The sequence below is a fragment of the Crinia signifera genome, chromosome 2 (assembly GCF_055691185.1).
Source record: "Crinia signifera chromosome 2, ASM5569118v1, whole genome shotgun sequence".
In the NCBI taxonomy this organism is placed as follows: Eukaryota; Metazoa; Chordata; class Amphibia; order Anura; family Myobatrachidae; genus Crinia; species Crinia signifera.
Window position 1 is genome coordinate 305,736,661 of NC_139218.1, and position 128,697 is coordinate 305,865,357.

General features: G+C 41.2%; 2 long non-coding RNA genes across 3 annotated transcripts; both read right to left on the reverse strand.

Moving 5' to 3' along the window:
• Positions 1–65,259: 65,259 nt before the first annotated feature.
• LOC146059078 (uncharacterized) lies at positions 65,260–97,491 on the reverse strand. Of its 2 annotated transcripts, XR_014470142.1 has the most exons (4): positions 95,799–97,491; positions 88,324–88,434; positions 67,883–68,091; positions 65,260–66,295 (listed from the first exon to the last, which is right to left on the reverse strand). It is a non-coding gene; the product is annotated as an uncharacterized LOC146059078 (long non-coding RNA). The 2 variants fall into 2 exon arrangements; XR_014470143.1 differs by lacking the exons at positions 65,260–66,295; positions 67,883–68,091 and adding an exon at positions 82,147–82,723.
• A 3,833-nt stretch (positions 97,492–101,324) lies between these two features.
• LOC146059079 (uncharacterized) lies at positions 101,325–121,463 on the reverse strand. Its single transcript, XR_014470144.1, has 3 exons — positions 121,417–121,463; positions 121,245–121,276; positions 101,325–101,585 (listed from the first exon to the last, which is right to left on the reverse strand). It is a non-coding gene; the product is annotated as an uncharacterized LOC146059079 (long non-coding RNA).
• Positions 121,464–128,697: the final 7,234 nt, after the last annotated feature.

Sequence of the window (128,697 nt, forward strand, 5' to 3'; positions counted from 1 at the left end):
GTAGATCTCCAACCTCGGAAGCCAGGGAAAACACGGAACAAGGAACATGGAACAGGGAAGACGCTGGATCACACATGGGTATCACAAGCCAGGGCATAGCTTGTGATACTAGTGTGTGATCCGGTGTCTTCCTTGTTCCATGGAATCTTATGGATGTTGACCACACTTGAAGGCTTGAAGGATTTGCAAATACTCAGACTGCGTTCCTAGTGGGTTCCTTATGTACAAGCAGGAGGACTTCGGAGGAAACTGGGTACCAGCACACTGTGACATCACCCCAGGGATCTGGAATGTATATAACTGGTGTATTCTGAGTCTGAGTGATTTAAGGAGGTGGAACCTGAGAGTAACCTAACCCCCATTGTCCATTAAGGGCAATGCTAAGCAGAGGCATAGGGAGGGTGGCTCCTGTGGAGCTCAAGCTCCAGGAGTTGGGGAGGAGAGAGAGTGTGTTGGTCCCTACCCTACTCCCTCCGCCACTGTGCTGATAAACATGAAGCAGATACTGGTGGTGTGGAGCCGGCACCACAATTTCTATCCATGCTGCCCCTCCAAAAATATTATTAGATTACTCTAGAGGACGGGCGCTAATATATGAATAAGTAAGCATAATATTCAAATTGTTTAAAAATTCAACTACAGTATACAATATTGAAAAGAAGAAAGAAGCTGCAGGTTTCAATTATGTGTTAGTGTATACACATTTAGTTAGTCTAGGTTCAATTCACAAGCAGTGACTTAAACACATATTTAAATCATAGATTTAAACCAAATAAAGACAATTTTGTGGAAGGGAAACACTTCACTAAGGTCATTTGCCTAAGGTAATTGGAATCTAATTAGCGCAGTGTTTCCATTCCACAAAATGACCACTGCCTTGGATGAGAAATACACTAGAGGTTCTTCCAGACCTCTAGTGTCTGTCAGAGGTGTGCTACATGGAATTTCGGTATCACTGGGGAACTGTTAATGGAACCCCCTGAACAATGAGCATGTAATCCACCTCTCTTGCAATGTGCATGTAAGTCCCCTTGGTAATGAACATTTAACTCCCCCCTAGCAAAGAGCATGCATACACCCTCTGTCAATAAGCATATAACTCCCCCTGTCATCGAGTAACTAATCACCCCTTGCAACAAAAATGTATCTTCCCCCTGGCAATGAGCATGTAGCTTGGCCCCTTGCATTAGCATGTAACTTCCCCATGTCAATGAGCATGGAAACCCCTGGCAGCAAACACATAACTCCCCCTGGGAATGAGCATGTAGCCCCACTGGCAATGAGCATGTAATTTTCCCACTAGCAATGAGCATGTAACCCCCAGCAAGGAGCATACCCAACCAGCAAAGAGCATGTAATTTCCCCAGGCAATGAGCATGTAACCCATTCTGGCAATAAGCATGTGACCCCCCTGGCAAGGAGAATGCAACTGCCCACCTGGCAACAAGCATGTAACTTTCCTCCTAGCAATGAGCATGTAACTTCCCCCTGGCAAGGAGCATGTAACCCCCCGTAACAAGCATGTAACTTCCATCTCAACAAGCATGGTAATGAGCATAAAATACCCCCTGGCAATGAGCATGTAACATTCCTCCCAGCAATGAGCATGTAACTTTCCCTGGCAGTGAACATGTAACTCTCCCTAGAAATGAGCATGTCACCCACTGACAATGAGCATGAAACTGCTGGCAATGACCCCTGGTATGAGCAATAAATCCTCAATAAAGGAGAATGTAACCCATAGCAATGAGCATATAGGTAAAAAACAATTCTATAATTAATGTATGGGGAAGAAGCCTTTCTGTGGAGCATCATTTGTATGGGGCATTTTTGTGTGTGGGCCATAAAATGGTATCAGCTGCATAATTGTGTGTGGCATAATAATAGGAATTACAGTGTGTGGCATAATAATAGGAATTACAGTGTGTGGCATCATGTCTAATGGGCATTACAGTTTGTTTGGCATAATATGCAATGGGGATTATGGTTTGTGTGGCATATTGTGTAAGGGACATTTTGGTGCATGGCACAATGTGGTATGGGTACTCTTGACCTAGCACGGCGCCCACGATGTCCATCGCGGTCATCGGGTGTAAAAAATCGCGGGCATAGCATGCACTACAGTAACGGGTGCGACGCGACCGACGTGATGCCCGCGATTTCCCATAGGGATCAATGTTAAATTTTTCAATGGACGCGATTTTTCAGTTCAATGCCTCAATGCCCGCGATTTTGCCATAGGAAAAAATGTTAAATGGGCCACAGAGCCCAAATAGGCACCCTTAGCAGTGAAATGTCCCCCACAATTGTTAACGACACCCCACGATCCACGCGAACCCGAAGCGTGGCGAGCGGCGGCGGTACGCGTCCTCCGACCTTTTCATACCCCCACTATCCACGTCGGCGTGGAGTTGAGAATAGAATAGTGTGGCGAGCGCAGCGAGCCACCGAGCCCGAAGCGTGGCGAGCGCAGCGAGCCCCCCGAGGGGACGCGGACACCTTCACAGGTAAACACGGCCCTACGCGGGCTTCACAGGTATCCGCGTCCGCTCGCCACGCTTCGGGCTCGGTGGCTCGCTGCGCTCGCCACACTATTCTATTCTCAACTCCACGCCGACGTGGATAGTGGGGGTATGAAAAGGTCGGAGGACGCGTACCGCCGCCCCTCGCGGGCTCGCTGCGCTCGCCACGCTTCAGGTTCGCGTGGATCGTGGGGTGTTGTTAACAATTGTGGGGGACATTTCACTGCTAAGGGTGCCTATTTGGGCTCTGTGGCCCATTTAACATTGTTTCCTATGGCAAAATCGCGGGCATTGAGGCATTGAACTGAAAAATTGCGTCCATTGAAAAATTTAACATTGATCCCTATGGGAAATCACGGGCATCGCGTCGGTCGCGTCGCACCCGTTACTTTAGTGCATGCGATGGACGCGATGCCCGCGATGGGCGCCGTCCTAGGTAAAGAGTACCGTGGTATGTTGTATAATGTATAAGGTCATTTCTATAAGAAGGAAAAATGTCTAAAGGAGAGGTGCCAAAAAATACCCTTTCTCCAGGTACCATGTCATCTAGCTACACCTCTGATGTGAAGTATAATATCACAGTCCATTACATAGCTTAAATAGCTAAAGAAGTTTCAGGTTTATAGAAGAGTTCAAGATACTTTCTTTTTTACCAATATTTAATTTTATTACAGTGGCATCAAGAGGAAGTTGCAGGGGGTGCAGCTTTTACACGGGTATCCCTCTCAGAGGGGTAGCACCAAAATATTGGCTCCTCCAGAATGAATGGAGCATAGTACTGCAGTGTGACATCTTCTTGCAGCAGTCAAGTCTTGTCACATAGAAGGAGCTAACAGTGCAAGCACTAGTCTGCAGATGCAGCGCCGCATCTCCGGGGATGCTAGCCACACACCGGGAGTGATGTTTCAGGATTCCACATGAGGCAAGAAACAACTTAAATGAATTCTCTTCATATCTTTATATCTGCTCAAAGTTTATTTCTTTATTTTTCTATTAGAAAACAGTTATAGAAAATATGGAAAATATCAATATACATTATTGTGTAAGAAAGAAGTAAAATCTAAGATATTTTATCGCTAAGATTAAGATGATAAAATGAACTTGCAAAGAGATAGAAATAAGAAAAATCTAACAGCTTGCTTTGAAATGCATAAATTTTGCTTGGTTGTATAATTTACTTGTGATATATTACTGCAAAATGATATTATAAATAAAAAATGCATTACAATATAAAACTAATACAAAAAATAATAAATTCCCTGACTATGTGCTTAGAAATGTAATAAACAAATCTATAAAAGCACAAATTTGCATGCATTTATTTAAACTAAAATGATTTTGGCCTCTATGACTTTTTCAATTTCTCAAATTGCATTTCTTAACAATGTAAGATGTAATCATATTGCTATGTCTGAAACAAGTCTATCAAATAATTAATAAAGTTATATTTTTGCAAAAATGAATTCAAATATTATTCAGAATTTAGACCATGCTTCTAAGTGTCCTTGCACATTGCATACATGATCTATTAATGATAAAGACATACCAAATATGGTTAATGCATAATGCTTCAACAATGTAAAGATATTCTAAAGAATTAATAGTATACAGAACACATGAGAATATAAATATTGAAATGCCTATTTTTGAATCCAACCTTGAATGTCTGCTGTGAGAACATACAACTTGTACCCTACAATTTGCACATAAGTAAACTCATAGAAAGCTCAGAGCAGCTTAAATGTAGTCTACTTTATGACAATTTGGGATTGCCCTTTCCTGTTTTAGCATCATAATTAACTTGTTGTCTAAGCAAGGTGCATACCGTGTTTCCCCGATAATAAGACATCCCCCGAAAATAGGTCCTCCCCCAGATTTTGGACATGTGTCCAAAATAAAACTTCCCCCCGAAAATAAGGCCGATTCAAATTTCAATCCTGTGGATTGCAAACAATAAATACTATACCCCGCTAACTTCCGCTAACCTCCAGGTGATCTTCAATCACCTCTGAGGTATTTAGAGACCTCCGGCTTCTACAGATGCCGCTTTGCTCCCGGTCCCAGGGATGCATTGCGGGAGCCGCGTGAGGTCGCCGCGCACATCACGCGGCTGCAGCAGAGCTGCTGCCCTAACTACATTCAAGGAAGTTACATCACCAGATGAAGATGATGACTTGGGGAAAAGACCGGTAAAACAATCTAAACAAAATTAGGCTAAGAGAACAAACTAATCAGGCGCAAATATTCCAGATTAACCTTTGGATATATAATATAATTTAAATGAGACTAATGGCTGCTCCAATATAACAAATTGGTATATTTGTTGATCAAAACACTAAAGAGGGGGAAGGATAGGTACGATAAATCATAAATACCCAGAGAGCGCCACACAATCGGAAAGGATTAAATAAATATTACATGTATTAATTATTCATAAGTAAATGCATAAATATTGTAGTATAAAACTATACCAACAGTATAGACTTATTGAAAAGACAATAAAAGAAAAAATACATACACATGTATGTTGATTGAGTCCTCACTACTTATATCCAAGCTGTAATGTGTATTGATCTGTGGCGCTCTTTATTTGTACTGTATTTTTGTTATTTATTCAATGTTATGCCAAGTTTTGTTTCCCTGTATTGTTCCTTTGTACAGCGCTGCGAAACACTTGTGGCGCCTTATAAATAAAATTATAATAATAATAATAATAATAATTCCTCGGAAATGAGTTTAGTATGTGGTTGTCCAAATAGCTGATAGTTCCAATATTTGGAGAGCTCTCCTTATGTGATATATATATAAATAATGGACTTGAAATATCCCCTGTGCTGAATGGTACAATAATAGTTTGTGGCGAAGGTTGAGGAAAAGCCAGCAACATCCATTTTAGATGTAAAAAGAGTTTATAAAGAATGAAACCATAAATGTGCAAATGACAACATTACAAGAAATATAGCATGATAAGGGGGGAGACACCAGTAAAGTAGCAAAATTGATGCATAATAAAAAGAATCATACCGTACGCATCCAGTGTGAACCAGAGCTCAGCAGTGCTCCCACCCAAATATGTCACCAACTGCTGTTTCGGTGCATAAACAGCACCTTCATCATGGGCACCCATTGTTATATTTATAACAACATTTTATATTATTTTTTTATTTTTTTATTTTTGATTCATGCATGCATTTAATTTTGCAATATATTTTATTATTATATTTTATCTGCTGCTATTCTAATTAAGTAGTATAATAAATGAATTAATACCTTTACAAGTTGATATGATTTTTGTAAAGTCAATCCAATTATTTTAAAGGTATTAGTGCTGCTATTGGTTCTATATCAATATTGAAATAAAATGCACAACACAGGCAGGATACATTATTTCCTATAGTAGTGGTTCTCAAACTCGGTCCTCAGGACCCCACACAGTTCATGTTTTCCAGGTCACCCGGGCTAGTGCACAGGTGCACTCATTACTGACACATTTTAAAAGATCCACAGGTGGAGTTAATTATTTCACTTGGGATTCTGTGATGAGACTTGCAAAACATGCACTGTGTGGGGTCCTGAGGACCAAGTTTGAGAACCTGTGTCCTATATTATGTACAGTGCATAGCATTATTAGTTACTTTTGTTCACTTTATTTTTTTCATGTAAATACTTTTAATGTCATAATAATTTTATTGATACTTAAACCATTTCCCATTTAAAATATTTTGTTAATTTTAAATACATTTTTGAGATTTTAGAGAATCTGAGAAATGGGCCATATCCCTAAAACATCACCATGTCCCAGTTTACTGTTTCCCAGTTGTTGTCAATGACATCTGTCTGCACTCTTAGAATAAAGTTAATACAGTTAATATAGAAAATGATTGTGCCTTTGACTGACCCTGGGTTGAATGAACATCTATTCCAGCATACTCGGTTGGTCCAAGCTGTGTTCCCTGGAGCACAGTTATTGCAGCAATTAAGTGAGCATGACATCACAAAATGTATATGCTTTGACAATCTAAATCAACATTTATAGACACCACACTACATATTTTTTTTTGTAGTTCATTCTGCTCTAGATATTATTTTAGACATCAGAATGGACATTTTATGGAGTTTTATAGTTGCAACCATTATTCCTTCATAGACTGTGGTTTGTAAATAATCTCGTTGAGAAAAATTACAGAAGCTTCATTAGAAAATGTGTTTTTATTTAAAAAAGAAGACAAAAATTAAAGAGACTGTAAAATAACCGTATTTCCTTCTACTTTTAGAAGCTTTACAAACTTTCAGCTTGAATAGTTTCATGCACTGGTAATTTCAAAAGCATTGGCAATGGCAGGTGCTATGGTGGTGGACATGGCATGCATGACTGCGTTTAAGTCTCCCTAATAAGACAAGATCCTTCAATTGTACAGTACATCAGTGTTGCTGGATGGTTGCTGCTACAGAAAAATTCTGAAGAGAGTAAAATCTACCATAAAGAAGAAAAACAAAATATGCAATGGTAAACAAATCATGCTGTTTAGACACTTAACTGGGTAATATGTTGTTTAAAGTACCACTCAGAAGTTGTCTTTTTATGATTGATTTGTTTTAAGAACATCTACTGTTTATAAAAAATATCCAACACAATTTTTTTTAAATAGCTTTATTTTTTTCTTTCATTTCAAAGTATTTTTTGTTAATACCGATGCTTAGAAGTATCAAACCTTAATATAATGGACAATCAATGATCAGAACATTGCAGATCTACATTTTCCAGCAGATGCTGCTCTCTTCAGCAGTGGTGTGCCAGCCTCCATGGTAGTCCCTGGTGGAAGGAACAAGGAAAATCCCTCTGAGATTAGCAGTTTCTGACGGATTATCCAAGGAAAATGCCAACAGCCTGTCATGGTCGCATCTTTAATTACTACACCAGGCAAATGGTTAAGGTGTACAAATTTTGTAAATATTTCTTTAAATTGTAATTTATGTTTACATTTAAAGTAGTACATTTTATTTATAAATATTGATATGCACTGAATGCATGAAGACATTTTTGCTAAATGTTTCTTTATACTTCAATGTTCTCATTAGATGCTAAAATCTGCACCTGCAATAGGGGCAGGGCTTGCTCTACCTTTAGAAAGCTTTAGGCAGCTGCCTAGGGCACCAGGATCTTGGGGTGTGCTATCGGACCTGCCTATCACAAAATTAAGGATATCCTTATTGTACTTTATTCAGGTGGTGGCTGTGAAACTTCTAAGACACTACTTCAACACTTTCACTTGAAGGGCTAGAAAGTGGGTATTGGTTTCACTGGTGGGTTTGGCGTTGGTAAAGTAGTTGGTTGAATGGTTGAAGTTTTTCCTAGAGCGCCAAGAAGCCTTATGCCCTCCCTGAACAGAGTTGATGCAAGTTTTCATGTTGGGATTGATATTAATGTCTACAGATGCTTAAAGTGTGTGTTACAGTTATATGCATGGATATACAATACACTGCAGAAAGTACTATAGTTGTAGTTGTAAACTCATCTGCATACAATTGCATATAGCAAAAAGTCCCCAAAAAAGCAACCGCAGATGCGCCTGTGTCCTCTTAATTGCTCTGACTGGATTTTATTTTAAGGATTTTGTGCAGGATTATTAAATCCTGATTTTGGGCAGGATTATTAACCCCACCACATTGACCCTGAGACATATGTTCCTTACCTCATTCTATTTCCCCTTGCCACACTACAGTATGAGTAATACAGTAGTTATTAATTTAACAGCAGGGGCGAAATGTAATAGGGTGTGATTTTTTAGACATGTGCGATTTTTGGTCAAAAACGGCCGAAATCGCACATTTTCCGAAAATCGCACATTTATTAGGTTAAAAATCGCGGTAAAAAAATCACACTTTTTACCGCGAAATCGCACTTTTAGAAGTGCGATTTTTAGTCACATTTCAATTCGCATCCAGATGTTTTCCCATTATAAAGTATACAACTCGCAAATGTAATAGGGTGCGATTTTTGGTAAATGTTACCAAAAATCGCAAAAAAAATAGACCAGGTTCTGACAGGCGAATTTGACAGAACCATGCACAGATCATTGAGATCTGTGCATGGTTCTGTTAATAAAAATGTGTAAAAGTGTTTTTATAAAAAAAAAACGGCGTGGGGTCCCCCCTCCTAAGCATAACCAGCCCCGGGCTCATTGAGCCGGACCTGGTTCCAAAAATACGGGGGGACAAAAAGCATAGGGGTCCCCCGTATTTCTGAAACCAGCCCCGGACTCTTGGACTGGTCCTGGTTCCAAAAATACGGGGGGCAAAAAATCTGGGGGTCCCCCGTATTTTGAAACCAGCACCGGGCTCCAACAGCCCGCGGTGTCATGCCACAGCCGGGGGACACTTTTTATACAAGGTCCCCCGGCCAAAACATGAGCACCGTGGCTGGTCAGCCTTGGACGGGGTACCTGGAGGAGTGGGGACCCCCCCAATAAAGGGGTCCCCCCCCCAGGCTTCACCCGTCCAGGGCTGAAGCCCGGGGCTGTCACCGGCGTCCGTGGCCAGTGGACGCCGGCCTGATAGGGTTAAATCCATCATACATATCATTACATTGCTTTTTACCGGCGAACTACAAGTGCCAGCAGACCTCCCCCGCATGCTGGGACTTGGAGAACCACAAGTCCCAGCATGCGGGGCATTAATGGGCCCGCTGGGACTTGTAGTCCACCTGTAAAAAGAATGTTTATAAAAAACACACACAGAGAGAAGTACAAGTTTATTACACACACCTCACTTTTACACCAGCGTTACTTACCATTCCTGGATCCAGCGCTGGTCTGGCTGCTTCACAGCCGGCTCCCCCCGAACTGACAGGCAGCGGGGAGAACCGGCTTTCTCCGTTGCTTCTAACAGCTTCTGTAGCGCTGTCCGAGTGCTACAGAGGCTGAGAGCGTGATTGGCTGAGCTACAGTATGCGTCTCCATGGAGACGCATAGCTCAGCCAATCAGGACTAAACTATGCGTCTCCATGGAGATGCATACTGTAGCTCAGCCAATCACGCTCTCAGCCTCTGTAGCACTCGGACAGCGCTACAGAAGCTGTTAGAAGCAACGGAGAAAGCCGGTTCTCGGGGGGAGCCGGCTGTGAAGCAGCCAGACCAGCGCTGGATCCAGGAATGGTAAGTAACGCTGGTGTAAAAGTGAGGTGTGTGTGTGTAATAAACTTGTACTTCTCTCTGTGTGTGTTTTTTATAAACATTCTTTTTACAGGTGGACTACAAGTCCCAGCGGGCCCATTAATGCCCCGCATGCTGGGACTTGTGGTTCTTCAAGTCCCAGCATGCGGGGGAGGTCTGCTGGCACTTGTAGTTCGCCGGTAAAAAGCAATGTAATGATATGTATGAAGGATTTAACCCTATCAGGCCGGCGTCCACTGGCCACGGACGCCGGTGACAGCCCCGGGCTTCAGCCCTGGACGGGTGAAGCCTGGGGGGGGACCCCTTTATTGGGGGGGTCCCCACTCCTCCAGGTACCCCGTCCAAGGCTGACCAGCCACGGTGCTCATGTTTTGGCCGGGGGACCTTGTATAAAAAGTGTCCCCCGGCTGTGGCATGACACCGCGGGCTGTTGGAGCCCGGTGCTGGTTTCAAAATACGGGGGACCCCCAGATTTTTTGTCCCCCGTATTTTTGGAACCAGGACCGGTCCAAGAGTCCGGGGCTGGTTTCAGAAATACGGGGGACCCCTATGCTTTTTGTCCCCCCGTATTTTTGGAACCAGGTCCGGCTCAATGAGCCCGGGGCTGGTTATGCTTAGGAGGGGGGACCCCACGCCGTTTTTTTTTTTACTTTTTTTTTTTTGCACAAAATCGCATTTATGAAAATGCGCACATTTTCATGACTAAAAATCGCGGCAAATCGCGGCAAATCGCATTTTTTGCCGCTAATTCGCATCTCATTACATATGCGAATTCGCGGCAAAAAACGCGATTTTTAAAGGTGCGATTTCTGGCGAGTTTGGAACTCGTCCAAAAATCGCACCCTATTACATTTCGCCCCAGGTGTCTTATTTACTGTAGTTGCCTGCGATCTACATACTGCACAGGAATTTTGTCAATGTGAACCTTTTTTATGTTAAATTCATGTAAAAGTCTAAACAAAAGGGAAACTAAATTTGAAAATTGGGTGTGGCCTCACAACCACCTCACAGAAAGGGGCATGGCCTCAAAAGGAATGCTGTATGCATATGACAGGGAGAGGGTGATTTGGGGGAATATGCTGCGCCTAGGATTGAAGCTGTGTCTACCGCAATCTAATACATACAATTTCATCACTATGGATAATAAACATTCCCCACTTTAAATGGCTAAACATAATAAGCCTTTTATACTGGATATACCCATAATAATTCCAATCCGCATATTATTAGGTGCACACCGCCTGGAGCTGATGACCGCGGGAAACGCAATCTCCCAGAAGTGCGTCACATCACTTCAGCTAGATAGTACACACAATTTCTGCTTCTATGGACCACACACATCTCGAAAATCGTGGTGAATCACATTCAGGCTTGTATACATTATTTCTGATGTTCCAGATTTCATTCTGCCGCATTTTTGCTTGGTCTCATTCACTTTGATTATGCTAATGCCAGCAAATGTCCATTTGACCTCAAACCCTACATTCAGGCCATGTGGTTCAATAGTATGCAAGGAATAAATCCTTTGCATTTCATTACAGGACAACCTCTTTTCTTTAACGTTTACTCTCCAGTTATCTTTAATAATGTTAATACCGCAAAAGGAAACTATATGGTTGTTGTTCATATTATGTGACTTTTTGAAGTGCATAGAGACACTATGGGGGAAATTTAGTAACAAAAATATGTATAGAATAGGCATATTCATATCCAAAAATATGCCAATTTTATATGTATTCATATTTTTGGGAATTGTTATTCCAAAATTACATAAATTCATATTCGTATTCATGGCACATTACTATTTGTATACGAATGTATACACCATCGAAAGAATATGAATAGGAATCTCCATTCAAAAGAATGGTGAGCCCTAATTTACTAAGGAGCTGTATTTGAAAATACGGCCGCTATTTAGCGGTAAATGGTCGCTAATTGCTGGCCAAATACTCCTGGAAAATACAATCAATTTTCGAAGCGTATTTGGCAGAATGACGAAAGTTAAATAAACTGCAATGAACACAGCTGTGGTGTCCCACGCCTGAATTAATTTCTTACAAGTCCCGTGAGTGCCTCTATCATCCAGACAGTATCACGGTAGAGGCGGCACTCAAAGGGAATTGGTACACAGAGAATAATGCTGAGACCACGACCAGCTGGTGCTACCAGGATACTGTCTAACATTCATCTGTTGGAAGGCGTGCCAGATTGTTGACTATGTATACTTTGTATGTATGTATGTATGTATGTATACTATATATAAATATATATATATATATATATATATATATGGTAATGATCAGGCGGCACTCAAAGATTTTTTAATACAGCAAAACGTGTATTGAGACAGCAAACACTTCAACGTTTCAGGGAGATTTTTCCCTTCATCAGGATCCTGATGAAGGGGAAACTCTCCCCGAAATGTTGAAGTGTTTGCTGTCTCAATACACGTTTTGCTGTGTTAAAAAATCTTTGAGTGCCGCCAGATCATTACCTCTTGGATCTGGGTCCATCATAGCCCCTCAGGAGGGCACCGGAGTGCACAAACCCCATCGGGGGTGGCAGGAGTGACGGAGGCTGCATCGATTCATATATATATATATATATATATATATATATATATAAAAGACAAAGGGGTGCCCGATACCGCGCACAACGGTTTTGTTGCAGCAACTCTGAGGATCCCCTGTTAGGCGGGACCCAGGTGGGTTTAGAGATGAAAAGGAAATAAGAGTTCAGAGTGCGCTACCAGAAATTACACAGTTTTTTTAAAAACACAATATGATTTAATATAAAAGCCTTATAGGCAATACATAAAAGTGCAGAAATACAACAGCTTTTTTATTGCAGCAAGTTTCTGTTATTCACTTGGTGAAGCAGGCCCAACGCGTTTCGTCATGGAAATGACTTCATCAGGGGCTTATATGTAACATTTTTGACAACCAAATGTCACTGTAGATTCAATACAGATAAAAAAATGTAAATAGGAATAAAAGGATTTCATTTGTACATTTGGAATAAAGAGACATTTTTTGGTGATGAAGGATATAGAACAGAGAGGAGGATGAGAGAGAGAGCAAAAAAAGAATATATATATATATAATATACAAATCGTGATTGATTTATACATGATTTCATTACTAATTACATGTTTAAAGTTCGTGAAAAATTGTGATTCAATTCTGTGATGAACAAATACATACATTTAATAATATTAAGTTTACCAAGGGATCGTACTGATCCTAATTCATGTGGTTATATATAATACAAATGTGATTCGGTTCAGTGATGAACATATACATACATTTGATAATATTTACAGAGGGATCTTACTGATCCTGATGTACGTGATTAAATACATATAACAACAATATTTAGAATTAATTTTAAACAATTATAAGTCTTGTGTTTAGATGAGTGAATGCCCCACCAAGGTGAAGAAAAAAAAAAAGTAAAATAATTGTATATATATACCTTTGTACAACTTCAATTATCATATACACTGGTCGATTCGTGTGATATACATTGATGTATGCTATCTCCCTTCTCTCTTACGCTGCTACACTGGTATTATACCAGCGCTGCTCTTTTTTTTTTTTTTTCTCATTGTTTTTTTTATTTGAATAACTTTATTGTTCTTTGTTTTCTGCACAGTGCAGGCTCCCCTCCGTGCGGCACTGCGCCGTAGGAAACGTGTGACGTCATCATCAGACGCCACGGAGCCAGACGCCGGGTCGCATGGACGGGCAGTCCAGCATCTATTTAGGTGAGTGTTTTTGATATGTATTTTATCTGTAGGCGCCTTGATAAAGTGGCAACACAGCCACGAAACATTGGCATATCTACGCCTCTGTGTATTTCTTTTCTGAGCGAGTGCCGCCGCCCCCCCCTACACCCTATATATATATTCTATATATAGATATATATACTGAGTGTACGCAACATAACTCAAGAGGCAAAATGATGGGCTTTCCAGGGCAATAGCTAAAAGGTGGACTGATGGGAGCACAAAATAATCTTATGGGTTTATAATGGAAAAATAGGCATTTTAAGATGTATAGGCATATCCAAAGATGCTTTGTTCATACAGAGACACTGAGCATGCCATTGGCTGGTACAAGAGGTGATGGTGAATGTGTTGGTGCACCGATCATGGACTGTCTAAAACAGAGGTGGGCAATAAGCCGCCCTACAGATGTTGACAAACTACACATCCCAGCATGCCGTGCATCAATTTTAGCATGGCCAAATAGCAAAACTAAGGGAATGCATGCTGGAATGTTTAGTTTACCAACAGCTGGAGGGCCACTTATTGCCCACCCCTGGTCTAAAACCAATGGTGGTGCTACTCCTTGCAGGGGCGCAGAAAATGGGGTACAAAATTACTGTATAAGGACTTTCACATTTTTATGACATTTAGGTGCACACAGCAAGGCTGAAACTAGCACTGTTTCAGATGCATCTCTGGCAACAGACTCTAGTGTGGAAGCAGCAGTGTCCACCTCTGAACCAGGCTAGTGTTCAGATACCTGTATCACTTAAAAAAAAGTATATGTATATATAATTACTGGCAAAATTAATGACCGTAATTTTGTGGCCAGTGAGATCCTACTCAAAACAGGCTCTATTGGAAAGGGCATAGAGGCTAGCACCATTTCAAACAAAGCTGATTTAAAAGCTGAGAGAGGAGAGCTGGTATGAATCAGATAAAGAGATACAGAAAGCAGCTGACAGGGAGAGATTGTAAATAACAGGCTGGCTGAGAGTTGTGGTTGTGTTCAGAGCCTGGCTGAGGTGAGAGCTGTACTTACCTTTTGGTTGGGGACTAGAATCCTGACTAAGTGTACTAAATTGGTGAAATAATAATAATGTCCAGTATCATCTATTGTTGTAGAGCAGACATAAGGGGCTTATTTAACAATGAGTGAAATTCTTGTTATCACTCATTACAAATGATAAATGGAGTTCCTGCTACTGTCTCGTCATAACAAGATTATCACTCATTGGTAAATTGCCCCATACTGTAGTTTGTGTTCCATTTACAATAATCATACTGCATACCAGCACTGCAGTCACACTCCAAAATAGAATATGAAAAAGTTCACTTGTGATAGTCGGAGCTTACATACTGTAGTTAGCCTAGTCAGTCAGCATTATGCAGTTAGCTTGTAGTCAGCATAGTCAGTATGTTCACGGCTAGCCTGAGATTACGTAGTTAGCGTGTAATCAGCATAGTCAGTATGTTCACGGCTAGCGTAGGATGACATGACAGGTGTGAATGTGTTCCTGAAACAGCTCCACTATTCATACCAGGTACATGTCCTGTACGACCTGTTCATAACCCTACTATCCACGTCGGCCTGGGGTTGATTTTATAAAGTGTGCAAGCGCAGCGAGCCTCTGAGCCCAAAGCGTGGCAAGGGGACGCGGATTACTTGACGTGTATTCCGTGTCCCCTAGCGGGGCTCGATTCGCTCGCCATGCTTCGGGCTCATTTTACGCCCCATCACGGGGCTCACTGTGCTGAGCACGCTTCAAGCTCGGTGGTTCGCTGCGCTCGCCACACTTTAGAAAATCAACTCCACACCGACATGGAAAGTGGGGGTATGAACAGGTCGGGAGAATGCGTTACGCATCAGATCGCGGGACTCACTGCACTCGCCATGCTTCAGGCTGGCATGGATAGTGGTGTTTGAAAAGGAGGCATTTGCCAGTATGTAACATGGAGCACTGGCAAATGAATCCTTTATTTTGCATGAGATGCACTTGTGCCCGCACACCCCTTTGTGCATGTGATGCACGTGCTACCGAACCCCTAACACTGTGTCATTGAAGTGAACATGATCAGGGTTGCCGTAGCCTGCCACAAGAATTACTGAGACCACAAGCATCTAACACGCTCGTGCAGGGGTGTAACTAACTATTTATCCCCCCCCGCCGCACGTTTATTCGGCGCCCCCCACCTAACCTGCCCCCCCCTTCTTACCTGCGGTCTGCGTCTCGCCCGGCTCTCTGTCGGGACCTTCCTGACGTCACGGTCCCGGCCGGCTCCTGCTGCTACAATGAAAACGGACTCTTAGAAAATGGCTGCCCCCATACTGCAGCCAGAAAACTGTCTGCAGTATGGGGGCATCCATTTTCTAATTGTCAGTTTTCATTGCAGCAGGAGCCGGCCGGGACCGTGACGTCAGGAAGGTCCCAAAAGAGAGCTGGGCGAGACGCAGACCGCGGGTAACTATAGCCCCGCAGCCCCCCCGGTGGCGCCCCCAATTTCTCTGCGCCCCCCCTGCACCGCGGGGGCTGCGGAGCTATAGTTACGCCACTGCGCTCGTACGTCTCAGGCAGATGACGTGACTCTCTTCCGGTGCCCACATGATCACCTCTCTGCCGATGTCATCCAGCACAGGGGATCTGGCGGTTACTGGCGCTGTGTGAGAGGTGCTCACTAGGCTTGCCAGGGATACCGGGATAGAGCTGCAGCTCGTGGGGACAGTATGGTAACTATGCTGCCTGGCAGGGACACTACACTGACTTTGCAGAGCTTCCGCGAGGACACTACACTGAATACACAAGGCAGCCATTGGGCTACGCTGACAACGTAGCTTAGCCTACACTGATAACACGTAAACTACACAAGTGCCAATTATTGTCCATCAATATGAACACATGTATTGTATAGCTAAATGTGAAAAGGATGATTCCTATCAAAAATAAGATGCATACGATTTTCTATGCAACATAAATAGGATATTAGAAATTCTAATATTAGAATAGAATAGTTACCTGTCCATATTCATCATTTTTGCCTTCTTGCATGCCACAGTATTCTTGTGTCCATGGGCACCAAGAAGGTGTGGGAAAATTGCCACCACAATATGCACCGCACAGTTTACTTCATACTCTTGGTAAATCTGACATTTCTGCCAGTACATGTTCCATGGGCAGACACAGCTGGCTCCTCAACTCAACCATCTGGTTTTACTCCTCCATACTCTCCACTCGCATCGCCTCCAGTTCCTCTGTGGTATCCTTATCCTCAGTATATCCCTGGGTGAGAATTGCCATATTCTTCTCCTGGTTATACTAATGTCAGGGAATTCCTGCACAATTTGATGTGAGACCTCAAAAGCCTCTCCAAGGAAGGTCTTCCACACCGATACTTAGAATGTCACCTGGTCTCATACCTCAGTGCAGTACTTTTGTGTGCAAATGGGTCACTGTCTATAAATCTGTGCAGCTCACATTATGAAACTTGAATTCAGGGTGGTCAGAGTCTCCCATGTTTCCTATGTGAATTTTCCTGTGATGTTGCATATGATTTGTGTGTGACCAAGAAAACTTTCACCCTATAACATTTACAAGTTGTTGGACACACTTGCACCTTCAAACTATGCGAGTATGTGGAAGTTTGATCCCAAAATAAAACTTTTTGTGCACTTTTGCATTTTGGCCCAGGATGTGCCATAAAAATGACTTGCCTCTTTATCATATACCTCAATAAACCCATTAGCGTGGTTGTGGGTAAATGGATTGATGAAGTGTATTGGGGAGTTAGGGAGACAGTCCAAGTTCCTTCTGTCAATTACAGTTGTCTAATGGAATGGCATTCCAATAGACAAGCAGTTGGACACCTCAGTGGAAAAGGAAAGAGGTGCTGTGTATGAGCCTCATATGCTGAGTGATCTAGTCTAGTCTGATCACTCAGCATGCAGGGCCTGCTAGATAACCCATACACACATACTGTAGCAATGTGTGTATAGGAGATCTGTGCTAATCAGTGTTCTCTGATTTAGATCACTGGTGATTTGATTGGATCTTGACTATATGTAGTCAAAATCGAGTCAAGCGATGGCGACACATGGGACTGTGCATCACCATCACTCTGAGGCATACACACAGAGTGATCCATGCCTAATTCCTAAGACTATAATCACCCTGTTTGTATGTTCCTTAAGTGACAAATTCACAAATCAGCCTCATTATTCGTATTCACCTTTCAACTATACAGACACCTGCATGGTACTTTCAACAACACACTGCTTCCACATATCTTATATTCCAACGGTGCTACACCAACATCAGAATCCCTGTTTACATGCCTGGCAGTCGGGATCTCAACTGACAGGGACTATTCTCCCATGTGGGGTTCCACAGCCCTCATAGAGGGAGAAAAGAAAGTGAGCCACCAAGCCTACAGTGTGGTGAGTGCATCAAGACCTCAAGGGGATTCTTTGCACATGCCCCCCTGTCTGAGTACCGGCTGTATACTGACCATAGTGTGTTAAAATGAAATCTAAATATCAGTGTAAAAATAAAGCAGCCAGAATTTACTCTACATAGAAACAAAATAACTCACTCAAATCTAACTCTCTATTTCATTTGCCCTACCTACAGTGCGCATTGTTTTGCCCGTATTGAGAACACATTTGTCCTGTGATCAGGTCTGAATTAGGCCCAATCACATGTAGCTAATTTAGATTTTAATGTATGCACATTACGTATTTATGTTCGATTTAAAGTAACATTTTTGTCGCTCAAATACATTCGCTTTTTCTTTCCCAAGTATGAGATTTTGCAACACTTAATTTGTTAAAAGTAGACAGAGAATCTTTGTGTACATTTAATACATGCCTTTATTTGTGTGTCTTGTCAGCTTGACAGAATTATCACTGTTATACCCTTAGGCGAATGTTATATACCACTATGGGATTCCCTGATGAAATACTAAAATGAAAATGCAGTGAACCATAAATCTACAATAGAATTCTTTTCACCCAGTAACATTTATAGAAACCTGTTTTCCTTCAAAAATTGCTTTTAAAATAAATCTTCTAAATTAACACATTACTTGTGACATATAATATAGAATTGAGTAAATAGGGCACGTAATAAAATGGAGCAAAAAATGAGATAAAACAAGCCTCAAGAGAAATATAGGGTAGAAAGACTGTAAATGAAATAAAGAAGAAATATACTGTATGTTCTAAGATGTGTAAAAAAAAATCTCAGTGAACTCATGTGCCTAATGTTTCAGATACTGATCATATCCCCTGCTATCCCATACACTATAATCTACATAAGTGCTATGTGGATCACACGACTCTGTGATTATGACTACTGCAATCAAAAATCACTCATACAGGTGTTAAATGATCATCTTAATAGGCTTTCAACACAGTGCATGGTTTAATGGCACCATAAAAATGGTAAGATATCTCACAACACATTTTACATAGAAATCGGATAAGTCTTGCATTTTCATTTTTCTTTCTTTATCATGTTGCAGATTTACACAAAAGTTTTGATTAAGATCACTTAATTATGTTCTATGTAGTGACACTTATTTTTTTTTTTTTTTAGAATCTTACAATTACAACTCATTTATTTTATTCATATGCTTGATGGCTTGTATTTATTTTTATGCATTTTGTGCTGTGTGAGTTATTTTATCTGATTTTTTTTAAAATCTTTGCCAACATTTTTATTATATTTATGCTCATTACAGTCTTTTATATAAACTAAACTGAAACAGCTAGATGTAAATGTCTTGCCGATGTAAACGTCCAATCGCCTGGCTTACTATCCAGTTTATTTAATTAAGCACATTTATTGACCGCTGAATAGGTGAACTGAAAATATCACTGAGAAATTGTACCTACTGAAACGACACTGTAGGCAAAATAGAGGCGAAAATCAGTACTACATACAAAGTATAACGGTACAATATATTTCAACATTTAATCCCTATTAGGATGAAGTTGCTCACCAAGGAGCAGTTAGAATATAATATAATATGTAACAATATTCATGTCAGTGACTAAAATATCTTTAAATGTAAAGTGGATTAAGGAAAGAAAAGATTTTCAATTATAGTTGCTCAGATGTGCAATACTTCAAAGGTTTTAGATTTGTAAAACTATGTTTTTTTCTCTATTTTATTTTTAACAATAGCAGTACCTCCACATTTGTGTGAGCACTTTAATATAAAATAATGCAAAGCAGACAATTTGCTTACCTAGCATGCAAAAGTAGCCCTTTGGCTTCACCTACTTTAATTATATATATAAAATGTTCTCCATTAACATGCATCGGCAATTTGTGATTGTCAAGAGTATTATTCATGTATCATTTATAGAGATTGGTAGCATTATATTTCAGCCTTGGAAGAGAGAATTGTACAAAAATCATAGTCATTGAACAATACATATACTATAATTATACATATACTGCATAGAGAACATAATTACATTGAATATAAAATTACATCAATTAAATAATATGGAACAATATGTCTTTATACACAAGTGTTCTGTATAGTTTTTTAATGTTTAAATTATATTGACATTTGTAAGCATTATTATATATGACATTTAAAGCAGTATATATGTGTAGTTTATTACGATCATATTTAATAAAAAGTCATTGTGGGGTTTGAACCCTTCCTTTGCCTTGTCATTAAAGCTGGTTTCACATTGCAAAAAACTGCTTTCAACCCGTTTTTCTGAACGTGTCTTAAAAACTGGTCAAAAGCCAATTAAGCCCCTTTCATATTGCATGTTGTAAAGGTATATTGCAGTTTAATACCGTTTTTTTACCTTTCAGACCATAGAAAGCCATACAATGTCATTTTAAATGTTTTTTTCTTGCTTGTGGGTGGGGATCAAGTGTGGTTATCATTTGTAGCAAATACCGTTTCTGAGCTGTTCAGACTGCAGGGAAAACGGCTCTGAAATGTGTAGGATCCTGCTTTTAACACGTTTCAAAATACCGGTATTCTGTAACCGGTAAATTGATTGTGGAGCTTTCATATTGCAGCTGCTACCTTTTTAAAGCAGTTAATAATTGGCAATATGACGTGTTAAAACTGCAATGTGAAAGGCTTCAGCTGCACCATTGTTAGAGGGCAATTGAATTTAACATAATGGCTGCACTATTTTGTTCCAGAACAGTATATCATGGGCAGACACATTGCAGGTTTTTCCTTGCACCAATCTGATTAAGATTTTAAGAAAATTTGAGATGTAAATTAAATTATCCATTTAGAGCAGGGGTGGTCAAACCAGTACTCAAGATATAACATGTTTTCCAAACCACCTGTCGATCTGTAGAATGTGTCAATTAAGAATGAATGCACCACATGTTTGAAAATATGACCGTAACATACCTCCCAACATGACCCTCTCCAGGAGGGACACATTGCTCTGTTTCTGGACTTCCCTCATAATATATGATTGCCATCACCTGTTTCACACAGGTTAATTGATAAGAAAGATGCTTTAACACAGGTGCTGGCAATCATCAATTAAGGGAGAAGTCCAGAAACAGAGCAATGTGTCCCTCCTGGAGAGGGTCATGTTGGGAGGTATGCCGTAATCACTACCCCTGTTTATCAGCAAGGTTGTCTGGAAATTGTGAACTGGTAGATCTTGAGGACTGGTTTTGCCAGACTTGGTTTAAAGTTATACTGTATTATTGCTCAATATTGAAAACACATGTTTTAAGCCAGTGGTCAGGGAACTCGGTCCTCATTACCCCACACAGTGCATGGTTTGCTGGTAACCCAGCAGGTGCACAGGTGTACTAATTACTCACAGACACATTTTATAAGGTCCGCAGGTGGAGTTAATTATTTCACTTGTGATTCTGTGAGACCTGCAAAACATGCACTGCGTGGGGTAATGAGGACCGAGTTCCCTGACCACTGTTTAAGCCATGTGCACCATTACTTCCAGATATCTAAAATTTTGCATATGGCTTAAAACACATGTTTATCTGGAAGTAATGTCGCCTCTGCCTGGGTAGATTTGTGCTTAGTTTACCATTAGTGATCATCATTATTAATGTGTTCTTACTTGTTCTGTCCTATACTATGTGCAAAACTTACCTACTGTTCTACATTGCCCACATTTGCATGAACACTATAACAATGAACTTTGGCTTGCTTTATACCAGGCATATACAGTATCACATACATTTCTATTTAGTGTAAACAATATATATATATATATATATATATATATATATTTATATATATATATATATAATACATGAATACATGGACTGAGTTTTCACAAGAAATCCTACTTTTTTAATAATACATTAAAATCTTAAAGTAAACTAATACCAATGTTGTATTGGGTAAATATTAGTGCATCTTTTTCTCTTGGAATGATTATTAATTACTCATCAATTTGACAGTTATTAGGCAGGTAAAATGTTCATCCATCGTGTCAGAAATGATAGACAATATTGGGCCTGATTCTGATGCTGATATTCACAGAGATGAGCGATTTCTTATTACTAAACATTTACTAATGGCACAAAAAACTTGTAAAATTCAGCATTGTTTCATCATCATGCCCATCGATTGGGTCTCATGATGGTAGCAGTCTTTGCCCAGTCTGCATCAGTTAAGGTGCGTACACACGGGGGCGATTTTGTCCAAAATCGCGGGAAATATGGTCGCTCAGCGACCATATTGCCCGCAATGGGAGTGTGCACCGGCGATATATCGCCGGGTGCGCGCTCCCGTTTTTGCCCCTGTGGTGATCGCTGGTCGCAGGAACATGCTCCTGCGACCAGCTGATTACCACTGCCGGGCTCCCCCCGGCAGTTTCTTTTTCATCAGCGACCATCTCTGGTCGCTGATGTAAAGTAGAAACTGAGCAATATATTGCTCAGCCATATATTGCTCAGCCATATATGGCTGAGCAATATATCTCCCCCGTGTGTACACAGCATTAAAGTTTGCTCAGACTGGCCATCAGAATTGGTCAGCTGGGTCAGAGAAGGTTCCTGGTTTCAGTACACCTACATCTTTTGTCATAGGAGTTCTTCAAAAGGCATAATATGCCTAGGAGAGCTGCCAGAAAGTGGAACAAGCAGTAAGTGCCAGGGAACTTCTGTTAAGTGCCAGCTATTAACAGAGGTGGAAACAGCACATGGTCATGAGGCAGCACTGAATACCAACAGCTGTCCTGTGCTGCAAGCACACATAGAACAGTATTCAATTAGGCTAATCACCGGAGGTATTTCATAAGTATGAAATACCCCATGTCTGTCGATTCACAGTCAGTAAACCTGCATAAAACCACACAAAATTGGGTCATGTGCAGGAAAAAATAGATTAATTTAGAATCAACAGGTTTCTGCACTTGAGTCCTGATTTTTTAAGGCATGGGAAAAGTCTATGCATTTGAACAGCTTTTCCACATGCCTCAGGGATTTCTTCCAGCCAATAAATGCTGAGTAAATCCAGTACCTAATTGAATACCCATTCATGGAGTTGTGATATGCCTAACTACATAATAAAATGTAACGAATATGCTTTGCCAAGAAGTTCAAATATTTGTTTTTATATTCATTGAAACCTTTAAATACTATAAAGTAATCCCTTCTATATATATTAGAGTGCGGAACATATACAGATGTGTCCCTTTTTGTCTCTACTGCGTATGACAGCCACCTGCCACTATATCAATTCTTACCATACTAAAATAGTGTGTATCTTTGTTACTTTGTTACTTTTAGAGAAGGAATAGTTTAATGTAGTTTCCACTATTACCTTTGCTTTATATGTATTTAGTGATAGTCAATGGTGTAACTAGAAATTTTGCTCCCCCAAGCCAAAAAAGTTTCTGGCGCCCCCCCCAGGTCAGGATGTAGTCTGCGGGAGGGAAGGTCAGAGTTTGGTGCTGAAGTGAAGGTCAGGGTTTAGGCTATGGGAGGGAAGGTCAGGGCTTAGGCTGCAGGAGGGAAGGTCAGGGTTTAGGCTGCAGGAGGGAAGGTCAGGGCTTAGGCTGCAGGAGGGAAGGTCAGGGTTTAGGCTGCAGGAGGGAAGGTCAGGGCTTAGGCTGCTGACCGGAAGGTCAGGGTTTAACTTTAGGCCGTGGAAGGGAAGGTCAGGATTTAGGTGGCGGAAGTGGAGGTTGGGGATTAGGCTACAGAAGGGAAGGTCAGGGTTTAGGCTGCGGAAGGGGAGGTTGCGGATTAGGCTATGGAAGGGAAGGTATGGTATTAGGCTATGGAAGCGAAGGTCAGGGATTCGGTTATGGAAGAGAAGGTCAGGGAGGAAAGGGAGGATTTACGGTTAGGCTGCATGAGGGGAGGGAGGTTAGATTTAGCCTGCATGAGGGAAGGTCAGGGTTTAGGCTGTGGAAGGGGAGGTCCTGGTGTAAGCTGTGAGAGTAGAGGGTTAGGCTGTGGGAGGGAAGGAGGGAAGAAAGTTTAGGTTTAGGCTGCAGGGGTCAAAGGGGTAGGGTTAGATTTAACAGCACAGCCAGCCTGTTCTCCCTTTATCCCTTGCAGCACAGTTTGCCTTATGTACAAACCCCCAGAGGCCCCTACACACACACTTGCACTACAGCAAGCTGCCGTCAAGATCAATCATTTCCTCCCGCAGCCACACAACTGCTCCCATCCCCAGTCCCCTCTCACCTTGCTGTCAGAGGTGGTCAGGAAAATATACCAGCACAGTGAACTGCTGCGGGTGCCGGTGTCTCCAGTAAAGCCGCCACTGTGCAAGGGAAAGGAAGTACCTTGCAGAGCGGGAGGAGGTGGAGCTCCTCCTCAGTTTCCTGCTATGCTGGTACAGCTGCTCTGTATTTGGCAGCAGAAGCCGGGAGTTAGTACCCACGCACGGGTGGAGGAAGCAGAAAGTTCAGCAGTGAAGGCACTGGGCAGTAGAGCTGCTCTACCTGCTTCACATCCTCCGCTGCTGCCTGCTGCCCCTGTCACACAGGCAGCATCACACATTGATGTATACCTCAAGCCGGGTATTTTAAGAGCGACCCGTAGACCCCGCCAGTGCTGGCTCCTCCAAGCCACCGCGGGGTCTGCCTGACCATAGTTACGCTACTTGTGATAGTGTATTTGGTTCAAAAGGACTATAATCAGGAATAGTAATCTGACGTGAATCAAACAAAGTGGTACAATAATTAGGGTACATGTGTTTTTTTAAAATTGAAAATGAAAACAAAAAAACTCAAAAAAGTATGTCAACCTTTTTTGTCGACCAAATCTATGTTGACCTTTTCACTGTGTTGACCTTTTGTTCCTTTTAACCTTTCCAATTGTCTACCTTTAAAGTGTCAACCTATTGACAGTTGACATAATACAGGCTGACCCAGTGATTCACACTGTTTAGGAAATCACCATACTTAGGGGAAGTATTGCCTTATCCTATGTGGTGTATTTGAAATTCACATGTTATAATGCTTTTTATGTTGCCATTGCTCAGCCAGTGATTGCAAATGCCTGTGCTCAGATGGAAGGTTGTAGAAGGAAAGACAGAATAGAGCAGGTTCATGTATTATGTTTGTTTTTGATGATTAATGCATAAGGTGCCCTTTAGATGTTTATGTACAGTACATTACTGCATGTTTAATTTATCTTAATACTGTGTGCCCATTTTAAATATGTTTCTTACATTCAACTTGTTGAAAAAGGAAGCTTCTGTCTTCCTATTATCAAGGGAAATGTCACTCTCTCTGCCAAGTTGGCCACCAAATTCTTTACTGATCATATGCAGACATCATCTTGTCTTTGCTGTGTCAGAATGTGTTTGAGCATCACAACAGAAGACTGCCTTAGCTGCAAAAAGGCCGGCTCATACCTACAATCTACAGCAGTGGTGTCAAACTCATGGCTTTTCAGCATTGTGGAACTACATGTCCCAGCATGCCCTGCCACAGATTTTATGTAATGGATTGCTAAAATGGTGTCAGGGCATGCTGGGATATGTAGTTCTATAACAGCTGGAGGGCCATGAGTTTGACACCAATGCATAATTGCCTACCCTCCCAGAATGGCCGGGAGGATCCCGCAAATCGGGTCCCCCTCCCGGCCCCCCGAGAAGGTGGGCAAGTTTCCCACATTGTGGCCAAAGCCCCTGCTCCCCCCTTCCCCGCAGTATAAATTTCCGAATTTTGCGGGTCTGCGGGAAGGGGGAGGGGCTTAATGACACGATTCATCATTTTGCGTAATTTAGCCCCTCCCCATCCACGGACCCGCAAATTAATGTGGCTGCCAGTCATGGGGGCGGGGCTTAGTGACATCAGCCTCACCCCGCCCCCAAAACGGAGCCTCGTCCAGCCCCCCTTTTACTCCTCTCCGGACTTCTCCTGAAGAGGAGTTTTCAAAAGTAGGCACGTATGCACCAATAATCTACAGTAGTGATTCCCAATATTTTCTGAATCACAGCACCCTAGAGTATCAGAATTTTTTCATGGGACCTCTAGGCCAAAAGCAGAATAAATATGACATTATATATGATTCTTAAGGTCAGTTATGTGGTAAAGGGCAGGATTTGCTTCTGTTTATACATATTTTATGATTATATTTATGATTGGCAGCCATCATCACTGGTTTTGCCCATAAATAATTAACCATAAATAATTTGAATTGTTCGTGGACCACCAACCCGGAGCACCCCTGAAAGAGTCCCGAGGCACCACAGGGAGCCATGGCACACAGTTTGGGAACCGCTTATCTACAGTAATTCAAGTGTGCCTGCACCCAGTGCCTAAATACACTCTGCTGGAGGTCACAACTGATGAAGAATTTGGGCTGTTCAAAGTTTGGGGCATACACACAAGGGGATGAATGGCACAAAGTTTAAGTAGACAAGACCCAGGCTAATAGGACACTCAGAGCAGCATGCAGATGTCATTTTAAGCACATGTGTAGAGTAGACTGCTATAGAGCAAAAAGTAAATACAGCACAGAATTTCCAGTACAGTGTTTCTCACATAGAAGCTGCAGTACAGAGAGTTTCCAGAGCATCATGTCAGTACAAAGTCTAAGGATATTGTAAAGAACCTGCATAATGTCTGTCAGAAGCATATATACAGGATCTACCATACATTCATACTAGGGGTTATCAAGCTAAAATATGGACTGGAATTAAACAGCAAAAATGCAATTGAAACACAAAAGACTGTGGAATCTATGTAGTAGAGGGCCTTGGCAACATGTCAGCTAAAAAACATGTATACAGCAGTGATGTACAGTCAGATGAGGCAGATGCTTACCTGTCAGACTAAAGTATATTCCTGAGTTTTGACTAAAAAATAGTACAATAAGTAATTTATACTGTAACTTATAAATGTAATACTCTGCTATACAATGTATTGTGTGCAGGGCAGGTGACAGGGGGATCAAGGGGTACAAGTGTGACGGGCCCCAGAGCTTCCATTCCCCGCTGCCTGTACTAGCTGGCCTGTCAGTGACCCTTGCGGCCCAGCCGTCTACTGTGCACCATCTGTTTTTGGCTGAGTCTGACTGACTCAGTGTGTGCCACTGCCGTCTACTGTGTGTGAGCCCTGCCATCTACTCTGTGTGTGTGCACGGCCTGGTGCCGCAGGTGCACAGCCTTACCTACCACTGGTGTTGTGGCTCTGGCTCCTCTACTTTTACTGCTCGGAACGTCTGTTCTGTACTCTGCAAAAGACCTGCCCTGCCTGCTTGTAGTGCTCAGCATTCTTTTGTGAAAGTGACAGGCCAGCAGCCGGAGCCAGCAGGAAGCAGCAGCCAGGAGCCAAGCCAGCAGGACTGAGAACGAGAGACGTCCGCACCTGAAAGCAGGATCTGGAGCAGTGAAAGGTTAATGAGGCTAATGCAGAAGAGCATTGTGTGGATTTGGGATTAGGTGGGGGGCCCCAGAAATATCATTGTACAGGACCCCAAGATTTCTGTTGCCGGCCCTGATTGTGTGTGACGTTGAAGCACGCTAGAGTGAATTTGTTCACAGTGGTGGATAACTCAGCAGCTGCACAAAAAGACAGCAGCATGTCACATGACCAGTGTCAGGAGGAGAGTGAGCAGCAATTAGGAAGTGCAGTCTGTGAGTGTGAGGAGAGGTCTGGGGTGCAAGTGTGCTGCAGATAGCGGGAGCACAGAGGATGCTTATACTTACTGGGGGTATGCAGAGATGGCTCTTCAGTGGCGTGGATTCCCTCTCGAGTTCTTGCTGCAAATGATAAAAGGAGAGGTGTGGTGTGTCCAGCACCAAATATATACCTACACAGCTGTATACAGTTTAAAGGCATTTTACCTCAGTAAGCTATGGTTATATACAGCTACAGACTGAAAAGAGACATTTTACCACAGAGAAACTATAATCACATACTTGCTGACTTTTGCAAACTCCTCTCTGGGAGAAGCTCAGAGCGGAGTGAAAGGGGGGCGGGAAGAGGCTTCTTTTAGGGGGTGGGGCGAGGCTGATGCCCCCCCCCCCCCATTACAGACAGCCGCATCTATTTTCAGGTCCTTGGATGGGGGAACGGCTAAAATGATGCGAAATGATGCAAATCGCATCATTTTAGCCCTGCCCCCCTCCCTGCGGACCCGCAAAATTTGTCATTTTATACCATGGGGAAGGGAGGAGCAGGGGCTGTGGGGAAAATGCGGGAGACATGCCCCCCTTCCTGGGGGGGGGGGGGGGCGGGAGGGGGACCCAATTTGCTGGACCCTCCCGGCCATTCCAGGAGGGTAGGCAGGTATGTGTAATAAGCTCTTCTCTCGCCCAGATGTATATATTGAAAGATATATTATCCCAGGAAGGTTAAAAAAGCTAACAACCTAATGCAGGGTTAACAAAGAGACTGTGTTTACCTTAGATCAGGCATGTCCAAACTGTGGCCCTCCAGCTGTTATGAAACTACACATCCCAGCATGCCTTGCCATAGTTTTAGCATTCCCTAATAGCAAAACTGTGACAAGGCAAGATGGGATTTGTAGTTTCACAACAGCTAGATGGCCATAGTTTGGACATGCCTGCCTTGATAACTGTACAACAGGCATACATTTATTTGAACATGTATTTGGTTCCTGATCAGAAGGAGAAAATAAGTCATTTTCCCTGACTAACATTATTTGATGAAGAAATAGTGACTGTAATAAGCAATAAGGTGTAAAGACTTTATACAGTTGGCTTCATGGTCCAGTGAGTTACACACTTAGGCAAAGGATATGAGGAAAAGGGGAGAGAAGAGAGGATATACACAGGGGGGTATGCAATGTGCCACGGCTAGTTCCGACATGGGAAATAGCAGCGGGTCCCTATCCAATGCTGTCTTTAGCAACAGCATTAATGCAGGATCACTGCAGAACAAGCCCAATTTTAGAAGCTGTCGGGCCCGTTCTGCTGATAACAGCCATGGATTGTCGTGATCCCGGCCGCAGATTGACAATCCACAGCCGTTTTCACGGACACGCCCCCTTTGCGCCGAGCGGCAGGCGGACATTGAATCCTGCCTTTGGTTCTGCAGTCAATCAAACCGCAAATGGGCCAGGATAATGGCTGTCGGTGGGGATCAACAGCCATGGGGTCAGATTTATTAAGCTTGGAGAAGAGATAAACTGGAGATAAAGCGGAGAAAAGGTAAAAGGAGATAAAGCACAGCCAATCAGCTGTGTTTGAAAAAGACAGTTCGGAGTTGATTGGCTGGTGCTTTATCTCCTTTTACCTTTTCTCTGCTTTATCTCCAGTTTATCTCTTCTCCAAGCTTAATAAATCTGCCCATAAATCCCAGTTTGCATACCCCCCACAGTGTTGTTACAGTGTTGTTACATTGTGAGAATGCCAGCACTTATAACCTGATTCACTTTCACTTGTGGATTACAAATAATCCCTCTGCCAAGATACTCAGTGCGGGACCCCAATCTATAAAACAAAAATAGAAGCTTTGGTTATAGTGACTACTACCTAGTAAAGATAAGTAAAAGTTTACAGCTGCATCAGGTTTATTATTGTGCAACAATAAATAAGTATTTTAGAATATAATAGTGATAATATTGTCATTTTGATGTAATGTGAAAGTAGACCTATGTTGAATATATATATTATATATATATATATATATATATACAGACAAATTAACACTGCGCAAAAACACCTCCTGTCAAAGAAATACTTCCAAATATCCCTCAAAGTCTGCAGCTTAACTCCTGGACTCTACCACCGTCCAAACGAGTGAGATATACAAAGGAAGGAGAAGCGCACAATGAGCCAAATAAAAGTACAATTTTACTGATTATATGCTCACATACATAGGGGTTAACAGTAAACAGCTTGCCAAGCCAGAGTGGATCCAGGAACACGTGGAGACTGAGATGATTGCAGTGGATATCCGTCTTAAGGAGCCCATACACGCTCCGTTCTGGGTGTACTTTTGTACTTTTAAAGTACAGATCGTATCGCATCGCATGCCTTGTGCATGCATTGTGTATGTAATGCAATGCGATACGATGTTTAACTAGTACAAAAAGTATGTGCAGCACATACTTTTTGTACTGTACGATGAGATGCGCGGGAGCGCGCATCTCAGAGTACAAAACGGACAGAGCAGGAACGGAGCATGTATGGGCTCCTTTAAGCAGCCCATACACGCTGCTATGAGGGCGTGCTTTCCGTGCTGTACTAGCACGGATCACATTGCATTGCATTGCACGTGCATCCGTTGTGCATGCAATGTGATGCAATTTGATGAAACCTAAGTACAAAAAGTATGTGCAAGCACATACTTTTTGTACTTAGGTTTCATCAAATTGAATCGCATTGCATGCACAACGGATGCACATGCAATGCAATGCAATGTGATCCGTGCTAGTACAGCACGCCCTCATAGCAGCGTGTATGGGCTGCTTTAGACAGCCTCTCACGCTGTGCTGCGAACGCCACCAATCTTCTCTCACCGTCACTCCACAGCTCACTCCACCAGTTTAACGTCACCACGTCCACCGTATAGGCCATTACCAACGCGTTTCGTACAAGGACTTCGTCAGGGGGTGTATCTAGTCCTGTACCTAGCAGTCTTATATAGCAAGTAGTTTAAACTGACACAGCTGATATAAATCAGTTTAAAGTGATAGACACATGTCATGTATTACAAGCAGGATTTTCATACCTTGCAAACACCAAGGCTATGCCAAATATACATAATCCATACACAATTGCTAAATATACAAAAATAACCTAACTCTAAAAAAAGAATTTTAATATATATGAGACAAATGGTGATTAAAAAATCATATATTTTTTACCACTACAATAAAACTTCAGTTTTTAAAAATTATATAGCACATGATAAAATACTAATGCCTATACTAGCATTCGGAGAGAAAAAAAGAGAGAGCAGGAAGAAAAATGAGGAGAGAAATAAAAAAACATATTAGACACATAATGTAAGATGTATAATTTCTATGACAGAATATCCCTTTATTGGAAACAGAGATACTATAAATCCCACACAGCTTAAATAGCAATTTCTTAAGTGAAAACATCTTTGATAAAAATGTCCAGAACGGACACATGTAAACCACCAAAGGTATCTATATATCCCAAAGAATAAGGTTAAGGGCAAATAAACATACAGCAGATACATAGCTATAACCCCAAGGGATTGGAGCTGTCAACATCACGTATACACCAGGCGATAACCGTCCACTTAGCTCACTATAGAGATACCCAAGCAGCCGCAGCTCAACAAAAAGGATAGCTCAGTGTACCAGCGGACCTGGTCACCACCTAGTGTAAAAAGGGTGTGATGTGGCACCCCTCGTTCATACCCATCGGGGACAGAGTGCCGAGTGTGTAAATCCAATACGTTTCACATATACTTAACTTTTTGGCTAAATCGCCACCCCTTTCTTCTAAAGAGACTTGCTCAATGGCCTTAAAGCTAAAATTATTGAGATTAGAAGAGCAGCATTCAAAAAAATGCCTAGGCACACTATGATGCGAGGCATTATTCACAATGTTCCTGGTATGTTCAAGAATACGAATCTTATGTAGACGCTTGGTCTTACCAACATACCCTTTGCCGCACTTGCATTCCAGAAGATACACTACATTACTGGACATGCAAGACATTTTACTCTTAATTTTAAATGAGTTATTATTAACTTTATTAGACACCTGGGTACGTTCTTTACTAGCGAATTTACACACTTTGCATCTGTTACAGGGGAAAAATCCTTTCACAGAAGCAAGCCAATTCTCTGATGGAGTATCCCTAATTTTGCTGGGGGCCTATCTAGATTTTAAGGCACCTGCCTTCTTAAAATCTACTTGTGGTCTGTTGGGTAAAATATCCCCAAGTAGGGGGTCTAATCTCAAAACTCCCCAGTGTTTGTCCAAAATCTTTTTAATGGCATTACCGTCAGTATTATATTTAGTTATAAAAGGCACCAAGTTTCTTCCTTCCATGGTTTTTTTTAACCTTATATTTTATGAGTTCACGTCGGTCAGTATCTCTGGCTCTGATTTTACAGTCCTCTACCAACTTCTCAGGATACCCTTTCTCACGGAATCTGGATTCATACAATTGGGATTGCTCAACAAATCTGGCGTTGGTATTACAATTTCTCCTAACTCTCAAAAATTGAGAGTAGGGTATATTAGTAAGCCATTTATTATAATGGCAACTTTGAAAGTGGAAATAACTGTTGCTATCAGTGTCCTTAACATGAGTATATGTCTCAATGTCATTTTTAACATGCCAGTTGCTACAATCTAATACAAGATCCAGGAAGGCAATTTTTTCATAACTCACATATGCTGCTAGTTATGAAAAAATTGCATTCCTGGATCTTGTATTAGATTGTAGCAACTGGCATTCTTTAAACTGTTTTCTGCTCCAGTTTAAAAAAATTCTCTTATTTCTGTGTTTCTTGTCAGTATACCTTTTAATGTTTTAACTTGTAAAATAAAGTACCTGACATTCAAAAGAGAGAAACATTGCTGTGGACATTCCTACCATTAATATACTTACCTGCTAGAAGTAAGAAAAAAGGGAATTAATATACTTTCTGGGCTACTACATAAACATCATCTTTCTGCTATTCTAATAATTTTTATAGTCACTACTAAAACTATACATTGGATCCAGATTATACTGCAGCACCTTTGTATAATGCCCACATGAACCATTTGGTTAGGAGGTGGATATTGTATAACACAAAATTGAGTGAATTCAGCAGTATGGTAATTACATAGACAAAATTATTTATGTTTCTCAACAACTAATATCTTTTGGAGTATAAATACATTATGAAAATATTGCTCCAGCAATGATACAGAACTTGACAATTGCATGTCACTTCTTACAGGAGATATAAGCAAACAGCAACTTTATCCACAGACACAGAGCAAAGTTAATACAGTTTCAATAATGTGTGTCCCGTGATTCAAGTGCTGAGACTATTGTATTGTACAGAAAAGGGTATGCTGTATTTACTAAGGTGAGGGTTTATTAAAGTAAAGATGTTGCCATAGACACTAATCAGATTCTACTTATCATTTATCTAGCACTTTCTAGAAGATAATAATGAGATTCTGATTGGTTGCTGTGGGCAAAATCTCCACTTTTTTAAACCCGCATCTAGTATATACTGCACAGTATTTTAAATAGACATTTTTCGCAGACAATACTGTTGCATAGACGAGCATCTCATTACGATATTTCAAAGGGGCTATGGGGATAAGTGAGCAAGTATACAGTATGGTCGAAGTACTGTACGTACTGTATAAGGTCAAACTTGGGTTAACAAAATGGCTACTTGGATTCAATCAGCTTCATGGGAGCTTACATCTATGGAGGTGTGACAATCACACATTTTACACTTGTATAAGGGCTCATCTATATGCATCTCATTACACTACAATGTTAAAGATACGCTACAATATGAATGACATAGAGTATGAGAAGGCCAGACTTGAGCACTGAGGGGGTTAACAAAATAGCTACCGGGATTCAACCAGGGCTTCATGGGAGCCCACATCTATGGAGCTGATGACTGCAGGGCCGGTGCAAGGCACCGGAGCGCCCCAGGCGAGGGGGGGTGGGGCGCCCCGGTGCCTATAGGGTACCTGCGGCGCTGTGTGATCTGGCGGCGGGGTCCCTGCAGTGATGCGCGCTATCCGGCAGCCAGGCGGCGCGGGAAGCGCTGATGGGTTTGAAAACTCACCGCACGCTGATTGGCTGAATCTCAGCCAATCAGCATGCAGAATGTTTTCAAACCCAGCAGCAGTTAAAGTTAAACCTTGCAATAAACAGTCACTGGTAATTTATGCTTGCTTCTACTTTACCCAGTAAATAACCATTTGCAATAATGTAGGATGAATTAAATTATTTATGGTAATTTTTGAGGGCATTTGTCTCATGTATAGACAGTGATCACACTGTCAGGAGTACATCTGTCAGTGCCGCATCATGTAAACCCAGCAGCAGATTTATTGTACTATATAAATAGTATATGCCTATCTCCATCAGCCAATCACAGGTCCCCTCTCTGTTTGTCTCCGCGCTGACCTTTTACACATATGAGCCGGCGACGCTGATTTGTGGGTGCCCCTGTTACATACTGGCGAATATGTGACATGCCACATGCGTCCAGCACTTCCACCCAGACTGATGTGTTGGCACCGGGATCCCATGGGACCCGGAGGAGAACGGAGCGCGGTGGCTGCAGGTGGGTGTCGTAAGATGGCTGCCGGACATGTGCGACGGAGCTATTTTCAATTCTCCCACTGGACGGCCGCGAGCCAATAGGAGCTCGCGGTCCGGCAGCCAATCATGAGCGGCTGCCGCACCACAAGCTCCTATTGGCTCGACTAGGGAGAATTGATATAACAGCGTTGGACCAGGCTGCTGCCGCTTGTTTGGTAAAAATAAGATCCAGCCGGTAAGTGCACAGACAGCTCTCTGCCCAGCTGTCAATTCTTTAAAATTGGTACATTCGGTACAGATTTAATTTGCCGGTACAGACCGTTAAAAAATGGTACTGTAACGGCAAATTTGGTACAGTTGGAGGGTATGGAGCACTGTACAGTACAGTACATTAAATAGTTCAGTACTAAGGGGGTTATTCTAAATCATACACAGCAGGGCTGTGTTTGCATGGTGACCGATGTTTTTGTTCTGCACATGCGCATTTCTGTGCATGTGCAGGGTGCATGCACCCATGGTGAACAGACTGGACAGTGGGCAGGGAGCGGAGAGGGGCTTTGGGCAGTGGGAACGCATAAGGGAACACACAGCATTTCATGGATTTTCTCATGAGAACGCTTTGCATTCTCATGCTAATGATACCAAAATACCAGCTTACTGCCCCCCTGTATCAAGAGCTTTAGGCACATGTTGGGGAGGGACAACATGGGGATGGGAGGGGAATAGGGGACACAGGACCAGGTGATGTGGGGGGGGGGAGGGGAGCAATGTTCTCTCTAATTTTACAAAGGTTGTGTGCGGCAAAAGATTTTGGCTGTGCAACTTTGGAAGGAAATATTAATTTTTGTGCGTCACTTATATATAACTGGAAAATGACGTTCAGCATTTGTGTTAACTTTACTTCAAAATTATATTACACGTTTAAACATTCAAAACACAGCACACAATGTAGTTAATGGGTAAAACACACATTAATTGAGTCCACAACTGCTTTGTGCGCTCTGTTGTAATGTCTGTGCGCACGCTCGTTGAGTTGTGTGCACGCGCACGTGCGCACAGCTTAGAGGGAACACTGGAGGGGAGTGACACAGGACCTGGGGATGTGAGGGGCTGACAGAGAACATAAAGGGGGAGAGATAGGGGAGGGAAACATGATCTAAGGACATGGGTGACACAAAACATAGGGTGTAACACAGGACTTGGGGAGTGGTACTGGACCTTTGCACATTAGGGGGATAGAGAGGGGGAGGAGGGATACAATACAACACCTGGGGACATGAGAGGAATGAGGGACACAAGTCCTGGTGGGGAGGGGTTGACACAGGACATAGGCACATGAGGGAGAAACAGGGTAGTAGGAACACCTCGGGACTTGAGGGATGGGAGAGGAGGAACACATGACCTGGGAACATGAGGGACAAAAGAATGGGGACATGAGCAGCAGGGCAAAGGGAGAGGAGGGACAGAACCTTGGGATATGAAGTGAGGGAGAGAGGAGGGACACTATAATGGGCAGATGAGAGTGAGAGGAGGTGCAAAGCACCTGGGGACATAAGGAGAGAAACAGAAATGGGGACATTTGGGCTGTGCGTATCTTGCCTGCAGCCTGATTGTAACATCCTGGTGGACCCTCTTCTTCACAATCCCACCACCAGGACTATTGGACAGGAAGACTTGGGGGAAGGTGGTGGGGGCGGGACTAAGATGAAAGTCACTGCTAACACTGCCGCGCTGCCCCGTCTATCTATGTAGGAGGCACGGCACACAGTCAGCAGGCACAATTGCCAATCAAACAGGCAGCGGTAGCTGCCTTTTCGGCCCTGTACCGCTCGCTGCATGTCCCTGCACAGAGCGGAGGAGATGTGCAGTATTTTACTTGACCACACATAGCTCCTCTCCTCCTTTTCATCAGCACCTTTCCAGTAGATTGTAGGGGGGAGGTTTGGGGGGTGGCTGGAGGCATGCGAGTTACCCCCTGTACCTATCTGCTGCTGCTAGACACTTGCTCCACCCCCAGGTTTCGGGGCCCATAGGCAGCTGCCTAAAGCTGCCTAATGGAAGTGCCGGCCCTGGTGATCACATACCATGAGTTATGCTTATGCTGGGCAGACATTTGTTTGCGTCTGAATGCTCTAATTTTATTTACTGATTTAGAGTTAGTTTTTTTTCCACCACTCTCTCCTTCTGACCACTATACATTACAGTTGTCACAACTCATTTGGTAGAGCATGTACTGTACAAATGGAGCCACAGTGCTTTTCACCGAGAATGAGATGCGCAAGTGTCTCACATGCAAGCGTATCCTAATCTCAGTGAATGGCGCTGTGGCTCGATCTGTACTTTATAGCAATCCACCACTGGATTAGTGGAGCATTATCCACCCAGCTGTGGCTATGTGTATTGCATGTATATTGTATGGTGTGCCTTAATGTGCCTCAGTGTGTCTGAGTGCGCTACAAAAGTGGTGCGCCAAAACCCATTTCTAGGCATGCTGGTGCAATGGATGAGTATATTAGAACATTTCTAGTCCAGTTGCAACTCTGAGGATCCTTACTAATAGAAAGTTTGACTGTCATTCATAAAAGGTTCCATTCACGTAAAATGAGCTATGTATCTGAAGTAAAATGTCTACAAGCATTTTTTTTTAAGATCATTGGTAAACTTTATATTACACTTTAGAACACTGAAGGGAATTTCTTATAGTCAACACCTAGAGACTGTAAGTATTCTTCTTGTCAATTTGACAAAGTGTGGATTGTTGCTTTTATGTTCTACAATAGCGTTACATTTATTCCAAACTCCTGTTGTCTATCATCTTCATTTCCTGCACACAAAATATACTAGTGTGAAAAAGTATTCACCTAAATGCAGCTACAATTTATACTGCAGTGTTTCAGAATGCCACATTTTTTTTTTCATGCAACAGTTATTAATACATATGACCAACAAAAGTAAATAGAGTAAATGCATAATATATCAAAGGTAGAGACTTGTCCTGAGAGTTTACTATCAACATGATCTATATTAATAATAGCAACTGCTGACAGGACGGCAAATACAGGTATTCTAATAATTGCTGTGAAGAGAGATGCTGAATTTGTGGTCATTGATTTTAGTTCACTGAACATATTCATTTTGCATAACAGTTGAACTTGTCATTACTTGTGAGACTGTATCTAATGGTATTTAAGTAATATAAATGATTAGGATAAAGCACTCTCTATTTTTCATCATTGGACAAAACTATCCAGAATTTAATTAACCTAGTTTTTCCACTATAAATGATTCAGACTGGTACAGGTTTCCTTAATAGAGTGTGCATACAGTAAGTGTGTATTACAAAACATATTGTACAGTCAGTGGCGTAACTATGAAAAAATCTTCCCCCCGCCACAACTCTTTTGCACGCCCCTCCCCCCCCCCCAGCTCGACCCGACCCCCCCCCAGCTCAAACCCCCCCCCAACCCCCTTACCGTTCCACGTAGTGCCGCTGCGTCTGCCCCGGGACCTTCCGCCGGCGAATCTGTCTGCGCTGCGGCTCTCCGTCTCCCTGCTCTCCCGGCTCCTGCTGTCATAAAAAACATGTCACTCAGAAAATGGCTGCCCCCGTACAGCAGACCGCCTCCGCCTCCTCTAGCATTCTCAAAAACGGTCTGCATTCAGGGGGCAGCCATTTTCTGTGTTTCACGTTTTTTATTGCAGACAGAGCCGGGAGACGGAGAGCCGGCGAAAGGTCCCATGGCAGATGCAGCGGGAAGGGTAACAATAGCCCCGCAGCCCCCCGGCGCCCTCACCTTCCAAGCGCCTCCCCGCCACCGCGGGGGCTGCGGGCGATAGCTACGCCACTGTGTACAGTACATTTTAAGTCATCAAGGATGAACAGCCATAATACTTTCTAATATGCAGCCCCTGATCCTGATTTCATCCCTGGGGCATCATAATTGAATGTATTCAAATGTAGTTATAGACTCTGCAGCACAGTCTATCTCTACTGCCTTGGAACAAGGTAGCATGGCCCCCGCTCCCCCCGCACCATCCCTCCCTCCAGGTCAGCTGATGCCGATATCAAATCAAGATTGGCAGATGCCGGATTGGTCAGTGAGGCCACAGCATAACTAGCTGTCTATCTGGGATAATTCAAGCCCTACTGTAACAAAATACATTATTTACAAATAAAATCACAGATATTGATGAATCAAATAAGGTTTGCATTCAGGTCACATAGATTTGTGGTCAATTTTAATATAATTAATAATATATAATATGGGATCATTATTATAATGCCCACATTTTACAAATAAACATTAAAGTGATATAAACAGAACTAGAGATGTGCACAGACAATTTTTGGGTTTAAGGTTTTGGCTTTGGATCTGGATCTCCTTTTGTGTTTTGGCTCTGTATTGGTTTTGCCAAAACCACCCAATTGGGTTTTGGTTTTAGACCTGTATTTTTAAAATAAAAATAAAACAGCTAAACTTACAGAATTAGGTTTTTTTATTTGGTTCCTACAGTATTAATAAAATCAATATCAGTCATTTACACTAATTGCCATTCTATTTTTTACACCGCACAGCTCAGAATATTGTTTTACAATGAGGCTTCTGATGGTGATGTGATTTGTTTTAATAAGGCACCGGAAGAGACAGTTGTTGCCCATGGGATGCCTGGTCAAAAGACCCAAAAATCCAAATCTTCTGGAATTATTTATTTTCTACCCAAATCTAGACTACAAATGTCAAGCCATATTAAGCCTTTGTAAAGCCATAGCAAGCAGGAGTAAGGACATCAGCCATCCAAAAACATCCTCCCTTATATGTGACTTGTAGCACATTCATCAAAACCCAAAAGTTATTGTCAAATATAGGAAATTTGGCTAAAAGCGTAATCAGTCCAGCGACACCTAGTTCCCTTTTCTGTTGTATCCAAGCGCCTGTAATCTGCACCACCAACACTCTCATCATCAATTGCCTCCTTAAACAGAATCAGAAGGAGTCCTGAAGGAAATTTCATAGGCATGACTGACTCATAGCGACATAGTATCATTTTAAATATAGATTGAACTCGATGGACTGATGTCTTTTTCAACCTCACAAACTATTTGCAAGGAACAAGGAAGATTAAGTATGACAACAGTCACCCAGTTGCAAAGCAGATTACTGAGGCCATAACAACTATGCTGGTGTTAGATATCTGCCATTAGTGCGTGTGGATTTACACAGTTGTTTGAGGTACTGTGTCCCCACTATGGTTTCCACTTCATTAGACAAGCAATTCCCAGACTGTACAGGGACATATAAAAAAGTGTCATTAGTGTCCTCACGGAAATGCCCTATTACCCACTGTTCACTTAACCACTACATGTGAAAAGGTGGAACAGGGCAGACTAAGGACTATCTGACTGCATCGGCCTACCATCAACAGCAGAAGCAGAAGCATCTCACAAACACCAACCTATTCCTAGGTAGGCTATGCTGAGAATGACTGGTTTCAGTAAGATGAGAAAGCTAAGAAACTCTTGGAACTGAGGGACTTCATTGCACAATGGCTTACCACATTTGGACTCTCCTGGGGATATGTGATACATTTTTTAATCATTACCAATTATTTATATAGCACACATACAGTATATTTCTCAGCACTTTACTTTACAGGCCTAGTGGAGCTTATTGTCAATATACTCTTACCACATGTATTCTATGCAAACACTTTAATTGTATGAATATTTTATGTTGGGAGCAAGTAACTGACCAGTATATTTTTGGATTGCGGGAGAAAACCCAGAGGAATCCCTTCACAAGCACCTAAAGAATCCACAAACACTGCACAGTTAGGTTCATGATGGGAATAGAACCCATGACCTTAGTGCTGTGAGGCAGGGCATTACACAGCCCTTTCTGTCCTATCTGACAGTGCCACCAGTGTTGTGAGAGCATTATATCTGGGCAAATTCTAACAAAGTCACAAGTTTTGTTTACACAATTAATTTGATAGTGGTGCAGAATAAAAAAAAATTACAAGGGCATGGAGGATTGCTGTGGGTGGCCTGGAAAGGATGGTCAATTAGTTGATATCAGATCAATATATTTTGGTCACCATACTTAGGCCCTTATTCTAGTTGAATTGGTCGGATGCGTATTTTCGGACAGGAACCGAGTTTTCTTAGCCCCGCCTTCCGTACGGATCGCTCACACCGTCCGAATGCGGTAAGATGCTGACCGAACGGTCCGCGAGTAGATTTTTGTTGTGAACACATCCTCCATATGTGGGAACCTCCCCCATCATTCGATGGTCGCCGACCATCGAATGCTGGACTGAGTGTTCATGCAGCACTGAGTGCTCCAGACCACTCAGGCATTTCTCCATGCAAAAGCAGGGATATTGGCCAGCAGCTGGCATCCGGCTATGTCATATGTCCGCCCCCACACATGCGTCATGGCCGCATTACCATACCTATGCCCAGAGTTTTCATGGGAACGCCCATGAAACGCGGGGCGTACGCATATGGTAATGAGCCCAAACAGCCCTTCACGCCCCTCTCCGCCCCCTGTTCGGATTGTTCCAACCGATCATTTTCTGTACAGAATTCATGCCGTATTCAGACGTGCGTGGCGTTCGCACATGCACAGATGCACCTCCGCACATGCGCAAACACCCATGGGAACCTCCATGAAACGCAGGGCGTACGCATATGGTAATGAGCCCAAACAGCCCTTCACGCCCCTCTCCGCCCCCTGTTCGGATTGTTCCAACCGATCATTTTCTGTACAGAATTCACGCCGTATTCAGACGTGTTCGGCGTTCGCACATGCACAGATGCACCTCGGCACATGCGCAAACACCAACCATCGGCCGTTGGGCCGGCCGTATTCGGAGCCATATGACTCAATCAGAATAAGGGCCTTAATCCCAAGTTAAAGGCTGTATCTTTGTTGCTGCTGAGGTGCAAAGAGCAGTAGGTATGAAATTTGTCAGCTCAAGCAGAACTGCAAGTGAAAACTAGATTTTAAAGTACATCTACTGTACACCCAATACAATTACTGACATATCTACTGTCAATGCATATGATGCTGTCATCATTGAAAGAATGGTGGAGGATTATTTCAGTGACAGCATCCAAGTAGGCACGTCAGACAGTCCATTTATTATTATTTATTTACACTTTTTTACGAACAGTTTAAAGAAAGTTTTGTCACTGTGTGGTGCTCCACAGGAAAATAAAAAAATGGATATATTTTTTGGTACTTGTGTAGTTTCACGGTGCCAGCATGGCGCCGTGCTACTTCCGGGTTCTACGTTCGCCACAAACTATGTTAAAAAAAGTAACTTAACTCCATGCCAACATGGATAGTTCATACCTCCACTATTCATGTTGGCATGGAGTTGATTTTAAATAGCGTGGCGAGCGTAGTGAACCACCGAGCCTGCAGCGTGGGTGAGCGGAGTGAGCCCCGCAAGGGGACTCTGGCGCCGTGAAACTACACAAGTACCTATTTTTTTTACAAATTTTGAAGTCACTAAAATTTAACTTTTATTTGAATTATGTTAAAACCGCAAAGTATGACAAACTACATAAAACATGTAACAAAACACAATGAAAGAGTGCAAATTAAAAATTGCACGTGCGGTGTCCCCATGTGTCGGTTCCCTCAAAGGTGGTCTCCCCGTGTTGACTTTTATATGCTAGTCTCTAGAATATTAAAGGCTATATAGCCATTTGGGTATTAGAGAGACAGGGTATGCTCATACAGTCGGAGGTCCAGGGTCAAATCTGTGTGTGTGTGTGTATGTATGGGTATGCTTTGCATTTTCTGACTTTCATATGTGTACAAAGTTTCGATCAGCTTTATAATGAAAGCCTGTACCAATCTCAGAAACAGTGTTGCTTCTTTTGTATTTATAAGCTCTTACAGTATGTAACAATGTAGAGTACATATGACATACTGTATTGTCGGATAGGCAGTTTATATAGTGTTAGGGTGACTGGCTCAATAGTATGGCACCATGCACATTCATTAACTGTAATGTACTGCAGCACTGATTTGGGTGATTATGAGCAAAGCACCCTGCTACAGCAGCGGCAGTGCAATATCTATTGGGTCACAATTAACATTAGAGTTCTGACAAGGACTAAAGAACAACACAGTGAGGAATGTAGTTGGGCTCCGGCGCAGTACACACTACAAGCGGTTAACATTGGAGTCCTAAGAAGGACTAACACACAACACAGTGGGGAATGCAGTGACACATGGAAGACGTCCGCACGGCTGTTGCCTGCGTACGCTTCGCAGATCTTCAGGGCAACCTTTACACTTTTTTATATAGCACACCATATTCCATTGCGCTTTACAATTGAAACAACAGTGATAAAACAAACTGGGTAGTAACAGAGCGATATAAAGGTAGGAGGGCCCTGCTCGCAAGCTCACTATCTAATATATTGGCAGGAAAAAGAGTCAATTTTTTGTTGGCCCTCACTTTATTTTATTTAAGTTGCATAGCCTCCTGTGTGTACTCAGAAAGAGTTTTTAGTGCAACCTTGTCAGTGATCATCGTAGGAGGTTACTTCCTCAAAATGTAGAAAACATGATGTTCATCAAAATAAATAAAAATTTTGACCAGGAATACCATTACCAGCAATTACCTAAACAAAGTACAGAGGAGACAAATGAATAGTCTGTGAAGAAGAGGATGTACTCACAGATGGGGGTGAGGAATTGGAGGATGACAACATCTTGCCTCTATGGAAAGTTTGTGCAGAGAGAGATTAATTGGCTCTTATTTGTGGGAGCCCAAACAAACCAATCATTTCCGCCATAACACTCTGCAGCACCCCGTGACTAATATGGCAGACAGGGCAGCACCCCAGGATGTGTATCAAACACACGACAATACCCCTATACAGCACCCCTGGCCCTTTAGCATTGCTCGAGTACTACTGACTGCATCTTCATTTGACCTCTGACCTTATCCCACAGTAGCCGGATCATATGCCAGTGTGTCTTCATTGCCATTTAATTTTTTGGTACAGCACCCCTGTGTAGCACCGTACCCAGAGCATACTCCAGTGGGTCTTCAATGTAGCCTAATTTTTGTTACAGCACCCCTGATTATGGCAGACAGGGCACCCCTGTAATTATGGCAGACAGGACACCTCCGGAATTATAGCAGACAGGGCAACCCTGGAATAAAAGCAGACAGGACACCCTGCCTGGATCTATATAAAGCAGCAACACTAGACCTATATACAGCAGCACCACTGGACTTATGGCAGCATAGGACAGCACAACTGAAAACAGGAGGTTAGTCACCCTGCAGCCACCCCGAAGCAGCACCCGTCCAATGCCACCATCCCTCAGACAGATACAGACATATCCATCCATCACACTCTCCAATGCCAGAATGAAGATGACTTTGATCAGGGGAGACGTAAATGGAAGACAAAACCCACAAAAATCTGACAGTGGAATGATGAAGTTTTGCATCAATCTAGGATCTAAGGGGTAGATTTATTAAGCTTGGTGAAGTGATAAAGTGTCTGGTTTTTATCACAGGCCAGTCAGCTCCTAACTGCGAAGTTACAGGCTTGGTTTGAAAAATCACAGGTAGGAGCTGACTGGCCGGTGATAAAAAACAGACATGTTATTACTTCACTGAGCTTAATAAATCTACCCCTAAGTCCAGCAGGAAAACCCAAAATGAACTTGGATCTCAGTTCAGATTAAGAAGTTCGGTGGCTCGGATCTCAGATAGCCGAACCCGCTCATCCCTAATTAGTAGCCACTTTTCAGGTTCATACGTATTATTTACACATTGTTTTAAATATATGTAAATTATGTTACATAAAAAACAGTGAGAATACTTCATTAAATCTTTTTCAATATAGCAAGACTGCAGTTTAGTAAATGGTAACTTTTGAGTTAACTGTCTTTTGATCAGCAAACAATCTAAAGCTGGGCACACACTGGGCAATATATCATCAAAGTTATGGATGATATTGCTTATATATCGTCTAGTGTGTACAGTCAATATCATTAACATTGCGCGTGGCCGCGGGTCAAGTGTGTAAGCAGCATAACTTTTTGGTAATTCTGGAAAAAACCTGTGTAGTTTCTTGTTAAATACAATAGTACAGTATTTCCTTACCATTTGTTTCTAATGATAGTCTATGGTTAATGTTACAACACAATACATTTGTTAGGAAAGGAACTTATTTGTTTAAAGTGCATGTTTTTGGAAAAGTTGATCACAAGGTGGCCTTTTAAGAGTGATTACCATACTGTAGACCATTTGATGCTGCCTGGCCAATTAATGCTATGTCATGCCTTTGTGTCTTACACAACACATTTCTGGGCAAGGTAGCCTTTATCCATTCACTGCCTGTTACAGCAGAATTAATGATCGTACCCTGCAGAAGGCTGCCGAACTTTGCTTTCCTTCCTGATAAATGTTGCTAACCTTTAATGTGTATTACATTTAGCATACACCTAACTTGCATTTTAAAATGGAAATGGCATGTACAGAAAGTGGGCATTTCATTTCATTTATAAATGTTGAAAAATATAATTAAACGTGAGAGATTCTGTTAATCTTTGTTGTCACCTATTAAGAAAAGTGACATTTTTTATTGTTAAATATGGGTCATAAGATCATGGTTGGTTCTATTATTTCATTGTAGCAATATGAATGAACACATTATGAAGTGGTAAAATTTCTGATGTGCTATACATGGTGCTATACTGTAGTTGTTCAACACAATGCAACAAGTAGCATGTACAGTAGTTCTATACATGTGTGGGAGCAAATCCGACACTGTCTCCACCCATGCTACATTCTAGATCAGGGGTGAAACTATTTTTCTATGGGACTGAAGCACCACTGGCACACACCTATGTGCAGCCAGCAGCGGGGTCCTTGCGGTGGGGACGGGCAGTGGGGCACCTGGGGTGGGCAGCTTCTAGTGTCGGTCAGCAGGGTCCGTGCGGCATGGTCTGTGGTGCGATTAACTGGTAGTGCGGCCTGTGGGGTCTGTGTGGTGTGGGGCAGCAACGTGGTCTGTGTGGTGGGCAACAGGTTCCATGACTGTCTAACAAGTGGCGGCAGCGGCTGGGAGTTACAGTAAGCAGCATTTTGCAGCCTTTTAAAGTAAGCAGAATTCTCTCAGCCAATGAACGTCCGGCCAGTCATTTCAAAATTCAGCATCCTGCCCCAGCTCCCAGCAAATGCAACTACTTTAGCTTCCAGGCAATGCCACGGCCGCTGCCCACAACTATGAGCTGTCTGCCCCCCACCATCACCACCAGCTGCCTGTCCCCTGCCACTGCCAGCTCCCTGGGAGTTTTTTGCATGCAAAAAATTGCATGTGATTTGCCAGATCACATGTGAGCCTCCCGGGGAGCTGCCGGGGGGCACTCAAGGGCAAACTGGTCCAATTTGTCCTTAGGACAAATCGGACCAGTGTATGGGGGCCTTAAGAGTTGTGCTCCAGTATGTGCAGCAGGTAGTGTAAAAAATCCCCGTGGGGCCTACATCACACACCATGCACCTTTGTCAAAGGCATCAGTACTGGCAGCGCTGCACAAAACAAGCCTACTAGTGACCATAGTGACCAGAGTCTGCTATTTTTCATTCTACAGAGGAGAGGGACAATCTAATTCTCTCTGCACAAGTTATATCTGCCCCACCTGCATTGCACATGGGGCCTTATTTTGGTTCATTCTTTCTGACAAAATCCTTCTTAGATGGACAAAACCATGTGCACTGCAGGGGGGGCAGATGTAACATGTGCAGATAGAATTAGATTTGGGTGAGTAATTTTGTTTCTGTGCAGGGAAAATACTGACTGCTTTATTTTTACACTGCAATATAGATCTCACTTTGAAGTAAAACCCCACCCAAATCTAATTCTATCTGCACAAGTAACACCTGCCCCACCTGCAGTGCACATGGTTTTGTCCAGCTAAGAAGGAATTTGTCAGAAAGAATGAACCAAAATAAGGCCCATGGTTTTGTCCATTTGAGAAGGAATTTGCCGGTACTTATGTATTAGCAGGGTGCCCATTACGTATTTTGCGTAGTGGTGTATTGAGAATACCAATACACCAATATGCTGGCTACGTAAACTATGTAACTTACGTAAACTACGTAACTTACGTAAACTACTTAAGTTACGTATTTGGAGCTGTGCTAATACATAATGTTTCATATCCCCACTATCCACGTCATACCCCCACTGTCCACGTGGGCGTGGAGTAAATTTTATAAAGTGAGGCGAGTGCAGCGAGCCACGGAGCCCAAAGCGTGGCGAGCGGACACGGATACGCGACCCCTCGCGGGGCTTGCTGCGCTCGCCATGCTTCGGGCTCAGTGGCTCGCTCCGCTCCCCACACTTTATAAAATTAACTCCACCCCCACGTGGATAGTGGGGTTATAACGTGGATAGTGGGGATATGATTGTGTTAGTGGGTGTTGTGTGTGTGTGTGTGTAGTGTGTGTGTGTGTAGTGTGTGTAATATACTTACCATTATCGATGCCTCCGGCAGTCGGCTCCCCGCAGGTCCACCATGACAGTCCCATCAATCTATGCAATTAGTGTAGCCCGCTTGGGGAGCCGGGAAACCATGTGATGCTCCCCAGTGGTGACTACACTGAATGGCGGCCATTGTTGCACCGCCGCTGAATCCACATCGACCTCCCCGCCGCCCGTCCTTCACCACGGTTGCTGTAAGTGAACCCCCAGCCACCACAGCATCCCCGCTGCCCATCACATATTAGCAAGATGCCCGGCAATGGCTACGCTGACAATGTAGCCAAAGCTACGTTGTCAGCGTAGCATAGCCGGGCACCCGTATAATACATAAGTACCAATTTGCCTTTGCGAGTCAACCAGAATAAAGGCCCTTGTCTATACATTTGTTTTGTTTTTTGTTTTGTCCTTTCATATGTGTCCCAATATGGGACAGATTTATTTTTCAATGGTACTATATCTACCGTACATGTAAAGCTCCAGGTTTAATGCTTAAAGGTATTCAATTATTAATTAATTTTTATGTACAGCAAACTTATAGGTAAGTTGCGTTAACTCTAGATTCCACATTAAGGTAATAGAACCTAAAGGTTTACCCTACACGTTAAGGCCTAGAGAGTGCATATAATACAAATAGATATGGGCTGACAATAAGTCATGGGGTAACACCCATGGCTAATTGAGTACCTACAGTATGTGTTTATATGACCACTCATTTATGTATGTGCCCATCCTTGCCTATGCCTTTATACATCCCTATGTGTCTATACATTTTGCCCTTCACCTACTTGTCCTATATTGGGCCACCCCTTTCTGTATGTTCCTGCCACACCCCACTAACTGTACATTCTTTAGTAAATACAATATTCCACAATACCCTTCCTCCATGTGAGCCATCTTATGTTATTTATAATGCTAGTCAGCCTGCTATTTTAATGTTCTTTAATGCTGTTCTCTGTACATTTTATAACATGTTCTACATCCATATCATAACATGCTCCCCCTGTCATACTACAGACTTTCACCATCCTAATATGTTCCAAATACCTCCCTCCACCATAAATAATATGCTCCAGTCACCTCCATCTTAATATGCTATAGACAACCTGCAGCTGAAGCTTCAACCATGCAATGCAGAGGGAACTGCTTAGCACATATAAACATACAGTACATGTGATCATGTGTTGGATGGTTCCTCATGGTTCAGAATCAACATACTTTACACATTCCCAAGCAAACCCATGGACTACTGATAAAATAGCCAATGGAAGTTGGGTGACATGGTTAGGAGTTTGTGAAGCATGCTGAACTATACACAGCATTGCCAATCCCCAGGTGACCCATCCAGCACATACACATTACAAACATGATCACAAGTGTGCTTATATGTGCTAAGAAGCCCCCCACCCATGTACTACATAGTCACCGAGGCAGCCACCACTCTAGACAACCTCTTTATACAGTAACACAGGACAAGACAGCAGCATAGCCACCTGACAGGTCTTATGCTGGGGGGCACAGCACTAAAAAAACTCTGGTCATGTGCAGAATCTTGGTGTTGTCCTGGTTAGTGGCCTGACACTTAAACATCAGGTGTCAGCCACAATCAAATCCTTATTCTATCATCTATGGAATATAGCCAGAATCAAGCACTTAATTCCCTCAGAAGACCTGCCTAAAGTCATACATGCATTTATATCACCATGCCAAGACTACTGCAATGCTCTCTACCTGGGTCTCCCATCAAAAGAATTGCACCGCTTGCAGCTGGTACGAAATTCAGCCTCCAAACTATTAACTAACCAGCCCCGCTCCTGCCACATAACTCCCATTCTCTACTCCCTTCACTGGCTACCTGTAAAATGGCAAAATGGTTTCAAGATTGGCTTACTCACTTTCAAGGCCCTACATGACCAGAGCCCAAGGTACCTGCAGCAGCTGCTGATTCCGTACTGTCCTACTCGATTACTATGATCCACTGAAGAAGGACTACTAACAGTACCCAGAATTTCCCTCAATTCATCTGGGGGTCTATCTTCTGTGGAACTCTCTTCCTCATATAGGGCCTTATTCTGGTCGATGCGTAAATTTCCGAATTCTTTCGGATGGCGTTTTTTAGCCGTCTGCGCATGCGTGGGCAACGCGACGCGCATGTGCCACGCATGGTCTCCGTACTAGTTCTCACTAATACCGTACAGAAATGTGCACCGCAATCATTCGGGAAATATGGGCGTATTATGGGCGCCATTCGGAACTACACAGGGGCGTAGTTTCAAAGTGGGCTAAACTGGGCTTAAACATGGGCGGACACGAGGGAGTGCACTCATTCTGGTAGGCGTGCATTCGGACAGCACACCGAATGCACAAGAACCAAAAGGCAAGAAATATGCGGTGTCCATAAGCAAGTATTTCTTTGCGGGCACCACTCGGTCATGCGCTAGGCAATCGGAACGCCAAATCAGTACGGGCGCACCGCAACCAATGTCAGCTGAACACGATACAATCCACTCCTTTACTCATTACTCATTAGTTACACGCTTCTCATTGCTTCAATTGGAACCATTGCAGCTTAAATGGACCATTACTAAACACACACATATATGCTGCAGTTTGGACACACATTTACACTGCAACCAATGGACAGAACTTACTATCACTAATAGAAATAGACATGTCACTTCTACATGTAACAATTAAACCACACATTTGGGGATAAAAATATAAATGTATTACAATAACTTAAAAAATAAAATGGAAAGCATGTTGTTTCTCACATGCAACAAATTAAAAGGTACCATGGCAGGAATGAACATAAATAATAAAAAAAAAAAATGTATTTGTGACATACATAGCCACAGCAGAATCATTAGGAACACATCAGGTGGCTTCACAACAAAAGTATAGCACCAACACTTCAAGTACAGCAGACAGTAATGGTAGCCGAAAGAGGCCAACAGGGGAACCAAACAAGACATTCGAACCGAGGGCAAATGTGGGTACCCTCTGCACGGGATTGGACACAGGAAGCTGACACACACAGCTCAATGAAAGATTTGGGAAGACATAAGGGTGGAGATTAATGCGGACACAAGTTCATTTGCGGGCACGTTTGGCCCTGGTAGGCTCCTTGCCACATGCAGCAGCTCTTCGGCCATGGCCACGGCCACGTTGGGATGGTGGCCCAGGTGGAGCAGATGCTGGTGAGGGGGGGGATGGTGTTCCCCCTCTGCCAGCAGGGAGTGCTGCTGGTGGAAATGCACCAGAAACGGATGACAATAGGGCCCTATTGCTGGAAACTAGCTCCACCATAAGCTCATTATGGTGGAGGAGGTCATTTTGGCGCAGGGCTTGATCTGCCAGCACCTGCAGGCTTGCAGCTATTGACTGCTGGCTGGCACCAATGGCCTTCTGGGCCTCAGCAATAGCCTGCAGGCTCCCAGCTATTGTCTGCTGGGTGCTGACCAAACCCTGCATGACCTCCTCTGTCCTACGCATCCGCTCTGATGCTAAGTCTCCCTGCTGGTGAATCTGCCCAAGCACCTGCACCCACCTGTTGTATTCTGGTTCTGCCAGTGGCTGCTGCTGCTGCACATGCCTGCCACTGGTGGCAGGTGGCACAGACTCCACCACCTCCTCAAGAGATTCTTGATCAAGCGGTGGGGATGCTGGTGAAAGAGAAAATTACAATTACAACACATTCCAAGCAAATTAGTACCAACTACTTATGCCATGGCAAATAATGACCTTCAACAAAAGCAGCAAAGCTATCCGCTGGGGCCTCGCTATCCATGTTGCTCACCCCCCGGACCTCCTCTACTGCAATGCAGCACTCGGCCATCTCCTCCAGGGGGGTGAGCTTCAGGCGGCCTGGCTTGGGGCCAGCCCCAGAGGTGTGGCTGTGTTCCCACCGTTTGGTCAATTTCTTCTTGAGGTTGGTTTTGAAGTCGTGCTACCTGCAATCAAAGTTTACATATTACTACATGTCACTCCTGATGTTTGCTGTAGCAACCATTGCAATCTGCAACAGATTACAACATGTGCTTCATTACACACAACTTGCATTCTATTAAAATATCAAAAATACCCTTAGAAGATACATTCACACCCACCCCACAATAACTATCGATTAAATGACATTGCAATCATGTCTGTGGCTCCAAGCAACGTGACCGGCCATTTACCAACTCCATCTAACATCTAATTTAAACATTACTGGTCTTGTACTGCTCAAATGTAACACACATGAACTTGCCTCTTCTTAACGTGCTCCGCCTCACGAACTTGTGGAGATACCACATTAATCTCCGCAGTTATTTTCTAGCACACCTTTATATACTATTTCTGTAATTGGCGAACATCAGCGACACCCTGCGTTCCGTGCGGCAGCGTTCCGTACGGCAGCGTAGACCGTGCGGCGCATAGGCCACGCGAAAAAACAAAAACAAATCTAGGCATACTTGCTAAGTCTGATTTAGTAGTTAATGGTAGATTTGCATACCAATAAACACCTCAAACTGTGGCCAGACATGAAATGTATATGTGAATGTACATTTGTACTGTGCACTTGTTTGCTATGTACTACAAATGACACTAACCCATTCCATATGTAAATCCAGTCCACCACTCAGGCAATAGTAATCAGTGCTTGCATCCAAATCACATGGGAAAGGTCTCCAAATACTGGCTTGATGCTAGGTACATTTCATTCCACATCTCTAGTGTGGGCCGGTAGTGTGGGCCGGTAGAAGGTAAGTGTTCACATGGCACCATGGCCTAATATTGGGAAAAGGTCTAGTTTAGTACCTTGTAGAGTTAGGTGTAACTGGCTAGTGATGCACACTATTTCACCTGTTGTTTTCACCCATGTTTGGTGAATGTAATAGATTATACTGTATATAATGGGTTGCAAACTTCTTTCACCCTGTCTGTTTTGGAGATACTAAGTAATGGCATGGTCTGCTCAACTATGCAAAGCTACAGCAAGTGTTGTTTTGCGATGCAATGGTTTAGCCGTCTGTTGTGGCGCATACACGCTGTTAATGACAAAATGAACAATAAAGTTAATACCAAATATCACTCTGAACAACCAATTACAGGACATGATTGCTTGAATTGTGCCATTGCTAAGATGGCGGCCTATGGGAGAGCAGCCCCATTCTCTCCTGCGGAGCTGAGGGCACTGGTCTCCATTATGGAGACCAGGCTGGGGCGTGCGGGCCCTTTCATTACTAACCGGCAGAAGCGCCATGCCTATGCCGCGGCCCGCATATTCTGTTTGACATGCTGTAATGTGGGTCTAATATGTCATTCTTTTTGCTGCATGATGAATGAACAAATCATGTGCCTTATTTAACACTCTGCATTTTTTATTTTCTTACAGCACGTGACCGTGCAAGACAGGCCCGTGAGCAGGGCCTGGAGGAGCAGGGCCAGGAGGTGGTGGCCAGGAGGAGCTGCCCGAAGAGGAGCATGGCCAGGAGGTGGTGGCCCAGGAGGAGCTGGCCGAAGAGGTTATGGGCCAGGAGGAGCTGGCCGAGGAGGTCATGGGCCAGGAGGAGCTTACCGAGGAGGTCATGGGCCAGGAGGAGCTGGCCGAGGAGGTCATGGGCCAGGAGAAGCTGGCCGAAGAGGTCGTGGGCGAGGAGGAGGCGTGTGAGGTGGTTGAGGTTGAAGAAAGTGGTAGGTAATCATAAGGCATCTTTAATAATTGGTGGTACTACTATTTGTTAGGTACCACTGCTGAATCTAGTGTGTTTTACTCTATTATTAATTAATAAACAAAAGTGGGTTACAACAGACACACTTAGGGGTTATAAGGCCAAGCTGAAAACGTTGAATCTGGAGGCTCACGTAGGTGATGAGTGTTTATTTATGGAGGGCCTTTCTATACAAGCACAAACAACACATCAATGGAGTATGGTCAGGCCTGATTTATAATGGAGTCACAAGTGGCCAGTTCCCCTGGGCCCCCCTCTAGCCAGTTGGCCCGTGTTGTTGCCATGTATTTTTGAAAGCTTTTTTGTAGGATGGATTGACTTTAGAAATTGTTTTGTGTATGGAAGCGGATTAGTGCTGCACTTTCACCTATCTGGCAATGTGACAATGATTCAGGAAGTAAGGGGTAGAGGGACTAGGCTAGCCTTTAAATGTGGTATCTATCTATCTATCTATCTATCTATCTATCTATCTATCTATCTATCTATCTATCTATCTATCTATCCATCCATCCATCCATCCATCCATCCATCCATCCATCCATCCATCCATCCATCCATCCATCCATCCATCCATCTATCTATGTATCCATCTATGGATCTATCTATCATGCAGTTTAGCTATTAAGCAGTGACATGCAGGTATATATGTATGGCAAAATGTGGCATGTTGTAGTGGATGTAGCTTTCTAGTAGATTGGTGAGTGTTTTGGCAGGAGAAGTGTGAGTGAGGCTCAAGTGTTGTTGTGATTTTGATACATACATTGGCAATTTTATCACTCACATATTCTGTAGTGTAACCCTCTGTGTGTGTGTGTGGCACCATCTTGTTTTTTTCCATTAGAAACAGTATTGCCTATGTAATTGTTTGTATGTATGATTTATCATGCTGTATGTACTTAGAATTGACTGTACAAGGTCTACCTGAATAGCATAATTAATGTTGAACCCCCTTTAACATGCCCACAGATGAAAACAGAGAACAAGGCAAGGGAGTGAGAGGGGCCCTCCTCAGGCTGCGGCAGCACCTGGTCATCATGGCTGCAGAGGTGCAGGACCTGTGCGACCTCCTGCTCTGATTTTTTTTTTTTTAGTTTATTTTGTATGTTTAATAAATTGTTGTGTTAAAAGTTTGAAGTGGTCTGTGTGTTATTGTATTATTTTACAGTATAAGTATAAATATAAGTATATAAGTATAAATAGTGCTGTTTATTTAAGTAAGGTGCAAAAGGTATATACAGTATATAGGGTTAATCTAAAGTGGTATTAAAGTGTTTAATTATCAATTAGATAAATAATAGATGACCAATACAAACAATCCCTTTTTAATGAGGTTGCCTAATTGCATAAGTGGGTCATGTTACAGATTTGGGTGTTCTGATAATAGTGGTGATTTGTGCGTAAATACACCGCATCGGTGCGTACGGCCAGGTTCCCGTCCGTTCTGACGCGGTAAGACCGTGCTTACGCTGTAAGACCGTGCAGAATCTGTGTGTGTCCACCGCACACGCAAGGTTTGTATGCCGTCCTTAAACACGCCCTCTTCTTAAACAGTGAGTCAGTCCGAATGCGGAGGCTCGGTGGGCGTTTATAAGTACGGTGTCCGCACAGCGTGGCGTGCGGCCCGCTACGTAAGAATTCGGGAAAGTACGCACCGATCAGAATAAGGGCCATAGTGCGAGAAGCCCACACTGTGCGAGAAGCCCACATAATTATTATTATTATTATTATAATCAAGCACTCCATTACCACATCAGAATATGTTCTAGAAATAATATGGCCTATAGTATGCTCCAGGCAACACTTTGGTATAACATGCCCAAAACAAAACCCATGTTACTGATGCCCTTGTTGTAATTGTCATAACATCATTGAAAATCAGCCCCCATTCCTCTATCCACACCAGTAGTTCAGTAGTTAACTTAACTAAATGTTTCCTCAGTTAATCTTCTAGCTCAGCTCCTCAAAATATACACAAAAACATCATGCTGTTACGATCTGGGTACAGGTGATGCTGCATAGATCTAATGATCCTCCTCGCCCTCCATTTGACTAGACTGCAGTATGTTCAGAGGTTTATAAGTGGGCCAGGACCAAACCTGCATGCATGCATCTACCACAGCATTCCCTCTTCACTGGTTACCAAGGGCCATATGTACTAAGCTTGAAAAGTGATAAAATGGAGAGTGATAAACCACCAAACAATCAGTTCCTCCACTACCATATCACAGGTTGGGTTTGAAAAATAACAGGTATTGGCTTGCGGTTTATCACTCTCCATTTTATCATTCTTTAAGCGTAGAAGATCTGGTCCCATTCAGTACAATGAAGGGCAGTGTGTTACAAAGTTAAGGTATGTGGGACACATAGCCCACTTACCTTAAATTTGTAACACACTGCCCCTCATTGTACTGAACTGTTACTGTACATGCCTTCCATGCCTCTCCAAATACAAGTAAGCATATTCTTCCATACTATATTTCTTATTCTTGCTTCATAAACCATTGCATCTTGCAAGATTATTGGTTTTAAACAAATTATAGTGGAATGATTTACAGCTATATATATTTTTTTCCTTCAGATTTTATGATTTGATTGCAAATTGAAAGGCTTTAAATTTGATTTAATTTGTTTTGGTTGGATAAGATTTATTTTATGATGTTGACTAGAAAGTCTTTTTCAGTGGACAATGTATTTGAAACTGTTCCTATGTCTGTCTGCATACAGTAGTTACAGGGCTTTAACAATATGTGGAGTTTAAAAGAAGCATAAGCACGAAAGTTCAACAAAATGTTTTTTAATATATATATTTAAACAAATAGAAAAAGGTTATTTTAAATAAAATTTGCAAAACAGTATGTCAGAAATAAAGGAAATATTCAACAACTGAACATGGACAAACTATGGGGGTAATTCAGACCTGCTGACTAGGCTGCATATATTTGCAGGTAAACGCTGCCCCCCTGAATGCACGCCCCTAGGTCGACTGAATTCTATTCACACGATGCAAGCGGATGTGTACGCTCACCATCAATGATTTCTCCTCTCTTCAAAGAAAAGTAAGGCCGGACTTTTATCCTGCAAGGTTATGGCCGAAATGGTGGAGGGCTCTGACATCATGTGGCGACATCATGTGGCGCCTGCATTCACAAGGGTATGCCCAGCGTTTCTATTTATGCACCCACCATTTTTTGTGATTGGCACCCCCCTGTCTGCCAATCAGTCTTCGAATGACCCGGCAAGTGTAAAATATACCCGAATTCAGCCTCTATGTTTCAAGGCAAGGGTGAAAATATTTTTTATTATTATTATTTGCATTAAAAACACACGTTTTAAGTAGCATTAGAAATTAGAATAGAGGGTCTAATTCAGACCTGATCGCTGGGCTGCTAATTTTTGGAGCCATGTGTTCAAATATACATCACCACGCCAGAGTGAAAGCCCGCCCTGTACAATTCTGAGAATTGCTTAGCAGTATCAGTGAAGAACTGCAAATCCATTCACAAGCCCTCACCATCTAATGATTTTTACACTGTGGGCAGTCAGTGCGTAGCCCAGGACATACTCGGTGGCTGCAATAGGAACAGGCTGGTCGGACATCACACAACTTCCCCTAAAACGTCTCGGCACCCCTGTGTTTTCACTGACACTCCCAGAAAACATCTGGTTACCACCTCCAAATGTCGGCATTCTGTCAATCAACTTGTGAATGGCCATCGCAGGATGGCCTCACGCATGCATACTATGGGCTGTACATATGTGCAGACTATGGATAATCACCTGGCCTGTGAATTCACATGTGACATGTGTGATATGGTTTTTGATACCTAAAATACATTTCATCCATGATATCAGCAGATACATTAAAAACATTTAAAATATAGACATTTATTGGTAAAAAAGAACCATCCATGGGTACAATCAACAATCCTAATTTGTCCAAAATTAATTAAAATACACGTCACATGTATGTATGGATATAACAAATAGGACATACTCTCTAGCCAAAGGTCAGGGGCGTAGTGAGGGTGGATCTGGCGGAGCACGAGCTCCAGGCGCCGAAGATTTGCAGGGCGCCCGGCACTATGCTCCATGCCCGCCGGTCCACCCTCCGGATGCCGCCCGAGGATGGTAGGGAGAAAGAGTGGGCAGGGGTGGAGCCGGAAGTGGAAAAGAGAGAAGGAGATGCTTTTCAAGCTGCTGGTGCTGCTGTACTGACATACAGATACACTGACAGATGCAGCACAGCAAGCAGCCCATGTCCGTGGTTGCTGCTGGCTGTGCTGCACCTGTCAGTGTATCTATATGACAGCACAGCAGCACCGGCAGCTTGAAAAGCATCTCCTTCTCTCTCACACAGTCACAGGCACAGTGACAGCACATCAGTCACTGGGTGTAATTAATGAGCCAGTGAGCGGTTCAAAAGAACCACTGGCCACAAGCATGTAACCTCCTATGGCAATGAGCATGTAATCCCTCTTAGCAGCAAGAATATATTCCCCCTAGCAACGACCATGGAACCGCTGGCAACCATAATGTAGGTAAGCAGAACTATAGGGGCATACCTCCCAACATGACCCATTCTAGGAGGGACAAAATGCTCTGCTCCTGGACATCAGCAGTTGCAGAGGTAGGATTGCACCACTGTCACAAATTCAAATAGGGGAGCCACATCTGCCAGTGAGTCCCGTGTTTGGGGTGGCAGTTGGTCCCCTATATGAATTTTGGTCTGTGCTGCAGCCATGCAACTCTGCAACTGCCACTGGCATGGATTTCCAGAAACAGAGCATTGTGTTACTCCTGGAATTGGTCATGTTCGGAGGTATGTATGGGGCATTATGTGTTTGGTCATTAAGATGTGTGGCATAAAGTTCTTGAAGCATTACAGTGTTTTGCATAATGTCCACTAGGCATTACGGTGTGGGGCATAATGTGTAATGGGTATTACACAGTTTGTGGGGCATAATGTGTAAGGAGCATTATCATAACAAGAAAAAATGATGGGGGGGGGGGGGGCGCCGAAACATACCGTTGCCATGTCACCTAGCTACTGCTCTGCCAAAGGTTGATGGATGTAAGTTTGTATTTTAGCCTAAACTATTATGTAACTATGTAATTATATACAACAGTTAAGGGTGTAAATTATAACTTGATTTTAAAAATCTAATACATTATATGGGTAATATTATAAATCATCCTTATTTATTTTATAATGTATACGCACATATTACTTCATCTTTAAAATTACTGTATCATTAGGAATCATACAGACCAGTTACTTTAGAAGTACCCTCATTCTAGCTAAGCTACCACCTTCTATAGCCTCATACTGTAGTTCACGTTGCTTAGAATGATAACACTTCATCAATACCCAATAATTCTAAAAATTCCTCATACCTCTGTCTATTCACAACAAACTTTGAATTAATTTCTCCGTGAAAGTTAATATTGATTTACCTGTATTTTAGCTGACATTTCTATTATATTTCCAAGTTAAAGACTCAATACCCTGAGATGAATTTGCCTACAACCAAGCTGTCTTTAATTATCTCTAGGAATTTTTAACCCACAGTATGTTCTTTTATAAATATTATGTAGTACACATTTGCATAACTACAAAATTTGCACACACACCCAAAAATTTCAGCAGCTCCTCCCCCCTCTCCAGTAAAGTTAAGACCCCCCAGCCCTGCCTTACCCACTTGCCATCACTGCATATGCAGTCCGCATGCTCCTCTTGGCTCCTAACTGACCCTCACAAAATGGCTACCCCTAACAAAACTGTCTGCTGTAAAGGGGCAGCTTTTTTGTGATAAACAAATGTGGTTTCCCTCCTAAACCAAACATGGGTGCTGCCAGGTTTGGCCCGGTCACCTCATGGTCCAGAGCCTATATTGAGAGTATTTGTGATCTGTCTGATTGAATTGCTGATTGTCCAGCCAATCCTCACTCACTGGCTACTATTAGAATGCTGGGTAATAATTGCTTAATGGCCAGTGCTGCTGAATGTGACCCTCGCAACCCCGCTCCCACATTTCACGTACCCCCGTGAGAATGGGGGATCCTGTACCGCCACAAGCAGGTGCCGCCCCTAGGTGGGAAAACCGGCCCTGGCTGCTGCGCTGCAGGTTCCCCCACTGCCAGAAGTGTCCGCACGGTCCTTTGCACTACTGCCACAACTTTTATCAATGTCTTGCCCACATACAACTATTATACAGCCTCCTGCTCTCATGAACCCTCACTCCCTCCCAGTGGGAGGAGATGCTGCATACTGTCCCCCACCCTCCTCCAGTTCTAGGGATGCCCATCGACCATCAATGATTTCGAATCATCAATGGTTTATGGCCGATGTTGAATACTTTTGCCATAGATGTGGGAGGACCAGATGGTTTCCCTACATCGATGGCAAAGGAGAACCGATCAAGTTTCGCATTTTTTTATGGTGCCGGGACACAGAGCATAGCTCCGCCCCCCCCCCCACACCCGAAAGTCCAGCCACCGAGTTCTGATTGACCCAGGGCCTATTCAGTCAGATAAAATGGGTGACCATCGATAGCTACAACAATCGATGGTTATCCAAGTAATATTTTACTACTATCGATGGCAGGGTGCAAAATCGCCATCAATGCCAACCATCAATGGCGTTTGCATCAATGTCCATCCCTACTCTGCAACAGCCAAAAACCTTTACTACCCTTCATGCCCACACACCTCTATCACTGCCCTGCCTCCTGTTCTCCTGCCCCGTAACTTCTGCCACTGGGGACCTGCTCACCCTGTGTTGCCCACGTTCCCCTATCATGTTTTACCACCCAGCCTCCTGCTCTCATGCACCCTAACTCCACCCAGTAGGAGGAGACACTGACTCAGGGCCACCATCCTGTACTCCTGTGCTACCACGCTGGACCCTCACCCACTGGCAGAAGCTGCACAGAGTCCCCCATCCTCCTCTTTAGTCCCCCGTATGCCCACACACCCCTATCACTACCCAGCTTCCTGCTCTCCTGAACTGTAACTTCCACCACTGGGGAGTCGCTGACTCAAAAACACCCTACTATACTATTGCACACACACCTAAACAACACGCACACACCCCCCCCACACACACACACACACACAAATGTCACTGTACCATCCACACTATCAATGTACACCTTACTCTGTAACCTTTTTTTAATTAACAAAACAATACACACCCCCTTTCAAATCATATGCTCTCTATTTAACACATTTCACCTATAACTCAAGTTGCAATACAGGGCATCTTTCATACAATTCTAACCATATTTCTCACAATACAAACATTCACAAATTGAGGGGGCGCAGCCCCTTACGACGGTGTGAAGAGCGCCCGTAGGGCGCGATGAATCACCTAGTATATATATATATATATTCACAATCTTATCTCCACTGAAATGCTGGCATCAGTATAGTCACAATCAGCATCTCCACCACCAGTCATCCATATGTATAGCATAAGGGAGTTAAATACTGGACACAGAGAACAGGTATGGGCTTGGGGCCATGCTGCTTTGTTGCTTAGTTTAGCCAGCGTTTGACCTATGTTTGTGAAAAATATTGTTATATTTGTAGAAACCAGGGCAGCAGTACGGCTGCTTAATGCCCACCCTGTTTTAGAGGTTACGGTCTGTGTGAAATATAACATTATATATCATGTTCATCCAGGCAACTACATGTTGAAGAACATTGTAAATTTTATTTTACAATTGGGTTAACCAACCAAACTGAAATTTGTTATCCTTTTTATTGGCTCAAAGTTTAAAAACATTGTAAAAAAAAGTCTAATTTCCCATTGTCTGTGTCTTTTTTTCATGCCACAATTGTATCATTATACAATAAAATACGTAATTATTACTGGACTTCCCAAGAACAGACTCTCACCACTGCAATCCATTTTAAATGCTGCTGCTAGGCTGATCTTCCTTGCAAGACGCTCATCGTCTGCTGATCCGCTCTGCCAGTCCCTCCATTGGTTGCCTGTATATTACCGTATTCAATATAAAACACTTCTACTTGCATATAAAGCTATTAACCATACTGCACCAGCATATATCTCTGCACTTATCAGACAATATCTCCCATCTTGACCACTCCGCTCTGCACAAGATCTGCGTCTCTCTTCTGCACGGATCACTAGCTCCCATTCACTATTACAGGACTTTCATCGGGCTGCTCCCATCCTATGGAATGCCCTTCCATGCACAATTAGACTCTCCACCAGCCTCCAAACTTTCAAGCGTTCCCTGAAAACTCACCTCTTCAGGCAAGCCTATCATATTTAAGTTCTACACGCATAACCCTCTGAGGCACTTATGTATTATATAGCTTCTCTTCTGGACTTGTAACTTGTTGGGACTGCTAGGCTATTACTGATGCCTGTCCTTGTGTTTCCCTCCTATATACCTAATAGATTGTAAGCTTGCAGCAGGGCCCTCTAACCACCAAGTCTGTCTGTTACCCAGTTTGTTTTATCACTGTCTACTATTGTAAAGCGCAACGGAATCTGCTGCGCTATATAAGAAACTGCAAATAAATAAATAATAAAATAAATTTGTGTCTAGAAAGGTTTGTTAGAGCAGATTATTACCACAAATTCTGCCTTTAGAAATGATGATGCTTTGTGTAAACAATCTAGAAATGGACTACTAGGTATACCAACCATAGCTCCCAGATACACTTACATCTAACCTTACCCAAAACTGTTCTGACCCATGCTGAAATATGACTTATAGCGTGTACACATGCTTCGATCCAGAATCCATCAATACCGATTTGATATCGTTGGACGGCGGAACCCGGCAAGATGCGGTAGCAAACAGGAGGGAGGATGGCAGGAGGGTGGCGCACGGGGAAGGAGGGAGGTTCTGCTGCATAGAGTTTGATTTAGTGTTATTTTCAATGCTATTGAAAATCAAATCGAAAAAATGTAAGCATGTACACCCCATTAGATTTTGATAGCCTGCTTACATTGTCTTTTATCTCCATATTCTCATTCCTAGACCTCCTCCAATATCAAACTCTGCACAACTCCCCCTTAACTTAGACTCAAATTTTACATACAGTATGTGATTACTATTCCAGAGTTTGTTTGGTCTGTTGCAGCATCTTTCTTTTATGTTCTTAGAGGAGCTTTGCTCCAGGCCTTAATCCTAGGTCTTTTGATCACATGTCCCCGGGCCATCTTAATGCATTGTGGGAACTAGGCAACACAATGCACTGGGGCCCCTACTTAAGTAAAAAAGTCATAACTTCTTTCAGTGTCTCCACCATCTATCAGCCATTTAGCAGGTAGTTGCCTGCAGGCCAGAAGAAAATGTTTCCCAGCAGTTCTGATTCTGTGTAATTCACAACCAAAGCAGCCAGGCAGAAATCTACTTGCCTCACAGAAAACTCTAGAGGCAACAGCAAACATCTGCTCAAAGGCCCCTAGAATTGTGGTGCCCTAGGACAGCTGCGCAATAAGCCCATGCGTTAAGATGGCCCTGACTTGTCCATACGTGTATATAACCTTTACTTTTTATGGGCTCCTTCTCCACACATTGAAGAAGAACAGAAGGATTGTCTCTTTGTTGACGCACAAAAGATGATTTATATGTGTAAGTTTAATATATACCTTTTATTATATACTTTTTAAAAACTGTCTATTAAATTAAATATAAACTGTATCAATTCATTACAATAAACACATTTAAACAATATGTCGTCACAGTGACTTACTGTTATTTTCATTGCCCAATATCTCTCTACTCTGTTCTTCAAAGATCCATTTCCAAGGTAGACAAACAAGGACAGCTGCTTATTGGGCAAATCCTCCATGAAAATGATGTGCTATAATGGTTAACTGGAAAAACCTTCAACACCCCACACCCCTGCCCTGCAGAATTCAGTATGTAACAAGTACTACATAGAACATATATCCAGCATTAACAATGAATGGCTCTATTCATTTTTTGATTTCATATTATGTGAACATACCTGATCTCTTCTTTCCTACTTGCTGCTGTCCATTTGTTCTATTCCCATGTTCGCACACTTCTTTATGATTATGATGCTTAAGTCTTTCAGCACAAGAAATGTATTTATGTCATTCATGAGGCTTTGGAGAACATGCATCCAAGGTTGCAGCAAAATATGTGTTATAGACAGAACAGCTTAATTGTACACTATTACCATGTCACCTGAAAATCCATTGCCTGCTAAAAGAGTGCAGTTGTCCTTTGATCAAAATATCAACCTATAATTCATATGTTGTCTTTAGTGCCTCAGTTCCATGAACCACTTTGACTTACTTTACCTAAAATTTGATGTTAATAATGTGAACGGCACTTTTCTAAAAAAAAAAATTTTTATTTATCAGCAGCTTGTACATAATGTTAGGAAGAAAGGCTCCTATGTACCATAGTTATAAAAATAATGTCCATAAATCAGAAGTGATGCCAAGTTAAGCCGTAATCATCAACATTATAATATACACATCATGAAGTAGACTATATGACCTTATCATTTTAATTGTAAAATAAAGCATTGTAGTCAAATATGGGTTTATTGTAAGTATAGACAGCAATAAAGACACTAAAATACAATGGTTCGGATGTAATGACGCCTTTATGTAAGGAACAATCTCTTACAAGTCATGGTTTTGCCTTGTAAGTAATTGCCCCTTTAAAAAAAAAGTCTGAGTTTGTCCGGCATCCGGCACGGCTGCCAAACTCAGGCATCATTAAACCGGCCCATTGTGTTAAACTTATAAATTCAAAAATCACTAAATACTCACTTGCTGGAGGAGATACGTAGACATGGCATAAATATGGTAAACATTATAGTTACCTTGCTTGTTCATAACTGGTCTCTTACAGTGGCAAACGCAGGATTTTCAGAAGGGGGTTTCCAGAGGGGTGGAGCAAAGCACGGAGATGGACACTTAGGTGACACAGTATATGCCGGGTCAGTTAAAGTATTATAGATAGACCAAATGTATATAAATAATAATATACACACACACACACACACATATATATATATATATATATATACATACATAACAGCAGTGTAGACCCCTGGGCATAGCAATGTATTGGGGCCCCTACCGATCCTCCAGCAGTAGGGGTGGGGGAAGTTTTGATGTCTGACTGGTAGGGGGTATTATATCAACCGCTCAGCATGTAGGGCCTGGATCAGTAATTTCCACTAATTGCCCCTTTACTGCACAGATGGTGGGAGATGGGGTGGAAGAAGGGGGCATTGGGCTGAATGAAGGGGCCCTAATACATTACTTCCAGGGTGGTAGAGGATGTTTAATACGCAGAGGAGGGGTGTATAGTGGAGTGGGCTTATTATTCATAATTTTCTGGTGGGAGGACAGCTTGCTTGACTGCAGATATCTCCAGTTCCCAGAAATAGATTTCTTAGATTTTAATGGAATTAAAAACTAGAGAATCCCACCTACCAAATGGTGTTGGGGACTAGGGGATCAGAGTTCAGGAGGCAAAAGAATCTGCCAACAAGAATATAAAACTACATACCAGGTGTGTGGAGCTGGAGCAGTAACCAGCTGCTGGAAGGCTGATATCTCTGGTTCTGGGAACAGTAGAGACAAGCTACTAGTGTCCATCAAAGGAGAAGACTCTCAGCTTTTGGAATATATCCTCAGAAAAACTCTAAGTCAGAAATAACCTGAAATATCTGACTGGGAAGAGCAATTAACAGGCTTGGATGGGGACCACTGCTTTGAAGTCAGATATCTCCGGTTCCCAAGGGCCGATTTTTAAAATTCGTGTACCCAGCTTTCAGCCTAGGGCCCTTAGACTCCTGGGGGGGTTTCTGGGTACTCAGAAACCCCCCCTGCGTGCGCTACTGTCTTAACACCCTAAGGAAAGAGAGATGGGATGATCTGAGTAATGTACAAAATTTTATGAAATTAATCTAAAGAATATACTGTACTTGGATTCTTATGCAAACTTCTTGTGAATTAAAAAATTGTGTCCATATAAAGGGAATATTTGACAGTATACTTTCAACTATGAGTTATCACCAGGACAAGTGAATACATGTTTAATATACAGTACTGTATGTGAATGTATATAATATATGATAAAATTTTAGGTAGGTGTAGTAATAATGCTGCCAAGAAAGACTGCTTTCAAAAACGGAAGTGTTAATAGTTTATTTTTCATCAATTAACAATAGGCAAAGTGGATGAGCAGACAAAAATCAAGCAAGTCAAAAATTTAGAAGACATATTTCCGCGACAGGTTTGAAACACTTGCAGTTTACTTGAAGAATTTACAAAATTGCATTTAAGAATACAGAGTTATAAAGCAGGGACAGTCTCCTCCCACAAAATATACTTGAATTTTAAACGGCTCCCCACAAAAAAAACATAGGTACTTATTTCCTAGCATGGCGCCCATCGCATAAGATTGTATGCCTTAATTAAGGCATACAATCTATACAATTGAAAAGATTTTTAATTGTATGTACAATATCGCATCTTATGGATCTCATCTTATGGATCCTTAAGATGCATAAGATCCATGAGATCCATAAGATGCCATAACATAAAAATCGTAATACAACCCCCAATAACCATTGTTAACGCCACCGGCACTATATACACCAACCCGAAGCATGGTGAGCGCAGTGAGCCCGCGAGGGGTGGCGGTACGCGTCCTCCGACCTTTTCATACCCCCACTATCCACATCGGCGCGGAGTCGACTTTATATAGTGTGGCGAGCGGAGCGAGCCACCGAGCCCGAAGCGTGGCGAGCGCACGCGGACTACTTCACATGTATTCCGCTGCGCTCGCCATGCTTAGGGCTCGGTGGCTCGCTGCGCTCGCCACACTATATAATATCAACTCCACGCCGACGTGCATAGTGTCCCCACAGCAGCCCTGCGTAGTCAGCATTGTGTCCTCATCAGGGCTGCTTTATTTTTACACTGCAATATAGATCTCACTTTGAAGTAAACCCCCACCTTACTCTCTCTGCACAAGTAACATCTACCCCACATGCTTGTCATGATTAAGTAGATTTATCCAGCATGCTGGAAATTACTTGCCGGCCAATGTAGGGGTGTTTTCTAAGCGATCTAGGGAGATTGCCCTGAAATCGCAGCTGTGTGCCTCATAACTGGATATAAGTAGCAGAATCAGCCAGTTGAGAGCACCTAAGTTGTTGGTTTCTTATATATGCAACATTTTGTATACATATTCACCCCTGCAACTCCTTACATACCGTAGCTAACACTTTCTCTAGTAAGCTTTCACTAGTGTGATGCCTTGGAATGGTTTTGCTGGGATGGTTTGTGGGGTGTCTCACAACCTAGAATTTAACCCCTAGAAGGATAGGAACTTACCATTGATATGTGTGGTTGGTAAGACCACAATTTTAACCAAGGAAATGCAAAAACTAAAAAAACACTCTAGTTAAATGCAAAATTGATTGTAAAATGTATTATCTATACTAACACAACTTGAAGATGCAGGAGTAAATAGTATGCCATGATGTCAGTGGTTTGTATCCCTCATTCTTAACATTGAATTTAAGCAAGTTCCAAATTAATGGTCTGCCCTAGATTGTACAAAATACACATCTGTTTGAGCATGACTAAGATAGTGACACCTTTGCTTTATGATCGTTCAGTTTATGCAAATTGTATACCTTGTGCAAAATTATTACAAATTATTGTATAAAATCCCTATCAGGCTATGTATGTAATGTGTACAGTATACGAAACACACATTTACTTTGAGTATGAATGCAAACTTTGTTTCATGCACAAACTTATTAAAACTATAACATAAAATTCCCTTTAGTCTATGATTATAAGGTAGAAGTTGTCCTGGCTTTAAATTCTCCTCCTCTATGGTATTCTGCCGGATTGGTTGACCTTATAAAAGAACAGAAAGAGAACTCATGGTGCAGACTCAATTGCTGTGAAATGGGTGACAAAGTGAAGGGATAAATAGGTGCCTGGACCATATGGGGCCTCTCTTAGGCCATAGGCTACAGTGCAGATGGGGGGGTGTCACACCTGATAATTAGTTCCTTTAATGCCTTATAATCTCCCTCAGAAATATATCCATAAAGGGGAAGGGCTCATAGCGTATAAAGTATAAATTAATCAATTACATGTATACATGTACACACAAAAAACAATCCATAAATAAAAGCCTGGTACCGTATCTGGCCTTTTAACAAAATGCTATTTTTTAAGCTTATGTGGGGTCAGATGTAGAAACTCAGGCGGACCGCCTCATATACAGTAGTCTCCAAAGATAGTCCCAGCACCAAGTTCAGATAGGGATCCCAGGTACCTCCAAACCACCAAAGAGTTTAGAATAAAACGTTTTTCTCAGGGTGTTTAAGAAGACTTTTTAGTCGAAATACGTTGGTGGTTTGGAGGCCTAATAGTGTAATTGTCTAATTGCAATTACATTGCAGGTATCACCATGATCACAGTGATTAGCGTTGATCCCTGGCAGAGTAGCCTGGCTGCAAAGGCAATTACACCCCGTCATATTTCCATTTGCAGCCACCCCAAAACAGGCCAAACACACCTGCCTCCCCCAAAATGATGCGTCCCGCCTCCCGCCGCCCACTGCTGTCAATAATAGTGCAATCGCACTTTGAAAGTTTGCACATGCCCCCTGTGGCCGATGTGCATGTGCAGAATTCCAAACATTGCCTGCTTGCGGTTTTCGGACTGACTTTATTATATATACATTTAAAAAGGTAGGGATATGTATTCATGTTTTACACATCAGGGGGTTATTCTGGTTCACTCGCAAAGGCAAATTCACTCTCAGATAACCATGTGCACTGCAGCTGAGGCAGATGTAACATGTGCAGAGAGAGTTACATTTGGGTTGGGTGTGTACTTCAAACTGATATCTACTGTATATTGCAGTGTAAAAATAAAGCAGCCAAATCTAATGGTGTGTACACACGGTACTTTTTGCCTTCCGATGTTGACGATATAGTCAACATCGGATCGGAATTGGATGCAGATTGCAAGGGTGTTAACCCTTGCGATCCCGATCCGATTCTGATGCGCGTTCACGTATCGCAAGGCAGAAAGTCTTGTCTGCCTTGACTATCTAGTGCAGATCTGCACTATATAGTCAGACTTGTATGCAAATCCGATTGAGCCTTGCGATCTGATTCCGATCCGATATGATCGGAACGTGGATAGTATTTAAGGCACATCTGACAATGTGTACACACCATAACTCTCTCTGCACATGTTACATCAGCCCCACCTGCATTGCACATGGTTTTATCCACCTGAGATTGAATTTAATTTTGCAAGTGAACCAGAATAATCCCCCCTGTGCAAAAAAAAAGTGTCTTCATAGAATTTTATCATTTTTTTTTAAACTAGGCCCTAACCATTGATAAAATGGTCAATGTCTTGGATTAATACACATTTACATTAATCAATATTACCTGTATTGAGAAGGAAAACCATATTCACCTGTAGGTATAGGAGTCGTGAAACAAGAAAGTTTACTAGTTTCATTTTTTATCAAACAGAATTTTCAAATAATTCCCAGAGATGTCACACTGTGCACAGCTTTTTCATGCTTGCTTCCAGAAATGTTTTTGCATTATGTAAAGCATATCAATGAGCTGGAACTTGTTCACATCAACACCAGAACATCATTGCATATGGAAACAAAAAACCTGTTTGGAGGGAAGACATGTTGTACAGAGAGTGATTAGACATTTACAAAATAACCTTAAACTGTAAACTTTAGAAATAGAATATGGCATTATAATTTAATTGTTCAGCTGTCATTTATAGAATAAGATATTTTAATAAATAGATTTATTCATTATTAAACAGAAGATGCTTTTTGTATACAGATGAATAATGCTAATTAAAGCTAACAGGTAATAATTAGCTGAAGGTAATAATAGCTTAGTTCAATGTGAATTGCAAAATGTGCTGTTCAGATATACTATTTACACTTGTGGCACTCCAGTATAATGCAACATAGAAAATTAGTTTCACACTTTAAAATGATTTTTGTCACCAATTTTTTATTTTATTAAAAAAACATTTAAAATATGACAATACAGCCTGGCAGCATTGAAATATACTGCATATTGAGAGATTTCCAAAGTTTATACACAATTTGTATAAAGATACAACTGATGATGGAATATCTAGGTGATTGCTGTGGTACTAGGGCAAAGTTCCAAGTTCATGTTATCTATACATTAATAGCAGGAGAACAATCATGAGTGACATATTTCTATGATGCTTCGTCTGAGCAGGGCACATCATATACCAAATTAAAGGTCTTGGGCCATAGATTAGCCTTTGTAATTGGTTGCTTCATTTTGGAGTTATGTGGCAAAACACATGCATGACAGTTACAACGCATCACCATTGTGCTCTGGAAATTTTAACAGAGAACTCTCCCTAAGCATCTCATGTGGAACGCACAGCCTGTTTTGTAGTCTGAAAACTGTGGTAGTTATTTGCAGCCACCCAATAAGCAGGGATTTAAAAAAAATTCAACAGGGTGAGAAAAGGGGTAAAATGTTCTGCACAGCAAACCTCTTATCTGGTTGAAACCATGTGCATCAGCTAGAATTAGTTATTAACCTTCAGTTGGTTCTTCCACATATCATTTCATCCAGACTTTTGAATAATGACACCCTAGAGTATGAGCTTTTACCTGTCACTCGTAGGTTTGGTTACAGCATGAGGTGGTGGACAGGGCCTACCCTTCCCTCCCACAGCCAAACTTTAACCTTCCCTGGCATACTTATGTTCGGTATTCTGGCTGGCAAGATTCCAAGTGGCACTGGGGATTATTCTGAACATCGTGAACGCCAGGATGCCAGCTGCATCCTATATTTTCGACATCCCCATGAAAAGCAAACATTAATCTTTTTTATCATAGTAAAATTAAAATATTATGTAAGTAAGTACAATTATTGATCCTTCAATCCAGCATCCTCTGCCCACACCTCATAGAGGAAAAGACCCACTCTCCCATCCCAGCAACAACCAGCACGCTGCCAGCCGGGGCCCCCCCAACCAAGTAAAGCTTATCTATCACTCAAATCCTACCTGTCATTCATCCCACCACACGTACACATGGTGCGCTGCACTAAAAACAAATGATAAACTTACAATTCAATAACATTCTTATCATTATGACACTTTTCTCTGCTGGACATACACATACACACTAAACACACATGTGTGTGCACATTTAAAAGGAAAAATATTTTATATCATAAAGTAATCTCAAAGCATAAGCACAATTATTACTATTATATGAAAACAAAGGGATTTTAAATCAAAGCTAAATTCTTTCTCCCACATTTAACATAATTAATAGAACTCATTATTGTGTTAATAATGCTATTGTTTTACTTTTAAATTTATTCATAACCGAGTAATACAAGATGTGAATAGAACACTAATTACCATTAACTAAGTTTCTAAAGCTTAGCATTGATTTCAAAGAATTATTTTATGCATTACCAAATATCATTTCATAAAATAACTGTAGAATAATTTGGATTTTTAAGGTTAAAAATTCAACATTGAAAAATAATTCTACTAATTTAGAGAAATACAAAAAAAGGTGGATAACATTATGGAGAGTGTACTAGTACAATTTTTTTTTATAAATATACAGTAAAAGAAATATACATAGATATGTCTTTCCTCATCTTACACTCAAACTTGTTGCACGTGTACATGCATCATTGTTCTGATTAGCCATGCACATGTGTGATTGTATTTGTAGCAAATATACAAGCGACTGTGGGGGTTATTCTGGTTCACTCCTTCTGCCAAATTCCTTCTTAGATGGACAAAAGAATGTGCACTGCAGGGGGGCAGATGTAAAATGAGCAGGGAGAATTAGATTTGGGTGGTGATTTACTTCAAAATTAGATCTATATTGCAGTGTAAAAATAAAGCATCTGGTATTTACCCTGCACAGAAACAAAAGAACTCACCCAAATCTAATTCTCTCTCTGCCATGGACGTGCGGTGAGGTAAATGGCTCGAGTCCCTGGCAAGTACCAGAGCCAGATATGCACACAATATATGAGCCATTGGGTACATACCAGCATTATACACATGTGCAGCAGTGTGTACTGCTGGAGATTCACTGAGTTTTGATAAGAGATATGCAGAAAAGGTAGCAAGGTGAGGCACTGCCTCAACTGCCATAGACTTTTTACTCCAGCGTTTTGACTATAAAAATGATTAGAATAATAAAAATAAGAATTTTTTTGTAAATTATTTGTATGTTTGACATACTTTATCAATTCAAAACGCCGGCATATACGCTAGTGTGACAGGAAAGGCTGTGCCTCGCCGCACGCCACTGCTCTTTGCACATTTTACATCTGCCCCCTGCAGTGCACATGGTTTTGTCCATCTAAGAATGAATTTGCCAGAAGGAGTGAACCAGAATAACCCCCTATTAGTAGCTATGGGTAAGATGAGGAAGGACTCATCTAAAATATTATATTTATTAGTTTAGTTTTTATGTGTGGTTTGTACACCAAGTGATATAATAAAAGTAATCCTCCTATGAATCTGCATAACATTCAAACCACTAAATGTTCTATTTACTAATCATTTCCATCATAACCCTGTTGGATTTGCAATCCACTGATTTACTAAATAAAACATTAGAATGCTATGTATCAGCTTAGTATCAATTTGCTTTACCAGTACAAGTATTGTAACCCCATATTTACTACTAGCTGACCCGCCCGGCGTTGCCCGGGAAAACCTTGGGGTTTCTTTATTTCCAAAATTGCTGAAAAATGTCATCTTACAGTATTCTGTGGCAAAGACCTAAGATTGAAATTTGTTATAGATTCCACCATAATGTTAGAATGTGTTTGCATTGATACTCAATGATGGCAATGAAATCAGGTGTGGTGTTGTTGTTTGAAACACAACGCTCCTGAGTTGAAAACTTGTATGTGTTGATGAATTCAACATCCACTCCTGAGATTTAGCACCCACATCCACATCCACTCCTGAGATTTAGCACCTACCTTCTGAGGGTCAGAAATCGGTACAAAATCAGAAAGGGACATGTCCACACCTCAATTTCTATACTTTCAATGGTACAGTTTCTAGGGTGTGTAATTACAGGCGCTGAGTGTGTGGGGTCCGGGGTGGGTGTTACTTACCACGCCATAATTAATTAAAAATTCACTGCTCCCTGCCACTGCCACTCCCCTCACCGAACCTGCCTGCAGCAGTCTCTGAGGTCTGAGGATCTGTAAAGCACATGCACCGAGCATCTCTACCAAACAGTGGGGCAGCCCCTGAGTGTGGGAGCAGGTCCGCGGGCCTGGCCACATGATGTCATGATGCGACGTACACTATCCGCAACACTGTAATGCACCACTGGGAATGGGTGCAATGGGCCAAATTCTTCCCTACACCCGCCGGGCCAATCCACTGATCCAGCCATCACAATCATCAATGGATGCATTGATAAGGTTTGGAGTTTAAGAAGTTGAAGAATAAGACTGAGAAAAAGAATTGCCATGTTACAAAGTGTACAATTTGCTCACTAAATCGTGAAAAAAATGTAAGTGTACATAGAAGTACAATCAAGAAATGAAAGTAGGATTAAAAAATAAGTTCTGATTTAAACTGATAATTGTTTGGATGGGGTGGGTTGTGAAACAAATCTATAGGTGAGGGTATGGATATTGTGGGCATAATTGGTGTTTGTTACACCTACAGGGGGCCCTCAATTGATGGGATTTTCACTACAGTGTCACGGTCACAGTGTCACCATAGGGGGATTCCCAATTGGGGTCCAGGTGGTCTTTTAGGGACCCTTTACAATCCTGTAGGTCTTTTCTTCTTGAGCTTAGAGTCTCCCTTAATGATAATTAATCACTGAGGGAGACCGTAGGCTCCAGGAGAAGAGACCAACGGGATTGTAAAGGGGTCCCTAAAAGACCACCTGAACCCCAATTGGAAATCCCCCTACGGTGACACTGTAGTGAGAATTTCTCATCAACTGGGGACCCCCTGTAGGTGTACCAAACACCAATTATGCCCACAATATCCATACCCCCTCCACCTATAGATTTGTTTCGCAACCCACCGCCATCTAAATAATTATCAGTTTGAATCAGAATGAATTTTTTTATCCTACTTTCATTTCTTGATTGTACTGTACTTCTATGTACACATATTTTTTCACGATTTATTGAGTAACTTGTACACTATAACGTGACAAATCTTCATCTCAGTCTTATTCTTCAACTTCTTACACTCATAACATTTAAACAAATGCATGCAGCGCTCATGCCCATCAACCAAACATTATCTATGAACCAAGAGTCTGGGAAACCCTTAAGGCAGAGCTGTGCCTGATATCCAACTGACTAACAGGGTGAGTGCAGTGTACCCACTTTGTATTGATCAATGAGTGCATTGGCCAGGACAAAGATTTCTCAGTGCAACTGGCTGGGGAGCGCAGTGACAGGCTGGAGGACTGGAGAGACGGATATGGGGAACAAAGTAGAAACGGTACATTAGGTACAGTTTTTATTTGCCGGTACAGACGGTTAAATAAACGGCAAATTATTTTTTATGTGTTCTGTGTGTTTGTGTGTGTTGTACTGTTTTTGTGTGTGTTGTAGTGTATGTGGTTGTGTGTGTTGTATTGTATGTATCTGTCCAATGCGTAAGTGTGTGAGGTGTGCTACGTATATACAGTATGTGTTTGTTGTGTCTTTGTGTATCTGTGCAATGTTTAAGTGTGTGTTTTGTGTGTGTCGTACTGTTTTTTGGGTGTGTGTGGTGAATGTGGGTGTGTGTTGTGCTGTTAGAGGTATTTTATGTGTGTTGTGTGTATCTGCCCTAGGTGTAAGTGCGCAAGGTGTGCTATGTATAAATCTGTGTGTGTAGTGTGCTGTGTGTATCTGTGCAATGTTTAAGTGTGTGTTTTGTGTATTGTACTGTTTTTGGGTGTGCGTTGTAGTGAATGTGGGTGTGTGTTGTACTGTGAGTGTTGTGTGTATCTGCCGAATGTGTAAGTTTGTGATGTGTGCTACGTATATATGTGTGTGTAGTGTGCTTTGCGTATCCTGGCAATGTTTAAGTGTGTGTGTGTTCTGTGTGTTTGTTGTACTGTTTTTGGGTGTGTGTTGTAGTGTGTATGGATTTGTATTGTACTGCATGTGGTGTGTTGTGTGTGTGTATCTGTCCAATGTGTAAGTGTGTGAGGTGCTCTACGTATAAATGTGTGTGTGGTGTTCTGTTACTGTGTGTGTGTGTGTGTGTGTGCGCGTGTACAATGTGTATGTGTGTGTGTTGTGTGGTCTATGTATATCCTCAATTATTTCCTAATTGTTTAAAGCCTTCACCATAATGTTAGAATGTGTCATTCATACTCAATGACAGCAATGAAATCAGGTGTGGAGTTGTTCCTTTGCAAACGGTTTCCCAGATCATCGATCTTTTCCCCAGAACATCAATGAAGGTAAATTACAACTTGGTGTTTTTTTAAATTTCTAAGTGAAATTTCCCAAAAACGGCTTCGAGGTGCACACCACCGAGTCCAGAGGTATCTTGTTGCTGAATTTGGTGTATCTGAGTGCCACGGTGTGTCCGCAATGCGACGGACACGCACACACACACGCACACACACACGCACACAGATTCTTCAACTTATTATATAGATAGTTCAGATTAGAAACAATAGACACTGTCCAAAATCAGAAGCTAGGACTTCAATTTCTTTATAATATTGAGAACCAGTAATATTTTTCTGCTTAAAAATATAACTTTTATTATATGTCTAATTAAAGTATAGTATTGTTCAATGACTTTTTGTAGAATAATTAATGATCAATTACATTAGAAACCTGCTAGATCCAGATATAAATTGTGTCAATCTTAGTACAAAACAAAGGTCACTAGAAATGTATTTCTTGGAAGCCAGTCAATAATGGAAATGTTATTGCTGTGATGGCATTGATGCTAATTGTGAATGCAGAAAGAAATTGTCCATTTTGTTAACATTGGCATTTTATAAATCATAAAAAATCTAAATTCATGGCACATATTTAAACATCAAGCTAAGCAACCCACCTTAAAATGGACTGCCACTTTTTTTTCTAAACATAATATTGTACATAGAGTATTGTATTGTTTAGAAAATATGCATGAGCTACCTGATATTAATTTATGTGTTTTTTTACTTTTTGTCATAAGCTGCTTTATTTAAATGCATTACCCTGTCCCTTTATGAAGACCAGAACTAATATGGTGCTGATGTGGCATAATGTTTAAGGGCATAAATAAATACATAAATAAATAATGGGTGAAATAATGTGTAAGGGTGTAATGTATATGTGGCATCACTATGTGGCATAATGTGTATAAATGTACTACTAATGGGTAGCATAATATGTAAGGGCATAATACAGTATAAGGGTCATTACTGTGTGACATGTGTATAAGGGCCACTACCAATGTATGGCATGCTGTGCTATAAGGGTCTCTTTTGTATGGATTAAAGTGTATAAGGAACTCTTTTGTGTGATGTATTATGAATAAGGTGATCTAATGTGTCACATAATGTGGAATAGGGACACTACTGTTGGATGTAAAGTAAATCATTGGTAATAATGTGAAAAAGGGACACCGCTGTGTGTTGTAATTTGAATAAGGGGCCATAGTGTTCAGCGTCATTTTACTTACTGTTACTTTTGCATGGCCATACAGTATCTCTTACCACAATACTACACCCCTTTTCGGGGTTTTTCCCTGTTCGAAGAATCGGGACAAAGCACTTTCTATCACATTGCACCAAAATGTTTTGTGACGGCTTTCTCTTTATATATAACATTGTATTTGTTTCTAATAACATATAATATTGACATATTATTTAAATATGTTATGCATCATGCTGAAATTTTTAATCTTTAGATTGATAAAATACATTAACTTTATTGACAATATGTTAATTCTTTTTAGGAGCTGAATTAGGGATATAGAGCATTGATTAATGTGTTAGCTCCATTTAAGATACATAATCAATTCTCTTTTCCCACATCACAATGCTCAAATATTGATGTTACTGGGGACATATTGTGTATGTATTATGTCTGTATATCAAAATATTAGAAATTTCTGTTGAAAATGCATCGTATACAAATATTCACTAGTGATACAGACTTTGGTAGTTAGGATGGGATGCGGTTATTTGGTCTACAGCATTATGGTAGACAGTCATTAGGTCGACACCATAAGGTCAACATGGGTCTAGGTTGACATAAGAAAAGCTTGACATGGTTCTAGGTCGACAGGTCATTAGTTCGACAGGTCGTTAGTTCGACAGGTCATTAGTTCGACAGTGTCTAGGTCGACAGTCAAAAGGTCGGCGTGGGGTTTTCACTGGTATTTTAGCTGACATGTGCCGACAGGCAGTATTTCATGCCCTACCATCCACTAGGGTGTGGTGGAAGAATAAAATAGTGTGCCCGACGTGTTGACATTCAGATAAAAAAAAACAGTGAAAAACCCCATGTCCACATTTTCACTGTCGACCTAGACATGGTTGAACTAATGACCTGTCGAACTAACGGCCTAATGAACTAATGACCTTTCTACCTAGAACCATGTCAACCTTTTCCCATGTCAAACTTGACCAATGTCGACCTTTTCCCATGTTGACCTAATGGTGTTGACCTAATGATTGTCGACCATCATGCTGTAGACCAAATGATCCCAACCCAGTTAGGATACTGCCTGGAACAATACCTGTATGTGATATTAGATTGCCCAATACTGTAGCTGGATTGACCTCAAACACCATGACTAACATATTATGCCACATGGTCTGAACTATTTATAGCCCAAATCTGATTACGAATACTAACTTGTTCATACATCACTACTTAACTATGGCCTTTTGCTTTAAGTCCCGCACAGTATGTTTTGTATGACTGTCATTATGTGTTTCTAGAAATAGTCTTTCTGTCACTCAAGGAAAATGTGAATCTGCTATTCTCACTACTGTACATCAATGTCCATTTAAATTGTAAACTTTTGTATTAAACATTTTATTGATATTCATATTGGAAGTTACCCTGTAAGAGCTGTTCCTTACTATTCCTACCAAAAGTGGTGAGTCTGATTTTACACAACTGCTTATATACATTAACATATATTTTTATATAGTGGCGGCGCTATGACATGGGAAGCTGCAAGCTTCACAGCTTACTGAGCAGATCAGAATCAAGCCCTAAATGTTAATTCATGTTGAAAAAGGCCCATTTGCTGAGACACAAAATCTTAGGAATTACATCTTCAGTATCTGATATTTGATTTAAAATTCATAGCATGCCATCATTTACATAGTTTGCAAATCTGTATTTAAAATAATGTATTCTTTATGAAAATAATTTTGTTGACAATTTGGTTGGGGTAGGATTCTGAACAAGGAAGATAACATTTTGCCAAATATAAACTGAGATTAATGTTTCAGAAAACAATTTAAAAATGTTGCACATTTTTCCCACATAGTTCTTACACCCAACTTAAATTAAACATTTGGGATAAAACATCAAAACATAGTTATTGTTCTACACAAATATGAAATAAGTAAATATTATTCCAACAAAGTCTGAAATAAAATGGTTTTATGTGAATTCAAACATTTGCATTTTTAAAGATTTATTAAAAAATTATGGTTGTGAGGTTCTAATGCTAAAAACCCATCTTTTTTTTATTTAACACATTTAAATGTTTCAAAACAATTTATGTATTTTAATTGACCTTTTTGGATTTGCTACCATTTTTATACAGTACTTTCTTCAAGGGCTCATTCAAATTGTATAGATATTTTCTAAAGTCTGGTTTCATTTTAGCTAATTATATGATTTCAAACAATTATATTTTCATAAAACCATTTCAAGGACAACTGCTTAATGAAATCATCATTATTTATCTATTGTTTATTTTTAAGTTTCTTATATAGCGCAGCAAATTCCACTGTGCTTTGCTATTGGAAATAGTGATCAAACAAAATGGGTAGTTACAGTTAAAAAGGTAGAAGGACACTGCTTGCAAGTTTATAGATATATAGAATTCCTTTATTCGTATCACAATGGAGAAATTTTCAATCGTTACAGCACGGTTCAAGTACAGATAAGAGTAATAGCATAATAATAAAAACACACATAATAGGAAACAAGCAAAAACAAAGTTTGATACTTAGCGCTGATTGATATTAAGCACTGCAGCTAATACCTAAGGGGATTTACCAAACCCCTAAAAGTATGTGGACAAAAAAAACAACAGAGTGGTACAGCGCTGTGCTTAATATATTGTAATTTATTAAAATAATTTCATAGCAATATTATTAAAAATATATTCAATGTGGCCAACATTGGGACAGACAAGACTCACAAACATATAGTTGAAAGCAAAACTTCCCTCAAATGGGCCCCTTGCAAATGTTAATGGGGGTAGTTAATAGCAGCATGCGGTTAGTTGCAGTTTTTAGAAAGTTAGTATTTGCATAAAAGTTATTGGAACTTTCCCTCTGTTAATACCGGTATTTTCACAAGGTAATCCTTAGAACAATTCATGTAAGTGCACTTTCAATGAGGTATACTTAAGTGAGCATCCGGGTAAACAGCAGGGGATTTGTTTGGAGTCTCCTGAACGGACCTCTCCGACCACCGATTGTTGATTGATGGTGGTCCTATCTGAGACTGGTCCGGTAATGGTGTCAGGTAGCAGCTTCAATCCCAAACCTCTACGCGTTTCTCCGCCTTTTAACTCCGTCAGCGGCTTCCTCAGGAGGTGAATAATAGGTAGCTCCGTTCACGTCGTTTTATAGCGATTGCTTCCGCTATTTGATTGACGCGCATGCGCCCGTCATTGCGGGTCGTGCCTCGTTTTCGAGTGCGTCTCTCATTGGTGTTCAGTCCATTGCGTGTCAGACCTCGCTGTCATAGTGAGTCTGGCCCTGCTGTTTTCAATGACTATACATTTCTGCGTGTCAAGCCTCACTTTGGGGCTGATCTCCATGTATTTTGTTTACACGCAGCCATAGTAACTCAGGTCGGAACAGAACAATGGTTACTGTTTATTTGCATTATTCATTTAGATTCATAAGAGTCCAGTTTCTAGCGTCTTGGTGTCTTATTATCAGGTATATCTTTTATTGGACGCTGATGTCTAATATAACGGCTACCACATAGAATATTATACTTCCAGGGATATTCTTTAAAGGGACAGACAACATTTAACATATATATATACATAATTTATCAAAATTTATACATAAACAAATATTAAAAAAATCACATATAAACATAATATATTAAATTAGATATATAATTGTATACAGAGCGAGATATGTTTCAATATATAATAGGGACATGGCAGATAAGTTCCTATGCAGCGCATATATAAATACGCTACACGACAATAAAATGTATACTATCAAATTTCATTGGGTATTCGTAGAACACATATACATATACAAAAAGACAGGAGATGAAAATTCAGCCACATGTAATTGGACCAATTTTTGTCCAATTATCTAATTGTGTCTAGTGGGACACAGAAATGTTATAGCTAGAATACATGATTCAAAGTCAATTTATTATCATATATATGTGTCAAAATAATCAACACATATATATACAGGATATAATTGTATATATGGACATCTATCATAGTCCAATTTTTAATGAAGAAATTTATCCTAATATGAGAAAAAAAAAAAAAAAAAAAAAATTTTTCTTTTTGTCATAAACTCAATTTATTTTTATGTATGTGTCATGGACACTAAAACTATCAACACAGATACACAGAGAATACAGTTACATATATGGACATCTAGCATAGTCCAATATGAAAATTTTAACTTAAAGAAATTTGTCATAAATAAAGTAATAAAATTTTCACAATTTATTCTCATTTAATTATACCACCCTCCCCTTAATCCCCCTTCCATAGTTATCCCCTCCCCCCCCCCCCTCCTCCTCCTCTCCCCCCCCCCTTTTTACTTTCAATTCTCCCCCTCCCCCCCCCCCCCCCCCCACAAGAAGAGATGGCAAGAATTCACAGGAGTAATAATCTATATATTGTTAAGTTCTATCGTATCATTAAGCCCGTTAGGCATCATTGAGCATAGGCGGAAGATCCAATAGGCTTCTCTACTGCACAATTTTTTAAACCTGTCACCTCCTCTACTGGTACAGGTAATTTGTTCAATTGCTTTTATCTCTAGATTTTTTAGAGAATTGTTTTGACATTTTCTTATATGGTTTGAGAGAGGGTGTGTTCTCACCCCTCCCAGAATATTCCTCCTATGCTCAAGGTACCTCACATGTAGGCATCTCGTGGTGCGGCCTACATACTGCAGACCGCAACCACATTCGATTACATAAATTATATATGGTGTCTTACAGTTAAGAAAACTCTTTATCATAAATTTCTCTCCAGTGACATGTGAAATAAATTCAATACTTTTTTTCTTTTTCATTTCTGAGCATGTGAGACATTTGTCATTTCCACATTTGTGGTATCCACAGGGTTTTTCTGGGAGCCAATTTAATGTTGTATTTTGTTTATCATTGGATCCATCTTTATTGTCAAAATGACTCTGTACGAGTTTGTTTTTAAGGTTTTCCCCCTTTCTGAATATTACCTTTCCACTGGGTTCTATAATATCCTTCAAGAATTCATCTTGTAATAACAGAGAAGTGTTTTTCCTTACTATATTTTTAATTTCGTGAGAACATTCATTAAATTGAGTTATAAATAGTGTTGATCTGTCTTTGTTTGTAGTTTTCATAATATCTATTTGATTTTTAGGTTTTATGATCAATAATTTTTCTCTTTCAATTTTGTCAGTTTCTTGTATCGCTTTTTGTATAATTTTTTCAGGATAGTTTTGTTCTTGGAATGGGAATGGGGGGGAGGGGGAGAATTGAAAGTAAAAAGGGGGGGGGAGAGGAGGAGGAGGGGGGGGGGGGAGGGGATAACTATGGAAGGGGGATTAAGGGGAGGGTGGTATAATTAAATGAGAATAAATTGTGAAAATTTTATTACTTTATTTATGACAAATTTCTTTAAGTTAAAATTTTCATATTGGACTATGCTAGATGTCCATATATGTAACTGTATTCTCTGTGTATTTGTGTTGATAGTTTTAGTGTCCATGACACATACATAAAAATAAATTGAGTTTATGACAAAAAGAAAAATTTTTTTTTTTTTTTTTTTTTTTTCTCATATTAGGATAAATTTCTTCATTAAAAATTGGACTATGATAGATGTCCATATATACAATTATATCCTGTATATATATGTGTTGATTATTTTGACACATATATATGATAATAAATTGACTTTGAATCATGTATTCTAGCTATAACATTTCTGTGTCCCACTAGACACAATTAGATAATTGGACAAAAATTGGTCCAATTACATGTGGCTGAATTTTCATCTCCTGTCTTTTTGTATATGTATATGTGTTCTACGAATACCCAATGAAATTTGATAGTATACATTTTATTGTCGTGTAGCGTATTTATATATGCGCTGCATAGGAACTTATCTGCCATGTCCCTATTATATATTGAAACATATCTCGCTCTGTATACAATTATATATCTAATTTAATATATTATGTTTATATGTGATTTTTTTAATATTTGTTTATGTATAAATTTTGATAAATTATGTATATATATATGTTAAATGTTGTCTGTCCCTTTAAAGAATATCCCTGGAAGTATAATATTCTATGTGGTAGCCGTTATATTAGACATCAGCGTCCAATAAAAGATATACCTGATAATAAGACACCAAGACGCTAGAAACTGGACTCTTATGAATCTAAATGAATAATGCAAATAAACAGTAACCATTGTTCTGTTCCGACCTGAGTTACTATGGCTGCGTGTAAACAAAATACATGGAGATCAGCCCCAAAGTGAGGCTTGACACGCAGAAATGTATAGTCATTGAAAACAGCAGGGCCAGACTCACTATGACAGCGAGGTCTGACACGCAATGGACTGAACACCAATGAGAGACGCACTCGAAAATGAGGCACGACCCGCAATGACGGGCGCATGCGCGTCAATCAAATAGCGGAAGCAATCGCTATAAAACGACGTGAACGGAGCTACCTATTATTCACCTCCTGAGGAAGCCGCTGACGGAGTTAAAAGGCGGAGAAACGCGTAGAGGTTTGGGATTGAAGCTGCTACCTGACACCATTACCGGACCAGTCTCAGATAGGACCACCATCAATCAACAATCGGTGGTCGGAGAGGTCCGTTCAGGAGACTCCAAACAAATCCCCTGCTGTTTACCCGGATGCTCACTTAAGTATACCTCAGTGAAAGTGCACTTACATGAATTGTTCTAAGGATTACCTTGTGAAAATACCGGTATTAACAGAGGGAAAGTTCCAATAACTTTTATGCAAATACTAACTTTCTAAAAACTGCAACTAACCGCATGCTGCTATTAACTACCCCCATTAACATTTGCAAGGGGCCCATTTGAGGGAAGTTTTGCTTTCAACTATATGTTTGTGAGTCTTGTCTGTCCCAATGTTGGCCACATTGAATATATTTTTAATAATATTGCTATGAAATTATTTTAATAAATTACAATATATTAAGCACAGCGCTGTACCACACATAATAGGATAAGATCCAAACAATATAACTCAAGAATCTAGGAACATGCAGGTCTTCTTCAGAACATGACATTTGTACATTCTAATTGCAGCCAGAAGGAACGATCTGCGATATCTCTCCGTTGAGCATCGAGGGTGAAGCAACCTATCACTGAAAGTGCTACACAGATCCGTCAAAACGTTTTTGAGCGGGTGTGAAGCATTATCCAATAATGATGTTATCTTGCTGATCATTCTCCTCTCACCCACAATCTCTACCGAATCCAAAGGCATTCCTAGAACAGAACTGGCCTTCCTTACCAGTCTGTTTAGTCTCTTATTGTCAGCTGTTGAAACACTGCTGCCCCAGCAGACCACTCCGTACAATATGGCCGATGCCACTACACAGTTGAAGAAGGTCTTCAGGAGCGCTCCCTGCACTCCAAAGGACCTCAGTCTCCTCAGCAGATAATAGGGAATACAGCAATGTATATGGAAATAGACATTGATACACAAAGATAGGTATAATCTAATGTATAAAGTCCACAATATTGCAAAGGTTCTTGGTGGTCTGTATGATGCTGTGACCCAGTTATTTTGTCCAGTTGTAATGAGGATGAAAAAATACACTTCTTAATAAAGAAATAAAGAAGAATGATACTTGTTTACTTTGCATAAATTCTTTTACTTTGCATTTTTTTAGTTTTGCAAACAGTATGCTTTTTTTAAACATAACTTAACTTAGCTTTTAAGCTTTATTAACATAACTTTGTTCAATTTGCATGTTTTATTTTGCATGCTTTTTTACTTTGCATAACAAAACTTGCTTTTCTTTGCAAGCTTTTACTTCGCATAACTTTACTTTGCATAACTTTCATAGAGAACATAATTCAAAACTGAAAGTTGTTATAAATTGTTATAAATTGATCCTGGTGTGTTACCCCTGAGGAAGTCCCCAAGGGACGAAATGCGTAGTGGTTTTTCTAGACCTATATACATCTATGGTCAAATTAGGGATCAATACTCCTATGTGAAACTTTCTATTGGAAAACTTCTGTATACCGTCCAAAGTGAATGTATTTTATAAGATATCGTTCTTTGGAATAAATATATTTTATTTTTGAAACAAGTTTTTTTTGGTGAAACATATTTCAGCGCACCTCTACACCTTTCTTCATATATATATATATATATATATATATATATATATATATATATATATACTGTATATCCAACCATTCGACTGCACACTTGGGCTCTTTAAGATCAAGAAACGGCTGACTCCAAAGGTACTCTGCAACGTTTCAATGTTTAATACATTTTTTTCAAGCACTGAAAATTTTTTATTAAACATTGAAACGTTGCAGAGTACCTTGCAGTGTGGAGGATTTGCACCGGGCGGCAGATGAGCATATCAGCACAGAGTGCCGGTTACTACGTGGTTATATATACTGTATATGTATATATATATATAACAAATGGAAATAGATTGTGCGCAAAGTCTTAGATGAGGGATATGTATAAAAAAGTACTTCTGTGGAACTATCAGTCCCAGGAACACCAAGCCGCTTCTTCCACAGTAGGGTAATTGCACTCAGGTGATAGAGACCCAGCTGCTCCGTTTAAGCGCTTCAGGGCACCTGAATCCAGCAGGTAAGCAAATTCTATAGAAATAGACAAAACGGGCGCTTCATAGTGCAGATATCTTTTAAAAAGTTTGTATTTATTTGAACACGTAGATAGATAAAATAATGTTACCAAAGGTGGCGGCTCCAAATGCCGCACTGTAAAAGCATAAATACACAGACGTCCCGGCGTCTGGTATAGGGAGAGGTTACACTCCTCCGGACTCTCGCTGGTCTGGTCGACGCTGAGCCACGCCCCTACGCGTTTCGTCACGATGACTTCGTCAGAGGGCTGACGAAGTCATTGTGACGATTTGGAGCCGCCACCTTTGGAGCATTTGGAGCCGCCACCTTTGGTAACGTTATTTTATCTATCTACGTGTTCAAATAAATACAAACTTTTTAAAAGATATTTGCACTATGAAGCGCCCGTTTTGTCTATTTCTATAGAATGTATATATATATTTTATATATATATATACTCCCAATTAAAATCTATAAAGAATAATGGGAATGAAGGAATACATATTTCAACGATTATTTCTTTAAATATACATGTTATGGCAGGAAAATATAATGAGGGAGAGGTAAATGCTTCTTGTTTACATGCTGTGCTGTAGGAGAGATCATGCAGCTTTATCGATCACTCAGCAAGAATCAGGACAACGTACACACGTATGCAATCGAACGGCCGTTCATCCCAGAATGGCCAACAACTGTATATACTGTATATGTGTACCCAGCTTTATGTTTTCAATTTAAAATGTAATATACCAAAAGGGAAAATAATACATACTGTATGGGAAACAAAAATAAAATCGTTATGCATCTACATAAGAGTGAACTAACCTTATAATACCAGATAATATGACAGTGTAGTGAAGAATTGGTAAGGACAATAGAACACTTGGCTATGTAGGAAGAATTATTTCTAAAAGAAAGGTGTAGGTCAGATTATTGCCACTTTATGAGTTACTAATAATATATCACTTTGAGTTATGTGTTCAGTTCTGGAATCTTTATAAAAATGTATTCATACATAGATAAAATGTACAGACATTGTTATTGAAATGGTGCTTGAGCTGCATAACAGAACTGAATAGGAAAGGTTTCAAGAGAAGCATGTACAGTAATATTTGGAGCAGAAAATGGCCAAAGGCAACATGGCAGAAACATTTAAATATATCAAATGTATTAGTAGAGTTCAGCAGGGTAGCATCACTTTTTTTTTCAAACAGCGTACTAAATCCATGCAATACTGTAGTTTCCTAGTAGTTATCTATATTGCATGGGACAAATATATAAATAATGTTAAGACTAATGAGAAGTATAAAAATAAATATCATAAAAAAAACACTCAAGGACAAAAAAGAGGACTGCTTCTAATGTGTATTGTAATAAAACTAGGGTTGTTCAGGAGTAATATTTTCACATTTTGCTTTGAAACCCAGAATAGATTTAGAGAGAGATGAAGTGGAAAGAATTAAAGTACCAACCAATTTAGCATCTAACTGTCATTATTCAAACACAGCCAATAGCAGTTAGAAGCTGACTGGTTGGTGCTTTGGGCCTGACGTCAGCCTCCCACCCCGTGCAGCCATTGGCCCGATCTCGCCCCCAGGGGAACGCCAAAGCATTTTCATGGGGACGCCTATAAAACACTGGGTGTTCCCCTTCTCCGGGCTGATATCAACCCCCCTTACTCCTCTACCCATGTGAATCATTGGCGAGTGTGATACTCACCAAAGGCATTCGCACAAGGACCTGCACATGCGCAAATACGCTCATGAGCATGCATGTTGAGCATGTTGTCCCAGCCAACATCAGGCAATTTATCTTCCTCTACTTTATCTCTTTCTGAGGTTGGTAAATCCATGCACTTTATGTAAGAGTTCTGCTGCTAGTATATTGCATTTGTTATGTCAGCTAATGTTACATTCTAGATTTTCAACCGTATAACAATTTGCTTTCTTTTCCCTGGAGTAATTTATACAGATTGCGAGGACATTTGCAACATGCTTTATATTTATTGAGATTAACCTGAATTTATAATACAAATAAAAATAGCAATTCTGCAGATATATGGCTTTTTAATATAACATATGAGCCCAGGCTGTTCTGTGGGTGGTAACACGAAACTGCTTAATTTGACAACTAAGAGCTGTCTTTGTATGATTATTGTAAGTTATATGTTCATGATATTTCTTCAAATGTGATAACACTTTCCTGCAAGAAGCCTGTCATCATGTACAAAGTATTTTGTAATGTGTGTTAGCATATCCACTTGACAGATTTTGATTTATTTAAAAAAAAAATTCAAGAAGGAATCTTGCTGATTGCTCGAAGTATCCTGTTTGGCTTTTTATTCCATATTTTTGTTAAAATAGAACTAATTATTCTTCATATTTATCATCATTTGGGAGTTAGTATGCAGCAAGGCCAAAACAGTAAACACGTTTGCAATATGTTGTAATTGAACACAACAGTAAATTACATTTTAAGTGATCATCAAGGTGAAAATGGGGCACTCAAATGCCTCGTTTTTAGTGCTAGTTAGGAATCCTGGCAACACAGATGAAATAGATATATTTAATTACAATTCTCACAACATCTATCATCCATCTAGGACTAATTATTAGAACCAGAAATAAAATACCCCCTGATTTTAAGATAGAATTTACATTATTCTACATTTTGCAATAAAAGCAACAATAAACCTGACAAATGTAAAATATGATTTATTGTTTCAGTACAGAGTAATAAATATAGTGTATTTGATATGCAGTTTAGAGGAATACGGTTTAATTACCTTTATTGAATGTTCTAGTATAGCTAAAATAAAGAAATATTTATGATCAAATTAACTTTTTCCTAGCAAGAATTTGTTGGTGTTACTTATTTTACACTGTTCATATTCACTTTCTAAATTCTATAGCATCTAATTATCTAGCGTTTTTGTTTTTGGTGTCACAGCTGGAGGAGATATTTATAGATATAAGTGTTGAATATTCAGTGAGAGAAAATTCTAAGCTCTGATTTCCTGCTGTGTCAGTTTAAAAATGAATTCCATAGATTATTTCTATAGAGGCAACCTGTGTAGATCTTAAAGATATGTTATATCATATTTTCTTATGTAATGATCATTACTGAGAATTAGCTGCTTAAGGCCTGATTGAAGAGAAAATTTGTATAATCAAGTGGAATTTCCTACTTGGTTTCCCAGTGGGATGCATTTGTATTTAAAGAGGAGGACCAATCAAAGCATAGTTTGCTCCTCCTACGTAGCAGTGGTGACTCTTTCCCTAGTATTCTCTACTCTACTCTACTGTATTTAATTGAGGGGAGGAATTTTCATCCCATATTGCTGAAAATGGGCTTCAAAACACTTGGCAGAATTAGTAATTTATGTTAGTACCCCCTCATCCAATCAGAGAACATTCCCAGTTGATTCTTTGGGACGATGTATCAAGCAGTGAAAAAGAGTGGGGAAGTTGACCAGTGACACTTATCCTCTCAAATGGGCACCCTTCTCACCTATCCGTCTATCTATCACTCCATCTCCATGCCTCCTCCTCACTGATACCAGCATGACTTGCTTGGCTGGCAGAAACAATAAGCAATGTTGTGTGTGTGCCACAGAAGAGGGATAGATTCAACAGATAACATGTCCAACACCTACTGTATGTTAGAGATTGGAAATGTGGTGTGAATATAGTTTATAGTAGTTTATATTGAGAATAAGAGAGCAAGGGATTAATTATTTATTTGGCTTTAGTAGGATTAAGGGTTTTTATGAAACTGAGGGATGTAAATAGGAATGTATTATTATTTTTATTATTATTATTATTATTATTATTATTATTATTATTATCATCATTATTATTTTTTCAATTGATAAACTAAATGGAAATAAATGCTACACAGTGTCAAAAAGGGGTCTTAGATGTAATATCCAGTTATTCAGCAAACTTATCACAAGTACAGTATTATACTGTTATCACAGACACATCCAGTGTGACTGTAGAGAAGGGGTTTCACAATGAGAATGATTGAACAGTTCCATTACAAAACATAATCATTTTTCTACTATCAATTTTTAGTTGGATTTAAAAATAGACTGGAAGTCTTTTGTTTGTTAAATGAATTGTCATTATGGAATCCTAACTAAAAAGTGTAGCTACTATAAGCAATCAGATGCTTGTTCGTGGATTAATTGTGCCTCCCTTTTAGATTAATCATTTGCCTGTATAGTTGCATTACTTACAGTATGTCTGCACAAACATAGTTAATGTGTTGCCATTGCCAACACCACCAACCCTCCAATTGACAACCCCCACCCCCCTCCCACCCATCTTGTGTCAAAAACAACTTTTGAGTAAATTGCCCAATGGTCTCTCATACTGGGCTTCACCTCCTACCAAGTGTTGCTAACACTCCTTTGACCTAATTTCCACTCTTTGACTACAGCCACCTTTCCTTCAGCCTCACATTACCTTATTTCCTCCCTAATGCACAGAAATTAACAAACACAAAGGGATTCTGAAATGCTCTTCATTAAAAATACTTTTCATCTTCTTTTACATTCTTCTCTCCTATGAATACCTTACCTCTTTTGATATCAGAACAATTACTTCACCCATTGGCAAAACAGCGCCAAACACTCCACACAGATTCCACGGAACAAAAACCAGCTGTGGTACCATAAATAGACCAACTTCCTGCAATAGATATCCTGCATTAGTAAATAGAATTTTCTAAATATCCCCCCAACAAAGATTTATTTCACTATAAATGCATTACTTTTCAATTGAATTGAATAAATTCTGTATATTTCAAATGGAGTAATTAACAAATATAAAGAAAAATGTCCATTTTGTAGTAGCTTGAGCTAGAAAGTTAATTCACAGTGGTAAATCTAATTTAGTAAGTCATGGGGCTACTACTTTCTGCTCATTCTTGTAGACTTCTCTATGATTTTTGACATTGTGGACTATCCTCTTCTTCTGAAATCTTTAAATGCCTTGGTATGCTTGAATCTGCCCTCTACTGGCTGTCCTCCTAACTTTCTAACTGTTTTTTTCTTTCTCCTCTAATGAATTGACTTACCCCCACTTTCACTAACAGTAGGTGTTCCACGAGGTTGTACTCTTGGACCTCTCCTATTCTTCCTCTAGATTAGGTGGGATCATTATCTGTTTTGCAATGTCGTCTCTATGCTAATGATATTGAGATCTATCTTTCCTCCTTTGACCTCTCCTTCTCTCTCTTCACTCATATCACTGACTGTCTTTCCGCTATATCTTCCCGGTTGCTCAAACACTTTCTTAAATAAAACTTGTCTAAGTTTGAGCTAATCATCTTCCAACCCTCCTGTATACTCTCACCTCTTACAATATTATTATCTATTGATAGTGAACAACTCAGTTTTTAATATAAGGCCATCTCCCCTCGTGTGCTTTTACTTCTCTTGGAATATCATCTATGCCATATTCTCTAGAACAGCACCTAATCCTCATTTTCTGACACCCTAAAGCAGCAATGTTTATATACCATGTACTTGTCCTGCATTATCTTATACTGTATGCAACTTTTTTCTTGTTTTTGCTAATTTTTATGTACTTTGAATGCAGAAAGCTTCACCAGATACAGTACATCAGCTGGAAAATACGGCAAAATCCACAGTTTTTACAGTATGTATTCAAGACTCAATGGATTTCTGATAGGAGGCCATTGTAGCTTTCTAAAGAAAATCTAAGTTTTTATTATCCAATAAATGTGTTTAAATATATTCACACTCATCGGATTGTTCTATTTCTAAGGATCTCCTCACATTGGAGTGCATTTATACTAGAAGGATTACAGATTGTAAAACCATGCCATATGAGTTTATTTTCAGTAAGTGCATTAATAAGGGGGTGCAGGAATAACAAACAGCGGGGGAAATTTACTAAAATGAGAGTTGTATTTCACATGGGATGTTGCTATGGGCAGATACTATCTGATTGGTCGCCCATAGCAACATCACCTGTGAAATATAACTCACATCTGAGTAAATTTCCCCCAGCATCTTTTATGAGCGTGTGAAATGTTGATGAATATCCATGTAAAGTGGCAGGTGTTGCATGCTACATGATAAGTTATATTATTACATGATACAGTAATATCATATCTCATTGTCTATATGTGGAAATCAACTGAATTGGCAGTATACAATTCAATGAATTTTCTTATTTGGAGTGTAGTGATACAGCACTCTTTTGGTTGGTTGCTCCAGTTAGCCCTACTGTGCACTCTGAGGTTGTCAGAATTTTCATATACTAGGGCAGATGTATTAAGCCTTAACAAGAGATAAATGCAAGGGTGATAAGGAGAGATAAACGTCCAGCCAATCAGCTCCTTACTGACTTTTTTCAAAGACAGCCTGTAACATGGCAGTTGGCAGGTGATTGGCTGGACGTTTATCTCTCTTTTTATCACCCTTGCATTTATCTCTTGTTAAGGCTTAATACATCTACCCCACTGTGTCTTAAGTGATAGGTTTACTTTCTACCATTAAACATCCTCATTTCTCAGAAACAAACTGCTGCTTAGTTCTTTGATCACTCAAGTTGACCATTCTGATGGGGCTGGTGTATTTTTCACCTCAATTACTACAGTAGCCTTATTTTCTTTGTTTCTAAATATATAGAATGTAAGTTCTATGTAAACAAAAACTACAGATGGAGCAGGACTTATCTATCCAGGGGATGGCGTCCCCTTCCGACGGTGCTGCCGGCGGTCGCCGGGTGTCTACACCAGGTCCCCGCAGCCCCCTGAAGCCCCCCGCAGCCCCCTGAAGCGGGAGGCGGACAGGATTGCGTCCACCTCGCCGCCTGGATACTGAGACGTGCGTGCGTTGGGGACGCACGCGCGTCTCAGTCAGATGGAGCGCCGTGTTGCTGGCGGATCGCCAGCAACATGCTGCTGGCAATTCGCCAGCAACAATAAGACCCGCTCCATCTGTATATATCATTTGTACTAAAGACAAAGGGCCTAATTCAGCGTAAATTGTAGCAATTAATTGCAAAATTATAGCTCCTCATGGCAGCTTTGGGGGGGACACCCAGCACAGGGCACGGCTACAAAAAAAAATTCCTGTTGATGCTACTAAAGCAGAAAGTTCTGATAGTAATAGGTATTTTAACATTTTGTCCTGTTAATAGAGTTATGAATGATAACTTAAAACTTTAAATTGCAGGTCAAGGCAGAAGTATATTTGTGGCTTAATTATGGATGACACTTTTGATGCAATCATTTTGCCCCATATTTGGATAAACATTCCGCAATGACACTGAAAATAGTTAATTCTACCATTTATTTAGGCTGGATTAATTTTATGTCTAATTCCAATTATGTTAATGAGTGCTAAGTATCTACTTCCCTCATCTGTGGCACTCAATACTTGCCCCTGACCTAGCTAAGCTCATTAGGATATTTTCCTCAATATTTTTGTCAATTTTAATTGCTTAGTTTTCCAATAACTCTTAAAGAAAGACATATAATTATAATACAGTAGTCAGTTGGTGCTGGCTAATTTATATACTGATTCATGACATCAAAATCTTCCTTAAAACTGAAGTCAATATCATCTTGTGCCTGTTAAATATTTCAAAGGTGCTTTTGCATAGCTTTGAATTTTCTTGGATAAAATCTGTCTATATTTCTATACTGCTTAAATATATTTCCAATCTTACTCTGCAATTTTAGTATTGCACATTTTTGTATACTGTTAAACAGCATTAAGTGGCATATTTAAGAATAAATACAGTAAGATGTTTTTGCCAATGACAACTATGTTTCTAAGATTATTATCTTGCAAAGCAGAAAACAATGTTTTTATCCCCAAAAAATGCTGGTTTTCAATTACAGTTATTATATAAATAATTTTTTCATGAGCTGCATTAATGTAATTAAGTAAAATGTCAGCATTTCACACAAAGTATTCTTGCATCATTATGGTGAAGGTCATGTTTACACTCTCCACTCTAAATCAGATTTTAATATTAACACTTTCCCTTTCAAGATAACCAAACCATCAACAGAGCAGGAAATATATTGAGTTTGTTTTAAAATGCATGTTTATAGGCATCAACTCTTGAAAAAGATAATAAAAATGCTTCAGTACTTTTAATGCAATTCAATTTCACTATTTATGCATAATGCGAGATTGCATTCACTTGAACACATCAAAAATGAAATAAAACTACCCATATTTTCGCTTCATGGAGATTTGATGCATGGAACCAGATACCCAAGCAGGTACATTTAATTTTGCTGTTATTGAGAACAACGTCCAGTGTTAGACTGGAGCAAGAAGGGCCCAGCAGGGAACAGGGGCATTAAAGGGTGGCACCAGTCAGAGCAGCCGAGAGGAATGCCGGACCCCGGTAAAATTGGAGCCGTGGCCTAATCATGGGAGGCGTGGCAACCTCCTGCAATTAGGTCACGTCCCCAAAATTATTACGCAGATAGTGAAAAACCTTCTCAAGTCGAGGGAGGAGTTTAATTCATTCTCCTAAATAAACTTGTGGAGATAAACTCCAATTCTATATTTCCTCTGTCCACTGCTCAAATCTAATGTGGATTCTGACATTAACCAGGTCAGAGTCAACAATGCAAGCACTATACTCCTCATAATTAATGAGATTGGATATGATTGATGACAGTTAGGAGTAATTGTTGCTAATAAGTTTCTCATAGTCTGGATACCACATCCTAATAATTTTGGCCTACTATGATTAAATTGTATTATCAAGAAAATATTTTGTTATCTGAATATCGTGTTATTATATAACTTAATCATATAGAAGTGACGTTTTTAAAAAATGTATGCAAATAAAAGTTATATTTTGAACTCACTCATTCTTCATTCTTTCACTCATTATAATTTTTTCAAGTGTGCCCCAAAAACCCTGTTTTGTTCTTCCTTTGTCTACCTCCGACAATATTCTTTAAGTACACATACTTGTTGAACTTTTTGGGAGCACCACCAACCCAGCACCAGAGTACTGTAGATCTTCTTAATCTATTGGTCTCATGTTGGTTATTACTATCACTAAACTAAATTAAATTATTGATATACCGCAGCCTGCGACAACCCTACGCCACTCCCTTACAGCAGTACGCATCAGTGTAGGTTAGTTATAGTGCAGAACAGGTACAGTGTGAAGGTGATGCATTGCAGATTTGATAAAGTGTGGGTTAGATACAGTGCAGATTACAGTGTGGGATGAATACAGTGAATCGGATATAGTACAGGTTGAATACTGTATGCATTGGATACAGTGTACTTTGATTAGTATGGGTTGGATACAGTTCGGGTCAGATACAGTGTGCATTGGATATAGTGCAGGTCAGATATAGTGCAGGTTAAATATAGTGCAGGTAGTATACAATGCAGATTATAGTTTGTGTTGGATACAGTGTATGCTGGATACAGTCTAGGTCAGTTACAATTTGGGATACAGTGCAGGTGGAAACAGTGTGTGTCTGATACAATGCAGGTTTGATACATTGTGGGATAGATATAGAGCAGATCAGTTACAGTGTGGTATACAGTGCGGGCTGAATATAGTGTGGGTCAGATACCATGCAGTTTATAGTCTGGGCTAAATACAGTGTGGATCTGATAAAGTGTAGGCTGGATATGGTGCGCATAGGATACAGTGTGGGTGATATGGGTCAGATACAGTATGTGTCATATACAGTGTGGGCTACAGTGTGGGTCAGATACATTGCACATGACAGTGCAGTGGTTACAATGCTAGTCATATACGCTGTGAGTTGGATACAGCACAGGATACAGTGGAGGTTGAATACAGGGACGTCAGATGCATTGCATTATACAGTGCAGGAGGTCAGATACAGTACAATTTACAGTGTGGATCAAATACATAGTAACATAGTAATTAAGGGAAAAAAGTTGTTAGTCCATCTAGTTCAACCTATCTAACTTGTAACTATTGACTTATCTATAGGATTCCCTTAGTGGGCAAAAATGTATCCAGTTTTGATTTAAATTAATTAACAGTAGTTGCTGAAACCACCCCCACCGGCAATGAGTTCCAGAATTTTACAGCTCTAATGGCGAAGAATCCTTTTCTTAATTCAGTAATTTATTTTCTTCGAGTCTCAGTACATGCCCCGTGTCCTAAATATAGGCCTGTTAGTGAACAAATCATCTCCCAGTTCCATATCATTCCCAATCCTGTATTTGAACATGCTAATCATATCACAAAATACTGCCTTCCATGTTCATGTTATATGTTGTACGTTACGTTTGTCTATGAAATGTTTTTTAATTGATGAAATCATGTTTTAATAAATGTATACTAATTAATTCAGATATTGACTGAGTATAACATTATTTTTGGCTAAGCAGCGCCACCTAGGTGTACCAGCATATTGCTGGATACCCCAAAACCCATATATTTCTCTCTAGAAGAGGTACACAATTCCTCTGATCAGGAGGCTGCAGCTTAGCTAAAAAGTGCCAGCACCCTCATATACCTGTAGGAAAACCAGCGCTCTTGTAGTGACCCTAGTGACCACAAAAATACTAATCATATCACCTCTCAACCTCCATTTCTCCAGTGAAAATATATTCAGCCTGGTTAACCTATCTTTGTATTGTAGTGATTTGAGACCTTTTACTAGCTTGCATGCCTTTCTCTGTACCTGCTACAATTCATTTATGTCCTTTTTAAGGTGCAGTGCCCAGAACTGCACACAGTATTCGAAGTGTGGTCTCACCAATGCCTTAAAAAGATGCCTCAAAAAGATCACATTGGCATTCCTTGAATCCATACCCCTTTTAATGCATGCCAGTTTCCAGTTTGCTTTTGCTGCTGCAATTGAGCAGTGTGCACTATTACCCAGTTTTTCATCTATGATGACCCCCAAGTTCATTTTTACAGCAGAATTCCCTGTAATAACACCATTTAGCCTATAAGTAGCCTGTTAATTTTTGTTTCCATAATTAATTAATTTAGATTTATCAACGTTAAACTGCATTTTCCAACTTTCCGCCCACCTTTCCAGTTTAATTAAGACACTTTCTAGTGTATCCACATCCTCTCCTGAGTTAATTTCCTTACTTAGTTTCATGTTGTCCGCAAATATTGCAAATTTACTCACTATGTCACTTCCTATATCATTAATGAATATTCTAAACAAGGTGGGTCCCAATATTGAACCTTGCGGGACTCTACTTTGTACCTTACCCCAGCTAGAATGTATGCCATTTACCACCACTCTCTGTCCCCGATTGTGCAACCAGTTTTTAATCCAAAATACAAATTTTCATCTTTTAATCGTAAATTACCTAGTTTCATTAATAACTTTTAATGAGGCACCATGTCCAAAGATTTAGCTAAATCAAGCAGTATTAAATCAACAGATTTCCCTAAGTCCAGCCTCCTACTGGCTTCCTCATAGAAGCTAAAAAAATTAGTGTGGGTCATATACAGTGTGGGTCATATACAGTGCCCAGCAGACACATTGTGGGTTGGATACAGTTTAGGATAAAGTAAGGGTCAGATACAGTGTGCATTGGTACAATGCAGGTGGTATACAGTACAGGACAGACACAATGCAGGTTGCTGTGTAGGTTAGATACAGTATGGGTTGGATACAGTGCAGTTTGGATAGAGTGCATTTCTTTTAAAGTGAGGGTCAGATAGTGCGATTGACTAGTTGGGGTGTAGCTAGTGTCAATCCAGGGTGCTGGGGGTGTTGGGGCTGCCAAAAATGCCAATATGGGCTGCTCTGTTATGTAGTTGCCATATCCCTGTTAAAGTGGCGACCTTTGAACCAAAAGATTTACATTGATGATATCATGGTTGGAATGTCGTCATGCAAAATGTTGACATTAACATGGTATGAACATTAATAATGTTGAAATTCCCATGAAACTTAGGGTATGGTAAGCATTATCATTTGAGTTAATGTAGGGTTAGGGTTAGAAAAAACCTGTACAGTATGTCAACATAACCACAGTATTGCTATGCTGAATATAAATGTGAATTGTGGGAAATTCACTTACTGTTAGGCGAGCTTCTCAGCACACGAACGCCAACTGTTCCGGAAAAGATCCACCCCAGGGATCCGACGAGGACCGGAGTGTCACTAGAGGGGAAAGAGATACCTATAAAACACAGTCGGGCTGTATAGCAAGACGGGGTCACTTATGGACACCCACGGGTGGCTGCGAACTTCGCCGGTTAGGCGAAAGTCATCATCGGCCCAAGGCCTCAGCCACCCTAACTTCACCTATTCGCACTTTCGCACGTAGATGGTAGATGTGGTTCTCTCACGGGAGAACCACGTACCGGCGCTCGGGGACGAAACAAAACACACAATGCTGAAACTCACCAATGGTATTCCTTGTCACCTTGCTAGAATATCTCTGCACCTGGGGATCAAGCACACAACAACAGCCTCTCTACAAACCTAACTTAGCTTAACTAGGACTAACCTGTCCCTGCTATAACACAATGTCTATTCGGCTGATCTAACAATAACAAACAATCCTTACGGTGCTCTAACTAACAAAACATGCAACGATACAAGCAGTCGCTGACAGGAACATATTCATAACACACTATAGCAAATATGTGAGTGCATACACGGTAGTAAAGTGCCGGGGCCTCAAGGGGAACCGGCGGGGTACTCCTAAGCCGGTCACCAACACCTGGGTAGACAGCCGTCTATCCCAGCTTTAGAACCTGTAAAGCGGGACTGGTCAAGTACCACCATTACTCCCTGGTGAACATACAGGATAATACTACACCTCTCCTTACTAACCCTTGAAGCCCCAGAAGAGTTGCCACGAAGCCCACCGTTCGTAGGACCCAAGCCCGTTCAGAAGGGTACTGCATGTCACCCTCCCTAGACGGAACTTCCCAAAATGGTCGACAGACCCAAAATGGCTGCTAAAAGATAACAGGCTCAGTGCCTATGCTGTGATGCCATAATATAAATTCCCCTCCAATATACAGGCAGGAGGCCTGACTGATAGGGGACAGGCAGGAGGCCTGATGAGTGGGGACAGGCAGGAGACCTGATGAGTGGGGACAGGCAGGAGGCCAGATGAGTGGGGACAGGCAGGAGGCCTGATGAGTGGGGACAGGCAGGAGGCCTAGGGGGAGCAGCTACCCAGCGGGGTACACGGGGGCCAGGTGGGCCAAACAATTCAGTGCCCACGGGCCAAGAGGGCCCGACTACAATGCTCACAGGCCGGAAGGGCCTGGTTGTGCCCACGGGCCTAGTGCCCGAATACCTGGTGGTCTAGGTGGAAAAGGGGTGATAGGTCCTACCTGTCACGCTGGGAGAGGGCACCACAGGGAGCTTCGTATAGCTCTTTTGTTCCCCACTGTGGCGCCAACCTCCGGTCCTCTGCTGGCTGGTCGGGGCCTCCTTCCTCTTCTCCTGCTGCTCCGCTGGCCGCCGCTGTCTTCAGGGCCTCTGCCGCCGTCTCTGCTGGATCCCGCCGGCCGCCGCAGTTCTCAATGCTCTGCTGCCATCTTCTTCTCCAGCTCAGCCGCTTCTGCCTTCTTCTTTCTTCTGGGAGGTCTTCTCTGCTCCTTTGCCGTCGACGAACTGAGCTCCGCCGCTCCGCAGCGTCTAATATAAGACGCTGGGAGAAGGCAGAGCTATGACGCGGCGAGCCTGGATTGGTTCCCCGCATCCTGCGCTGATTGGCCGCCTCATCGCGAGCACTGATTGGCTCGTGCGAGGCGCGCCATTCGAAGTACCGTTTTTGATTGGAGGAACTTGAATCCTCCCGGACTCAAGTTCCTCCAGGCCAAAATCCCGCCACCGACGCCGCAACGGGGAACCAACTGGAGGGAGATGGAGGTAAGCCTCCTCCGTCCCCTCCCCAACACAGCCCCCCGCCGTCTGTCCCCTCACATAAACATGAGATTATGTCTTATATTTGTTTACAGAAGGAGACCTGTTAACTGAGAACACTGGCACAGATTGTCACTTATACAAAAACATAGAAATACGGGATCCATTCTGGTGCATCTCAGTAACATACACCTAGCACCAAGTCTCCATGATATCATGTTCCAGTTTGCTCTATTGTTTTATTTGAACAGTTTTCATCTGTAAATATCCACCCATGACTTTTATTGGCACGTAACATGTTTGTTAGGCCTGCAATCCTGACAATGTGAATTGTTAAACATTATTTACAGAAGTTTCTCTTTTTAATTATTATTGTTCTTATTAGCCACAATTTTACATGTTCATTTGAGGGGTAAAAAAAGTACTAATGGCAACAATAATAATTTGCTAGCTTTAACTTTTTTTTTTTTTGGTACTACTATTTTAAACTTCAAGGACAGATCAAGATTTAAAACATTTCTCTTAATTTCTCCCATGCTGCCTGGAGTAAAAGAGCAAATTAAATTCTGTGAAACAAAATCAGAGCTAAATTTTGGCACAAGACTCAGCAAGCTCTTAGAGTGCCAGCGGTGATGCCTAAAGGCAGAAGCCAGTGTTTTTCCCTTAAAACAAAAAGCCATTGTCACCTTGAAGGGGGATTCTTTTGAAAAGAAATGTCAAAATTGATGCAGGAGTGAATTTAATTGATACATTATTCATCTTCTTTCTTCCCTATATGAAACAAAAATACAAAAAAGTTTAGTGGTGCTGTGTCTAAAACACATTTGTTCGTTAATGTTTGATGTAAAGGAAAGAAATAAACATTAGAGTACATTCAAACTTTTGAGCACAAAAGACAAAAAGAACATGCTGTTAACAGGTACAACAACATAAAATAAACACTGGCAGTAATACAGTTTAAAGCAAGATATTTTATTTGAGATATCTGATCAATTTTTTTCAGCCACAGCAGAGAAGTGTGCATTTTTATTATTTTTATTGAACATGTACAACCAATAAAAACTAATTTACTCTTAATCAGGGAAGCAGTAATAAGAAGAGAGGTTTGTATGGATTTTGATTTAGATAATCTCAGAAATATCATATCTTGCAACGATACAAGCAGGCGCTGACAGGAACATATTCATAACACACTATAGCAAATATGTGAGTGCATACACGGTAGTAAAGTGCCGGGGCCTCAATATTCTGGTTGGTGCGGACGGAGCCGAATATTCGGGCAGGACCGTGCGTCCTAAACCCCGCCTTTCGTACGGATCGCTCACTCCGTCCGAATGCGGTAAGCCGCTGACCGCACGGAGCACGAGTGGAATTCTCACGGATACACCTCCTCCATCTCTTGGAACCTCCCCCATCATTCGATGGTCGCAGACACCTCTGCACATGCGCAGACACAAAACATCGGCGGAACGAACGCACGCGGACATTACCGCACCAACCAGAATAAGGGCCATTATGCAGTAGCTAAAATGAGCATGTGCTTGTTTCCTGGTTTAAAGCAGCATGTTCCTTGTTTCTTGCACTATTGTTCAAAATTATTATCCTAAACAAAGCTATCAAATCCCTGTTTGGCTGTTATCCCTAGCTGCCAATGAGCCAGGACTTTGGATATTCTTCAGAGTGTTACATTTGTTTTAAAACCTTTTTAAAATTGTGACTGCACTTGTTAATAAAACATTTGTATGTGTAGAAGGTAATGCACCAGCAGTTTTATTTGTGATTCCCTTTCCGGTACCCTCCATTGGGAGTCAACATTGAAAGTTGAATTACTCATATGTGAATCTGGATAAATTCAATAAATAAATCCACAATGTGGACTTTAAAGCTACTATAAACTGTAAGCTTTTATTCATTTGTCTTTTTGTTTTTTTTGTTGAACATTATTTGACCTTGGCACCTCACTGATGGAGCAAGCTTCACTTTCTCCGAAAGAGCATGAGACCATCATGCTCTTTCAGAGTGCAGCCATGGTCAATTTACAGCGCAGTGACCTAATCTGTATTCATTATAATACAATATATACCACAAACATTCTTAAATTTTCAAAACTGGTGGTACAGTACTTTGCTACCATAGATAAATCTGAAGCTTTCTATATTCTGTGTGTTATTGTGGGTGTATCTGCATGTGAAATGCTACAATACAGTGTTTTACTGGGAAACACTGTAAAATAGCATTTTGTATGTAGATAAAACCATGATCACACATGGCATACATGGCACATTCATACCACTTTGTAAATAAGATGCAATAAGGGCTGATTAACATGAAATGAGGCTAGATGTATGTATGTGGACACATCTGTATTTTTGGATTACCGCCTACTACAACACATAAAAATGAGCCACACCCACTATTGCCTGGTAAGTGATTAGACTTTCTCTGCTGTAATAAAGTGGGCACCTCTATACTCTGGAATGCATAATTGCCCATTTGACTTTGTATTGTACCTTTAATCACACACAGCCTAACCATTTCTGATTTTTTAAGTGGATGATGACCCTACAACACATCCTAACCTGGTCTTGCCTTAAGATCTAAGCTACCTGCACATTTGGATAACTGACATTGGGTTTGGGTTGTCAAGGGTTGACCTTGCCACTGTTGCAATATATATATATATATATATATATATATATATATATATATATATATATATATATATATATATATATATGCTACATCACAAAACTTACCTGGAAAGACTAAAATATCTTAACATGTATAGTTTGGAGCAGAGAAGGGAAAGGGGGGACATGATAGAAATAATCAAATATATGAAGGGTTTTAACATAGTACAGGAGGAACATTTTCTTCAAAGGAAAAGAAGTAAAAGAACACAGAGACATGCACTGAAACTAGAGGGTGGTAGGTTCAGAGGAAATGTTAGAAACAGCTACTTCACAGAAAGGGTAGTGGATAAGTGAAGTAGCCTCCCATCAGAGGTGGTAGAGGCTAAAACAGTAGAACAATTTAAACATATTTGGGATAGGCATATGTATATCCTTACAAAGAAATAAGGATCAAAAAGGGTTGAGATCACCTGAAGGATAAAAAAGGGGCAGACTAGATGGGCCGAATGGTTCTTATCTGCTGTCAAATTCTATGTTTCTATGTTTCTATGCAAGTTTGCCTGTGTGTCAGTTTTCAGATTATGAAGAGGCTTGTCCTGCTTCACCACTATCTGCTGGCTTACATATTATCTATTTTAACTGTTGGAATTCACCAGTTAATATACAGTAGCACAAAATATTCAGGACCTTACACTTAATATTTTTTAAATTCAGATGCACTTTACTTAGTTTAAAAGCATTTTATATGTTGCGAGTAAGAACTATATTGTAACCTTAGAAATTACTTTTAAAAACGTCTCTGAAATATCTTTTATATATAAGATTATTATTGTGCTATAAATGATTACTAGTTTTTATCGGTTCCAGAAATGTGTTGGATGCTGCAATTTAAATTTTTCTATCAATATGGCAGACTTTTCTACTGAATTCACTGGAAATTAAAGAATCAAACATCAAATAAATATACAGTATAAAACTGAAACAGTGATTAGAATAAAATATAAAAAAAATTTCATACTCCTTGCCAACTGAAAAGTAATTTCCTTTGTTCCATTTTACATTCCACATCCTTTCTACTCTCTCTCTATATATTTTATAATTTCCCTTTACTTTGTATTTGTACATTATTACCGCTTATCTAGACAAGTGAACATCCTGCATTTAAATTTGCTAACTTTTTTGACCATACTGTATTAAGTTAAATAAAAAGTTGTTTGAATAGTTATTTAGTTCTTACTGGGAAAAAAAATGCTATTTAAATAGATATTTTAACCACTTACATACCTGTTTGACTGATGCAATTGCATCCCAAGCCATGAAAACCTTCCATTCTGAATTTGATAAGCCTAGAGGTAAAAATATATGAAATGAAATACAGAAGAGTCAACTTGGACATTTTCTTTTTTTGCTTCAATTCTGATGACATGCATACATAGTTACATAGTTATATAGTAGTTAAGGCTGAAAAAAGACTTGCGTCCATCTAGTTCAACCTTGGTTTATTAGCTTAACCCTTGTTTTATGTAGTGAATACTGATATTTTAAAGACAGATTGTTATTTTTATTTGTACACCTGGATGTTTTTAGCCAATAAATGTTTGTCTAACCTTATTTTAAATGTATTTATTGTGTCTGCCGACACCTCCTTACCAGGCCGAGCGTTCCATAGTTTGTCTGCCCTGACCGTGAAAATTTTTTTCCTTCTAAGAGAACAAAATCTTTTTTCTTCTATTCTAAACTTGTGCCGTCGTGTCCTAAAGTCCTTCCTTGTAGTAAAAAGGGCGCTTGTCAGTTCCATATATTGGCCCCTGATGTATTTGTACATTTTAAGCATGTCCCTCCTTAAACGTCTCTTTTCTAGCGTAAATAATCCCAACTTGTTTAATCTGTCCTTGTAGCTTAAATTCTCCATTCCCTTTATTAGCTTTGTTGCTCTTCTTTGGATTTTTTCCAGTTCTATGATGTCCTTTTTATAGTGCGGGGCCTAGAATTGTACTTCATATTCAAGATGTGTCACCAATGCTTTGTACAGTGGCATAATTACTTCTGAGTCCCTAGTTTCCATACCCATTTTTATACATGCTAGTATTCTATTTGCCTTGTTTTTTGCTATATGACATTGAGCACTGCACTCCAATTTGTTATCTATTTGGACTCCTAGATCTTTTTCAAGTTCTGAATACCCCAATACCTCCCCTCTTAGGGTATAACTAGCACATTGGTTATGTCTCCCCAGGTGCATAACCTTGCATTTATCCACATTGAACCTAATTTTTCACTTTTTTGTCCATTCATCTATTTTATTAAGATTGTTCTGAAGCACGGAGACATCCTCTGTTGATCTAATTACTCTGCTCAATTTTGTGTCATCAGCAAAGATGGACACTTTGCTGAGTATTACCACCCCAATATCATTAATAAATATGTTACATAAAATGGGCACTAGTACCGACCCTTGTGGCACTCCACTTAGTACTGGTATCATATTTGCTCTGTGCCATTCACAACCACTCTGTTCTCTATTACACAGCCAGTTCCCTACCCATCTACAAACTCCCAGTTCTTCCATTTTGTTTATCAACCTCTTGTGTGGCACTGTATGAAAGGCCTTAGCAAAATCTAAGAACACCACATCTACATAATTTCCATTATCAAGATTTTTGCTGACATCATCATAGAAGCATAGTAAATTTGTTTGGCATGAATGATTTTTCACAAATTAGCTGGGTCATCCCTTTTTCCTTTTTTGAATATTGGCACTACCTCAGTGAATCTCCAGTCTTTTGCTACCTTACCCGAAGTCAAAAATGTAATACAGTGTGGTTGCTAATTCCACCATTAGTTCCATTAGTACACTAGGACGAATCCCATCTGGGCCTTGTGATTTGTTTGTTTTGATTTTGCTGAGCTGCAATTTTATCTCGTCTGTCGTGAAAGCAATATTAACATCTTGCTTGCTCGTTCCATTTATGGTACCTGTTAGTCCACTGTCTGTTCTCCCCTGGTAAACACTGATGTGAAAAATTTGTTCTGATTTTTCCTTATCCTCTGTAAAGCTTTTACCATCAATATTGGTTAATGAGCCTAAGTTCTCTTTAATTATTCGCTTACTATTGATGTGCTTGAAAAACTTCTTAGGGTTGGTTTTACTCTCAGAGGCTATGCGCTCCTCATTTTCCCTTTTAATTATTTTGATTACGCTTTTACAAATTTAATTTAATTCTTTGTATTTGCTGAATGCCTCATTCACTTTATCCTTATAAAATTTAAAATCTCTTGTCTTATTATTGATTTATTGATTGCTGTCCTTACTTTTTTATCCAACCATGATGGCTTTTTTTATTGAATTTACCTTTACTGCTTTTTGGGATGTATTTAGTTGTTAGTATTTCCCACATTTCCTCTGCATTCTTCCCTTCAAATAACGCTTCCCACTCAATTTATTTAAAAGATTACAGGGGGGTTTATTGCGTGACAGAGTAGCACTGAGGGTAGTGCTCTCTGGGACACAATTCCTGGCGCTCTGCAGTTAAGATTTAGTATTTCCAAGGTATGTGTAATTAATTGGAAAAATTTGCTACAGCTGCTGCAGTAACTCCTGTGGGCCCGTCAGACCCACACAAGAAAGAAAACTAAAGGAAGGGGTTGGAGTAAATTGCGCTGCTGTTTAAATAGTTTCAATATCTGTAACACATTGGCTGTCTAAAAAGAAATGATTTGTGGACACACTGTTGCTTTTAGAAAAATGTTTTATCACAAATAAGTAAATAAATTACAATACATATAAAAATACAGCATCTAAAAAAACAAGACAATTATTAAAAAGAAGAGAATGGGATCCCAATCAATTATTTATAATCTCATTGGTGTATTTATCAATGATAATTCTTTACTGATGGAGTTATTGACCATCAATCTCCTGCCAAAATGAAAAATATAATTGGAAAAAATCGGGCAATAGAACAAAGTTCCGGTTTTAGATGAATTAATAGCTGGCTGATAGCTTACAATGAAGACAGTCACAAGGTATATATTATGCTCACCCGTATAGCAGACCTCGATCCCCTAGGTGTGGTGGGGAGAGGTAGATAGTGTCCAGCAGCTGATGGCCGGCAGCTCAGGTGGAGAGAGAGCTGCACTTCAGCTGGGATGTATAATAAATCGGCAGATGGATTTAGCAGTGGGTATACACTTGTGGCAATTTCTCCTGAGATTCTCAATCCCTTTGAGGTGGATGGGGGGAGAAGCAGGGTGTAATTGCTGATGTCCGGCGGCTCAAAGCTATGGAAAGCCGCGCTTCAGCAGAATAATAAAAGTATACCTGTCCGGTCGCTGGTGATATTATATCACAAAGGTCTCGATCCCCTTAGCACAGTGTGGGGAGAGAGATGATATACACCCGCTGATGTCCAGCGGCACGCAGGATTGTAGAGCCGCGCTTCAGCAGGGCGATGAATATGTACCTGTCCGGTAACTTCCCGCAAGGTGCCACAGAAGTCTCAATCCCCTAGGTATAGCGTGGGGAGAGGTGTCAGGTGACGCGGCTGATGTCCGGCGGCTCGGGAGATGGGAGAGCCGCGCTTCAGCAGGCGGGTGAGCGTCTACCTGTCAGGGAGCAAGATGATGTTCCTATTCAGCCGGGTACTGTGGAGCGGCTGGTTGCCGGTATCTAGCGAAATCTCAAATTTTCGCGGGGAGGCAGGAGGCAAATGGATGTTCTATTGATGGGATCTCTGTCTCAAATAAGTGAATTACGTCAACGCGTTTCGTTCCGTGGTGAGGCTGGGAACTTTATCAAGACGAGTCTCACCACGGAACGAAACGCGTTGACGTAATTCACTTATTTGAGACAGAGATCCCATCAATAGAACATCCATTTGCCTCCTGCCTCCCCGCGAAAATTTGTGATTTCGCTAGATACCGGCAACCAGCCGCTCCACAGTACCCGGCTGAATAGGAACATCATCTTGCTCCCTGACAGGTAGACGCTCACCCGCCTGCTGAAGCGCGGCTCTCCCATCTCCCGAGCCGCCGGACATCAGCCGCGTCACCTGACACCTCTCCCCACGCTATACCTAGGGGATTGAGACTTCTGTGGCACCTTGCGGGAAGTTACCGGACAGGTACATATTCATCGCCCTGCTGAAGCGCGGCTCTACAATCCTGCGTGCCGCTGGACATCAGCGGGTGTATATCATCTCTCTCCCCACACTGTGCTAAGGGGATCGAGACCTTTGTGATATAATATCACCAGCGACCGGACAGGTATACTTTTATTATTCTGCTGAAGCGCGGCTTTCCATAGCTTTGAGCCGCCGGACATCAGCAATTACACCCTGCTTCTCCCCCCATCCACCTCAAAGGGATTGAGAATCTCAGGAGAAATTGCCACAAGTGTATACCCACTGCTAAATCCATCTGCCGATTTATTATACATCCCAGCTGAAGTGCAGCTCTCTCTCCACCTGAGCTGCCGGCCATCAGCTGCTGGACACTATCTACCTCTCCCCACCACACCTAGGGGATCGAGGTCTGCTATACGGGTGAGCATAATATATACCTTGTGACTGTCTTCATTGTAAGCTATCAGCCAGCTATTAATTCATCTAAAACCGGAACTTTGTTCTATTGCCCGATTTTTTCCAATTATATTTTTCATTTTGGCAGGAGATTGATGGTCAATAACTCCATCAGTAAAGAATTATCATTGATAAATACACCAATGAGATTATAAATAATTGATTGGGATCCCATTCTCTTCTTTTTAATAATTGTCTTGTTTTTTTAGATGCTGTATTTTTATATGTATTGTAATTTATTTACTTATTTGTGATAAAACATTTTTCTAAAAGCAACAGTGTGTCCACAAATCATTTCTTTTTAGACAGCCAATGTGTTACAGATATTGAAACTATTTAAACAGCAGCGCAATTTACTCCAACCCCTTCCTTTATTTAAAAGATTCCCAGAATAATTCAAAGTTAGCTTTTCTAAAATGTAATATTTTAGCCGGTCCTGTATGTTGTAGTTTGCAGAAGTTGATTTCGAGTGAGACCATGTTGTGGTCACTGTTCCCTAGGTTTGTTAACACTAAATCCAAAAGTGCTTCATTTCGAGTTGGAGTTTCTACCGATTGTGTGATAAACTGGTCCTTGAGTTAGTTAATGAACCCTCTGCTTTTTTCTGACTTACATTACTCATTTGTCCAATGTCTGGATAGTTAAAATCCCCCATAATTATTACCTTCCCCATATCTGCCAATTTTTTTATTTGGTTTAACAGTAGAGACTCATCCTTTTCATTAACGTTCGGCGGTCTGTAGCACACCCCTATTTAAATTTTATTTTTAGGTTTTTGTTGTTTTCAGTTATCTCTGCCCACACGGCCTCAGTATTATCCTCGTCCATCTACGAGCTAATTTCCTTCTCACACGATTTTAAGTTATTTCTTACATAAAGGCACAACCCCACCCCTTCTATTTTCTCTGTCTTTTCTGAAGAGGGTATATCCCTCCATGTTTAGAGGCCAATCATGCGACTTATTGCACCAAGTTTCTGTTATACCAATTATATCATAATCGTTCCTTGTGGCCACAGTTTCCAGTTCCCCAATTTTTCCTGTCAAGCTTCTTGCATTAGCCAGCAAGCATTTCAGTTTACTATTACTATTTTTCTCTTCATTAAGGTGTGATTGTGTTCTAAATGTGCTACAGATTTTTACTGAATCTAGTATTTTTCCCCTACCCCCCTTCTCCAACCTCCAGGCTCTTGTTTATCCGTTCCTTACTGATCTGGCTTTCATGCCCATAGTTTCTATTTGTTCCCCCCCCCTCATGCCCAGTTTAAAGACTTCTCCAACCTTCTAACCATCCTGCCTCCCAGCACCGCTGACCCCTTTCCATTCAGGTGCAATCTGCCTGTGCCGTATAGATGGCGCCTCTTTGAAAAGGCTGACCAGTGCTCTAGGAACCCAAACTCCTCTTTCCTGCACCATCCCTTTAGCCATGCATTTAGCTCCATTAGTTCCCTCTATCTCCCTAGACTAGCGTGCGGCAAAGGTAATATTTCTAAAAAAATTACCTTGCTTTTAACTTACATCCTAAGTCCCTGAAATCGTTTTTGAGGACACCCCACCTGCCACATGGTCATTTGTGCCAACCTGCACCATGACAGCTGGGTATTTCCCAGCCCCCCCCCTCCTTCCTGTAATCTGTCCACCTGGTCCGCAATGTGCCGTACCCGAGCACCCAGAAGACAACAGACTGTACGACTATCGCGGTCCCGGTAGCAGATTGCCCTATCTGTCTTACGGATGATAGAATCCCATACCACCACCATCTGTCTTTTTGTCCCTGAATCCCTAGCCCCAATTAAGCCTGATGTGCCAGTCCCATGGATGCTAGAGGTACTGGTCACATCCGGCCCCACCAGTTTTGAAGTAACATTCACAGTAGTTTCATCCAGTCTGGGGAATCTACTGGGATTTGTTAAATCAGCACTGGCCTGCCTCTTCCTCCCCTTACTACCCATTCTGACTGAGACCCAGCTAGCTGGCTCACCCTCCTCGTCTATTGCTAATACTCCCTGATCCTCCAAAGTTTCCACCATGAGGTGGAAGCTTTCTTCTAATTTGGGAATGTACCTCAGAGTTTTGATGGCCTGCTTTAGATAAGATATCTGGGCTTCCAAAGCAGTCATCTCTATGCATTTCACACAGATGTATTCACCTGGGATCTTTTGATCCAAGTGCACATACATCTGGCAAGATACACACTGAGTGAGATTGCCTACCTAACTCATGGTCTTTTTAGGGTGAGTACTACAGCTATGTAAGCTACTTAAGGGGGTGCAATATACTATAATATATTATACTATATTATATTATGTTACATTATGTTATATTATTCTGTATTGAGTGGATTCTATCCGGGGGCTATGCTACTGAAGTACCTATATGCCAGTACTGGTGTCAGAATAGAATACAAATAAACAAATAATATACAGCTAAAGAAAGAGGAAAGACAGACAAACACAATATACAATAATTACAATAAACAGAAGAGAAGAAAGAGAAGAAAACAAAGAGAGAGAAAGAGAACAGCTTATACAGTATATACAATTCAATACAATGCAATACAATACAATACAGTACTGTAGCAAAATTGATACAGTTATCTTATACTTGCTGTTTTGGGCAGTCTCCTGGTCTTCCCGATTCGCTTCTCTCTTCATGCTTGCTTCTTCCACTGGACTTTGGACCCGGCTCCCTGTGGAATGCTGCTCACACATTCACACACTGCAACCCGGCTTCTGTCCACCATTGTTCTTAGCTGCCTCCAATCATTCTGTAACACCCCCTCTCGCGGCGTCTGCACACTTCTCCCCGGCACCTGCTCCTGGTACTTGCGACACACAGTCCCTCACTGCTCCTCTTCACTACTCTTCCTCCTCCTCATGTGCGCAGCCGTCTCCCGGGTCACTGGTGTACGCTGCGTGGCCCTGCCATTCAGTCACTCACTTTGTTGTGAGACAAGGTGCCCAGCACCTGCTCTCTCCTCACTCCACTATATACCCGGCCCGGTGCTCCCTCTGCTCTCTGGTGCCTGGTCCTCACATCCGGCACCCTGTTCAGCATTGTCCTTATTAGCACTGCGGGCTTGTGGGCTTGGCACTGCTGGCTTGCGTGTCCCTTCCCAGCGCTCGGTGCCTGGCTCCCACACCCGATCCCTGTGATCCCTGAATGTGCGCCCGGCACCCATGCAACCAGCTTCCTCGTCCCCCTGCTTCCAGCTTCCGGTATGAGTGTCACAGCTCTCAACGCGTCACCTCACAGCTCTCAGCGTCTGACATGCGAGCCATAATGACAACCAATAGGAGTTGCACAGATTCTTTAAAAAAGGGCCACAAAATAATTTATACTGTATATAAAAGCAAATAACAAGGCGTAGCCAAGTTGCAGAGTTCATGGGATGCCAAATAGAGCAATATGGTGAGATTTTAGGAAAGGTGTATGTGTGCATATCTGTATGCTTTATTCTTATTGAATAAAAAGGTGAGAAACATTGAATATGTATTAACTTTTCACTTGTTAGTATTGATATTGAGTTGAATGTATGCCTGCCCTAAGCATGTTTTGCTTAGGGCAGGTATACATTCAACTCAATATCAATGTGTATTTTAGGCTGTATAGCCTTCTGGCTGTATAGCATTCATAGCTGTAAATGGAATTGAACATTTTCACCTGCAATCTGCACCTTTCTATGCTGTATTTTCCACACACTTATTGAACTTTATTGGGTAAATATTTTTTGTTCAGCAATTTCTGCTGCAGTCTGTACCCAAGCAGGAAATCTCTTTGTAGTAGTGGGGGCAGTGGTCTGATATTGATCACACCTTTATCAACCATTTGTTGTGGGTGGAGTTTGATGGTGGATTACAGCCTTCCAGCTGTATAGCGTTCATAGCTGTGAAGTATTTTTAATGTTAATTATTTCATATTAATATAACCTTGGAGATACAATGGAGATAAACATGAGAGGAACAGGACAACAGAACATTCTTCAGTGATCTAGCAACACCAACATTCTGCACACCCTAATATCGCTACTCACCTTTTCTCTGTAACCATTTCAGTGTGCCAGGTTCCACATCAGTTCTCTCTGCGCTGTATATGTCCCTCTACTCCTGCTTCTCATGCTACTTACCCTAACTCTGTATTTATTTTTCTCTTCTCTATTTTGATGCTATCTCTCTGAACTACACTGTGGTACCGGAGCCATGGTTCCTCAATTCTGTGATATACCTATTCACTCTGCATGATTTCTGCCCCCTAGCAGGGTGTGTCATGGTATGGGCCACAGTGCAGGGCTGTTAGGGTCAAGAGTGCAGGTGGAGGGGGGAGAGGACTACTTTGCCCAATCTCTCTACCTGCTACCTCATGTCCTGGCCATCCCTGCCATGCTCACTTCTTGCCTCAGGTCTCCTTACCTGCACCTCATGTCACCTGTCTGTCTCCCCCTCCTTCTAAATTGTAAGATCCTTAGAGCAGGTTCCTCTTCCCTCCTGTTCTCACATCACTCTTCTTGCATTTTCATTACAGATCTCTTACTCACCTACAATCTATACCTGCATCTATTCTCATTCACTTCCCTATATCTCAGCTGTATTGTGTACTAAGAATTGTTCTTTAATTGTGTTATGTCTAGTTCTGTGTACCCTGTACTGTTCTAATGGGTTATATATGTACACCACTGCATACCACTTGTGGCGCCTTATAAATAAAAATATAATAATAATAATAATAGTTTGGTTTTACAATGTGTTACTGTAACCAAACTAAAGGGTAGATTTATCAAGCAATGTAAACAGTGGGTAATTGCCTATAGGAAATTAGCTTTGAGAAAACATTTATACATTCTAAAACTGATAGGTAGAAGCTGACTGGTTTGGTCAATGTGAGTAACTTTCCCACTAGGCCATTCCTCCACTTTAAACAGTGCATGATACAGGGGGATACATACGGGTAACTGGTGGTCAGAACACCAATGCCGGCACCCTGAAGGAAGGAAACCCCGACAGGGGTCAGGTAAGTATACATACCCTCCCCTGCCGATCTAACCCTAACCCCCCTCCCTACTAGTGCCTAAACATAACCACATGCCCCATGGCCTAATCCTAACCCCCCTCTCCTCTGGCCCGCAGCCTGACTGCATTATTCTTACCTTGATTTCTCTGGCATCTCCATTCTCCATTGTAATTATAGAATCACAGCTGAGCATATAATTGTACAAGCAAGGCAATAATATAGATTTTTAGCATATCAAGTAGAAAGATGACACACTCATATTTATTCAAAAGACTAATACGGAAACTCAGATTGGCAATGTATAGAGTTTAGTAAAATGTGGTGTAGGTGGTAGTGTACATTTGTAGAATGCAATGAGGAGAACAGAAACAAGAACATATGATTTCCAATGAGTAGAGCTAATAGTTTAGGTAAGCTATATCATTGAGTACTCTAGGAGAAATCATTTCCGTAGTATTGTCTCTCTTATTTCCCATAGTGACATGACTCATAACCTTTTATTCTTTACTGTAACTGTGTATTCCATGCCATTTTTTTTATCTTTTTTTGCTCAGTCCTTCCCACCTCACACCTCTTCTGACTCCATTTTAAGTTATATCCTGTCCAACTCTCTGTCATAATAGTTTTTCATCTTTACACAGAAAAATAATTGACTTTCATGTTAACCATTTTATATTACTTTACTTTTGTGAAATCATGTAACATTCCATGTCTATTTACAGAACGTAATCATGAGGTGGATTGCTGGGGCAATAAAGGCTGAATATGGACTGAAAAATCCTTGTAAATGTGAAAAACTTTTTTAACAAATAATAAAGCAAACAGAGAACTTCACGATGACCCATATCTCTGTTTCATTATACTTGTTGCTATTTATTTACTGCTTGTACACAACCCAAACAGCAGGATGACTGACGTGGAGAAGATATACTTTTCTCTTAATAATTAAATCTTTCCATTTACAAATCTTATTTTACGCAAGAATAACACCATATTTTATTTTATACGTATATATTAAAAGAATGTTTCAACATCAGAACTTCTGCGGTAATACCTAATCCAGATTAAAAATGATGAGACTGGTTACACCATACACTTAATTTATTCATTGTACCAGTATAATACCAGACACCTCCTGTTTTCATTATACCAATCTACTGCCAGTCATTTCCTGTTTTCATTAGAGCAATGTAATGCTTTCCTCCTACTGTTTTCATTAGTGCAGGACTGTGTAATAGCAACCACCTCATGTTTTCATTATAGAAGAGCTGTGTGGTGCCAGCTGCCACTTCTCTTACTTTACAGGATAATATTTGACCAGAGAAATGTTTGCATTCTGGGGGAAAGCTTGAAAATATATTGAACGTTCTTATTATTTGTGATGATACTTTTTTCCTATTTTATCTCACAAACTGAAAATTAAAAAGATCTATAATACGACTTATGGCCACAACATTTCCACTGTAGAAAAAGAGATTGGTTTCCTGTCAAGAGATTTTGAAATATTGTTCCATGTCGTATTTTGCTTGAAAAAAAATATATTTGCAAAGCACATTTGTTCTGCATTCAAGAATTTGATAGAAAGTTCATCCTTCCATGAACAATGCAATTCCTTATTATTTTCTAATTAGTAAGTTATTAACATCATTGAACAGGGTAAGTGGCAGATGTGTGTACGTTTTGCAAAAATAATTAAAAGGTATTAAAACTTGAATCATATTATTGTTTTCCATGAAATAGTCAAATATATCTCCGTTGTAGGTCCAACACAAAGACCCAACTTGTCTTTGAAAATGACAGCTGCCACCCAAAGTAAAGATTTAAAGACATCACAAACAGAAATCACTGCAGGTGATTCTGAATCTGATGCTTAACTTCAGAATACACATGCTATTCAATTATCCTATTGCATCTTAAAGTGTGCTTATATTGATTTTATAATGCCAACAGTGTTATGAAATGCATGAGGAAACACAGCATATTGCTAGCATGATATTTCAAATCTGGACCATTGTTTCCACAATATCTATATCCTGTGTTTAGTACTGTTATGACAACTAGGTAGATGGTGCTAGTTGGTCCCCCCCCCCCCCATTACAGCATAGAATCCAGAAGCTGCTGGTACCAGGAATACTGTGTCCTGCAGGTTTGTGTTTGCACATGAATGACCACCCTTATACTTAAGATAGCAAATATTTTGAAAAAATAATAAATTCAAGTGCAGATTTGGTTTTGTCAAAATATTTATATAAAACCTTATTTTTTTTACTATTTTGGAAAGGTGGATTATTAGCAAAACAAGAATCACAATATTTTTGAATACATAGTAGTCTGTATAAGACAAAAAATATCACATTTGATTTTGGTACCCTTTCCTGGCTTACCATGGTGTGTTGGAATGTGTAAAAGGCTAATGGTAGTCTGTAACAAACAATGTGCAATTAGTGTGGGTACCAGAAAATGGCATCAGCACAAGGCTGAGAAAACTTGAGCAGCAAAGAGGAAAAAGGGGACACTATTTTATTCTTAATTTTATTAAGGTTTCAATGGCCCACAACCCTGATACTACCTTCCAGTGGTACAGTCTTGCTGTGTTTAACATTGAGCTGGGTATCTCTGCACTCATTCACGCTGCACAGATCACCAAGTCTGATGCTAAAAGAGACTATAACATTATTATTACTATTATTATTATTATTATCATTATTATTATTATTATTATTACTAGCTGACCCGCCCGGCGTTGCCCGGAAAAACCTTGGGGTTTCTTTATTTCCAAAATTGCTGAAAAATGTCATCTTACAGTATTCTGTGGCAAAGACCTAAGATTGAAATTTGTTATAGATTCCACCATAATGTTAGAATGTGTTTGCATTGATACTCAATGATGGCAATGAAATCAGGTGTGGTGTTGTTGTTTGAAACACAACGCTCCTGAGTTGAAAACTTGTATGTGTTGATGAATTCCACATCCACTCCTGAGATTTAGCACCCACATCCACATCCACTCCTGAGATTTAGCACCTACCTTCTGAGGGTCAGAAATCGGTACAAAATCAGAAAGGGACATGTCCACACCTCAATTTCTATACTTTCAATGGTACAGTTTCTAGGGTGTGTAATTACAGGCGCTGAGTGTGTGGGGTCCGAGGTGGGTGTTACTTACCACGCCATAATTAATTAAAAATTCACTGCTCCCTGCCACTGCCACTCCCCTCACCGAACCTGCCTGCAGCAGTCTCTGAGGTCTGAGGATCTGTAAAGCACATGCACCGAGCATCTCTACCAAACAGTGGGGCAGCCCCTGAGTGTGGGAGCAGGTCCGCGGGCCTGCCCACATGATGTCATGACGCGACGCACACTATCCGCAACACTGTAATGCACCACTGGGAATGGGTGCAATGGGCCAAATTCTTCCCTACACCCGCCGGGCCAATCCACTGATCCAGCCATCACAATCATCAATGGATGCATTGATAAGGTTTGGAGTTTAAGAAGTTGAAGAATAAGACTGAGAAAAAGAATTGCCATGTTACAAAGTGTACAATTTGCTCACTAAATCGTGAAAAAAATGTAAGTGTACATAGAAGTACAATCAAGAAATGAAAGTAGGATTAAAAAATAAGTTCTGATTTAAACTGATAATTGTTTGGATGGGGTGGGTTGTGAAACAAATCTATAGGTGAGGGTATGGATATTGTGGGCATAATTGGTGTTTGTTACACCTACAGGGGGCCCTCAATTGATGGGATTTTCACTACAGTGTCACGGTCACAGTGTCACCATAGGGGGATTCCCAATTGGGGTCCAGGTGTTCTTTTAGGGACCCTTTACAATCCTGTAGGTCTTTTCTTCTTGAGCTTAGAGTCTCCCTTAATGATAGTCAATCACTGAGGGAGACCGTAGGCTCCAGGAGAAGAGACCAACGGGATTGTAAAGGGGTCCCTAAAAGACCACCTGAACCCCAATTGGAAATCCCCCTACGGTGACACTGTAGTGAGAATTTCTCATCAACTGGGGACCCCCTGTAGGTGTACCAAACACCAATTATGCCCACAATATCCATACCCCCTCCACCTATAGATTTGTTTCGCAACCCACCGCCATCCAAATAATTATCAGTTTGAATCAGAATACATTTTTTTATCCTACTTTCATTTCTTGATTGTACTGTACTTCTATGTACACATATTTTTTTTACGATTTATTGAGTAAATTGTACACTATAACGTGACAAATCTTCATCTCAGTCTTATTCTTCAACTTCTTACACTCATAACATTTAAACAAATGCATGCAGCGCTCATGCCCATCAACCAAACATTATCTATGAACCAAAAGAGTCTGGGAAACCCTTAAGGCAGAGCTGTGCCTGATATCCAACTGACTAACAGGGTGAGTGCAGTGTACCCACTTTGTATTGATCAATGGGTGCATTGGCCAGGACAAAGATTTCTCAGTGCAACTGGCTGGGGAGCGCAGTGACAGGCTGGAGGACTGGAGAGACGGATATGGGGAACAAAGTAGAAACGGTACATTAGGTACAGTTTTTATTTGCCGGTACAGACGGTTAAATAAACGGCAAATTATTTTTTATGTGTTCTGTGTGTTTGTGTGTGTTGTACTGTTTTTGTGTGTGTGTTGTAGTGTATGTGGTTGTGTGTGTTGTATTGTATGTATCTGTCCAATGCGTAAGTGTGTGAGGTGTGCTACGTATATACAGTATGTGTTTGTTGTGTCTTTCTGTATCTGTGCAATGTTTAAGTGTGTGTTGTGTGTGTGTCGTACTGTTTTTTGGGTGTGTGTGGTGAATGTGGGTGTGTGTTGTGCTGTTAGAGGTATGTTATGTGTGTGTGTTGTGTGTATCTGCCCTAGGTGTAAGTGTGCAAGGTGTGCTATGTATAAATCTGTGTGTGTGTAGTGTGCTGTGTGTATCTGTGCAATGTTTAAGTGTGTGTTTTGTGTATTGTACTGTTTTTGGGTGTGCGTTGTAGTGAATGTGGGTGTGTGTTGTACTGTGAGTGTTGTGTGTATCTGCCAAATGTGTAAGTTTGTGATGTGTGCTACGTCTATATGTGTGTGTAGTGTGCTTTGCGTATCCTGGCAATGTTTAAGTGTGTGTGTGTTCTGTGTGTTTGTTGTACTGTTTTTGGGTGTGTGTTGTAGTGTTTATGATTTGTATTGTACTGCATGTGGTGTGTTGTGTGTGTGTATCTGTCCAATGTGTAAGTGTGTGAGGTGCTCTACGTATAAATGTGTGTGTTGTGTGCTATGTGTGCGTATGTGGTGTTCTGTTACTGTGTGTGTGTGTGTGTGCGCGTGTACAATGTGTATGTGTGTGTGTTGTGTGGTCTATGTATATCCTCAATTATTTCCTAATTGTTTAAAGCCTTCACCATAATGTTAGAATGTGTCATTCATACTCAATGACAGCAATGAAATCAGGTGTGGAGTTGTTCCTTTGCAAACGGTTTCCCAGATCATCGATCTTTTCCCCAGAACATCAATGAAGGTAAATTACAACTTGGTGTTTTTTAAATTTCTAAGTGAAATTTCCCAAAAACGGCTTCGAGGTGCACACCACCGAGTCCAGAGGTACCTTGTTGCTGAATTTGGTGTCTCTGAGTGCCACGGTGTGTCCGCAATGCGACGGACACGCACACACACACGCACACAGATTCTTCAACTTATTATATAGATTATATTTCAACCAAATAGAAAAATAGCATACACTGAAGTGCAGAAATCGATATTGCGAACACATGGCAGTATGTATGTGTGTGCACTTAACCTGCGGTTGCCCTTTTATAAGATGAAACCAAAGTGTAAGGAGGGGGATGCGCCCAATGTTCCCTCAATTTAATTATTTATTAAAGCATAAATACAGATGAATCTGGCCTCGTTGTTGCTGGCGAACCGCCAGCAGTATGCTGCTGGCGATCCGCCAGCAACACGGCGCCTCTATCTGACTGAGACGCGCGTGCGTCCCGCACGCACGCGCGTCTCAGTATCCGGGCGGCGAGGCGGCGAGGCGGACGCAATACTGTCCGCCTCCCGCTCAAGGGGGCTGGGGGGGACCCGAGGCACTGCGGGGGGGTGCGGTCGCCCGGTGTGGGCACCGGGCGACCAAGGGCAGCACCGTCGGAAGGGGACGCGCGCGCACCTCGTGCGCGCGCGTCCCCTTCTGGCATACAGATGGCGGCGGGGCAGGGGATGGCGATGGCGACGCCATCGCCATCACCTGCAAAGATGAATCCCGCTACATCAGTAGTGGCAAGACTACCATTTGGGCAGCATGTGCATTGCACCAAGGCCCCTTAGGACAAAGGGGCCCACTTCTGCACAGATAAGCAATGAATTATCCCCTGGGCCCCCCACAGACCATTTTCAGCATGAATGGTCCAGCAGAGGGAGCAAGGTGGACCCCACTGTCCAAGGGACCTGCCTCTTACCTTAGGGCTGACCTTTTCTGTACCAGCTGATAGAATACTGTCATCTATCAGCACTATTGGTCACAGCCATATACTGTCTCTCGTAAATATATCACTGTACATTTTTCCCATTAACTGCTGTCTGTGAATTAAAGGCAGCTCACACACAGAACAGAAACCACTATGTGCCTGCTCCCACCAGGGTACATGTTCCCTGTTCTTCACAACACGCCGGACATTGTGCTTGTACCCTGGCCACCCACTGCCTCTCCCTGTCATACTTTCTCTGTATCCCACTGCTCCACAACGCCCTCTGCATCCCATTAAATTTCTTCCCCCTGCCCTTCCTTCTTCCCTGCTTTCCACTGTCACCTTCTGCCTCTCCCTGTCACCCACTGCTGTGTAGCATATTGTCAACTACAGTAGGGTTGACTGGAGGTGGGGGAGCCAAAATATATTTTTGCACCTGGGACAACAACTCACAAGTTTCGCCAATGGTTAAGATTGAAGATAAAATTCACTAATTTTACCATCATTTTTTTCAAGTGGATCCATAAAGCTTGGTGTAAATAGATTATCAGTTCAAGGACCACAATGTGGACATGTGACTTCATCCAAATCCAAAAAAAGAAACATCTAAGCCAGTGGTTCCCAAATTATTTTGGTTTAAGGCACCCTTTGGGTCTCTATGATTTCATCAAGGCACCCTTAAGCCAAAATAATTACCAAACAGTCCATTTTTTAAAGTATTTGGCTCAAAATAATGCTTTTAGTATTTAGATCAGCTAAAAAATACTTAATTTTTGCAAAAATATTAAACATAAATTCAAGGAAAAATAATAAATTGGTACTCTTTACCTAACACGGCGCCCATCGCGGGCATCGCGGGTACATTTATGTGTGCCCGCGACGTGACCGACGCGATGCTCACGATTTCCCATTGAAACCCATGTTAAACATGGACATCGTGTCGGTCGCGTCGCGGCCGGCTATAAATGTGCACACGATGGCCCCGACGCGATGCCCACGATTTGCCATAGGAATTAATGTTAAAAGACCCGATGGACACGATTTTAATGTTAAATGGCTCAATGGACCCGATTTTAGCATAGGAAACAATGTTAAATGTGCCTTAGAGCCCAAATACTTACCCTGAACTCAGAAATGGCCCCCCCATTTTTTTACGCCACCCCACGATCAACGTGAACCCGAAGCGTGGCGAGCGCAGCGAGCCCGCGAGGGGCGGCGGTACGCGTCCTCCGACCTTTTCATACCCCCACTATCCACGTCGGCGTGGAGTTAAGAATAGAATAGTGTGGCGAGCGTAGCGAGCCACCGAGCCCGAAGCGCGGCGAGCGCAGCGAGCCCCGCGAGGGGACGCGGATACCTTTACAGCTAGACGCGTCCCCTCGCGGGCTTCACAGGTGTCCGTGGCGACGCGGACACCTGTGAAGCCCGCGAGGGGACGCGTTTACCTGTGAAGGTATCCGCGTCCCCTCGCGGGGCTCGCTGCGCTCGCCACGCTTCGGGCTCGGTGGCTCGCTGCGCTCGCCACACTATTCTATTCTCAACTCCACGCCGACGTGGATAGTGGGGGTATGAAAAGGTCGGAGGACGCATACCGCCGCCCCTCGCGGCCTCGCTGCGCTCGCCACGCTTCGGGTTCACGTTGATCGTGGGGTGGCGTACAAAATTGGGGGGGCCATTTCAGAGTTCAGGGTAATTATTTGGGCTCTAAGGCCCATTTAACATTGTTTCCTATGCTAAAATCGGGTCCATTGAGCCATTTAACATTAAAATCGTGTCCATCGGGTCTTTTAACATTAATTCCTATGGCAAATCGTGGGCATCGCGTCGGGGCCAACGTGTGCACATTTATAGCCAGCCGCGACGCGACCGACACGATGTCCATGTTTAACATGGGTTTCAATGGGAAATCGTGAGCATCGCGTCGCGTGCGGGCATGTTTAGCCCGCATACGACGCGACCGACACAATTTTTTACCCCACGATGCCCACGATCAAGATCGTGGGCGCCGTGCTAGGTAAAGAGTACCAATAAATTTTATATAGTTCCTGACTTCTCTAGCGGCACTCCATGGCTGAATTGTGCAATGCATGAAGGTATGCAATGCATGAAGGGATGGAAAGTTCTGCTTTCTGCTTCTCCGTGTCGTTCATACTGTATTTGCCTTCTCAGGATTGCAGAATCTGAACATCAGTGCAGAAAATGCATGCAAGCTAAAGGTATTTCTGATAGTAGCCCCATTTCCGCAGGCAGTGCTCTATCAAATGGACCCACTGCCTCAGCTTGCGCTATATCCCACTGATGCTCTCCCTCACCCCGCACCCTACACTTTATCAAACTGACCTAATCCCTCACCATGCAGCCTGAGCATTATCACACTGATGCAATCCCTCACCCTACTGCCTACGCAATATCACACTGATGCACTCCCTCACTCTGTGGCCTGTGCTCTATCACACTGATGCAATACCTCACCTTGCTGCCTACGCAATATCACACTGACGTGCTCCCTCGCTCTGTGGCCTGTGCTCTTTCACACTGACACAATATCTCACCGTGTGATGCCTGCGTACTACCAGATTGACATGCTCCCTCACTCTGTGGCCTGCGCTCGCTCATACTGACATGCTTCCTCACCGTTCAGCCTGTGCTTTATCACACTCACTCTGTGGCCTGCGCTCTATTACTCTGACACGCCTCTCACTGCATGACCTGCTCTCTATCACACTGACGCGCTCCCTAAACATGCAGCATGTTCTCTATCACACTGATATGCTCCCTCACCCCACTGCCTGAGCTCTATTACACTAATGTGCTCCCTCACTGTGTGGCCTGCACTCTTTCACACTAATTCTCTCCCTTACCCCTCAACCTGCCCTCTATCACACTGACGCAATCACTGCGCGGTCTGTGCTCTATCACACTGACGCAATCACTCACTGCGCAGTCTGTGCTCTCATAAGTGCTTCCAAAAACCTCCACCCTGCAGCCTAATCCCCATCTTACCGAGCCCCCCCCCCCCCCCCCCGAAGCCTAACCCTAACCCACATACTACATATACACACACACACAAACATGCACACACATCACTCTTACTATCAAAATAACAGTGAAGTCTTGCTGGGTAGGCCAGGAAATGCAGAAGTCTCTCCTCTCCCATTTTGCATAAAGCAGCAGCTGGCAGATGCCATATTCAACTCTAGCTCCGCCCCGAGTCCTGTGAAGCTCCGCCCCTATCGGACCACGAAGCTCCGCCCCATGTAGCCAAGACCGTGCAACTCCTTCCTTACCCTGTTGTATGTTCCAGGGGCTGAGGGAGAAGAGAGGCTAGTGGCAGTACTGACTGCCGGATGGCCCTGCTTTGGGAAACCTCAGATCGGTTGTGCTCTTTGACTCCCCCTGTCATCAGGAATGCAAGCCCCCTCCCTTCTCCTATCACCCAATAACAATTCCCCTGCCCCCAGCTGACTACACACACTCACTCACATCCGCCCGCCCACCTGTCCTGAGTGCATCGATCTGGCCTGCCTGCACTGCACGCTGGCTGACTCGGACTCTGCTCACACTCCCAGTGCTCAATAATACAGGACTGGCTTGCAACAGAAAGACATGCTGCTGCCAGCGCAGTGGCACCCCAAAGAAGCCTTGGCGCACAGTTTGGGAACCACTGATCTAAGCATTCAAGTAAAACATTTTTTGGCTATTTTAATACCCAAACTTTGCAGAAAGAATTGTCTCATATTTAGGCCAACACTATTGTGATAGTTGTTTCAATCAATTTTTTTTTGCAAATATTGTTTGTCAAAATTCATCACTTGGTTACCTGCTGTCTACAATTTATTGTTCCAAGAAAACAGAGCCTAAAAAACAAGATACTATTGACAAAAAAGTTATCTTTCCTAAATTATTTATAGTGATATACAAGCAATGAACTTTTGACACTATAGTACATTCACTACTGACCTTTAAGTTTTTCTGTAGCCATTCAATTCAACCTAATCGTTTTCATAGGGATAAGACACATAAATGTTTTAGTACGCATTTACAAGATAAAATGAGAGGTAGTACTAAGAAATATTTCCAGAAACATAATGCTTATTGTACTGTAAGCAGGCTGTAGCATGGATTAGATTACCTTGCAGTTACTGAATGGGACCAGCTCCTCAGTGTGTATCATTTTACCATCGCTACATCAGTAGTGGCAAGACTACCATTTGGGCAGCATGTGCATTGCACCAAGGCCCCTTAGGACAAAGGGGCCCGCTTCTGCACAGATAAGCAATGAATTATCCCCTGGGCCCCCCACAGACCATTTTCAGCATGAATGGTCCGGCAGAGGGAGCAAGGTGGACCCCACTGTCCAAGGGACCTGCCTCTTACCTTAGGGCTGACCTTTTCTGTACCAGCTGATAGAAGATTTCTGTCATCTATCAGCACTATTGGTCACAGCCATATACTGTCTCTCGTAAATATACCACTGTACATTTTTCCCATTAACTGCTGTCTGTGAATTAAAGGCAGCTCACACACAGAATAGAAACCACTATGTGCCTGCTCCCACCAGGGTACATGTTCCCTTTTCTTCACAACACGCCGGACATTGTGCTTGTACCCTGGCCACCCACTGCCTCTCCCTGTCATACTTTCTCTGTATCCCACTGCTCCACAACGCCCTCTGCATCCCATTAAATTTCTTCCCCCTGCCCTTCCTTCTTCCCTGCTTTCCACTGTCACCTTCTGCCTCTCCCTGTCACCCACTGCTGTGTAGTATATTGTCAACTACAGTAAGGTTGACTGGAGGTGGGGGGGCCAAATTATATTTTTGCACCTGGGACAACAACTCACAAGTTTCGCCAATGGTTAAGATTGAAGATAAAATTCACTAATTTTACCATAATTTTTTTCAAGTGGATCCATAAAGCTTGGTGTAAATAGATTATCAGTTCAAGGACCACAATGTGGACATGTGACTTCATCCAAATCCAAAAAAGAAACATCTAAGCCAGTGGTTCCCAAATTATTTTGGTTTAAGGCACCCTTTGGGTCTCTATGATTTCATCAAGGCACCCTTAAGCCAAAATAATTACCAAACAGTCCATTTTTTGAAGTATTTGGCTCAAAATAATGCTTTTAGTATTTAGATCAGCTAAAAAATACATAATTTTTGCAAAAATATTAAACATAAATTCAAGGAAAAATAATAAATTTGATACAGTTCCTGACTTCTCTAGCGGCACTCCATGGCTGAATTGTGCAATGCATGAAGGTATGCAATGCATGAAGGGATGGAAAGTTCTGCTTTCTGCTTCTCCGTGTCGTTCATACTGTATTTGCCTTCTCAGGATTGCAGAATCTGAACATCAGTGCAGAAAATGCATGCAAGCTAAAGGTATTTCTTGTGTATCTATTAGGATTTTTATCATTTTTAATTTTTTGTGTGAGCCTACAGAGGCCTGAGTATGACTGTAGCTAAATAACAAAGAAAAAAGTTTTGGTTTATATTTTTGCCCGTGGGCAACGAAACGCGTCAGGCTATCCAGTGCAGCTCTGATTATCTTGGGACTCCAGACAGACACCATCTCACTCGGACCAACCTCCCTACTTCAAATCCATCTCCTAAGCCCTCCTCAAATTGGGGCTATCCAAACTGGACATTATAAGGGACACCAACACCTGAGAATCACCGGAAATTACCAACAAAGGACTGAGACCCACATCCTTTATCAATATCAGGATCAAGGTTTTTTTCCTCCGGTCAGGTATATGGACACCCGTCATACCAGTCTCCCCCATTAACAACTGGGAACACGTATATTTCCATCTGGGAGGTAACATTTGGAACAAGTGAGAGAAAAAACTGTCTTTACTTACTGATATCCCATGTATGCAATATATCAGGCTGCACATTATCAATGTCTATCGTAATTGGGCCTATTTAAAGCCTCATTTTTTTATATTTTTAATGTTATTGATTGTCTTTTGTTTTTAAAGTGAAACAATAATCTTTATAATTAATAAATTAATTGTGATACCCAATTGGTCACTTCCTTATATTTTCTGAGCGCTCCACCACCCCTATCTTGTGTTTTGTTCTTCTCTTTTTGGGGGTTGACCTCCCCTTGGTGGTAGCAGCTTGCCAAACAACTCAATCTCAAAGCACCTGTAATATTGTTCCACCTAGGTGGCACAATAATTCCCCCAGATGGAATCAGCCTTGCATGCCCGAGCGGAGAAGGCGGGGCTGACATTTGCTTCCCTCAAATATTATTAAGTCCAGATAGTTATCCTAAAATATCTATGCAATGTTCCAGGAAAATATGAAATTTCTGAAATAATACACATCCCAAGATAATGTACTGTAGTATGTTCTATAGGATGTACAACATTTTGGGATATTTTTAAGTGTCTTGTATATGGATTGAGAATCATTCATTACAGAATGAAGTTGACATATTTCTTTGTGTACTATAAGCATATATCTTTAGCGTGCTTACTTGAAAAAGTGCATCCCTGACCTTTTATATTATTATTTATTTACTTATTAACAGGTTCTGATATAGCGCACACAAATTCTGCAGCGCTTTACAGAGAATAGCTATGAACAAAAACACATAACGAATTACATCCCAAGACAGTTTAGGACAAGTACATGGTTAATATGGATAGTTGCATCAGGGGACAGGACACTGAAGCAATTATCAGAGTGGCAGAGGTTTATATATTCTAAAAAAGGCACATGAGGAGAGAGGGCCCTGGAATATCAACCCGTGGTATCCGATAAGTGCTCTGCGGCATGCACTTTGGAAACCACTGCCCTAGACTCTAGAATAACTGCACTATGAGTCTACCAAACTTTAACAAGTGCTAAACTTTCAGAATAAATGCATGCAATACAAATGAACAACCATACTGCTATACATAACTATATTCACAATAAAATAAAAATGTAAAATAAATAGACAGACATGCAAATATATTTATATGAACATTCAGTAAAGCTGCCTACATAAATGTTGTACTCTTTGAAAGAACAATACATATAGTCTCGAAAAAATCGAAAGCTTTTCCCATTATTTCGCAACAATGCAGGAAATCGCTCATTTTTGAAGGTGTATGTGTTGCAAAGTCTTTTATCTGCTTCTGATAGATTTGATGAGAATAAAATAAGCCCTTGTCTAACAAGGCCTTCAGCAGCATAAGGCACATTCTGGCAAGGCATTGGATACTTGGAATGCAGCTGATAGGACTAGGTTCTAGGTTGAGAATAGATGAAAGCCTAGGGCAGAGAGGATGGCCTTGTCTTTTTCAAGAAAACTATTTAGGTTGAAAAAAAGACTACAATGCATTCACTATGCAAATAATATGCAAAAGGTATTAGAAATATTTCCTAACATTATAATGCAAAGAAAAAAAAGATATTAAAGCAAAACTATACATATGATACAGAAATCATCATAACATCAAAATCAAAGACACGGAAATTCGTATGAATAAAAATTTCTTGATAAAGAATAATTTTCATTTCTTCCCATTTGTATGCAATGAATTAAATATGATAATCTGCAAAGTTGAGTTGATTTATAGTGGAAGTATTGCGTGCTCTGGGGTGATGCGTTCAGTATGTCAGTCGCCATGATGTCAGCAGTTGAAGTCTCGGTGCAGGAATCCCGACATCACTGAAAATGCCAACGCCAGAATCCCAACCACCAGCATCTCTTTTGTAAGTATGACAAGGCTGTTAGTGTTAGGCTGTAAGATGTAGGCACTAGGAGACTGTTAGGCTCAGGCTGCTGGGAGGGCTATGGTTAGTCACTGACAGAGAGGGTTAGTTTTATGTGGCCCGGGTAAGGGCAAATCAGGCATCTGGAATCCTTACAGAGCATTAAAAAATAAGGAAAGGAGCATGTGGGTGCACTCTGGAAACTTGTCAGACTATCAGGATACTACTGACTGAATTCTACTGCATACATCCCGTCTGCTGGCCATTTCTGACCCAGATATGCTTTAAGGTGCCCATACATGCTGCAATAATTGTATGCATTTTGGACTACATCGCATTGCATGCGATTTGCGTGTGATGCGATCCGAAAGCTAGTTCAAAAAGTATGTACAACACATACTTTTTGAACTGTGTGACGGGATGTCCGCTGGAATGCGCATCACATTGCACATGGCAATCGCACTACGTATGGGCACCCTTAAGGCCAGATATATCAAGTTTCAAAAAAGGAAAAAATTGAGAGTGATAAACAACCAGCCAATCAGTTCCTAATTGCCAGGCTGGGTTTGAAAAGAAATGACAGGTGGAAGCTGATTGGCTGGTTGTTTATAACTCCTGTTTTATCATTTTGCTTGACACATCTGGCCCTTAGTGTTTGCTGTCAGTACTGTCCACCTTTGGGAAGGGAAGCCTAACCTCAGCAGAGCTCTGCTCCATGTGAGATAAAACCATTTCCTTTTCAGTTTATAGCATTAGTTTGTGTTTGTTAAGTGTAATAGGAATTAGTTTGTAATATTATTTGTGCAAATTTAGTACCATATACAATAAGTGAATTAAGCAAATATTAAGTACAATATTAACTGTTCAGTATTAATAGTGTGTAGAGATAATGGGCTGTAAAATAGCAAGTGCCTTCCTTGTGACTAATTAATGCTGTGTTTATGTGTGTTGTCTATGCCAATACACTTTACGATGAAAGTCACATATCCCAAATTTGCATTATTGGTGGAAGTCTAAATAATAAATGCTACTTTATTTTGCCACAATTTCAGGTCTGCGTATTGTCTGTCTCTGGGGGAGAACTCATTGCCTTCCTGCTGTAATATGAAAGGAGGAAATAAAGTAACTGACATATAATAGAATTCTACTTCCATATTTACCAAGAGGGTACAATAATTCATTTTCTACATCATCTAAACGAATACAAATATTATTTGTAATACCACATATACAGTGCTGTGTGCCCTGAGCTTCCCCTCCTCATCCATTACCTGTACAGGTAGCCAATCCATGCACTGGACTACATGTAAACATATGGAAGTGTTGTACAGTGGAGCCTGCATGCATATTCCTAGGTGCTCTGCCTTTCACACAACTCTTTTTCAATTATAGTAATTGGGCATGATTTTGGCTTCAGCATTGTATACATAGCGCCCCTCTGGCCATGGCTGTTTGTGCACAATATTAGTCCTATGGGACTCCTATAAAAACAATGTTATGTCAATGTATGATGTACTGTAACTGCCTTGGAACTGCAAAGGTGTCCTTAGGCCACATCGGGTAATATAGTGAATGTGTGGCCAAAGACTAGACCACAGCATCTGACATGTTCCCACATGCCCATGGACTTGCCTGAATATATATATATATATATATATATATATATATATATATATATATATATATATACACACACACACACACAAACACAACAGAAGTGAAAGAGCACCAAATATCACCTTAACAGGAAATAACCTTATGCAGTTATTGATAGTCCATGACCTGTATGGTTATTGATAGTCCATAACAATGAAGTACAAGTAGGCTTGTCCAAAAGCTTTATTTGATCACAGTACAATGTGTTTTATTGTTTTAGTCAAGACTTCATCAGGGGGTATGCTTTTTCCCTATGCCCCATGTGGCAGGGTTGATCAAATTCTCATGGTTTACTGTGGTAGTCTAAACATAGGGGACATTTTTTTTTTGAAAAATTGAACAAAAGAGAATGTTAGCATAAAGTCAAGTTCAAGGAAATATGGGTTCAATAAAGGTCCAAATGTACGTATTGGCATAGGTGGTGTTGTAGTCCTCAACGTAGGAAGATTGATAATGGGTTTTTCTGACTCATCCCTCGTGGTGCAATGGTGCTCAATGTTTGGATCCACCTACTCTCAGTCTTGCAGAGTAGGAGGGCATGGTCTCCGCCCCGGGATGGCAGTGGGACCCAGTCTATAAGTCAACAGCAAAGTTTTGACACCTGGTGCCTGGACATCATGAAGTAGCGAAGCAACAGTAGCTCTGCCGTGCCTGTATCCAGAGCCTGTATGGTGAGGCAATGGTTGGCCATTCATTCACAAAACTTGCATGTGGTCATCCCAACATAGTAAAGGCCACAGGGGCAGATGAGTATGTAGATGAGATGATTCATCAGACAGTCTAGTCTATAATTGATACGAATCTTGTGTCCAGTATGGTGATCTGGAAAGGAGGGTCCAGTCATCATACAACTACAGGTGGTGCACCCAGTGCTTTTGAAACATTCAAGTTTTATCTCCATTAACCAGGTTGTGTTTTTGGCCTTTGGCTAGTGGGTCAGAGAGTTGTTTAAGGTTTGGTCTTCTTTTGTAGGCCAGCATGGGGGGGGGGGATTTTTCCTGGATAGGTGGAGTGCTGTGTTTATTTTGACAAGGGACCAATGGCAATGTAGGAATTTCTGGATCCTCTGGGAGGTATCATCATATATGGTTGTGTATACCATGCATTCAGGCTTAGTAGGAGCAATTGGAGTAATGCTGTTATCAAAGTGTTTGGATCGTTTAAGGATACAAGTGTCAATCATTTTGGGAGGGTAGCCATGTTCACGAAATCTATCTGCCAATAACTGGTTTTCCATAATGCAATAAATTGGTGTTGTTTCGCATGACTTGCATGAACTGTGAGATCGGCAGATTTCCCTTGAGTGCTGGTGTGCTTGTGGATTATAACAGGGTATTCATGTCAGTGGTTTTGCAGTAAAGTTGAGAGTGGATCTGACCATCATAGAGTGTGACGGAGATATCAAGAAATTGATAGATGTTTGACTAGTTTGGTACCTACATTCCAGATGGTCAAGTGAGTTCATTGAGGTGACCATCTCCACAAAGGATTCATTAGTACCACTCCAGAGTATGAAAATGTTGTCAAGGTACAGTATCGCTTATATAGTCGAAGATGTTGATGGTAGAAGGGGTAGATAAGCGTAGTCTCATACTGGTTCATGTATAGATTGGCATACAGTAAGTGAATTCAAAATTGGAACCCATTGCGGTACCAGACCACTGTTTTTAGTATTTGTCACAGTAGAAGAAATGGTTACAGGTCAATACAACTTCACCGAGTTCAAGTATAAACTCAATCTGTGGTCCATCTGGTCTGTATTGGATAAGAGCTTCTTTGAGGGCAGCAAGGCCTGCATCATTGCCTGCATCATCCCACATGATGCAGGCCTTGTGCTTGTCCCCCCTCCTACACTGGATTAGGTTGTTATTGAAGACTCTGTGGATGCCTTGATAAAGGTCCCTGCGAGGACCAAAACGTTGGCAGATCTTTTATGCAGAAATTAAACTTGATTCCTTTGATTAACTTTTTGAACCTCAGACTGGTGAGTGCTGTTTATTTTCCCTGTGGGGATTTCATCTGGTAAATATACTGGAACAG